General features: G+C 29.5%; 1 protein-coding gene across 1 annotated transcript; it reads right to left on the bottom strand.

Moving 5' to 3' along the window:
- Nucleotides 1-22,630: 22,630 nt before the first annotated feature.
- Nucleotides 22,631-97,872, bottom strand: LOC129981112 (uncharacterized). The gene is made up of 5 exons (XM_056091789.1): nt 97,428-97,872; nt 30,435-30,632; nt 28,336-28,718; nt 25,607-27,534; nt 22,631-24,637 (listed from the first exon to the last, which is right to left on the bottom strand). Exons 1-5 carry the CDS (start codon nt 97,474-97,476, stop codon nt 23,857-23,859), a joined length of 3,339 nt encoding a protein of 1,112 aa, XP_055947764.1. The 5' UTR covers nt 97,477-97,872; the 3' UTR covers nt 22,631-23,856.
- Nucleotides 97,873-144,179: the final 46,307 nt, after the last annotated feature.

The raw sequence follows: 144,179 nt of genomic DNA on the forward strand, positions 1-144,179 counted from the left end.
TCACGTCTGGGCATTTCAATATAATTTATGGATGATAATTTTACACAGCCGCATATAAATTACTAATTTCTTTTGCTACCAAAGAAGTTGAACATATTCACAAGCTTAATCAATCAATAAATATTGAAAGACATAGGTGATATAGTAGGAGTATATATTTGTCTGAAGACATATGGAATTCCACTAATATTTGGTGGGTGTCAATGTCTGATGATATGTCTTGGTATATGCAGATTGTTTGTTTTGAAAAACTAAATATCATAGTCTATGCAATAAAAATTTGTATAATGCAAGAATTTTTTCTTGAACGGTGCAACATTATATTGCTACTTTCTAGCATACTAGTAAGAGAAAGTATTGTAATTTTCAAAAAATTCGAACTTTAGATTTTGATGAATCTGTACGTTTTAGATTGAGTAAGAAAAGCACATTTTTGGAAAATGTCCGTCTGTCTGTCTGGTATAATCGTTATACCAAATCTGTAAATTTCTATCGAATTTTGAGTGAAAAATTTCGGAGGAAGTCTGTCCGTCCTGTTATTCGAATATAAGTGAACGTGAAAATCACAAAATGATGAGAGCTAGATAGATGAAATTCGATATACATAATTAGCATCTATAGCCCAGACACTTTCGAATTTTGAGTCAAATCAAACAAGGAATTGACTGTCCGTTGGTCTGTAATTTCAGAAACATATAAACGTGATCACTTAAAAACGCAATGACTTATATCGTATGGAATTCTATGACTACAAGCCTAGTTTTGTGTTTAATTTTTATTTCAATCGATTGGGGAAAAAGGCATCTTTTTTGGATGCTATTCAACGCATGTCAAGGATTAATCGCCAAATACTCGCCAAGGATAACATATTAATTTCAGTAAAATTCGTAAATTAACGCCAAAAATTAATATTCAGTAACTATTGTTCCCCAATGGCATGGAAGGCGTTATATAAGATAACATATTTATTGGATAGTAGGTGAGAAAGTTTTGTGGAGACTACTCAGCTGGTTTCTTTTCTATAATATTTTCAAAAACCATCACATCCCAAAATATGCGTTTCGTCCTCTATTGCATAATTTCATTCCTTTTGAGATGTATATAGGTATAGAAGTTCACAAAATAATTTCTATATTGCACCGTTTCGGCAACAATTGCATTACAAATAATTAGCTGCGCAAGAACGTTTGGTTTAACATCGAAATCTATGTATCTTAAAGTTTGCTACAATTAAGTCATAAACCTTAAAATGATAATTGATTCTTGATTACATAATCGCATTTAAGTGTTTATCATTAATTTTTTCTTTTCTTTAACTCCATTAAACTAAACAACGTAAATAATTAAATACTTTTCTTTTATTATAACATATAATTGCACTATTTATTATTAACATATAACATTGCATAATATGTTAACTAATTATTAACATATTATGCACTATTTATGAATTGAATTTGATACTTTCGCCTAATACAAGAAAACCTAAGAGATCTGTGTAATTATATGCGTTTCTTGGAATTTTTTTTTTAAAGAAAGATAAATCCTAAAGGATAATTATAGCTTAAATTTCCTTATTTACTCATTTGGCATTAAATTTTTTAAAAAAATATTGATCTAAATAGAAAATTTAAAAAGAGATTAACTTTGGTACCCCATTTTACGCTATTTCAAAATCTGTAATTGCTCATTTTTGTTTGAAATATTTGAAGATTATGTTTTTTTTTGTAGCAAAATAATTGTGTTTATTTGTGCATGACATAAATAAAAATAAACTTGTGGTCAAGAGCTTCAACTCACACATTGCATCATTGAAATAATATTATAATTACTTTTAGTTAATAATTAAAATTTAATAGAATTTTGGAAAAAAAATGGTACCTCCCGGCTTTAATGGCGACCAAGAAGCGACAAGAAAAAATTTCGCCAATTTGGCGATTTAATTTCAATATATTATATATACTTATGCACTTGAGTATACTTTTATAATTTGGCGAAATTTTTTCTTGGCGCTTTTTGGTAGACGTTAAAATCAAATTATACAAAAAAAAGCTTCATATTTGTATAGAACAAATTACATTTCACGCTAAATTCCAAAGACTAGTAATCATTCGAATGACTTAAAAAATGCAGCGATTTATTTTAATTAATTCTTGAAAAGTTTAAAATAAAAAGTTATACCAACTCTTTTAAATAATAGCTATCGCGTGAAGTTGAAACAGTATTTAATTTATCTTTTGTTCAAAATTTTATAGTTTGAAATTGTAATGTCAATCTCAAGGATAATTTTAATGACAGGTTAAATAATCTCACTAAATTTAAATTCATTTCTTGGATATTTTATTATGCTCATCTGAAAGAAATGTTGTTTCTTTTGCTCATCGATGACAACACATTAATTTTACAAATAAAATTCTAACACAATTATATTGAAGAAGGATATTATGTATATCTCACTAAATTTAAATGATGCATTAATTTCGTGGAGATTTTATTATATTCATTAGAAAGAAATATTGTTTCCATTGCTCATCGACGACAAAGCATTAATTTTACAAATACAAAATTTAAACACTATTATATTGAAGAAGGACATTATCAGAATTTGTATTTACTTTAATTTCATCAAGATTTCCTAGAAAAAAACGATTATCAACTAAATGTTTAAAACCATAATGTTCTTCTCTCCACTTTATTTTGTTTAATAGTTATTTATCTAAATGGGTCAAAGTCACAGTGGTGTAAATGATTACTAGAATGAGTACGTAGATACCATTTCTAAAAGGAAGTCTATCATTACAAGAACATCAAGGAAAGTTTGACTTTGCTTTTGAGTCAGTATAATGATGGAATATCTATTTGGTGAAGCATTCATTTTATTTTATTCTTTAAATAAAGTAAAGATGATTCAAATACCGCGGGTATGATTCAATCTAGCAAATGAAGTTAAAGTATAGATGGAATATTTTGTATTTGAATGTACAATCAGATTAAATGCATATTGATCTTCAGATTTAAAAAAAAGTTTATATTACTACTGTTTATCTCGAATGAAGCATTCAGAAAATGTGGAAAACCTTCAAAATTTGTTTTTAAGGTTCACTTTCAAACTTTGGTCGATTATTATATTCGGTAGGATATTTTATCTGGATTTTATTGCTAGAAAAAAAATGCCTTTCAAAATTGCGTCTTGAGTTTGATTCAAATAAATTATATTCCTGATGGCATCTGAAAATTAACAATTAAATATTCCTCCAAAATTTACTTTTATTTAAAATGAAAGTTTTAAAAAAAGTCTGAGGAGTCAAGAGACCGTGAACTCATTGTAATGCAATTTAAAATGCATCGTTTGCCACCGGATTCTATAACCCTCCGCGTTGTTGAGCATGCGTTAGGATGAGTTTAATTCGACAAAATAGAGGTGAAAAGAAAGATGAAAAGTCTTAAGATACTGAAACGAACAGTATTTTATTTTCTCATGTGTTTTTTGAAAATACTTCTCATACATTAAATTAATGTTTAGAAACAAAGTATTTTAATTAAATACTTTTTAAGAATGTTTCAATGATTTAAAAGAATTAATTAAAATATCTTGGACATGATTTTGTCTATATTTCAATATATGAGTCAGAGGAAAAATTTCTATATAATAATGTAATTAATATTATTGAAGGACCGTAAAATATCTCTCAATAGTCTTTAGTGGGATAAACATAAGAAAAAAGTAGGGCTTCAATAAAACTTCAGAATTTAAATTTTATACAAAAAATTAAATCAGATTAAACCATAACGGGTGTCGATAAGATAAGATGAAGAACCTTTTTATGAAATATTCTTTTTTCAAGTAGAAAAAAAATTAATAAAGATATTTGACTGTCTAGTCCACAACATTGTAAAATAATAATGTTTTAACATCGATTCGCCTATTTTTATATTATTAGTTAAAAATTTAGAGCTTATTCATATCAACGATAATATATATGCACATACAAAATTCGTATTTAATATTGTTGCACAAAATTTGTTGATATATATTTGAAAGATAATTGTTTCAAATATATTATTTTTAAATTCATTTTTTTTTATCTTGAAATATATTTGGAAAATAATTGTTTCAAACATAATTGTTTCAAATATATTATTTTTAAATTCATTTTTTATCTTGAAACATATATTTGAAACATAATTGTTTCAAATATATTATTTTTAAATTCATTTTTTTTTATCTTGAAACATATATTTGAAACATAATTGTTTCAAATATAAATTTTTTAAATTCACTTTTTTATCTTGAAACATATATTTGAAACATAATTGTTTCAAATATATTATTTTTAAACTCATTTTTTTATTTTAAAACATATATTTTAAACAAAATTGTTTCAAATATATTATATTTAAATTCATTTTTTTTATCTTGAAACATAATTGTTTCAAATATGTTTAAAAACAATTATTTCTAAATATTTTTGAAAAAATATATGTTTTAAAATATATTAAAAAAATATATTTTAAAAATAAAAGAGAAAGAAAAAAGGAGAGAAAAAAATATCGGAAATAAACTGATACATCACCAAGCGTCTAATGTATTGCATTTATAGGTGGTGTAACAATGGATTATATGCTCCGAATAATTGGAGAAAAACGTTAAAATTTCGATTCAAGTTTTACTAAAAATCTTATCAATATTTTCAAAAACGCTTAGTCATGTTCACCTACTATCGAACAACTTACCAAATTTGGTCGCTTTAAGTCCAACGATCGGGTTTGCACGCGTTTTAATCATGCATGACACATATCACAATTTACAGATAGCATGCCAGTCTGTATAAACATTATCCTATTAAAACAAAATTCTTAGACAAGATAAAATCAAGTACTTTGTTAAAATATTGAACAGAAATAACGAATTTCTTGGGTAAATCCCTGAATTCTTGTTGAATCATTCTTCCCACTCGGACAGTTCTTGTGGGTGGGACAATTTAACCTGTCTTATTGAACATATGCTAGGTTCAATGCTTCAGCTCAAAAAATGGTTTAAAACATAAAGTGTTATCATAACTTATACGATAGGCTCAAGTAAATCTTCATAAATAATTCATATAAAGCATAGCGATACACCAAGAATCGAGTAATCATATGAACACGTAGTTCTAAAAATATCTTATATTAATTTTTCACTGATACAGTCATAGACAATGATGAACGTTTGAGATCAAGTAGAAAGAATTCTTATCAAGGATCGAAAGAATTATTTACCTCCCACAACTGGTCTCTAAAATATTTGAACGCCTACTACACGAGATTTACTTTGTGATCTGTCTTACATTTGTTTTCTTGAACGAGATTTTATTGCTCTTCACGTGATACCCATGCTAAAGAATATTAATTTTTTTTTAACGCATAACATTCGGTGTTGTTTTAAATCACTGGTTGGAATTGGATCATAAATTCTGTAACTAAATTTAAGGATTTTACATCAAAGAAATTTATTCTTCAACTAAACGTTTGCAGTATATTTTAAATCAAAACTTTTTTTAACTACATCTCAGGACATCTTAAAGACGAAGATTCAAGAACAGATGGCCATAGTTGGAGAGATTTTCTTTTTAAACGTATGGTTTTGCAAAACTTTTTTGCCTTACAAATCGGGCCATTGCTAAATATAGATTTATCAAATTTCAAATTTTCTGGTTGAATAGAATAAATAGAATATAATTTATATTCAATAGAATAGAAATTCTATTGAATAGATTAAATAGAAAATATAAATCAATTGAAAAAATAAAGAGACGCAGAAAATGAGAATAATATTCTATATGACATACATTTTAATAAAATTGATTTTTCAAAAAAAAAAAAAAAAAAACCCACGATTTTTTAAAAATGTTTTGTATTACAAGTCAAAATGTATCGTACATTTCTTTAAACATCACACTAAATGCTACACATCTATTTATTCTAATTCAAAATTTTTTTAGCTCCATAACAATAATAAGCTTATGAAAATAAATCCACAAAAAGTGAAAATATTTTTCTATAGTAATAAGTTATAGTAAGAAATGGGTTTTTAAAACAAATGACTTTTCAAAAATGTTTTGTATTAGTAGACGAAATATATAGCAAATAATTTTAAAAGCAACCGTTAAAGATCAATTCATCTTAATTCAATAATTTTGCAGACACACTCAGCTTGGAACTTATGAAAAAAACCCATCAAGAAATGAAAACAATATGTTGTAATAAGAAAATAATTTTTTAAGCTACGGACTTTTATAGATAGAAAGCAATGCAATTGAAACAAGATACAGGATACCTTAACATAAGAAATAGTCTAAAAAATTGAATGACATCTATTTTTCATAAATGTTTTGCATTATTGGTTGAAATGCATTCTAAATTTCATAATCATTATAATGATTGCTAACCCACTGTTTACCTTAAATCAAAACTTTTGTAGTTAACAGCAGTGCCACGTTTAAAACTTGGTCGTAGATGTATTTGTTAATGAATAATAAATATCGATGTATGGTTTTCGTTTGTCTGATTTGCAGACGAATTAAAATTGTGTCCTTTTTCGGTTATTTACAAAAGGCTCATTTTTATTATTGATTGATATTATTGATTTGCCGTTTGTTATATGTAAAAAAATCTTATTAAATGGATTTAATCAGTTTATTTCTTTATCTGCAATTTTCGATTAATTAGCATATTTGATTTAGGATAAAATTCTGTCACAATAATGAACTCAAAAATTAAATAAGTGATTTTACTAATGACAGTAAAAGATTGTTACACTCTAACTGTACATTTTAAATGAAATAATGAATATATTAATATATTGAACTTTAAAAGAAATATTGAATATTCGTTTAGAATAAATGGCATCGCTCATTACAAAATATTCCAAAAAAATGATAATTAGTTCGTCTTTATTGTGTTTAGAATTACTCAAATGGAAGAATGTAAATAAGAAAAGAAAAATGTGCTTTTTTTCTAGATAAATCTATATAATTAGTTTCAACAATAAAATATATATTTGTAAAACTATATAATATTTTATGATTTTGAGTAACCAACTTCAGTTTTCCATTGTTTTGTCGTATTCTTGCCAAGCCATCTATTATTTTTTTATTGAATATAAAACGTGCCTATTCTGCATTTCATTGAAGTGACGTAACTTTTAAATGATGCTACTGATTTCTTACTTTTAATTATTGTTTGCCAACGGATTCAAAAACACTCTGTGCTTTTGCGCATGCGTTAGAATGGGTTTAATTCGGAAAAATAGGGGTGAATGGAAACAGGAAATGAGAAGATGTTACATTTAACAATAAAGTAAATTCCGGAAAGGGCGCACATCCTTCCGTGTCTGACTCTTTAGTGAGATAGAACTGCCGAAAAGTGGTCGTTTCCGAATACTGAAACGAGTGACGTGGAGTTAATCTCGCGCCAGTAGGAATAGCGAGAATGTCATTTGGTATTTTCGAACTTTTTATGTTTTAACTATCACATTTTTGTAATACGCAGCATATATGTATTCTACTTTAACGCCTTTTTATGTACTTTATAACCACACTCTTACAAATTGTGTTTTTCAAAGAATCTGTAAATATATTATAAATATTAGAATAGAATTTTAAATTCAAGCTGCCATATATTCATGGGATTTTACTACATATATAATAGCTTCCAGAATATTCCAAAAATAGCGAATTTATGATCGAATTACTTGATTACTTACAACGCCATATAATCGACTGCGCTAATTCTAATCTTGGCTTATTAGCTAATTTTGAAACAGATAGAGATAGGCATTTACTTCAGATTGGGAAATTTTTATGTGAATTAAATAAATATTTTTGGAGGGTTAATGTTGATTGCTTTTATAAATATATCGATGAAAGAGTTATGAAGTCTTAATCGTTATACAATACTCCTTCCTCCCATCAATTATTTTATTCTCTTTTGTTAATTATTCTTGCCAAATAACATTTTAAATAAAAAGGAAACAACTTCTGAGTCAGAAACTATGGTAATTATAAAGCTTTGCATTTTATTATTTTAGGCTAATTAACAACTGCCTCAAGTAAGTGCTGGCAGATGTTTCAAAGGTGGTTATTGAAATGGTTTAAAACTGTCTAAAAAAACAAATTCTCATAATTTGGTCAATTTGATCGCCGATGAGTACATTTTTTTTATTAAAAATGTTAGTGTACCAAAAATATTTTCCCTAATATGATATTAGAATCAAGTTCTCTTCCAGCTGGTATGGAAGTTAGGAGAGGGGTTGCCAGCGCAGGTGTTGTCCTCGTCATCTGATAGCGATTGAAAATTACGAGGTCCGTCCCAAAATAGCCCTAGTGTTGCTTTAAAATTGGACGTTAATTTAATGAAACAGGATTTAGAATCAAGGGATTGTATAAAGATATTGACTTCGTAATTTCTACAGCTGTATATTTGATGCCAGAAGGAATATAATATATAATTCTTCAAATAATTTAGAGCATTTTTCCAAGTCGAAGTATGTGCCCCATTCTAGCAATTAAAAATAAAATAACATACTACTATTAGAATCGATATATCTTCAACTATGAATTTAAATAATGAAAATACCGTAAATAGCATAAAATCTTGTTTTTGTTATATAATGCACGTGTGTATATATATAATGTGTGTGTGTGTATAATGATATCTCTTAATTTAAATTCTAATTAATTTCCTAATTTTTAATTCAATTTAGCCCGTATTAACTTCATTTTAAAATGTTCTCATATTTCCTGATCCAATTCCCACTTTTTTATTTAATTAATTCTAAACGCGCTTTTGAAAACTGATGATTTTCGTATTTTCCACAATCGGAATGAAGGGATAAAAATCCCCATTGCATACAACATTTTTTTAAAGGTACCCAAGATTCTCTTTCCTAAGTCTACACGTGTCAAAGAAATCCCTATTAAAATCTCATAATAAAATCACTGAAGGGAAAAAAGATCGGCCACGTATCTATAAAATTATGTTTTACATACATATTTAATGTAAAATAAAATAAAGTAATTTCTACAGTAAATCTTAAAATTCATAAATATAAATGATTCTGAGTTCATATCTCGATTGCTTTGTAGAGCAAGATATTTTTATTAAGACATCCATATCTTTTTGTCTTGAACGTTGGAAAAACAAAGAATTTTGAAAGTCGAAAGTGCCTGGATTAACACGTCAGTGTTAGGGGGAAAATGAAACTAGAGATCAGTCTCATCTTGTCTGAATTATGACACTTCTAGATCGTTTGACATCACCTTCACTCCCTCCAAAACCTTTGATTTGATGAATTGGGGTTAGGACGACACTTCCGTGTCAGGACGCCAAAAAATCTGGGTGACTGGCGGGGTTTTCCCAATCTCCCTTCCGAGGAGAGTGGGCCCGCCGCAACCCCATTGATCTCAATTTCAAGGTTTTAGAGTAATTTTTCTGCTGATTGGGGGGAGATAGCTGATTCAAGAAGATTCCCTGTCCTTGGGTGACAGAGATAAGTACATCACTTTCGTTTTTTGAAACCACAGGGTGGTTGCTTTTGAAATGGAAGGCGAGTTACAAAATAAGACCTCATACCAGTGCAAATGCCTGATGGTATCATACTATTTCTTTATCATGACAACAAGGTTAAATTCTGCTCCGATACGTCAGTCTTTTGAGATCGCTGATGAAACCACTGAAAATATTTTGAAATTTTTCGATTTCTTTTTGCTTTGAAGTGCGAGATAAAGCCAAGAATTTTTTTTAGTGATTCACTGCAAAGATAATTAAATTTGAAATGGAACAGAATAATTAATTTTTAAATTATGATATTTTTATTTTCATTCAAATTTCAGCTATATTTTACATTCAGTATTTCCTTTGTTTTATTATAATAACCATTTAACCCTTTAAAGGGCCATTTTTTTTCTAGTCATATTATGTTAAAATATTTTTAGGCTTGAAATTAGAATAAGAAAAGGGATTCAGTTAGCTTATTAGATAAACTTAATTTGATTAATTAATTAATTTGGTTAATTAATAATTAAGTAAGAAGTCAAGGCATATTATTTTGTGTGAGATAAAGAGCTAAAGCATCTAAGTTTCTGTTTTTCTAAAAACATTTATCAGAACTTATACCAACCTACATAATTTCATACAAAGATTGATAAATTTGGTGGGAAGCATACTTCCCACGGCCCTAGAAAGGGTTAAGCAACACGATGGTATTTGGGGCTAATGTAGTAATTTTTGAATCCTGGTCAGGACGACGTCCTTTATCAAAATTCTTTGTTACTCTATAGAAAGGATTTGGGAGCATTAACTCAGACGCATACGAATCCATAGGAATAGTTGATAATTTGTTGGTATCAATTTCCGCATTATACCATTTTGTTTGGAAGTAGAGATTTCAGTATCTCTGAATGTTATATGGAACAGAGATTTCGTATAAAATTTTAGAGGATTTTGTGTTTAGATTATCATATTTATAATCTATTATATGAAATTTAGATTTAAGAGAGGAAAGAATGATACCCATGAAATTTTATTGTACGGAATGTACTATAGAGTAATTAGGGCGATCTATTAGCGAAATCGTGTTTGGCATTGTCCGTTTTCGAAACTAAGACCTAATAACCAGACCTCTGCGATTCCTTATAATATTCAAAGTCATGTTTTCAATCTATTAAGTGGATATAAATTTTAGAATAAAATGAATGATATCCATTAAAAAATTTGTCATTCTTCGGGAGGAGCTACACAGTTTTTGAGTCAAGAGTTTGTGATATGTTACGAAACGGATGAAAATATCACAAAAAACATAACACAGGAATAAAAACAAATTAATTTTTTTTAAAGTTATGCCTGTTTATTATTACAAATAGCAATACAATAGCGTAACTTTTTCATTTTGAATATTTTTCACTGATAATATAATTTTTATTCTTCATATTAAATTTGGAAAAAGGAAATAAACTCATAAGATGCCACAGTATTGTTAAAAATCATACCATTTAACTCCAGACGTTGTACTGTGATGCTGTGCTATCAAGTTTTGATCTGTATTTCTGTGACGCATTGTAAATATGAGTTGTAAATGCTGCTCATTTGGCGATGTGCATTTCAAATATATTGATTGAATAAAAATGAGCTCCATTCCAAATAATTATAACTTCAGGAAGCCTCGAAAAGTTTGAACTCGATAACTCACCAGAGTCGAAATTAAGTTGCAATAGCTAAAGACGTTTCTCTGTAAATTAGTATATCCAGAAATATTTAAATATTTCTTAATTTAGTTTCATTAACAAAGTATTGGCTGAGTTCATTTCTGACTTTAATAACATAAACTATGAAAATTTTAATTTATCATAACTTAACAGCACAAATAACATAATAAAACATGTCCCTGCTTACGTGATGCACGTCAAATGACCTGCGAAAATTTAATTGTGATGGAATACTTTGAACATCTTGTATTTGCGCTTAAAGCATTATTTCAATGTTAAACACTAGCAATACTCTCGCAGATTTGCCCGTGTCATAACATCCAAGACGAAAAAATGAACTTTAAACTTAAGTCTAGCCTTCACCCGATATGACATGGGTATGCCATGCAATATAAAACAAACGTAAAAGTATATTTAGAGATCGTCAAAAATAACTGCAAAACAATTTTTTTAGTATACATTCAGAAATAATTAGACTGTTAAAAAGATAATATGATATATTCATAGACAGAACAATGTACTAAAAATATACAATAGAAAAGCTATTTTAAAATTTAAAAATATACAAATGAAGTCATTGTACCCACTGTTCCACACTTGTTTATCAACTCAGTATAATCTGATATGAAAATAAAATTCAGCTTGCTGCATAATATAAATAATTAAAATAATAATAATAATAATAATAAAAATTCTTTTTTATTTTGATATGACTTCAATATACTAAAACCGTCCCCAATAAATGCCCTACAAAATGGTACAAATATCTCCAATGTCAGTTAATTTTTTTGGGCATAATGAGTTTTGAATCGTTGTTTAAAATCAGACGTAAATAAAGAAATATATCGTATATGCATACTACAGCTCTTGCTATTTGCACATGCGCGGATAAGTGGAAAACACAGATACTGCTGTTTTACGCATGCGCGAATCGTAGCAGGAAAATAGTTAAAATCACAATTATAAAACTCATTTTTTTTTATTTTGATATGACTTCAATATACTAAAACCGTCCCCAATAAATGCCCTACAAAATGGTACAAATATCTCCAATGTCAGTTAATTTTTTTGGGCATAATGAGTTTTGAATCGTTGTTTAAAATCAGACGTAAATAAAGAAATATATCGTATATGCATACTACAGCTCTTGCTATTTGCACATGCGCGGATAAGTGGAAAACACAGATACTGCTGTTTTACGCATGCGCGAATCGTAGCAGGAAAATAGTTAAAATCACAATTATAAAACTCATTTTTTTTTATTTTGATATGACTTCAATATACTAAAACCGTCCCCAATAAATGCCCTACAAAATGGTACAAATATCTCCAATGTCAGTTAATTTTTTTGGGCATAATGAGTTTTGAATCGTTGTTTAAAATCAGACGTAAATAAAGAAATATATCGTATATGCATACTACAGCTCTTGCTATTTGCACATGCGCGGATAAGTGGAAAACACAGATACTGCTGTTTTACGCATGCGCGAATCGTAGCAGGAAAATAGTTAAAAATCGCAATTATAAAACTCTTTTTTTTATTTTGATATGATTTCAATAAACTAAAACCTTCCCCAATAAATGAACTACAAAAAGTACAAATATCTCCAATATCAGTTAAGTATTTCTCGAGTTTTTTTTCTTTCAAATATACAGACACTTTCAGGAGACTTCATTTTATACCATGTATAGATAAAACAAGATTCAAATGGATGATAGATGAGATAAGAGATGATTCCCATTGATGAAGAAGGTATATGAATTGTACAATTTATTAAAAAATATTTGTTATATTTTTTGCTTTTCGAGTATTAAGAAATGAACACGTGTTAAAAAACATTTAGTTGTTAGCATTAATAAATGCATTTTTGAAATATTTTGTGAATAGGAGTTGTTAAAAGTTGTACAAAAGAGCTATCGTCGCCTCCTTATACCGTATACAAAAGCAGCAAACTAAGCTGAATTAATTTGGAGATAATGTCTTATAGAATATTTCATCTAAAATAAATATTATCTTTTATTATTGACGAGCTTCAAGGTGGAATGGACCATTTTTGCTGTACCACATTTCATGTTCAATTATAGTTGAACCTATCGATCATCCAAGAATTTTAAAGAAGAGCCGTCAATCCAAGAATTTGGCTCAGATGTTCAGGCACCTATTTATTAATAATTTTCAATGTAGTCATCAAATATTTATTGTATGTAGCACCGCAGCCCTCCAATCCCATGCATGGCATGAAGATGAAAATCTCCGCATCGTTTCAGTTCTTTAGTTACTTTAACCTTGCCAGGTATTTGGACTAGTGACAGTGGAACATCCAAATTATATCGACACGGAGTTGACTCTGAACTTATGCCTCCTGTTTATCAGGATTTGATTAATAAACTAATCGACATTCTGATATCTCTTGATGTAGGTGCTTTCTATAAGTTACACAAAAATTATCAGGATCATAGTTGATATATGCTGTATTATATTTGCAAGTGCAAAGAGTTTGAAACTAAAAATATGCTTTGAGATTTCTCTGATGAAACTGATAAAAAAATGAATCGTCATTAGGAAATCACAGAAGAAAAAAATCTGCAGCAGCTCGATTGATATTAAATAACTTTATTCGTTTAATATTTATGAAATGATAGATATCAGATATATTAACGTAACTGCGTCAGAGCTAATTTTTAATGAACCAACAATAAAGTATGTAGATACATATCATATAAAGAAATAAATGATTTCATGTTTTTAAAATACCTGATTAAATGTAATTATTAATTAATTTGTCATAATAAAAGCATAATTAATTTGTGTTTGATTTATTAATTACAATGTCCTTGAATTGCATTATGTTGATAAGAATTATCTCTAATAAGTTATCAGGGATAAATAGGATTCCGCTGTTTTGTCGAATTAGAATACTAAATAATAGTAAATAAAATCACGAAGTCGCTTACTATCTCAAGTTTATTTATTATAATAATTAAGAAAGTATTCGTTAGACTCCTCTACAGAATATAAAACCAATAACAGAATTTTAAAGGTTATAGCGATATCCTTTTACTAATGTTACTTTACCTTGCATCTAAATGTTCTGTAATATTCTTTATTCACTTATTAATTAAAAAATTATTAGTCAAATAAGTGAATTTAATGATATACAAATTTATTTTAACCAAAATGTATTTAAAACACCTCATAATGAGGCAATTCGTTTATTTACAGAAGTTCTTTCTCAAGTACAGATTTCGCCATTTGATTAGAAGACAAAAGCGAAACAGTTTTGTTTATGAAATTACGTGCGAACTTTCATTTCAATTATAAGCGCATGAATTACTTATTAATATATTTTCTCTGAGTCATAAAGCATTGTATACAATTGCGCAACTTTATATTTAAATTCTCTGTTGGTGCATGATATTAGTATTCAAGCAGCAGAGTGTAGAGTAGATACTTCATTAAGGAGTGAAATTAGTAATCTAAGGTTACCATTGTTTAAAACATTTTTTCAATGTTTTATTATTTGTACTTTAAAAGCGCGTAAAAAAAACAAGAAAAAGAGTTTGAATGACAGTATTACCGGAATTTCGGTAATTATGATATTAGATGAAATTTAATCTCGAACTGATTTTATTGATAGCATTTATAAAATGCAATGAATTTGTGTTCACAAACTTTTTAGCGCACTGCATGCAATTCTAAAATGTCATGCATTTTTCTAAAACAAGCAATTTTGAGAAATAATTGTTTGCTTCATAAAAATATAATGACAGAAGTAGTTCAACGACTTCCGTCTTTTGATTATTACTATTCTTACTAACTATCAACAACATCAAAAGAAACAATTTCTTTTGTTTTATAAAAATCTTGAGTCTTATTATCTATGTTGAACACCAGTAGTATTTATATTTAGTTTAATTGCTTTAATAGATGATATAAACTTTATATCAATTTGAAAAATAATGCTTCGGTAATTTGTCTTTATTAAAGTAATGATTGCTGACTTTAATGCATTTACTTGCCGGCGTCCTGGCAAAAGGGTAGCGCGTCTTCCCCGTGATCTAGACGTCCCGGGTTCGAGTCCCGGTTTGGACATGGCTGTTCTTCCGTTGTTCTATCTGTGAGATATGTGAATGTGCCCTCCTGTAAAAAGGGGTTGTGCAAGCGAATGAGTGATGCGTGAGTAGCAAAGTCGTACTCTTGGCCCTAGTTGGCGCTACTATAAAAACAAGAGACGCTCCCCCTCCAGCTTAAATCGCTGTCTTTGTAACAGCGAGTTAGTCCGTGGCAAGTGCCATAAGAAACAACAAACAACATGCATTTATTTGCAAAATTTCTGTGTACAGAAATTAAATACTTTAATATAATATTTAGTTTGCATTAAAAAATTAATATTTTGGATTCGGAGTGATTTCAAGAGAAATCAGTTTGAAATGAGTGATACAACCTTGCCACTAATATATACTACTGGTACTACTTAATATGCACAAATAATACAAATATTTGATATCTGACATCTGTTTGTTTTCTCTTTTTATTGAAGTTTTTAAACATTTTATTTTTTTGTTTAACTAGTTGAATTAAATAAATGACTTCTTAGTTAACATAAATTATTTTTTTTCACTTCTTAGATATTTTGAATCTGTGAAGTCTATTATCTTCTAGTGCTATTTATCTGAATCAAAGTGTAGTTTTTAATAGATACAAAAAAATGCATATTTGATTTTCAAGTAATTGTGTATTTCTATGAAGTAGTATTTTTATAATAATTGGCATGGAATTCTGCTTAAAATTTCAGTTCCGATCGATAAGAAAAGAAGCCTTAAAAAAAACCCTTCGATTTTCTGCCACTTTTGTAGAATTCACCCTCTAGTGATTAATGGCGAAAAATTGTCAAAGTTTGTAAGCTAATCAACTCTTTAGAAATTATTGTTCTCCAATGGCATACAGTTACTATAATAACCTTACTTGTGTATTTATAAATATTCTGGTAAATTTATTATTTTTAGAATCATCAAGTCTTTAATTAAACATCTTTTCGAATTTCTACAGCATTTTCTTGTTTTCGAATTTTGTTTTGTTTCTGTTGCCTGGTACTTCTTTGACTAGTAGCAGATAACATTTTACAAATTATAGCTAAGTTTTCATTTATATATACCATTATTATCAGCATCTTTAATGAGGAATACGAAGAACATCAGAAATATTTCAAATCTTGGTGATACTGTCGACTTTGTTGCTCCCCAAACTCAAAATGTCTTTTGAAATTTACCAAAATAAAAATAAAATCGAATATTTAAGTGAGTACTAATTATTCATGATCAACTGTTCATATTTCAAATCGTAAATGTGTTTTTATGGAAGATTTCATATAAAAGGATTCCAAATTTTTTGTGAAAAGTTTTATAGGAAGTGTGTATTCAAAGAATACTTATTTTATTGAAAGATGTCACTGAGTTTTTTTGAAATATTTTTCGAACAAGAATTTTTGTGTGTTTTTAACAACTATTTTTCATTAAAAGGAGTCTGTGATGTTAGATGGAATATTTCATTAAAAAAATCTTCACTAAAAGGAATTTTTTTTCTCGCATGTTTCATCTAGAGGAGTCTATGATTATCTCATTCTAAAGAGTTTTCTTTCATCTAATACGGATTATTTTAATAAAATGAAACTTGTTTTGCTTCATTAAATATTTTCATATTGATAAAAGTTTATTTTGTCCTGTCAGATTCTTCAAAAATATTGTCACATAAATATACTTTATTAAAAGTTCTTGTAATTAAGTTGGTAAAATATCGAACTTACAATCTGTTTGTCTATGAATCAAATCCCGGCTACAATGAACTAATCTGTCATTCAAATAAAGATGTCATTTATTGCTGATTTACAATCCAAGCAATTCTAAAACTTTCTCTAAAGTTCTGAATAAATGTTTCAGACTATTCTTTAAATGTATAAATTCTGAATCCCACAAGTTGTAGGCAAGTATTTTGATTTTCCATGTTCTAAGTTGCTTGGAATTAATATATCTAATGATTTCTTGTTAAATTAGGTTTTATTACTCCTTCCAAAATATTTCAATGCAGGATTATTTACAGGAATCAGCACACGTTTCATTCGAAAGAATTTTCATTTTTGTCTTTGAGTATCGCATATAAAGGCAGCAACAGTTTTAAAATAGGCCTTTCTTAAGTCATTTGCTGCCATGAACACGCCTGTTACATTTGATATGATCCTTTTCTCTTAGAAATTCAGACACAATCATTGCTAAATGTATGTGACCTGAAAAATGGATCTCTTATTCCCAAAGAAAGCAGCATTTTTTTGTACTTCTTTTTCCCAACTTTTTTCATCATAAATTGAAGTATTTATCTTAGACAATTCTCACTGTCATTCAAAATCTGAGTACAAAGTTAAATAAAAGTTATTGCGAAAGTTAAAAGTGCAAAGATCTTTGCGGAGGTTTTTATAGTTGTTTTCCACACAAATACATTCTGTTTTTTTTCTGGAAAGGAATCAAAACGTCTGCTAAATTAATATTCCTGTTGAGAAGTGGATCTGCAAGATCATGTTCTTTTTGATTTGAAATAGTTGATAAAAACTCTTTTTCATATCAAGGTTAAATATCCATGAAGTGAGTTTACTTTTTTTTTTCTTTTTTTTATGTAAGAGGCTTATTTGCATTTGAGTAAATTAATTAAAGATTGCTTTTATAATTTGAAACATAAAGCTTCATTTATACGTTTTGAAAAGTTTAACGGTTCATAAAATCTATGCAACAAAAGTAATTTGAAATAGAGGATAGAAAAATTGTCTCAATAAAATCCTGGTGAATGGATGAAATGTTCAAGTTAAAGTGATTCCTCTTTTGATGTTGATATTCTTAGAAAATGGATCGTAAAATATACCAATAACCATGACAAAATGTGTCACGTTCTTTTACTTAGATTTTGAAGCAATTATAATAATTAATTACTTATAGAAGTTATCATTTTTTTAGAACTGAATTTATGAATCTTGGTATCAGGCTTACGAATCTTTGGTATCAGGCTACATATACTGATATCAAGATAATTTGAAGTATCTTGGGTAATGCTTCTGGGTAATGTTATCTTCTTCATTCTTTGAAAATTACTAGACTTCAAAATATATGTTAAAACTAAAAGTAATTTACTGTTTTTTTTCGTTAGGATAATTATCTTCGGTTACTAAATTACCGAAAGTCTCTCTCTCTGTGTGTGTGGAATAAAGTGACACACTCTGGTTCGGGATTGGATATTGGGGTTTCATGGCGCAGGAGTTATTTGGCGCCAATCTAGTTTGGGAGTCCAGGGCTTAAATAAAGATTTTTTTTTTACAAGAATCATCTGCTCGTCTTCTATACGGATCTGAGTACATTATATATGGTTAAGCTTGTGGTGTAGTGTTACTCTGAGTAGAAAGTTAAATAAAAGTTATTACGAGAGTTTCCATTTTTGTCTTTGAGTATCGCATATAAACCAGCAACATGTATAAGGTTAAGGTTATATATAAGGTTAAGCACAAAAACTTTCATGATGGTAAAATATGCAAACTTTATAATTGTAATTTCAGTTTTGGTACCATCATAGTAACTCAATAGCAAACTAAATGTTCGCTTCTAATGGTGTGATATGACTTTAGAACAAAATACTAATTTATTAAACTTTTGCCGGTTTCACCTAAACAGAAAAGAGCAAGGAATGTATAAGCAGCCGTGGATATTAATTTTGAATATTGATGAATTAGCGTCTTGTCTACTAAACTGGGATACATTAAATTTCTTAAAAATTCTTCGATACGGCTAGAAATTATAAATTTCTTACTATTTCCCTATTACTTCCCTGAAATAGCCTAATAGCTTAGGCTTATCTCTCAGGTAAACTCACTAACAGAAAAACTCGCATTTAACTGTTACCAAATATTACAATTCTTATGGAAATTTTCAAAATTCTTTAACACATAAATGCTTTTGAATGCAATATTTCCGAGAAACAATAAATATTATAGAAATTAATTCAAGAAAAACGTAAACACAATTAAAATGCCATACGAAAGTAAGAAATCGGTTGTAAACAATTCCTAGTACACTTCGAAGAAACTTCGCTTGCATACTTCTGTTCACTCATACATTTCATTGCTTGAATAATCTCAAGAACAAGTGGCCGTCCATCCGTGTCTAAGCTTACGACAAAGTTACATTTACAACCCGAACAAATAACCGCATTTTGAGAATGAATTTGGGTCATTGTGGGGCACTCTTTCACATGTCATAGAAGCAAATTTAAATTGAACAGGTTTGTTTTTTAACTGATATCCATAAAACTATCATTACTTTCCTCTTCTGTTACATCTGACAAATCAGTGAATAAAACATTTATTATCTCAAATAACTTGTTTCATTACAAGGTGTGAAAATATGGAAATTATACTTTATATTGATGATTATAAAAATAAATTACTTCATCTTTTTCCATTTGTAACTACCCACAACGTAAAGGCATATCATTTTGCACATAAACTGAATTCAGTTTTAGATGTATATATCTTAAACGTTTGCACTCGGATGTCTCCTCTCAGGTGCCATTCAAGACGGGATATCATTTTGACGTTTTAAAGTAAACGTAAAAATAAAGAACTACATCTTATTACGCTTGTAAATAAATTTTTCGGGAAAATTCAACTTAAAACAATTGTATATAGTTATTTTTCCAAGCAATAATTACATTCTTGTAATACATGAATGCATGCGTACAACGAGTTTCTTTTCCAAGCGCAAAGGATTAAGAAATTAAGCCTTTGAATGATTTTGATAAGCCATTTGTATTATCATATTATTTGATTTTATATGAATCATTTATGCGCTTTAGTTCTCTATATTCATTATTTGAATGTTGGGAAAAGTTTTCTGTACATTAAATTTCCATAACAAAGTATGCTTCAAAGCCAATTGTAATACAGATTTCGAAAATGCAGATTATTGCAATTTTAGAGTGGGTTCATTATTGGAAATCTATGCCCAGTTTAATTCGATTGGATTTTTTGTGTAGAAATTTTGAGTATTTAAACGTAATTTTTATTCTTGCTGCATTCAATAAAATTTGGAATTTTTGATATGTTAGAAGTAATGTAAAAAGCATTCCAAGTATTTTTTACGAATATATTTGTTGGAAATGATTTTTGAATCTACCTAATGCAATTTATTTTAGTTCCAATAATTAGTTTTTGTATTTAATTCTAGGTTTTTACATTTTCCGATTTATATTTCAGGTCCTTTCAAGAATCGCCGAGGTAGTGATTAGTAGATTAGAGCAATTTGAAAGAGCTGAAAATTGCAAAGGTGCGGCTGAAGGACAATGACGTAACATTGAACAATGACCCAATGATGAGTAAGACAACTGAATGATTTTCCTTCCATACATGAAACTAAGATCTAAGCATCAATTCATCATACCAAGAGTTCTTAAAGAAGTTTTAATTTGCGCCAGACGGCGGTATTTAATTTATAAATGCTGTATATCTGCAAAATTAAACGAAAATTAGAATCCTAATCAATGTATGCATTATGATTCTGGATGCCTTGTTCTATATTTTGAGATTTGCCATACAAGAATTGTTTCGCAACATATCTAGATTTAAATCAAAATAGTAAACTCTTAAAAGTAGTTATTTTTTTGAATATCAAGGAGTAGAAAATAAAAGATTAGTATTTTTTGCCGACTCAAATCTACGATATTAGTATACTTCCACTCCTTAAGAAAGATCAAATGTGTAGAAACAACGTAATCGAAGTACAGTAATGTCGATATATTTTTCAGATTTTTGTCATGTTGAAGTTATATATATTAGATTAATATTTTAGATTTATATATCTGTTCGATTATGCTTAAAATCTATGAAGGCTCAATTAAGATGTTCATCTTCAGTCATAGGTTTGCTGCATTAATCATTAAAGGGCAAAAAGTTTCAAGAAATATGGATTTGGATGCTCGCATCATTTTGTCATGGAGCATCTCAGAAGGCCAAGAATATGGCAAGAGCCTTTGTATGGATCACAGAGCTCTGGCAATTGTCATTATTTACCTCTCCTTTTGTTAATTATATTTACTAAGTTATTTTTGATATGACAAAGTTTTGAATAAAATTGCAGCTAACAGAAGTGAAGAGCCTCATTATTGAAAACTTTGCTCTTTGAATTCTCGACCTCTAAAAACAAATTTTGAAACTCGAAATATTTTTGATCCGAGCTTCCAAATACAACTGACATGTTGGAACAAAAAAGTGGTTACTATTTTGTAATTGCAAGTCTTCAATAAGGAGAAACGAATCACAGCTTTTTTTTAAATGAGAAAGACAGTACGACCAAATCTAATGTTATAGGTTTTTTTACATAATACAAGCTATGAAAACGTATGGTGTTGGAGGGGAAAAAAAATTCAAATATTACTATTAACGGAGGAGAAAATCTATTAACATCGTGCATATAAATCTCGGTTTAATCAAAAGTGGTTGTTAAAGTAAAAGAAAGAACCAGCGCTCATGTACTAAAAGAATGAAGTACATGAAAGTATAAAAATTCTCTCAGTTCACAGATCCACACATTCTTTAAGGGTATAAATTTTGAGAGCATGCTTTAACAAAAGAAGAAGGGATTTTGAAATATTTATAGCCATTTGTCAGTAAAATTTGCTGGGAAATGAGAAATTTAGAATGGATATGTTGTCTGTTTATAAAACAATATCTAAAAATGAATTTTCTGCATGCCTTTTGGGAACTGCGCCCAGATTAGCTACGATTACAATTAGCGTTGTCACTGGGAAAATTTGAAAACAAAATTAACTAGGATGATGCTGATTCACTAATGTACCAGCAATGCTGGTACATTAGGGAATTTTCAATGATCACGCCGGGAAGATACTTAAGCAACAATTTAAGCGACCCTGTAATAGAATAAATAGTTAAATGGCTTTGTTAGATTCATATTAAAAATAAGTAAATTTCTTGGGTATGGCTGACAGTTTCAAAATTCCATTGCAATATGCAATAACTCAAGATTAGTAATAATTGGTTAATTTAATATTGAAGAAATTTTATTAAAATTTACTGCTCTATGAAACCAGCAGAACTAATGATTGCACATCATATATCAACGTTTAGATTTTGAAAAACATGCATGTATTCCTTTCTTAATTTATAAATAAATTCTGCAATATATTTCTTTAAATTTTTCCACACAAAAGAATATTCAACCAACTATTAAAAATGAATTAAAAAGTATGAAGTTTAAAAAAAGGGGCAAATTATTAAAAAATATTCTGTTCATTGAGAATCTGAAAAATAATATTACATGAGAATGGACGAGAGACACAATAGAATTACACATTTTTATTCACATAAGTACAATCCAAAGTTCACAAGACAAATTACAATTATGAACATCAAAACAGTCCCGAATTCATAACCCCACCTATACCACGAGGACAGGAAAAACTGCACCAAAAAATGTTCTCAGAAGCTCATGTTAAAATGTTAAATTAAGAGACATGAAGTCTTAAATGTTACTTAAGTGCAATATGATAACGCTGGCTTCTGTTCAACATTAAGTGATGCAGTTCTTGCGTTAGATAAAAAGTAAAAAAATGCATCAAGTGAAAGCATTTAAAAATATTTACATGTTTTGTAATTTACAATTTATTCTTTAAGAATTTAAAAAATGCATAAAAATTTGTTTAATGCATAAAAGAAACTTAAGCGGTTTGCCTTTAACTTGAAAGGACGATTAGTTTGGCACATGCACGATCTGTAGCATTAAATGCAAATTTAAATAAAGCCAAATAAAATTAAAATAACCTATTTTAGATTTGATTCACTTTACTATACCTTTCAGTATTATAATAAAAATTTCATACTTTATATATAAAAAATGAAGCTTTCTTTAATACTTATGCAGAAAAAATAGTGCAATTCACTAAATTGCTTTGCTGGCTAATAGAAAAGAACAGCAAGAAATTTAAAATTAAGAATTAAAACCTTAAATCCCATAACCCATTTAAAAAGCAAATATTCCCTAGAGGGAAATACGCATTGGAGCATTTTGGCAACTCGTAATTGGCTTCAGAAAGACAAGGAATTGCATGTTGGGTATTTTTGAACATGTCCAATGTGTTTTTTCAAATTTTCTTATAGATGCTCTGTTGCATTAACATTTCTTTCCCAGGGTAGGGGAGAGAGACAGTATCACACATAAGTTGAAAAAGTACAAAGAAAATAGTTCGTTTTTTATCCCAGAAAATGCACAGCAGTTAAGCTTGAAAATAGTACCCGAGAGCTGAATGACAGGTTTGACACGCGTACCAAAATGTCAACATATTAAAATGATAGCAAGGCACACATTGGTTTATGGATAGTTATGGCAATAAAAGCTCACTTCCTGTGAGCGGAATGGAAGATTTTCCAAAGATTTGGAACTTATAGTCCAATAAAGTTCGAAGGAACAATACAAAGAGGGAATTAAATAACAGTTAAATCTCACATATTCAAGTTTTTTTGTAGTAAAAATCAATTAAATTAAAAACACTAGAGATCACATGGGTTCTTCATCCACGATTATTGCTGTCGTATCCCGTGCTTCCTACCCACGGATATTTGGCGGGACATGGTTGGCAAGTCTTCATGTACCTGACGCCACCTTGATACCACACATTGCACACGGTTGGCGACGGACAGGGTGGAGGCCTATCTCGCCGCCGACAACCAAATGGTTCAAAATTCTTCAGTTGGCTGTTAGGTTTAGGATCTCTCATCCATTGTATTAGTTGCCAATTGGTGACCAACCAGACGTCATCTTTCTTTAAAATTTCATCCAAAAATTTCATGAAACCACGCCTGTGATGCTGAGTATTGAACCAAGCAGAATGGTAGAAAAGACCAAATGGTGCCCTATTGGTTTTGTAATGACGATTGAAATTTTTCATAAGCATCTTGGTGACTGCTTCTTCATCTTGAGGATTGGAACAGGCATCACCCATGGAGCAGCGTCCTCCCCTAAGGTCCACCCACATTACCATGCCTACTTCCCACAGCCCAGGATAAGACTTAGTTGGGCAGGGGAATATCATACATTCATGACTCAAGGCATAATCCAGTGTGTAGGGCCAGAAGGGAGGGTTGTTCTCGTACACCGGCATGGAGGAATCGTAGGTGAAATTGGCGTCGTACAACATTTCGAACATTTTGTTACCGCCAATTTGAAGAAAAGGTGCTCGCATACCTCGGATGTCTTCCATTTTGACTCCTCCGTACAGGTGCAGAATCTCTCTCTGTCCGTGAATTTCACGCATCCACTGATTCTTGGAGAATTTTTCGCCGTAACTATGACTGCAAGAAAAAGAAAAGAAAATTTTTTAAAAATAGGCAAATATTTTTAAGAAAGTGAAACATCATACCTATACTAGTGTTTGTATAGGTATGATACAAACAATATATACTACTGACACTAGTATACCTCAGTATACTAGTGTTTAATTTTTTCCATATAAGCTACTTGTATTTTTTGCCGAAATACTTTCATGGAATTTAAAATAAAATACTTACATTTGATATTTATTAAAATAAATACTTAGCTTATTAGATATATAAATGAAAGACAAATGTAGTAGTTAAGTAGAGACAAAAATGTCAATATTAAAAAAAAATGCAATTTTCACTGATATTATAGGGAAGTAATACAGATGAAGTGAAGCTTATAAAATTTTAATTAATAATTTCCTTAGTGCCGTAAACGATTGCTTAATTATACTGAGTTACAAGATAAATAATGTCATTCAGAAATAGTCATGGAGCAAAAATAGCCTAGATTTTATTTCCTTAAAAGATGTAAAAAAGCGCTTTTTCCTTGAGATGCCCCTTTCACAATTTAAATTACAAGTAAGAGTCAATGAATTCTGGAATGACTGAAAATATTAAATGCTTTAGTTTAGTATGGAATCTAACAATTAGAAATTTTAGCATAGGTGTTAGATATGTATATCTGTATTTCAAAGAAGTCAATCATTCCATAAGTCATGAATAATTCCTTTTTCCTTAACTGTTAAGAAAGCGCATCCGATATCTAGTATAAAAGTATTTCAAAATTTCATTGCTTATTTATTACGAACTACATATTTAATTGCTTATTTACATTTCATTTTAACTATCGAATTAAATTTTACGAATGATTTCACAGTAATGTTTAATTGGACAATTCTGCTCGTGCGGTTTAGTTTGGTATTAAACAGCATTTTGTGAGAAATTTGTCCAGATACTTTGGGCAGTAATGCGTAACGAATAAATTCAAAACTGACTTACGTGATGGAATGTGAAGCTATTTCGTGACCCTGTGAATACAAGCTTTGCACTTGGCCATAATCAGTCCATTCATGTGAAACATAGAAAGTTCCTAAAATGGGACAGCCATTAGGATTTGCTCGACCAGTGTAAAATAGTTCATCGTAGAGGTCGTTATTGAGGTCGTTTACAGCATCATCAAATGTCAGAAGAACCAGCTGTGGAGTCTCGTTGATACCAAGTCCACCTGGTATGTCTGTACCTCCACAGCGACAATCTGGTAGCCGACACTTTCTAGGATCACACTTTTGGGCCTGAGTATATGGTTCAGGTGTTGGATATTGATTTGGGGGACGTGTTGGCGGACCTTCTAGAACTTTATTACTAGTAACAGCAGGTTTTGTTGGCTTTGGAACTTGTGATAAAGGAGTCCTGGTTCTTATTTTAATAGGAGCTGGTGTTGTAGTTGTCGTTGTTGTGGTAGTAGTTGTGGTAGACTTGCGTGGTCTGGTCGGCCGAGTTCGTATTACTGTAGTGGGTCTAGTTGTCACTTCTGGTTGTTCTTCTGTATAGTAATCTGTGTAATCGTGTTTTAATTTATGGAAATCATCATAAACAGAATCTATATCGTAACTTTCAGATAATGAATCTTCTTTTTTTGAAGCATCATCAATTTTCGGAGGCTGGCGATTAGGCAAATTTGGATGTCTTTGAGGAACAACACTTTCTTTCTGAATGTCTGTGATACTAGGTAATTCAATAACATCAGGAATTTTGTCAATCTTTTTGGGTTGCCGTTGAATATTAGGGTAAGTTTCAAAATCAATTGGCTGGCCAGGAAATGTCAATTGAGACCCTTCATTTCTGTTTGGTTCAGATGGGTTACTGATAGAATCTTTGGCACTAGGATGACCTGCAACACTTTGATCTTGTTTTCTAATATTATCAGTAGTTCGACTAGTTTGTTCAGATAATTTTGTGTTCTTAGGGGCATTATTTCTGCTAGGCTCATGAACTAATTTTGTATAATCGATATCAATATCCGCAACTTTTGGTCGAGGGGCGGGTTCACGAAGTGAAAACTCTACATCTGGATCTTTACTTTTACCGTTATTTGTTCCGGCAATACTAGAATCCAAGATATTTCTATTTTGAGAATCATCTCTAGTCGAGTCCGCAGCACCAGTTCCACGAGTTTCTATATTTGATTCATATCTTATATTTTGAGGTAGTCGTCCAATATTTGAAGGTTGATCATCAAACTGAATTTCAGGTACAGTAGCGTTTTGTCTGCGTAAATTTCTGTCACTTTCGAAGTGAAAGTTATCGACATTGGCTTTCAGAGACAATTCGGTATTTCTTTTCAAGTCCTCCAGATCTTTGTTCAATTTCTTTTCAAGCTCCGGTAAATTTCGAGCAGGCACCAGCAATGGATCGGAATTCTTCGAAATTTCTTGGCTGTTTCCAGAAGCGGAATTTGGATTTTGTATTTTACGAATAGGAGTGATGATGTCGAAATCCCCATAGTCTTTGTGATCAGCATTATCATCGAATATTATTGGAGGTATAGTACCAAGATTTTTTCTGCCGTCTTCAAAATCAAATTTTTGCTCCTTACCATTTCCATTGGAGAAATCTATTACCACGCCTAGATCTTTAGAATGATCATTGCTATTCGGATAAATTTCTAATTTTCTTGGCTTAGTTGAGTGGGATTGGTCTTGGCTTTGTTGTTTATAATCTTCGTCATGTTCTTGTCTCCCTGTATTGGCGTTATAGATCGGTTTATCTAGGACACTATAATCGCCAAGTCCTGGAAGATGGGCTGATCCTGCAAAAGCATCTAAACCATGACCACCATCTGCAATGTGAATTCCTCCTTCAGAGTCCACCAAGGGTGGAGCTGCTTCCTCAATAACCAATGTACGATCATATGAATTCTGTGGTATCTAAGGAAAAAAAAAAACACCGATTAGTAAGCATATAAATTAAAAGCCAATATTCTCACTAATTCAAGGCTAGGGCATCGTGTTAAGAATTTTATTTGTTGTCGGATATTTTCGTAATTAAAATGTAGACAAATATCGTATTACTGATAACTGAATTAGCGTGAATTCCATATTGAACATTTTTATGAATATCTGGTGTACAGCTGAAATATCTTTTAAATTTAAACTAATTTCAATAGCCAAATAATTCAATAAAATTGTTCTAAAAAGATTAAGATTATAGAAGATTCTTTTTATGTTAGTATTATTAATCGTATTAGCACAATATATTTTCCGACATATCCACGATGTTCAATATTCTGAATGCCGGACGATAATGTGAGGATATCGTTACAATGTTGTTTGGCATTTCATACTAATAGGGAAGGAATTAAATACGGTCAATAAGGGAAAAATGCATTCTGAAACTAAATCTTATTGCAATTGTGAAAAATTTTGTACATAAGATTAGAAACACCGAAACTAATGCAATAGATTATATAATAAAATATAATACCTTCAAGTACCTATAAAATATTCAAATATTTGTGACTTTAGAGTACTCATACTTTAGAAAAATTCGGTCACTATATTACAGAAAACGAAGATTTCCAAAGAGAAACGGCTGTTTTATGCTAGATTGTATGAATTATTGGATGCTTCTTCAGAAAATTTCATTTGTTGAAAATCGATTGTTTTTTTTTTTTAAAGCGTACAGAGGAAAATTCATCATTGTGATAGATGGCATTTAAAAAAACTTACCTTTGTATTTTGATCACTAGCATACAAAGGATCGTCTGAGGAATTTTCCAAACTGTCAGATTGATCAGCAAAAGTTGTTCGAGAGTTTTGTTGCTGACGGGGAGGTTCGGTTGTTGCAGGCTTCGCTTGACGCTGATCCTGTTCCGAAAACTGTGTTCTCGATTTCTGTTTGTCATTCAAAATGTCCACATTTCTTGTATTTTCTTTGGATTCTTCATTGCCATTACCAAAATGCTGAATATTAGAAACGGGCTCTTTGTCAAAGGTTTGAGATTTAGGTGGAGGCTGGGAATTGTCACTTGTGGCAGTAGCCGACGTCCTGCGACTGGAGCTGAATATTTCATCCTCGATTTCGATAACTTTTTCTTCTGGAGTATTTTCACCTAAAAATATGGAAGTTGCAATTATTTTCAGAGAAAATATTGAACTTCTCACGGGTCTGATACAACGTTGAATATTATATTGCTTAAACTGTTTATTATGGAAAAATTATTTTGAGTTAATGAGGAAAACTATCTAGAGTTTTCGACTGTACAGAACTGCACGACATTAAACTTGCTTAACGTCATGAAGTAAGTTTAATGCCATGTAATTTAGTTAATGTCATAATTTAACTGCATTAAATTAAACTTCTGTATCTAGTCAATCGGAAATATGCAACTATTCAAATAATATATGAATCAGCAGAATGATAAGAAAATTTTGAATAAACTGTAAATATGATGAGCTTTATTGCTCAAGAATTAGTAACTGTTTGAAGATAGTATGTGTTATTGCACTGACAGTAACCGTTTTATATAAAATCAGATTCTGGAAACAAAATAAGCATCAATACTTCAAATTTGAAAAAAGAATTGATTAAAATAATAATCGCTTAGTAATAATACGTGTAAGGCTAATGTAGAAAGCGGAATGAACTAGGAAATTTAGGACTAGGACAACTGTGGATAAAATTTGACGATTGTAATGTAGTCATGTACCTAAAAGATTTTGGCCCTTTAATCTATACATTTTATCCAGGAGATTGCAAAAGTGTTAATTAGTAAAATAACATAACATATTCCATACTTAAATAAATTTTCTTTGAAAAAAAAATTACTTTTCAGTGACGTTTAAAAGAATGAAAAGAAAGAAGTAATATATAATATACATAGAGGTTGAAACCATAATAATAAAGTGCAAATTCTTTAATTGATTTCAGAGTACCTAGTTGATAACTTCGATCTATGGCGTATAGTTTGCCTTGAAGATGGCATCCATCTTATTGGAATTGAGTGTGTTTTATTTGGATTTTAAGGAACTCAAAGGATATGTCCTTTCTCAACATATAAATGTAAAGTTATAGTAAGTACTGTTTCAATGAATCAATACATGGGATGCAAAAAGGATCAGGATTCTTTTTTTTTTTTAGGTCATCTAGTGATTTCTTTATATTTAGAGACAAAGGCTACAATATACTTATAGACAATGCTCATCTTTTACTTCAGTAACATTTATTAATTTAGTAGATTCTGAATCGTGTTAAGCTAGAAGATGAGTATGTTTATGGAATGATACTCAGTAAATTTGTGAAAATATACCTTAATGAAGAAACATTCTCAATATATCAGCAAAAATAATATCACAAATCGTACAGATTTGAAATAAGATCAAGAAATACTTGGGTATTTGCAATTATGGTTAAATTATAAATTTTTAAAAACATTTCTCGTAAATCGGTTAATCTAATCATGAAAACTAAGTACTTTTACAAAAAATATTGAATACTTAACTGAAAAAAACGCTTTCATGACTTTTCAATAAGAATGATATTTTATAATCAGACTATGCAATCGTATGCTAGAAATTCTTGTTTTAGAACATTAGAAATAATTTATATACTGTCGAAAGAGACTAAAAAAGCTAACACAACTTTAACTAACAAACATCTTTAACACATTTTAACAGCTGACTACTTAAACTAATACAGAAGAAAAAATATTTCAAATGAAAATCGATTGATAGCTATCGATGAAATTAGGCCAATAGTTTTGAAAGTTTTGACTTCTAATTATTAAGTTCGTTGACATAAGACATTATTTAACTTTACGCAAACGTACCTGGTTGACAATTGGCATTTCTTGGCCAATCACATGTTCCTAGTTCCAGACTAAAATGCAGACCGCCAGTACATTTTTCATGAAGAGCATCTCCGAAGACGCAAACGTAATATTTGGAGCAATCTTTGAAATCCCTGTAGTACCCAAATTGCTCGGGACATTTGAAATCTTCGGCCGAAGAGAAGCAAGTCAGAAGAGCTGGAACAGAAAAACAATAGATTTTTAAAAACATACATTTTTTAAATATATTCAAATTATTTAACCATTTAAATTAATTTTTTGTTTAATATTGTTTTTCAAAAATTCAATAATATATATTAATAGGGCGTAATTATTTCAAAACTTGAAGTCTTGAACCAAAAGAAAAAGAAGAGCAACTCCAAAATTAAATTAAATAACAGAAAATCTAATGACACACAAAATAATAACATTTTAAGGATTAAGGATTTCGTTGATATTTTGCTGCATAAAATCGAGAAGATTTCTTTAGTTAATTTACCTCAAGCTATGCGATTACAAATTAGCTTCTTACTGTTCATTGAGTTACAAACGGTTTAGTTTAGTTATATTAACGTTCCCTTTTAAAGCAACAATAGAGCTATTTTGGGACGGAAGCCATAATTTTGAACCAAGGTCAGATGACGAGAAGGACATCTGAGCTGGCACCCCCTCTCCACACCAATGGGAAGACGAGTTACAAATGGTACCATAAGATATTGCAAAAATATTTCATTCTACAATTTTTCCCGATTTTTCCAAATTACTCATTTTAATTTATAAATAACTGTGATACAAATTTGAATTAACTAAAATTTACATCCTAAATCGTCGAGTTAATTTTCAATACCAAAAACAACAAAATGATACTGGTAGCCATTTCTTGATCACAATATCGCATCGTAATGTCGAAGAATGCAAAAGAACGCATTTTGGATGTTTTAGCTCCTCCAATATTGTTCGATGCTACAGCTATTTAAACTATTTATGTACATATCTTTTACAAGTGGAAAAATATTTTACCAACTCATATTGGTAAAATGAGTAAAATGGTCAGGATCCCGCATTAAATGACAAATTAATGTATAATAAATGTGAAAAATTAAACATTTTAAATCGAATTTAACAACACGAAGAACAGCGTTCTAAATTAAAAATTGCAAATAATTTCACGACTTCATTTCCAACCATTCATGCTGTTATAGATTTAGAAACCAGTTCTGTTTGAAGTTATTAATGGTATAAATGCAATTTTTATTCAAAACTACATATATATACTAAAAAACTCCGTCTTTTTACAGCAATTTGAATGTATAAAAATTTACAAACAATCATTAAAGAGTTAAAAATTCTAAATGAAATTCTGAAGGAGAGTAATCCACAGCAAATTAGATATACCATTGAGATATCAGGTCTGAAATATATTTTAGGTTATTCTATTTCGGGACTCTTAATAAAAAATATTCAAGATACAAATAACAAAAATGAAATTTATATTTGATAATTTTATCCGAACTGAGATCATATTCTAAATATGAAGCCATTTTGCATACCGATTTCAGAAAACTTGGAAAAAAAATTAAGCTAACTGAAGAATTCTGAAATTTCAGAATTATTTAAATGTCGATTTAAATTTAAAATATTCTCTAATAAAAGTTAACTTGAACATCCATCTAGGGATTGCAAATTGGATTCTTAAATTCAAAATAAAGTTATTTTAGGCATGGAACTGATGAGCTAAGTTTTAATCAAATGCAAGATGCCAAAAGAAATTAACTTTTTGTTACTCTGCCAGGAAAAGAAATATTAACTGCCATTTTGTCTGCGAGACTGTCAGGTTACGATTTACAACATCATGTGGGATACATCGTCGCATTTTAATAAACTACTAGCTCGTAAGGTGAATCTTTGTTTTGACAATTGCTCACATTCAGGCCTGAGGCAGTTTGCCTAAAAGCAGAAAGAAAAACACAAATAGGCCAACTAAAAACGTTTCTACATTAACTACAAAATAAATTCTATGAATTATAAGATATTAAAGAAACGATGTGGATTTGCATTGAATTATTAAATATAATTATGCGATATATTGGAATATTATTAAGGTGTATGTACACACTTGAAACTTCGAAAATCGTTCAAAATATCGAATATTTTTTTATTGCTTAATAATGTTCTCTGATCCTTTAGCTTTCAAACGATACCAAGATGTTGTCAATATTCGAAATATTTCTCGAGTTATAATTATTTTTCTTGAGGTGCTTTCATTAAAAACCCTAGTTACGGTGTTATTAAAACTCATTTTATGAAGAATGCTATTTTTCCACTATGTTGCTTCATTCAAACAATCATAACTCAACAAGAAATTAACCAAATACAATTATTTATACATCAAACTAATCTGTATGAAATAGCGAATGTTTTGTACCTGAATTAAAGTTATATTTATAGAAACAAATTTTTAACAGCTGTTTAAAAGTTAAAATTACAGAACAAATCTCGCTTTTTCTGTTCATCGTTGAAGAAAAGATTGTTAAGAAAACACTATATATTTTTAAAACTTGATTGAAGCCGAAAACATGAATATTAATATTAGGCATTATTTCCAACTAGAATTGTGTGTCTGTACAAATTAGAATTTAAGATATCATGTTTCAAAAAATAGGCTAATTAGTTCATTAAATATTTAATTAATTAATAATTAGTGTAATATGGTTTTTCTTACTGAAATGAGTTTAAACATATATTAATAACCTATTGTGAAAAAACTGGATTTTTAAAGCTAAAATTTAAAAAAAATCTTCAAGTGAGTACGTACACCTTAATTTAATTAACTATATTCTGTTTGGTAGATCACATAAAATAACGTTAATGCAATTAGTTTATAAAATTCAATATTTTTTTTTGTAAATAAGAGGATTATTGACTAACAGTTATAGTTAATTAGTTGTGAATTTTATTACTTACTAGCCGCCTTTGGAGATCGATTGGTTCTCAAATAATTTATGTGAGCATTAATACTTAATTGAAAATTTTAGCAACTATGTCTTAACTTCCTCAAAATATTTTTTCAAATTTTTATAATTCTTACTATTATATTATAGAAGACGCAGTTCTGTTCATTGTGCTATGCATCTCTAATTTTCTATCAGCGCCCATAGAATTTGAACTTTAAATTGAAGCAGAAGTGATTAAAATTCAATTAATACAAAAGTTTTTATTGAAACAACTTTTTTAAATATGAGCAAAGAAAACCGAAATCTTTCTGTATTGAAGTCTTATATGCAATACAAAGTTTTTTTTTTTTAATAATGTGTACAATATCTAAAAGATTCAATAAAAATTCTGATTCATCATAAAATTCAGTTTTTAATTTTATTTTTAGAAGAATTTAGATGTAAATAATAATTTATTTTTTTCACATCAATAAATGTACTTCTGAAAAAAATATGAAGATTAAATTTTATACAATTCTTTGATCTTAAGGAATCATTCAGTAAAATATTTACACTTCAACTTTCAAGTAAAGAAAACATTTCTATCTTTTGCTAATTTTCCTCCTATAATTTGAATTTTACTAATAATTTATAATCTGAGTTCACGATATTCGCCCATTATGGGAATTGATTAAAAAAGAGGGGGGAAATGGAGATATAAAGCATATTCAAGACAATGTTTGAAATGACCTAATATACATGCAGTCTCCAGCAAACAGGTTTATTTCTGCATCCAAACATACAGATAATCTAACTTAGGAAAGAGACATTAGTTCCAGGAAATACATTTAGAAAGAAAGAAAAAAGCAGAGACAAAATCATCCATTTGTTTTTCCTTTCACTTCCTTTTCAAATTCAAAATAAATTCTACATACAAACTACTGATTCAATTAAATATTCATAGCAAATTACTAAAGCATTAAAATAACTTGGTTATAATCTTCAAACTTTAAAAGTTAAAAGCTAATTTAGTAATCAGCAAAGAAAAGTAATTTCACATCCAGAGCACTAAAGCTCATATCCCAATTTGGTCTTACAATGGCTGGTGATTTCAGGCCAATTGGCGATCATTTCTAAAGAGCTAAGTGTCGCTGTAAATTGTCTTTACATGTGAAAGACTTTGGCAGCTGTCATTCATTTGACATGTCTTTATTTGAAACCGTGCCTTAAAGAGACAGTTATAGCCGGAGATTTGCAATCATTTCCTGTTCCGGCGCCAAGAAACATATAGGTCAATTTAAATGGTTAAGTCTCCTAGATGACACAAGATGATAGCCTCGGGAAAACAACAATAATCTGTATCCGATTAGAAGTAGATCAGCTAGCATTAGAAAGAAACGCAAGTTTGTTTTTAAATGATAATTGAAAGCTATTTTAGAGTTCAATTCATTAGGATGAATCTATTTGAGATGAACAGCGAAAACATGATCAAAATAAGGCGAAAAAACATTTTTCACTTTTATGAATAATACGAAAGACTTCATTAAAAGAATAGTATCAAAGGCGTTACGTTATTTGCTTCGAATAATACTAAATATATGCCATACACAAAAATTTCAAGTTCAATCATTGTAACTAACTCTTTAAGGCTATTTAAAAATGACAAATTTGATTTACGAAATTTAATCGTATGATCTTTAATATTTAAAATTGTGTGCAATAAACATCAATAGTATTGATCTCTTGGTGGTTGCTGTTTATAATGCCAATTAAATTATCTTAATGAATAGATATTCTGGAAATATCGAAGTATTATTCAGATTGTACTACTATAAGTAATGCCTCAATGTTTACAAACTCATAAAATAAGTTAATGAAAGGCAATGACGGAAATTATTTGTATGGTGAAACGCTGCATATTACACACCTCGCGAAGCTATAACATTTTGTTGATGACACTAAACATTTATTGAAAATTATTCTTATTGCTTTAAATTATTTTTGTGCATAACAAATTCTGCAATTTAAATGTATTCAATGTATATTTTCAACAATAATTTGTATATATTTTACATTAATATTTTTCCCAAACGATATTAATATTTTCTCCAAATTCAAAACAGTTCACTAATTCTATAAAGAATATCCTGCTGGTCAGAAAAATTAAATCTTAAATCAATTTATTATATGTACATGCTCTAATTCCATTTTAAATTAAATAAATTTTAAATCTAGCAGAAAAATAATTGCTCAAAGTAAAAGAAATTTGCATTTAGATTTTCAATGAAATAAGACAACTTTGGCTGAACACCAAATAAAAGTAGTCAAATCAAACTCGGGATATTTAATCTGTTGAATGCGATACAAACAAAATACCATAACAATTGCCATTAGATTGACAAAAATTATAAAATTCTAATTAATTACTTGTTGACGATAGACTTTTTAATGCCTAAAAATCGAATGATGAAGAAATCTTAACAGCTTTTAATAAACTGCTTCGATTCTTCCAGGTCCACAATATCGTAATATGTAATCAATCTTCAGCGAAAAACAGAGCAATGATTCGATTGATACATTTTTGATTATTAAAAGGCGTTATGAAATTCTAATTAATTATTTGTTGATGATTGGTTTTTACCAGCTAAAAAATAAACGCCGAAGAAATATGTAACCAATTTAAAAAGAAAACTGTTTAATATTGTAATTAGAAAATCAGTCATCAGTGCAAAACAGGGCAATAATTTGACTGATACATTTTTCATTTGCATCTTCAGTATTCCAACTCGCTTATGAGAGAGCATAAAAGAAAGAGCCACTGAACTGAAAAATCATTTGCAAGCCATTTTCCTTTAAAAGAAAGAAAGATGCGGGTGGAAATGGGTCATTTAAAGAAGAATCGCTTTCTCTCATTTGACTTTCATCTATTCATCTTGAGAATTCCTCTCTTCCTTCCGTATGTTGAGAAAGTTCTTCAGTCACTTTCTGAAAAAGCCAAACAGCTCCAATGACCTCTGCCCTCTCGCAGAGTTTCTCCCAAGTAACGGAAGGTTAAAAAGAATATGACAAAAGATGGAAAGAGAATGTTTGACAATGCGAACGAAGTGTCGTGATAATGCCGGTCACGATTATCTTAAGGAGATAACATTGTCTTCCGATGGATTTATCCCAGGGGTGTAATTACTTTTTGCCTCTCTTCAGAATTCTTCGTAAAAAATGTGATGCAATTGAAACGATGAGGCCAAGAGAGAGAAGTGGTACCTGTGTTTAACTCATTGTTTCTGTGTTTCCCATTTCAATAAGATTTTTGGGAACTCATCTAATATTCTTGAGGATGTTGGTCAATGCTAGAAATGATAGTGGTAACAAATATGTGGGTTAAGATGTTAAAAAGAGATTCGCACTTTTGCTTGCCTTTTAAGGGTAGTTATTTACATTTTTCTTACAGTAATGTTAATTATATACCATTTAAAAGAGCTTCAAGAAGTGAAAAAAAAAAAAAAAAAAAAGATGCTCTTTGTGTGATTGGCCGAAAAAAATTCAACACGCTTTTCAGTATTTTGATAATTTTTGTAAATCGTTTCAAGAGTTAAAAAATTACATTCATTATAATTAAAATTTAGTATTTAAGATGCAGATTGTTTCCAATATCAATGCCAAAGAAAGTTCTAGAAATTACATACCATTTTAAAATTAATAAAAAGTTAAAATTATTTCAATGCAATGATAACTTGTACATTTCACTTTATAAATAGTTGTTTGAAAACATCTGTTTTTCAACCTCAATCTCTAGATTTCGGGACAAGGTGTTAGTTCATATTTATTAATACATGCGCGTGTTTTCAATGTCCCAAACCAATAGTAAAGGATTAACTGTTCTGCCTGTAAATTTAAACAAGGTATGCCAAAGAAATTGAATCAATTTGAGAAAGTATATAGAAATTTAAAATCAATATAAAGAAATAGAAAGTTATTAAATTTAGAAAGTGAATAGAAATTTACAATAAATGCACTCCCATAGGAGAGGGGCACTTCATGTTTCACGATGAGAAGCTTCCGTCATGGTGGTTAGTCAATTCTTGAAACCCGAGGGGGACAAATATAGTGGGGTTCGGATACCTTCTACTGATGACGGGACGTGCTTTCTACGGGAAGGGTTCTACAGTGGCCGGTGATGGCTCTTAAAACTAAACTGAATGTGGTAAAAACTAAACTGTTGTGGTAATCTGGTCATTACAATTTAATCCGAATATCTTTCATTAGGCGGAATGGAATAAAATTGTGTGGTTATAATAAATTCAATAGGATTTGTTCAATTAACTTCCTATTTCTAAGAATTTCAAATGAAAATGTTTGAGTCCCTCCACGAATTTCCATGCTAACATTCTTGGCATGGAAATTCGTGAATAATGTTCCAAAGTACAGCCATATAAGAGATTTCAAGGGGAAGCGAGTCTAGAACTTTCAATTATCTAACTGTTGCTCAATTCCATAACAAACTGAAATAATCAAACAGTTTTAACGAGAATAAAACACGAGACTAACAAAAAAATTTCCATCTGAAAGGAGGAGTCAGAGGATATCAACAAGAATCGACAATTAAAAAACTTCACTCGTTGGCTAGGAGTATCGTTGATTAGGATGTTACAGTTTTCAATATATCCTAGTTTCAAAATATCAATGGTTGAATAGCCTGCATGAAATAATCAAACAGTTAATGCATGTTAGTAATGCATTAACCTCGATTTTTAAATTCAAAAACATACCTTCATTCACAATGTTGATGGAAAAATGCAACCAACTGCCAGCAGGCAATGATTTTTTACAAATCGAAAACACGGGTAACAATTCCTTCATTACAAGAAACTGCTTGAGCAGAATAACATTCACGGCAGACAATTGGTAATTTAGTAAAGTTCGCGCTCAACGATGCTTCTCAAAAGATCTAATGCATAATGCATTAATGCTATATCTTTCACCATCATTGTGGGGTTTTTCTATTTGACACAGTTATTAGTTCCGAGATTGAAGATGTGTTGGATACTATCAGAACAAGAGATCCAACTGGTTGTACTTGAAATGCATTCTATTCGAATTGACGTAACATTACTGGTGTCTCTGCATCCGTGGGTGGTAGGTGTGAGTTGATGGATGCATTTGTTTTCCTCCAACTCGGGATGTATTCTTCTCCGAAACGTTTAAATGCAATAGTAATTTGTGTTTAAATCTTACATTTATTAAACCTGCATTTTCAAATTTAATTTAAATGATTTACGACCGTATACTCTTCAATTCACACGTAAAAATTGAAGTGAAATTCAGTTTATGTTTAAAATGACATTTTAAATATATTCCTTTGATTTAGGTCTTATTACATTAATGAAAGGTAGATTATGTTATGCTAATCTCAAGAAAAAAACCTCCATTCTTATATGAACGTATTAAATATAATAGATAAATGAAATTGCTACATTTAGGAAGAAAACGGCCATTTTCGTATAGGAAATATACAAAAAAGAAAATATTGTAATCTTTTTTTAAAAAAGCTCTAGATTTTGATGAATCTCTGCAATTCAGACTTCACTGAATATAAACAGAATAAGGAATTCTATAAACATGGTAATTCAAAATCAGTTGAACTAGATGGATAAAATCTAGTATAAAACTACTACAAATGCATTAATTTCTATCAAAATTTGTACGAAATCCATTTAGGGAAAATGTGTCTGACTCGCCGAATAAATTAACAAGATAACTATAAAACGAAGAGAGCTATGGATAAAATTTGGCACACATGTTTAACATATAAAGTGTAATATGTATTGTGTTTGGAACTCATTTTGTCACGAGATTGTTGATTGTTTTGAACTTTAACAAGTAAACACCATAATCTAAAAACTTGACTACATGAAATTCGGTATGTGATAGTGACTGAAATTAAAGTTCTGTGTCGAATTTGATTTTAAGTGATCCGAGAAATGTTATCCAAAATAAATACATATTCGGTTTTCTGATATATTTGTATTAACCGCATCACAACAATTCATCTCCAACAAAATCGTTAAAATTTGGGCACTAATAGACTCTCTCGTAACTTTAATTTGCCGACGATATAAGATTAATAATGCATAAGTAGATTTATTGTCTAAAGAGAGCAAAAGCATTGTTCATATTTACATATGGTAAATATGGAATTAATTATCGAAACGGATATTTTTCAAATGTTTTGCAGGTTCAAATGTAAATTCTGTCCATATGCTAGTCACTCATAGTACTCTCATGTCGAGTCTGACTCATCATTTTCACTTTCTTATTAAATAATGATAAAAATAGCATATTATCTAAAACTTATATTAATTTTGTAGGAATTATACCAAGCCGAAAACTATTTTTCTGCACCTAAGGAACTAAACAGGGATCTTCATAATTGCACATATATAATTGACATCTTATTACTTTTCGGAATGCAAAAGTTTCAAAGAATAAAAAAATAATTTAACCATAAAATTTTACTACACTTAAATTGGTCGAATAAGTTTCCACTGTTATTCATATTAAGCAGTAAGGAAACGATTGCCAGATATTCAATTAAAAAAACTAATTTCGTATAAAAAATAAAATTTAAATTCTTGAAACTGTATGACAATATATAAATACTTGATTAAAAATCTAAACTATTAGCCTTGGAACAATTACTTTTGAATAAAGTAAATCTTTATTAATAAAACAAAAAAAGCGAAATGAATAAAAAATTTAAATGGGATTTCCCATGAATTTTCATTAAGCTAGATAGGGTTCATAAATTCCATTTTATACCCTATAAAAATTTCATGCTTGAAAGAAAAAAAAAAAAAACGAACAATTTTTTGATTATTTCAAGTATGCATGTGTGAACTCGATAAAATTCGATATGCGAACGTATATAATTCGAGTAAAACGAGAAATAAGGAATCTGTCACTTTCGTTTGTCAAATGACTTCGATTTAATTTAAAAATAAAATTGCCTTGATTTTTAAGCGTTCTTTTTATAGAACCAATCTCAAATTGTTTATTAACTTAAAATCTAAAATGTAAACTCCTATGCATTGTTTTATAAAAAGAATATAAAGTAAATACTGAAATATTTATCGATTCGGAAGGCAAATTATAACAAATACTAATAAAACAAAATACACTTCGTATTCCGAGTTCCTTGAATTTTGGTCCCGAAGAATTTAATACTCATTTCACGTTTCTTACTAATCTCCCGAATCAAGCATGATCAACTTAAGAATTTAGGAACCAAGAAGTAATCTTGGCACATACTTACTATTCCAAGATTACTTCTTGAGAAAATTACGTAATGTAACTTAGAGATAATGAGGACTCAATGACTCGCTTGCAGTTACTCGTCACGCAGATGGAGTAGAAAGATCTTGTCAAATTTTCTTGGTCGATCTCATTTTATCCACGATGTTTCGTATTGCTCAACTAATGTCATGATCACGCGACATACTTAGATACACTTAATCCGTTATTTTTGGATCATTATTTTAATCAGTAGTATATTATAAATAATTTATCAAAATTTTCAGCCGATAGAAAAAATTTAAATATTCAGAAGTAAAAACACTCGACAAAATTTTTTTTTCCGAGTCTATTGTTGAAAATACTGTAGAATAATAATATTTTAGGCTTGATTGTACTAAATGTTGCATTCAGCGAATGACGATTTTTACATTATACATTTTTCAAAAAAAAAAAAAAAAATTACAGGCTAAAATTGCTTTAAATATATTTTATCTACTTGTTGACAATGTTTCGCCAATATTTCTAATTCCATCTTCAAAACGTAAAATTTTATCAAAATGCTGGTTGCTTCCCTTAGATTTGGAGCAAAAGTATGCTCTAGCTGATCTCTAAAATTAAATATTCTTAAAGTGTAAATTTGCTTATTTTCTTTTAATTAAAATATTATATTATGGAAGTTAATTCTTCAATTTAAAAGAAAGGAATACAAAAAATCTATTGCATCAGTTAAACATTTTGAAAAATTAAAATTTAAGAGAAAATTATCAGGAAATAAAACAAATTGATTTGTCTGAAAAGTTAAGTGAAGTAAAAATGTATAAAAATGATCTATGCATGATAATTCATGCCAAAATTATAGAAGAAAAGCGTTTAAACGATTGATTTTAAATCAATTATACTTTGAATACTCATTTCTTAGCGAATATCAATTATAGAAGAAATAACTATAATACCAAAATTTTATAGCACTAGGTTTTGTGATTATTCCTGTAGGGCATCTTGAATGAATTTTATAAAAAACAACGTAAAATTTATAGAAATTATAATAGCCTAAAAATATGTTTAAGATATTAGAATTACTCAATTTATTTTTTAAAGTATTGAAAAGCCAAATATAAAAAGTATTATATTATTCCACAAAGCTACATTGTATAAGTATATATTTTGTTTTAGCGCTGTTGCGAAGTATGTATATGCTTTACAGAAATTTCTAAAAATATACATTGTTCTATTTAAAAACATGGATTTAAATACATGATTATATAAAAAAAATCTTTATTTTTAATTATTGATAAAATAGACACCCAAAATTATTTTTATATCTAGCATTGTTGCAGAAGACAATATCCTTATTAGATAGAATTGTGCATAAGTATTAAACAAGATCGACTTTTTGTACAAAAATATACAAACTCATTTTACAACAGTTTGTCATATAATTTATGCAAGTTAAGAAATTTAACATTTTTAAAATGTTATTAAATTACGATAATGTGCACTCGTATCAGATATTCTAAATATAAACAATGAACTTTTGTACATTTACTAGACAAACATTCAGTTAAATTCAAGGATCAGAACCACAGTTATTTGTGTTTCCAATTATCTAGAACACTTTGTGAGGGGAAATGTCTCGAAACCGCGACCAAAATCTTTCCGAATGAAAACAAATCAAGCCAGAAAAATGATTGACTTTGACTGATATTGAAGGTATACAGCTATAAGTGACCAGTTAAAAATGAATTAATATATTCTTATTGATTTAAAATGTATGATTTTTTCCTGTTAGAGACGACATCAAAATATCATTAATATGCATTATACGCTGCTTATATATTGATATGCAAAATGTTTCCCGTTACATTTGCATTAAAAAGATTAAACACATTCTTTTGATTTAATTATTTGTTTACATCACACATTCTAGTAAGGTTTTTAATATTGAATGCAAGTGAATAGGATTGTTTTTGCAGTCTTAAAATCAATATGTTTAGAAAATTTTGATTTACGAGAAAAACCTATATTTTTTAAAAGATATATTTCCATTTTACCTAAATTGAAATATAACTTTATAAATTTTGCTATAAATAATCTGGATAATAAGAATATTCTTATAATAGAAAGGCTCTTTTCTCATCATTTTATTTGTTGCATTATCATTATAGCAAGAAGGCATATAGCATTATGATTAATATATAGCAAATCATCAGTAAAAAGTGTGTGGTGTTTTTAGTTTTATTAACTTATTTGCATCGTAAGTTTAAATATACTCGGAAATTTCCTGGTTATCAAAGCGTAGATGTGCAAAGGAATTTTTCAGGTTATTGTGCAGATATGTGCTTATTATGCTAAAATGCAGATATGTGCTTCATATTTTTTTTATTCTGCATAGGAACATATCACCTGCGGGTATAGACACAGCTTTTATGCATGCAGTTGGTGGAAAGTATTAATTGCAAAGCGAGATCAAATTGTGAGCAAATTTCATGAGATGCGATGATTTCAAAAGGTTTATAAAAATATTTTTGCATTGCCTTGACATTTTTTTGAACAGTTACATTATTTCTAAACTATTCATAGAATATTCCACGTCTTCAAATCACAAATTAGAAGAAATAATTGAACAAAATCCAAAAAATAAAAGTACCTATCGTTACCGTCAAGATTTATTGACCGACATTTGATATCTAATGTAACAACTTCATCACGAAAAACTTATGAAGTTTTGTTTATCTAAAAAAAGCATCCATTTTATCAGCGTGATAATTTCTGTGTAGTATGTATTCACATCTATTTCATAAAGTTTTAAAATTTTCTCAAATTGTTTTCAACGTACAATTTCATTGAGTTAAATAAAGCCATTTGTGAATGCCCATTGTCTATCATTTTGAAATATTCCTTTATACAATAAACAAAATTGACCAATTTCTTACTTTTTCGAATGATGAAAATGGGTAAATGTCCATTTTTGTACCAATGATTCTTGCAAATATGAATCGCCATTTTATAAGTAGGACGGCATTTTGGCAAGCATATACTTTCATGCTACAACTATTGAAGAAGTTTGGTACAGCAGACTTAATTGTGCCAGAAATATAAACACGGGGACGCTTCAGCAAAATGATATTCAAATTTGAGATCCAATGTCTTAAAGCGATATCTCATCATCAAATGAGAAGGAAATATCAAAGGCCATATACAATAAAAATCTATTAATAAACTACCAAGAACTGAAAGTACGAAGATAGAAATTATATTATTCTCAACAAATTTTCATTCTGGATGGCAGCGCAATCATCTGTCTTCATAAAACATTCAAATGTTTATTAAATATCCGCAGATAGATTTATTAAAATATTTAATTAAAGTATTGAGCTGAAAATACTTAAAAAGCACAGATTAGAAATTAAGTCAATTCTCTCTATAGCCTTGCATAATTCACATACAGTCAAAAGCATTCAAGGATAGTTAGAGACATAAACAGTCTCCATTAACGAGATACCAGTATCTGGTAATTGCGCATTATCCAGGGCGTTAGCAAAAATGTCTTCAAATGTTTTATCAAGGATAAAATTAGCATGAAAATGAACTCGCAGAGAATAGATTCAATTCATACAGAAGAGAGAAAGCGCACTTGAAATAGTAATAGAGTAACATCACCGCTTCTTTTGTTTTTGAAACGGAAAACGCAACACCGGTCAGAAAATCGAATTATAAAAACTGAGGGATATTTATGCAAGGTCAAGGAATATAAAAGGCGTTGAAGTCATGGAATTTTTTTTTTAATTATTCAAATCTTAGTGGTTCTGCCATTGCAGCGACGGAGTAGCAGAAGCTTATTTTATACTTTCACTAATTTTTTTCGAAATTTTATTAAAATTTTTTACTAAGCGATAAAGCAATGCGATATGCGATACCAGCAATTTTTTATTCATATATTGTAACTGCAGTTTGACAGAAAACTTACTATACTCTGCCATCTGGATCTGCGCAAAACAGGAAAAATATTAATGTAATTGCAATTTACGTTTTTCAAATGTTTCTATTCATTTGCTCTTAAAGTACTCTTTATGTTCAATTTTTAATCATTCCGTTCTTTGTTCCAATTAGCATATATTTGTTTATTTATATTAAAATGTTTGCAAAAATATTTACTTAAATGTTTACGTATTTATATTAAAAGATTTACAAAAAGATTTACGTAAAGGTATACGTATTTATATTAAAATGTTTGTAGAGAAAAGCATTTTTAAAATTTTTAGATAAACGCTTGATTTGTTTCTTTATTGTTAATGAAGCAATTCAGAACATAATCGCTTTTTAATTAAATGGTTTTTAAAATTTAAAAAAATGAGAATTTTTCTCCTAGAAACTTCCATTCACTATTGTCTGAGTATTTATTTATACCTATAGGGTTTATGTTCCATATGTTGGAAGACATGTGGAACACAAAAAAGTCTCTATAGAAGCTTAAAAATAAAAATGCCTTTTATAAACATTTCTTGCGCAATGCTATCATTTTTGAGTTGACGAACCACTTAAACAAAGCAAGATTATTGGAATTGTATTGAAGCAATTAGCTTTTCCTTGTAATCCTATCAATACCGGAATCTGTCAATGGTTGATTAACATTGCAGACAATTCTTTTATTTAAGATTAACGATATATTTTTAATGCTTCCAGTGGTCGACAAGCATATTCTTTGGAAAAACCGATTAAAATAATTAAAAAAAACTCGAGTTTTATACATAAAAAGTGTTTCTTTTGAACTGATTCACATGAGCAGGTTCAAATTCCTTCATTTCAAAAGTGGCGGCGCGCGGTACACTAAATTCCCATTACTTCTCTTTCTCTCATAAAGAAGTTAATGTCCTTGGATTGGAATCTCAAGGTTGCATTTACGGAAGTCCGTTATTTCACCTTGGGCAATTTTAAATAAAAAATTGGCAAACTGATATCCATTAAAGTACCTTCATACATCTTGTTTTGCTACGCTTTCTCGCTTTATTGTAGCTTTACAGACAATTGTGGCTTTTTTAGAGGGAGGGTTGTGTGAGGCGTTGTGCAATACGCATTTGTCTTTGTTTGTCATCTTGTTTTTGAATGGTTGAAGGATATCGACAGCTGCTTTGTTTCGATTGAGCCATAATGTTTTGCTGAGTTCGTGTTAATTTGAAGCAGCTAAAGCTGTTGAACAGGTGTTTAGCCAACAAGAAATCATTTATCATATTAAAGCAAACAGTCGTACTCAATTTCCTTCTTTTGTTATATTTATAATTCTAAAGAAAACACAAAAAGTTAAATTATAATATTTCACAAATGATTAAATTTGCAGCACTTTGCTCTTGAAAGCGAGTATTCCAAGAATAAACTAATTCCAAGAAGAGATTCTCACGACTACATGTTTCTTAACAAGATTCTTATTTAATGAAATAATAATTCTTATTTAATGAAATAATGAATAATTGAATGAAATAAAATTAATCTTAACTATACAATACACCGTGTGGCAATTTGGCTTCACGTTTTTATTTTTAAGATTCATATGATTGTTTCAAAGGGCAACAGTAAATGTTTGGAAATCTTTTTTTTAAATACTTTTAAATAAACATTAGTAGAAAAGACCGGTATACGGCAATACCGGTAATAGAATAAGATTTAAACAGAAAGCTAGGAAAAATACCAAGATGGCTGGTATATGAATAGTTCTATCATTCAAAATGCTATCAAAATCTTTTTTTACATTGCAAAAAATATATTGATAAAAAGGAACTTTTATTTTTATTGCAAAATTGTTATAATGTAATTTGTGTCAACGAGGTAATGTTTGATTCATAATATAACCATTTGGCAGATTTAAATTTTTAAACTAAGATTTTAATTAATTTAAATAAATTCCTTTTATATATATATCTTACTTTCCTTTATATTGGATATATAAACTATATCCAACTATTGAAAATATTTTTAAAAAAAGGTCATCCGTTTTAGGGTTAGGCAAACAAAGCAAACAACCTAAACAAGTGCATAAAATTTTGCATAATTTAATTTTCTTTTTACAATTCGAAGTTGCTGTAATGTTAGTGATTTTACAAATAAAATACCGACATATTAAGTAAATCTAGTTTCAAGATAGAAGCCTAAGATTTCACTGAAAAACTTAAGGCGAATAACTTTCTCATCGAATAATGGATGAAAGGAATTAAAAACAGCAATGGAAAATATCTTAAAGTCGCTCCTGTTATGATATGACGCAATTTAGTTCGTTATTTATTATTAGAAGATTTGCCTACCTAATCGGGCAGATCTTATGAAGAAACCATCTATAATGTTCACGAACTTTCAACTGAAACAAATAGCGATCCAATAACAAAAAATGCATTGCAAGATATGAAATAAGAAATATTGATCGAAATTATCAGTAATAATTTAAATGGCCTTGAAGTAAAAATATAGCATGAAACTGCAAACCTCAGCCTCATTGATCTTTTCTCAAATCTAGCTTAAAAATATAAATTGAATGGGAAGTTCATTCCTAGTCTTATTCTCACATAGATAAGACAGTTAATTTATCCATTTAAAACCTGATGGGGTCTTTTGACACCAAAACAGAAGTTGAGATTTGCACTTTCGATAATGAGGTATATGAAATGAATGGAGATCTTTTCCGCCCAGAGTTACAGACGGCAGTAGACAATTATATATATTGATTGTATTAATTCTAGTGTAACGAAACATTGTATATAAATGGGATGAAAGCTTATTAGAAATTTGGCCGCATATAAAGTTTTGAAAAGATACCTCTTTCGTCTGAACGAATGGAATTTGCATATTTAAAACAGATCTACAATTTAAATTTGAAACCTACAAGCCAAATTTCATTCGCCCTTTTCGAGTTACGATGAGCGTACATATACATGGATAAAGGAACTATTTCGAAAGTGCGCACATTGGACGCACAAAACATGAATGCGTCAACATCGAGGTCTCTCCGTTCCCTTTTGATGATTGAATGCAATTTCTAAGCAAATTTTACATATGAAATGGTAAAATAAAATTACGCTTGTGAATATTGTTGAATTTCATCCTCAATCTAAAATTTGTGAGAGAAGACAAAGTACTAAAAGTAGGCTGCATAGAACTTTGAGGACTGCAGGCAAGTTTCGAATATCATTAAAATAATCGAATTTCATCTGATGGATTGAATTGATAATTGGATCTGACAAAGAATTCTTATCCCCATTTCCGTAATCACAAATGCTAATACCAAAAATATTTTTTCCAGTTTCGCGATCAAAACTCATTTCCACGGGGTTGGGCTAGTTTTTGAAAATGGGGGGGGGGGATTCTTGTTTACAGCTGAGCAATGAAGCATTTTACATCAATGTGTCGCCTAAATGTAGCAAATTTGACAGATCCTGTATTTGTTTAATGTTATAAAAATCAGTTCTTTTAATTATGTTTAATAGACTTTCATTTTATCAGCAATTTGCTTCATGCGTAACATGAAATAATTTAAAACTTTCCAGGATTCTATTGATCTTGAAATAACCAAATCTGGAACGTAATTATTTTAGTAGATGTGGCCCAAGAAAAATATAAAATTTTTAAACAAAAAGGTCATCAAAATATAGTGTTTTCCCAAAATAACTTCCTTGCATATTATTAAATAAAAATCTTTTTATGACATAAAATTTAAAAAAAGCTTTTGATTGGTACTAATTTTATATCGGTGCTATATTTTTCTGATGTTAATATGTTTTAAAATATAATAAATATATTTTACATCAATATTCTTCAGTGTTTTAGTTTTTGAAGTTATATTCAGCTGCGATGCAACAGGGTTGAAATCATTCTCAGGGTGCCTCTTTATCGTTACTTTTTTTTTATTAAAAGATTTTTAAAAATAAAGAAATGAATAAAACATAATATAAGTGTGCTACTATATTTCGGACTAGTGTATCGAACCTATATTATATTATGGCATCATATACAAACGCTTTTTTACCTAATGATTATTAAATATTAATTTGATTGAAACAATTTTCTACCGATTGATTACGCGTTGAATCAATCTTATAAAATTATTTCAATAAATAAAATTAATAGGCTATTATTAAATACTGACCACGGGTATAATTTAAAAAATGAGTTAAATGTTTGATTACGATTAATAATTCATTGCATTTACCAAAACAATAACATATCTGACTCGTGCATAAAACTACGAAATGTTTGGAGCTTAAATTTTCAAATCGAATTAAAAGGACAAATCTCTTGAATACGTTTAAACATTGCAGGTATATAGTTCACTTTTCCTATCTGAATCAAGCGTCACAAATCAGATAAAAAAATTATAGAACAATAAGTCAAAATCAGTGATTAAAGGCGTTAATAAAATAAATTGTTTAATTTCAAGTTTTTAATCCTCGCTTAAATATTCCAAGAGGAAGTGGAATGTATTTTTTAGAAACATCTGTTCAAACAAACAAGGGCAGATGCATTTAAAAATTCAGTTTATTGCTTATGATAATAAATCTACATTCCATTATCTGAATTTCAATTTTTTCATGTTCAATATGTTAAACGATAAATTGCCATAATTAATGCCATAATTATTGAAAAATAAATACTATTCTAAACTTCAGACAAACTTGAAAGTAATGATTTCAACAAAATCGACACTTGGTTTTAAAATTGAACGAGCTCTTTCCCCATCTGTCATTCAAGTGGTTTTACAAACTGAAATGGAAAAAGAAAATGTCAAGGTCCCGTGTTGTATGCTCAACGGCTGATCGGCAAGAAAACGTGTTGGAAACGAGGCTACCAAATGTGGAACACCGGTCTTTCCTGCTAGGTGAGAACAGCATTAAGAGTAACAACACACAACCGACATTCAATTCGGTCTTTTGTTTAGAAAAATGAACCTGGCCATAATTAAAATCTTTTTGAATCTTTAGTATGCGAAATATTTGGTCGAATTTGCATGAAAATTTGATTTGAAATTTCGTTGTAATAAACTAAAAAAATAATTTGTCGAATGGCTTATAAAGCTAATAATGAATAAAATAAAAATGTTGAAATGTTTGCAGTTCAAGGATTAAATTGTCGAATTTTATTTATTCAAATTAACAACAACAACAACAAAAAAATTTAAGAAGGAATTGAGCTTTGTAGGAGCACATCTCAAAAATAATTTCTAAGACAGAAAAGAAAACTTAAATTAATTGTGTTAGTTGATTACTAATTTTAATTTACTATATTAAATTCATCTCTTTATTAAAACTCATGATTTTAGGAAAGAGTTAATCAAAACACAAGCTTAATTACTAACACATTCAGATAGCAACACGCTTCAGTAATTGATATTTTTATCAAATAAACCAAGTTTCGGTATTTCAGTTTAATTGTAAAGAAATATTTTGTGGAAAACGCATTATTATTGTAAGCAATCTAAAATAGATTTAGAGTTGGACTCATGCCAGAAATGTAAGTTTTGTAAAAATTAAGAAAGAATAGAATTTTGAATATCTCAATTTTTTTTTGCCTTGAATAATTTGAATAAAATACCAAATGAAAATATTTCCGGCAAGGTCACGCTTTTATGTCTGTTTATAAGTAAATTTCAAGCTTTCAATTTGGATGAAGACCGACTTCATTTAATTTAGAAAGTCAGAATGAAAATCTTGCTATTTGCCAGATGAAAAATGCCGGTTTGAATTGCGTAATTTCAGAAATAGAAAGCACTAGAAACACTAAAGAAATAGAAGCACTAGAAGCGTGAATATAGAGTTAATAACACATTAAAAAACTCTACGGTTGCATCTGAAATTCTGATGAATTCAAGGCCTTAGTTGCTGCCATACAAATGGGACTTTATTCAGAATGTCTTCTCATACATTGCAGAGCGTTTGACAGAAAATGCGTTTAGTTTGACGTTTCGGTGCTATTCCTTATTTCAGTGGAATTTCGAAAGTAAATGCTGTATGAAATTTTATGAATTATTGTAATTCTAAGCGATTAGGCAGTGCACTAAACGTTTTCTTATTCAATCTTTTCATTCAGGGGAGAGATTTGGAATCTTGAAATATCCATTTGAAACAACATAAAATATCTTGAAAAATTCTTAACTGCCATTTGTTTTTCACCACCATCCCAACACCACTAAGAATTTGAAAGCATGCGTTATTTTTCGCAAAGGCAGGGTTAAGTCATTACAGCCAGCGTTCCACGTGCCTATAATTTTGGATCAAATATGCCAAGGTGTAAATCATATCACTGACTCTCTGATTCGCCCGAAGGCACACGGATAAACAAACTGAATGGCCGGCCAGCCACAACAGGAACACTGACGGGAATTGTAGTTGAGTCCTAAGAGCCTCACCGAATACGGTACAACCCTTCCCTAAGGAAATACGTCCCGTAATCGATGGAAGGAACCAGACCCTCCCTTTTTCGTGTACCCAGCAGGGTGGCAAGATCCAATCACCATGCCGGAAGCATCTCATCCTCATTTCGAAGTGGCTACTCCCCCCGGGGGGGGACAAAAAAAAGGTATAAAATAATCCGGAAAAAAAAAACAATTTTGAAAAAAAAAACTTGTACATTTTGAAAAGTACCGTATATGTATCAAGTCTTACAAAATAAGATTTCTAAAGAGTAAGACACGCTTCAATGTCTCCAAGATTGTTTAGATTCTTTATGGTTAAGTCACTGTTTTGGAAGAATCTTTTTGAACCAAAGAATGTTCCTGTAAATTAGCCTTTATATTCTTGTGCAATAAACAAAAGGTATGAGTAACGAGAAATAAAACAAATGAACTCGTAAAAAATACACCAACATATTAGAAAATAAATGAGGTACGTCTTTCAAATGAAAATGAACTCGTGACAAATATTGTTTCCTCAGCATTCGTATAAAAAAGTTATGGTCTTGTTTGTAAATGGAGTTTGTATCTGTTGAATGAGCAGATGGAAACTTACTTCCTAATGAATTTATACCACTCAAGCATAATAAAGCGTAAGTATTTTGGAGACTTGATTTCGCCTGTCACCGTTAAAAATGCTGAAATAGTGACAAAGGAAAACATTTAGTTGATGCTCTTGGTTAATCAAGTGTGAAAGCCAAGTTTTCTACTGAACAATGTATACTAAAACCTTGACAAAAAGTATGAAGTAGTTGCTACAAGATTTCAGTAGAGAACGATTTAGGATATAATAGAAAAAAAAGACATTTTTCTCCTGGCAATTGAAGAAATAAAAGAAATTTGAATAAATAAAACTCAATTCGAACAAAATTAACTATAAATGTCTTATTCTAATTACAAAAAAAAGTATCCTTAGATGGAATATTTAAAAATACAAATATATCATAACCAAGCGAGTTTAACTCGATATAGATTATAAAACAGACTTTTATAGTGGCAACGATTTTGAAAGGGATGGCAGTAAGATATTTTAATGCACTATATTTTCACATTTTTGCACTGCAGATATTCAGATATACAGGGCGATTGTTTAGTTATATTAATGTCCCGTTTACAAGCAACACTAGCGTTATTTTAGGGCAGACCTCGTAATATTGAACAGTGGTCAGATCATCAGACGACGAGGACGAGAAGTGAGCTGGCAGCCCCTCTCCAAACTTTCGCACCCTACCAGTGGGAGGACGTTTGGTCCCGACGGAATTAACGTGCACCAAACTCGCTTACAAGGCGATTCTTCGGTAGAATCGGATCTCGAACCTGAAACTCAGGTTCCAAAGCCGAGACCTTGCCACCAGGCCACCGCGGTTCATATATAGAGCGATAAAGCACTGGGGTGGGTGAAATACATATACAAAGATTTTATGATACTAAGAAACAATTTTGAGATTTGCTTTGAACTGCATTTAGATTCTTTGAAACCAAAAATTTATCAAATGTTGACATTCACTTAAGATTAAAGAAAAAAAAAAAGATTTAAAAAATTATCGAAGTTTTAATTTTAAGCAAACAAAAAAATACCATTGTCTTATTTACAAGAATTTATTTTAAAAAGGAAAAACTGCATTGTAAATTCACACACACACACACACAAAAAAAAAAATGTAGAAGTTCCGAATTTTATGTTTATAAAAATACAAAATTTGGAATAAAAAAAAAAATCCTTTAGAATTTTTTTTTAAAATAGAGGAAGATGCTTACAATTAAAATTGTTTTTACTCATTTTTACCTCAGAGAATAAAATTTGTTTTATGAGGTTAGAATGACAAAGTCATCTTAAACAGGTAACGAATCAAAATGGACAAAAGATCCTTTTCTCTGTACGCGATTTCTTCATTTACAAAAGGAAAATAGATAATTGTTTATTTGTACGAAGCTGAAATATATTTGCTACACAATTAGAAAAGAAAAACAGATCTTTCGACTGAAACAGCGAATTGAATATTTAACTTAATATGGTCAAAACATTTAAATTCTCTAAAATACAGTACACAAATTAATATTGTAAAAGTTTACTTATAATTAAAACCTTAAGATTTCATATAGGAAGTTTTTCAATGGGGGAAAAGGCCCTGAAATAATATGAATAAACACAATTTCAGTATTATAATGACCCTATCATTGTAATGCATAGAATTCAAATGAAAATATTGAAATCGAGAAATTATGGAGTTGAAGATATTTTATAAATGCATTTATATTTGTATTTTTACCCTTTAGAGATTTGCTTTTCAAAAACTAATTAGATGCTTATAGTGCTTTATTAGTCATATTATCCTGTTAAATTAATTAAAAGACTGCACAACAACTTTGATCAGCCATCAAAATCAGTAGCTGTCTATATTACAACTGAGCAACCGATTCCATTATATGTGTTTTAAGCTAAAGTATGAATGTAACACAGTGTTTCCTTAGCATTTAAAACTAATTATCTGGATAAAGCTAAGAATCCAGATAATTTGGGATAAAATATGGGTAGGAATAAAGCAAATATGAATTTTTAAAAATAATCGATTCCCAGTATTAAAGTCTCATAGCTAAAACAGCGGATACACAAAGTGAAATTAAATAGAAAAGCAAAAAAGATTATCTAAAATTTTATGCAGCCACTAAGTGAATTTTTACACTCTTGGACAATGATTATACTAGAGAAAGTTTTAGAAGATATGAAGGTTAAGCATCTAATTAAATTTTAAAATTCAATTCGAAATATTTTTTCCAAGTTTTTGCTTCTGTATTAGTAACGGTTTACTAGTGTGTTAAGATTAACATGGATCGCATTTAGATGATTTAAAATAGAAGTATAGAACTTTTAAATAATTTTCATTTTCATATAAAAATTTCAAAATGATGAATCCTACTCGTTAATTCATTACTGAAATTCTATTTTTAATCATAAAACAATATTCGAAATAAAAAAAAAATGAAAATTATATTGCGTTCGCATTTTAAAATCTAAAAACCAATACTCTGTTGAATACGACGAATGTAAAAATAACTTTTAAATAGATTTCAGATTTGTTTGAATTCACAAATATTTTGATTCAACCTCCATTAACTGAGATACTTAGTAATCAAAATATTCAATAAAAGTCGACCATTTAATTACAGTTCTTGAATTCATCCATTAAACTGGAAACGCCATTCTGTTAAAGGAAACAATAATTTGTAATTAAATTCTTGATGACAAAATGTTAAATGAGGGATATTGAGCAATTGCTACTAAAGTTGAATGGTATTCCATACGCCTCGTTAATCTTCAAACTGGATGCCATGAAGTTCAACTTCTGCTTGAAAGAGTAAATTCAAATTTAGACTGAATCAGCAATTAGAATTAAACTCGTCTGAAAAAAAGTTATGCCATGGAGTTAAATGCTTATGATTTGTTTAATGAATAGTTAATAATTTTCCGAATATAATTGTATTTTGTGTACCACTATTGCTACATTTGATCAATATATGTACAGGTTAGGTTAAATTTCCCTCATTTTGGAGGCATTAGTTAAAATTAAAGAACGTAAATTTCATACTTATGCTATGGAAAGTACGGGAATGTGAATTATGTGAAAAAATATAACTTAAGATAGTGATAAGTTTGGCGATTTTGGACCGAAAACGGACCAACTAAAAAAAAAAAAAATGCATGAAATAAATTTTGTAAAAGTTCACTGATATTCGAGTGATAAAAAATTGGCATGCAGAAAATATATAATGTAAAAGTGGAACAAAATAATTTTATTTATATTAGGATTCCGAACATGCAAATTTTGAGTGTTATTCCCTTTTCTATGTCCAATATAGTGCAACAACCACTTGCGGGACTTATTAAATTTTATTATTTTTGTAGAATTAATCATCTTATGCCTTTCACGGTTACCACACGAGATTCGATTTGATTCCATTCTTTAGCTTAACTGTAGATACCTACAAACAGGGAAAAATTTATTGTTGCTTTGTACTTTACGCAACCAATCCAATGCCGAACGGAATGAACAATATTATCCTATGTCTCTTAACTAAAATACTCTACTTGAAAAAATGACATTTTTTTCAAGTCATGAACATGAGAAATTTTAATAAAGATGTGCGTGTATGTGTTTGCCTCTACAGGCTAAACCGATTGCTCTGCAGCTACAAAATTTGGTATATATAATTTGGAGGGTGTAAATGTGCACCTAATTAAAAATTAAAAAACGTTTCGAAAACTTAAAAAAGTTAGCCGCCTTTTGGTGTTTTCCACAGATAACTCCCGAAAAGGAAACAAAAATTAAATTCTACATTGTTTTAAAATTAAAAAAAAATTTGTTTGATGAAAATAATTTAATAGTTTTGTAAATTTTTAATGCATTTTTGCAATTAAAAATATTATTGAAAATTAGGAATAAAAAATTACATTGCTGGCCTAAATTGTAGTCTTTATTTTTCATGAAATATTTAATCACTTGAGTTTCTTCTTTTTCTGAAAGCTATAAAAGAATGATTCTGTTTAAATCTATGTAGTTTATAAGACAAAAAAAAGTGAAGTTAGATTACTTCAAACTATAAAAGATGGATGAATATCACATTTGCGTTTTTAGTAGTGCTGTGATGTCATGGAACTGGTATACAGTGGAAAAGGTTATGGGCATGAAATTATATCTAAACGATTTAAATGAAATTAAATATAACCAATATCTTCGGCGAACCAGTTAGTCATCAAAAGCGAATGTATAATATAAGTATTGCAAGAGAATAAAAATTTTCAAATTGACAAACATAATAATTTATCTTGAAATACTGCTAAAATGATAGAAAAAGTAAGCCATAAAATGGCTGAGCTAAGGATGAAGGAGTGAATCATTGTGATGATTTCTGAGGTTTTGAATAACGCGCAAAGGAAAACTGAAAATGTGCATAAGATATTTTATATATTTTTTTCCGTCTCTTACAGGATTAGTATACATCTCATCTAACACAGTTTGTTTTTGAAAAATATTCTGCTATAAACAGTGTTACAGGTTTAATAAAAGGCAATCGACTATAGCAAAAGAATTCGTTTAAGTTTGGTTTAGTTATACTTCCCGTATACGTTAGTATTACGTCCAGTTACTTCGATTAGTGGCATGAAAGTTATTTTTAAGATCTTCCTTGTTATTTTTAACTGGTCAAATGAAAATTGCATATTTGTATAAAGAATGTATTCAGATTGAATATTTGATCCAAATAAGCTCAAATGTTGAAACTGCTACACCAGAAGAAGTCAGAAAAGAATTTTATGCTACATATTTTAATGCAGGAAAAAATTGTCCTAGTTAAATTTTTAACACGCATTACGTTTTCCAATATTTTAAAAAAAATTTCATGAATCCACGATTACAGTTTTTGGCATTCTTGTCAATTTTTTGACACTGAATTCCTTTAGATAATTCAATTCATTAGAATTAATGAATAAAATTTGCGAAATCGATCCTGTTGGTGAGACTGGAAACTGTGACAGATTTATAATCTCTCTCGACAATAGATATTGATGGGATATAAGCAATCATTGATGACATATCTGGAGGTCATGAGCATTCAAATGAAAGAAAAACTGGAGAAATTACACTAGTGATTTGAACTGACATTAAAATTTGAAAAACCAAATAAATAAATAGAATAAAGAAAAGCCTCCAACATTTTAAGACCATTGGCTATAAAGAATATTCCTACGTTCATTTGATGTATCAAATCCCCTTCATTTTAGTCAACAATATAGCTTTCTATTCAGAATTTTCGAAATGAACATTTATTGGTGGGTTTAAGGATTAAGGAAAATAGGATTAAGTTTTCTTTCTCTTTGTCTGTTTGAACATAACTCAAAAATATTATGAACTAGATTGAAGAGAAATTTGATATGTGATCTTTATATCAAATTTTTAGATTTCTGTAAGGTTTTGAACGAAATCCATTAGAAGAAGTATATCTGACTGGCTAGCAAATCAAAGCAAGTTAACAGGTTAGTTGTAAAATTGAGAGCTGGGTAGATAAAATTTAGTAAACGGATTTAGCATCAAAAGTGTGGAAAGTATCGCATTTAGAACCAAATCCTTCAAGAGATTATTTGTTGTTCTTTACATTTACTAGTACTGGAATGTGATAATTCAAAACATAAGTGTATAAATATATGAAATTTGGCATATTGTCTTTTGACTGCAATTGCAGTTGCATTTTCTCCAACCGATTGCAAACATGATTCACCAAAAAGTCCAAAATACATATTCGAATTTTCTAGTATATGTATTAATCTAATTCCAGTGATTTTTCGCCAAAGAATGTTTGCTAATAGGCTCTTACGTGACTATTGCTCCTTAATGCCATACGGTTAATAATACCCAAATATATTTATTAAAAAATTATGAGGAAAAGTTTCGGAGATATAAGGGTGGTGACACTCCTTCACTTATTGAATTTATTTCAAGCCCCATTTTAATAGTTCCTGATGAAATGGAACGCATTGATGATGTGTCCGCGTTACCACGGAAAGGGGGTGCGGTAGCTTCTGAGGGTTTTGTAATATTTGTAATAATATTGTAATATTTGTAAATTTCAAGATGTTTAAAATTATTTTAAGGCCAAGTCGAAATGAAAGGAACAAATAAAATATTATAAAAACCCCGTATATAATATGAATTGTTTTTCTTAAATGCATTGCTGTGTTGAATTAGTTATACCAGAAGCAATTAGGCAGCCATAAATTATTTTACACTATTCAATAAGTATTTTCTTGTTGTTGTGTGACTATTTATGCCAAATATTGCGCAGTAGCTTCTGAAGGTAAAGACCCCCGAGGACCCGAGGGTAGAAATCTAACTTCTAGCTCATATGAAGATGAAATTCACACATTCGCTTGCACAAACCCCTTTTTACAAGGGGGGAACATTCACACACCTCACAAATAGAACACAGATGAAAAACAACCATGCCCGAACCGGAATTCGAACCTGGGATGCCCAGATCACGGGAAAGATGAGCTACCCCTATGCAAGACGCCGGCAATGGAACGCATTCTTGAGATCAGAAGCACTTTCAGAATTCTTATTTTTGTATATAGCTTAACTTTTAGACAGATTCGAACTTTATCCAAAACGCATTTTATTTTTCACAAAAATTACTTTAAATTTTTGTTGACATTTTTGATTATTCCGGTGAATACCGGCAAAAAGCAAAATAATCAATACAAGGTATATAATAAAAAGACATGCTACATAAAATTACGGATATTTCAGATGAATGAACAGCAATTGAGAAGCAATGAAAATAGAGATTAATTAGATTTCCAAGCAATTACTTTTTTTTATATCCTATAAGTAATTGAGAAATACAGAAATCTTAAATCAACGTGTCCAAGGACATTAAAGTTAAAATAAATTACAATGAAAAATTAAGATAAAATATTCGATTCGTCCTAGGAAGGACGATACAGGCCTCAGTCGTGGCAATTAACATTTTTTTGTAGGAAGTGTTAATGAAAACTAAAAAGTCAGACTTAAATGCTTCATCACGAAATTTGATTTTATATTGATCGAATGGGGATATTACGTCAATATAAATTATTCGTTCAAATCACGAGTGTTAAAATCATGAGAATAAGGTACATTGCCGAAAGCTTCTTTTATAGGTATGGCTGCACAGAAGCGTCACGGAATCGTGATTGAATTAGGCATAGTCTCATTATCGCCTTCAACGTTAAGTAAACAATGAATAGTCTATGATGAGGTCAGGAGCTCACTTAAGAAATTGACTACTCAAGCTTATTTCACGAATAATAATCAAACATTCATTATAGATTATAGTGTTTATAATTTTCTAATTTAAATATCGCTTGATTTGGTAATTAATGTGGCTGAACTAATGTTTAAGATTTTTGTAAGAAGCATAAAAGAAGCATCAAGAATTGCACCAATCAATTTCTACCAAAACGCCCAATATATTTTGAAGACCAGTTCTCTAAATTATCAAGAATAAGAATGCTAAATGTATTATTACATTGTAGTAAAATACATAGCCATCGTAAATGAAAAATCTGAGATAAAATTATTTCTCTTTACATTTTCTGTGCCGGTGTTAAGAACTGGAATAAAATGGGCATTCTAGCAGATGAATAAATTATGAGCATGGATCATCTGGAGATGATCAAAGTCCAGTAAGGAATTGATTACATTCATCTTTCTCTTTAGTCTTAAAAAAATTTTGAGCACTTAAATATTTGTTTCATCTTTATTGTTTGGTTTGGTGGTATTTATTGGCGCAGCAGCCATATATGGCCATACTGCGTCATAGATATGGTTAAAATAGAGAATATGTATGAAGTCTGAAACCACTACTCTTAGGGAAAATAAAGAAATAGAACAAACTAGAAAATGCTAGTAATACGTTAAACTAAATGGGAAAAAAATCAGTAGCTTTTAAAAATCTAAAAAGATTTGGATGGGGTCCCCCCCCCACCACACACAAGGTCCTGCCTATTTAAAATTGAGGAATTAAAGAAATGTATGCAATGGTAATTGAAAACTTAACATTCAATTAAAATATGTGAAACACATGAATTAACATGGCATGTTGAACAACTAAGACAATGTTCACCCAATAGGTGTTTATGTCTGAAAAATGCATGGTCAATGCTTCATTTTTATGTAACCAAACAAAAAGAAATTTTAATTCCTTAGAAGTAGTTGAGAAGGGGACAGCGGGCGTATACGATAGGGGTGGGGCTTTATTCCTGCAGGCCCATACATAGTGCTGGAATACCCAGTTTATCCCTGCTATTAAATTTAATAGAACTGATTTGCACATTTCATACGTCGTGAACTTTTAACATATCAGCTTCCATACGTACGTACTTTGGAAATTTAGAGGCTAAAATATTTTGGAGATTTATAAGTGGTTACATAATATTTAATTTGAAAAGGCTACATAACGACCGCAAATCAACATATATTGCATTCACTTAGAAAAACGCATGTTGACCGACTTGTTGTATGATAGTTAATATATTTAACAAAACTGGCACAACAAAATTCATCTTCGAAATTAGAAGGTATATCTTTGTAATTTTATTATAAAAGGTACGTGGACATATATTGGGATTCATAATAGCTAAAATTATCTTGCACTTTAATGATATCGGAATAACAATTATAAGAAATTGTATACTTTAATACACAAATATCAATTTAAAATTAAAATATTTATATTATTCCAAGGAAAAAAGTAATGTTTTGTGTATTACTAGAAAAAGAAAAAGATCGAAAATAATTTATTTACAGTTCAATCTAAAATTATTGGGTGATAAGATTTTTATATTAAGACAGACATTAATTCTCCATCGTCGTTCATCGATTTTTAACGAGAGAGTCACTAAAGCAATTCTTATAATTCGGCAGTTTTATTATTATATTATATGACATGCGCAATTCCCACGGCTTATTAAGTAAAAAAAAAATATTAAATTAAAGAAAACCCAGGGACTGGTGATGTTTTGTAAGAGTGATTAATGTCACAGACATTAAGTCATACAGAAGTTATAAAACCAAAATACGTTGTCCCTTTATCAGCGAATTTTCAAAAAGACTTATTTGGGGAAATTATTAGTATACACTTAACTATGAGAAATTAAAATAAGCCTTAAAATAATCCGATTTTAAATTAATTTATCTCGAGACTTGAAAAAACAAATGTTTATCAGATCACCATTTGCATTTATCAAAAATCTTTAACAATACTTTCCTGTTCCCCATTCTTTTAGTATTCTTCATAGTAAAATTTTTCCCCTTTACTTCAAGATGTTATGAAGTGATATAATTCATGTTTTTTTCGTATACCAAGAATTGAGCATATTTTATTCTGCTGATATGAAATTAGATAAGCAAAAAGATAAACTTACAGAATTTATAAACAGGAAAATGCATATGAAAAATATCTATGCAATTCAGAAAAATGAATGGTGAATTTTCTTAAGATACAATTATATAATTTTACATTATTTCTGATATTTCTAATTATCTATTTGATTAAATAGTATTACTCATTTCATTCACCTTCCTTCTCACAATTTTTTTTTAAATATTAAAATATTGGAGTTATTTTAAAGACAGCTGCCTTAATGATTCATTCGCATAAGATTTTAATATTATGAATTATGCACTAGTTCTTTAGATTTTACTATCCTTAAAGTATCTGTGACAAGTCCTTTATGCCTTACAATCCTTAAAATACCGATGACAGAAATTAAATTTGTATTTACCATTGAAAAATAATTTTATTTGTCTTTAATTGTTTTCATTATTTTTTTCTGAGAAAGTTGTGGAAATCATACGTTTCGACAAATTCATTTTACACCCAGGTAACGAATTTCAAAAACTAATTTCATTTAACGAATTTCGTTAATATTTAAAGTAAATTGAGAATACATAAGGTTTCTGGTTTAGTGGTCATAACATTCAAAACTCGAACTCAAAGCGGAATGTCGATTACTTCTATGGTTAGTTAGAATTAATATGCATCAACTTAATTTATGTTTATATCTCTACAAATACAGAATTTGAAGTCACTATCGTTTTATTTAGTATAACTATATTCATGTCATTCATATTTCGGAGTAAAATGAAGGTCAAGTATCGAATGTCGTAATTTTGAACTGTGGTCAAATAACATTCGAATCGTCAAACTTCTGCGTCATATAAGTGGATGAACGTTTTGCCCTCGACTTCAGATCCATTTGTTCCAAACTACCATTTGCCTTTTGGTGGAATCGGGTGCTGAAACGGAATTCAACTGAAGCCGATAACCTACCATCAAATAATTTGTGAGACAATGGTAGTTATTACCTTCCTTTTCTGCATGCTATATATTAAAGTTCCCTTAAGTTGACAAATTTCAAACAATGCGATTACGCAGAATCTATTTTGCCTCCTTTTTATAGGTCTCTCGCTTTCAAATAATGAATATAATTCGTCAGAACTTGCTGACAATTTTTAACCATCCGTTAGTTGCAATCTTTAGTTCTCAATGGCACGACTCTATTCGAAAGCTCGCAAAATGTTTGTTAATCATTAAAATAATCTCTAAATGGAAGCCATTTTGGCCAGTTGCAAATATTGAAATTTCGTTTGGGAAACTAGAATTTTGGGAAACTAGGGAATTTTGCAGATTAGTACTTAGCGAGTTGCCGATTGAAAATAAATAAATAAAGTTTGGCTACCTTACTGAAATGCCTATCTATTGGATATAGTGACCAGCAGAAGAGTTAAATTGGCTATTTTCAACTCCTTGTTTACAAGAATATTAGTTTTAAACAACTCTCGTTTATTGCCAATTTTAACTTGCAATATGTTTTTATTTAGCTCTTCAATTTATTGACCAATTTTTGGATTATACTAAATAAAAACCGCAAATAAAAAAACCCTATATTTACAGATCCTCTTGAAAGAAATCAATGACCTTCAGACACACTCATTCATTATTTGCTTTATGCATTAAAATAACAATACGACTAAAGAGCCATTTTAAATTTGTATTGTCGCGAAAAGGTAAGCCGATACGCATGAAACAAGGATAAAAGTGATGCTAAAAAGGCATCTAAGTGAAAAGGAAATCATATCTTCATTCAAAAAGTAGACTTTTTTTTTATCATTAGGTCGAAGTACTCAACATGACAAGAGATCTGACCTTTATTGCCATTTTCTTATCGAGTTGTATGTAGCTGCATTTGATTAACGATTTCATAAGTTTCAGTTATGAAATTGCTGGTTTCTAAACTAGATTGTTTAAGGCGGTCTTTGAAATGACCTGTGGTTAATCGATTACCATTGAATAGTTACGATAGTTTTTTTTTTTAAAAATAAGGAGTAATTAGAATGTAACTAGGTGAAATTCAACTGCTTTCATTTCGAAATGATGAAAGAAATTAAATATTAAATTTCAGGAATTGCAAAATCAAAAATAGAAGAACAATCTACTGTAATGGGAAACATTCTAATTGAATTTCTAAGATTGAAATACAGTTATACGAAAAGCAAAATGATTCATTTTTACTTGAAAATATAAAGCAACTTAATTGTTTTATTATTATATTTTAACAAAACAGTTTCAGTTTGATCATCATGTCAGCTATGAATTAAATACTTACGAGAAATAATTGAGAAATTTTATTTCATTAACATATTTCAGTACAGTAAAGTATAAAATGTAAGTATTCTGGGTAAGAGAAAAATGGCAAATTCCAAATTACTTCATAAAGGAAATGTACTTGTTAAAACTGAATGTGGCGAATCAAGTCCAATTCAATGATATATTTGTAATTCTTGATTAAAGAATTTTTGAAGATAACTTGTTCTACAGCATATAAGCTGAACGAACATAAAAATGTAAAAAGAAATAATTGAAAATCTTAATTTCTTTTATCCTAATGAAATTTTTCCCACATGAAGTTGTGTCAATGCTACTAATATGTTTCAATACGCATTGAATTTATTGATATACAAATACTACTGCGTATTATACTGAGTATATAAAAACCATTTTTAGTCTATTATCAGTGGAAAAAATGGAATCAAATTGACAAATCAATTATCTGGCGAGTGGAAAAGTTATGAATTATCTATACTTTGTTCTTTGGTGTCTAATAGATTAAAATTCATTCTTACTTATAAAACCAGGTTGGGAGATACACTATTAAATTAAAAAAATGAAAAGTTCTTAGTTTATTTTAAAAAATAACCATCATAATGTTTCTAATTTTAAAAGTTAAAATGTATACTAACTAATCATTGAGTTTTGAAGTGATAATTTAAAATTCCAGTAATTTTATGCAGTCGCAATGTGAGAAGGGAAGAGTAGTAGATAGATTTTTTTTAATTACCCACTTTCAGCTTTCCACTATAAACTAAGATGCTGCACATTCCCATTTTAAACTGCAAAATAAAGTTTATACTGTTCGATGCAATTCTAAATCTTGTTTTTCGGTGGCCCTGAAAGTTTCCAGATCTTACGATTTCCGATTTTTTTTCTTTGGGATAACATTAGAATATTGAGCATGTGCCACTGTTGCCAATAACATGAAATGAGTTCAGTACAGTGTTACTTTTTAACGAATACGCACAAAAACAGCAAACTAACTTTCTGGGGAAAATTGAATAGCCGTATTTTTAATAGTACATAATATTGAATAATATTATGCAATATTAAACAATATTCGAAATATTTAATTCTTTACACTCGGAAAAGTAATCTGAAGCAGAATTATTCACCTAATACAAAGGCTTGCTTAATGCTCCGAAAAGTATAGAACTACTTTAAGCTTGAATTTCCTTGAAAAATTAATCTACATCTTAGCATTCAGTCCCTAGTAAAAAAATACCGTACAGTATTGTATGATATTGATCAATATTTACAATATCGTATAATATTGTGAAATATTGATTAATATCATATCACAATATTTTGAAATATTGATTAATATCATATCACAATATTGTGAAATATTGATTAATATCATATCACAATATTGTGAAACATTGATTAATATCATATCACAATATTGTGAAACATTGATTAATATCATATCACAATATTGTGAAACATTGATTAATATCATATCACAATATTGTGAAACATTGATTAATAAACATAATGTCACACAATATTGTGTATCAGACTGTGCTACCTGGATTACATATTTTTAAAATCAAAATTAATAAAGTGAATAAATAAAACTTCAAAATGATGCACCACCTTGAATGGTGCTCAAGATGAGACATTCGAGTCAAAGGGTTAATATTATTGATATAATTATATAATATTTCACAATATTGTACAACAGGCTGTGCTATCTGGGTTAGACAAGAGTCGCATGACGAAAGAAAAGGAATGCAATATAACTTTTGTAATTATTCGAAAAATTAAAATGTTATTTTTATACAATTTTCAAATGAAAATGACTACGACCGTTTTAATTGTTTAATTTTATAAAATAGTGTATCAAAATTACTGATTAATTATTCTGTAATCCCCTTTACTTATCAAATATCGAGACATTTTTCTTGTTCTAGTCCACCTATCTATCAGCTTTATTTATAATACTATTTCTTTAATAAAGTAAATTATCGTCAGTATACGAGATTTTGTACATAAGAATCCCAGCATAAAATTCTTTCACTTATTTTCAACATGAAATGTATTCAGTGCATTAGTATGCAAGAAATATTCTCTTTGACAAATGATGCAAAGAAGGCCGTTTTTCATAGCAACCACGATGGTGGATTGTTGTGTGTGAAAGTGAAAAAAAATGTTTAACCTAGGAAATAGACTGGAAAATGAACTTTAATTTGCACGCTTTTTTGTATGTTATTTCAAAAACGCGAGGTTGTCTCAATGAAAATGAAGACAATGTTATTCAAAAGAATACAAGCATTTCAGAGAATAAAAATACAAAGAATTATTCAAAATCGTTTGGGATTAAAAAAATTCATAATTCATATTTGCCGTCATTTTGATAACGAAACTGATTTCAAAAATACACAAGAATAAAGATTTACAATTGGATATAGAAATTAAAATTTAGAAAAATAAACTTGAACAGTTGTATTACGATACATCGAACTTTATAATTTTAAGTTAAATGGGTAATATTTTTAATGATTATAAAAAGCGTAGTTGATAAAGTGATGAATACATTCAAGCTATTAATGGATAATTTCAATGTGTTAAAAGCCATAGGCAAGATTTTACATCTTCTCAGTTCTGCAAGGTTCCGATCAGTCAATATAAATAGCAATAAAAAAATAACTGATTTTTTTTATTAATGTGTACAAAAAAAAAATGAATATATAATCAAGTTAAAAAAAGATGAGATGCTTATGTACGACGCAAGCTGGAATTTTAATGTTGCTTTTAATTTAATTTTTTAAATGGTTCTTTTCCTATATTAATTTCAGCCTAGCAACCTCACGGCTGGACTAGAAATGGAATTTGCTTGACAGAGTTTTGATAAATTTTTCAACTTTTTAGCGTGTTTTGAAAAATTAGTTCTGCCTTTTACCTTTCAATATATTTCATAATGCAGTATTATAACTAAGAATCTTATACCCAGCCTTCCACAAATCCACTAAAAGAGGGCTCCTCTCATAGAATCAAATTTATTCATGAGTTAGTTTAAGTTTTGAAAATATAAATTTTGCATTTTTAGCCGGTACCTAAGTTGAATGTAAACAAATATCCATTACAAATTTTATCCTAAAATATGTTGAAGTAAAATTAAACAAAAATGTACGGTAGAAATGCGTTTCAAGAACTGTAACCTGAATTTCAACAATATATCGAAATAAATTGGTGTATAAATAATTTGCTGTATAGAAATAAGTTGCTATTTCAGAAATATAAAACTGAAAGAACACATGATATAATTCTATTCATTGCATGAAAGTTTATATAATTAACCTTGAAATAAATGTTTTGCAAAAAAGTATTCTGCTAATGAAGGATATTTTAGAAAAATGAGATTTTTCCAATGATTTTTTTTTATTTTTTTTTATTTTTCGAAATTTTAAAATGACCAACGAACGTTTAGGTCTCGGAAGAAATTATAATTCTTAAAGATTGTAATGTCTTTTACATTATTTTAAAAACGGCGCTTTAATGTATAAAAATACAAAGCAAAATATAAATATTGTAAATAATTTATCAAGTGTAAAAGTACTTATACTCTTCGAAAAAAAATGTTCCTTTTTACGAGTCGATTGTCAACCAAGAGATAATTTGCTTTTTTAGAGTTTAAAATACCTTAGCAATAGACGTTTTATGAAAATTTTGTTTAATGAAAAGTACCAGTAAAAACGGGTAGATATTATTTTAATGCTTCCTTAAAACTATCCGAATTTCAGCAATTCTAGGCAATAAAGGATTGTATACATGATAAACAGTTTATTATATAATGCAAAATATAAATTTCCCTTTTTTTCAGTTTGCATATAATTTCTCCTTTATTAACAAATTATAAGAATAGCAAATCAAAATATATTATAGCTTTTAATATATGAACATCTTTCTGAATTATCTTGTGATAAATTCTTCAAATAAAATCCAAATTTTAAATATTTAGCAAATAAGAATCCCTTGTTCATATGGTTTGAAACTGCAAAGTAGTAGAATGATTTCAGAAATATTGTAATGACATACAAATACAATGCCATTACAAAATTTCTGAATAATTTTTGCGCACCCGCTTTTCACCCTAAAATCGGTTTTTTTTATTAGACTGTAGTGAAAAAGTAGATAACATTGGTAAAATGAAAGAATTTTCGTGTGTTGACATTAAAATTGCTATCAAACAACTTTTTAAAATGATATATATTTATCAAAAGGGACTTAAAACAATATCCAAGGTAGACCCGACCAATCCAAAGAGGAAATGTAAAGACTTAAAACAATATGCCGTCTGAATAGATAATTTATTCAAATAGAATGATTATGACAGGCATTTCTCTCAAATTTATCAAGATCGAAAAAAAAAAAATACTAGGCAACTGTGGCTTAAGTAAAAATTCAACAGTTACATTATTACTGTTAGCACATTTTGCATTGCATAACACTTATCTCGACTTTACTTTTTCATCCACTTTATCTCTGGATAATTTAGATTGTCCCAAAAATTAGGAATCTTCTGTTAAATAAATTTGCTCCTGCAGCAGTTTTATAAATGGTGAGTGACGGCAAAGATTAGATAACATTACCGGCCGAATATGATATTACTCGGAAAAGTAATAATTAAATCCAGAAATGCTACTGTGTTTCAACTAAAGTAGTGCAACAATAAAAGTTTAATTTGGAGGTTTTCCCATGCAGTATTTTTATCAAATTTAAATCTAAAAAAGGGTTTTTGAAGTTAAAAGACCTAGTGACAGCTCGTTGATGAAGAATCGAAGGGTGTCGCAAAAAATCAGTGCCTTGCAAAACATTAAAACAAAATTCTTGCATAGATTATCGAATATTAAATCTTCCTCGCGCAAGAATGTTAATTTAGACATCAATTCTTGTTCGTTTAACAGAAATAAATTTCTTACATAGATGAAATTTTTTTCGCGCTAATATCAAATTAAAATGATTTAAAAATAGCTTAGGAAAGAAGGAAAAATAAATGATTTAACGAGCGTTAACTTCTGGTTTTTCCTATAATCAACATGTTAAGCAAAAATTTTATACCGCTAATACTGCCTACCCTATAATTCCAATTTCTTTGTTACCTTAACAACCAAACATATATGTAGTGATAAAACTGCATGCATTTAGATGCAATTTTGTGATCTACAGATCGAAATTTATCAAGATAATATGCAATTTTTACTGTATATCATCAACCAACAATGAATAACACTGGGTGGATGAAAAATGAGTCATTCACCGGTGACAAATATTGAAAGTTCATTGTCTATTATTGGTGACTAAAAGGTGCTTAACTTGCACGTGGGATAGAATACGACGTCTGCAACCCAGCCAGGAGCATGAAAACGCCTTTCTCTAAAATTATACATTTTGCAGTGATCAGTAACCTTTAAATTCACATTCAAAATGTCAAACTTGCATCAAAAAGCAGCTCTAAATATTCTTTCGACTTTCTTGACGCAATAGTAACAGATGTCAATTGAAGGAATAGAAAGACTAAAAATATTCCACAATGAAAGATTTATTAAAATTCTACAGTTAAAAAGTTCGATTGTATTCAGTAAAGAAAAGTACTTAGTCCTTTACAGTGCTTACAAATCCAAATCTTGTTCAATACAAGTAAAAATTGTGCTTTAATATATCAAAAAAAATCAATTAATGAGATTGCATAGCTAATGTTATTATTTCAAATTACGAAACAAGTTTTAAGGATTAATCTTGGTTAATGGAAGGAATAAAAATTTTAGGTTGCGCTTTATTCATTAATAAAGTGTACCAGAAGTATCGCTTACAGCTGCATTATTGCCTATCTATCCAAAGAACTAAATAAATTTAAATGTATTTGAGATATATCTAGAATTCGTAAACGAAATCATTGTTTTGTCATTCAGGGGAAACTATCGTTTATTTCTTTTTTACTGCATAGTATCCGAAATATTGTAGATACACAAAAAAGTATGAATTATTATAATTGTCACAATTATTATCGCTATTAATGCAGGTAATTTGATAATTACTATCGAACTAATTGTACATTCTTCATTTTACAAAAAAAAATTATTAAACCAGAGCAATATTTTGGTATAGATTTTAATGTGGGAAAAATAGAACTTCTGTTAAAGCACTCATATGAAAAAAAAATCTCGCTTCATTGCGTAACATAAAGGGACAGGTTAAGTAAATTACAACCCCCACTCCCTCCTTCCTATTTTTTCCGTTTTTTTTAGGAATTCCAAACGAATCTGTAACCTTCATTTTACAATTTGTGTGAACCACTAACATTGCACATAGCTAATTAAAAACGAAGTATACGACTTTCTCAAGAACAAAGCATTGTAAGCTTCCACATAAAACTAGTGTATTTTGCTTTGGCAAATCTGTTTTCTATCATTTAAAATTTATTCAGTCTAAGTTGAATACATCGTTATATTTTATATTAATCATTTGCTCATAAATTTTTCTAAGCCAGAAAAAATTCTTGCCTTCATTAACTTCATTATTCCAAAGTAGTGTCTGCCAAAACGATTAAACAATCAAAAATTTATAGAGCAAATTTATTACACGATAAATTAATTTTGATAAAGACTGTTGGAGATGTTTTTCTGAAATCTATGGCCCTTGAAAGCCATGGATTTCGGGAAGTCGGCAAATTCGTATATGCAATATAGGTAGTTTCACCCATATAGAGTTTTATTGCACATTTAATGTTCTGTTGTCATAGATACTCTTGCCTATATCAGAATTTAAAAAAATCTTGTTCCACACCTCAACTGTCTAGCAACAAATAGCAAGAAAATCAAAAACAGTTTCAATTCCGAACATTCCAGGAGGTGAAGTGTTTTTCCTCCACTTAACCCAAGACCCATAACTGTTTCCGCTAAGCCCATCTTTCCATTGTTCGCTACACTTGCATGCACGTAACTCTCACCGATTGAGGAGCTTCTTCACTTTCTTTGTGAGCAGACAGTGCGTGACAGATTCATGTCCGATGCAAAATGGCGGACACGCACGAACCTGCTCGGAGAGGATCCGAACCTTGTCCCCCTGACCTAGAAAACAACCCTCTCGCTCTCTGGCCAGAACGGTATGGTTAGTGAAGGGTTGAAAGATTTTTCGAATCCTTTCGCCACAATTTTCAGAGTGAATCATTTTTAACATTTACTCAATCTAATCCGATTGTCTTACTATTTCGGGATAAATGCTATTGAGTAAAATGATTTCCGTTATATATGTTGACATACTAAATGGTTCAAACACAAGTTGTTGCCATCTTTATCTTCAAAAAAGATTATATAATAAATAAAAGACAACTAACTATGCCACACACGCAATACATTGCATTGCCCAAATCCATTACCGGAAATCAAACTACAGGGGAGTAATTTTTTTTCACTGCGATTCAGCAACTGCAATAATCAGATTTATGATATCTATGAATACCCATGTTAATATTAACTTAAAAAAAACAGAAGTTTATATTAAAACTTGCAATTTAAGCGATTTTTGCACTCATAGATATGAATCAGAAATTGCAGCTAGTTTTTAGAATCGGCATTAATTATTCACAATCGCAAAATGTTTGAAATTATAAAATTAAAAATATTGAAATACGTACAATTTGAAGTTAAATGTTTAATCCTTTTACAAAATTCATCGATGTCAAACGTGGACATAAAATTTACATTAGCCGTTTTTGATGATCAGAATTTGCCCATTATATTAACACATTGACTCTCGCACTGAATTTCTTATAATGGGATTTATATGGGCCCACTGGTCACCGGTGACATCCACGGCAGTCGAGGTGTTAATAGCAATAATTTAGTATTGCCAAAAAAACTTTGATGAACTACAAATCACAATAGGTGAAAGTTCTAGATTATACTTGAATGAGCATGTAGCTTTCTAACCAATTGGCTACGCATGTAAATTGTTGAAGTTAATGAACAAAATTTGCGAAATTGATCCAATTGGCGAGACTGGGAACTGTGTCCAGTTTCAAAAGCAGATATTGGCGGGTATAAGCAACCATTGATGACATATCTAAGTCATAATTTCAAACGAAACAAAAATTGTAGAAATTAAACTAGGGATTTGGACTGAGATTGGATCTTCGATTTGGACAATTATTTTAAATAAACAGAATAAAGAGAAATCTCTAACATTTTAGACCATATGATAAAGAAAATTCTTATGTATATACAAGAAAGTCAATAGCAGAGTGTTCTCGATTTATTTTGCATTCATATCAACAAAGATCATTAAGCAGAAAGCCATTCACAATAAACTTTATTATGTAAGAATATAAATCGACATTAACCTACATATCTAGCAAAATTTGTGTTAATTTCATCAAGTTCATTGCCAAGGAAAGCCTCTGAGCACAAGTATAAATATAGACTCGTTGGATTTGAATAAAGTATTTGTCTGATGATGGCTTAACCAAAATTACCGATGGCTTCAGAGGTAATGCTTAGAAACTCTTTACAACTCAGCCAATTGAACTGAAAGGATTGTTCAGAGCCAAGGATATTAAAATCTTTTCTTCTGGTCACTAAATGAGAGCACGCGATCAGATCGTGCTGCCAGGAGCCGCTTCACTGCTTCTAAAGTCTTTGAACGAATTATAGTATCCGTAATTAGTGCATACGCAAGTTCAAGGACTTGCCAACTTTCTCAAATAAAGCCACCCTGTAGATACAACCCAAGAGGTAGAGTACCCATGCGAAACAATTTTATCTTCTACATTTAGTACTCTAAAGTTGTATTGTTCGTAAGTGGAACTCGATACTTAAAATTTTTTATCTTATACCATTCATTAATAACATACAAGGAACTATGCTTTTTTTTTGTCGAGTTTGAAAGTGTAGGAGTCTGGAAAAAAATCGTCTGTGCTTTGGTTAATGATATACATGCAATAAATTCAATTTATCCGCATTCTTGAAATTTTCTAATTATATAAATTCAAACCGAAATAACGTTTGAGTTGCTATGGTTTCCCAAGTTCCTCAGGATCTAATTCTGTAACATTGACAATCTTATATTACGCTACAATAAAACTATGCTAAGCTATATTAAGATACTAGAAAAAACCATGTTTTAAATAAAAGCTTGTTGGATTTCGGTAAAATCCACCTATCAAAAGGTATACAAGCTTTGAATGCTTCCATATATTCTTTCTCTAACTTGTTATAGTGAGTGCGCCGTTCTAGTATATGACGGCCGCGATTTCATAGAAGTATTTAAAATTGAACATTATGCCTAATCCTGACTATGATTTAATTCATTACTGACATTTACTGAAGTTACATCACATTGTACATTAAGTATATTTAACGAGTAATAATTTGTACTGCTAATGTAGTTCACCTCTTGGTTCTGAATATTAGCAATTACATCACTATAAATTTTTCTTTCTCAACTACCATTATAGGTTAAGGTTCTTGCACAAAATCATCAAAAGATTTTACTTATATTATTTGTAGATAATTTTTTAACTTGGCATCAATTTCCGAAATAGAAATTTAATTTATATTTCTATTCAGTCGATATTTTAATATGATATTTGAACGGTGTTTTTTTTTAAAAAAATCTATTTTCGCGTTCTTTTTAATATGTACATTCATACTGACTGAAAGTCAAGTTAGACTGATGAAAACCTTTCCTAGTTCCTAACAAAGTTTTTTTAAAAATTTAAATCGCGTTCATAATGTTCAATTTTAAATGGTTATACTAAAATAATACAAAATTGTCATAAAATACTTTCGCATATACAAGATGTAAAAAAAAAAAAAAAAAAAAGCAATTACATTTATCAAAATAAAAGCTCCCAATATACGTTTTCAGAAGAAATATCGAAATTTGGGTTTTTTTCAGTAAGAAGATTGGAAACTGTTCAATAGTGTTATAGTATATTTAAGTATTTCTAAAAAGGATTGGAAAGTTTATTTTTTAAACATATCGTGTTTATTTAATAGTTAATGTATTCATCTTCTTGTTCTATAAGGAGAATATTCCAGAAGCAGATAAGTTTATCAAGTCAAAGGTAAGTAATGTTTAATACTTTAAAACACAAAGGAATCAGTCTGTCGTTTAGATACAACGAAAATACTAACTTTTACTTGTGATTTGAAACTAGAATTTTCTATCATTTCTAATGATCGATCAGTCTGCACACCACACCCAACGGAAACTAATTACTTCGAACTTGGATATGTTGCGACGCATATAAAATTGCTGCTATTTTATCTGTTCCAAATAAAATATTTTCTTATATAAATGCAATTTCTATTATTATTTAATAATTACTTTTGTTGCCAAACGACTCTTGTTTTCCTAAAATAGCTTTATGCATATTGCTCAATGTTGGTAAAAATTTCCTTATTTGTATTATATGCAACATTTTACCGAATGATGAACAAAAAATCTTTTTTGAAATATACAAACATTGTAAGATTTCTTTAAATCATTTTCCTTAAAAAAATATTCTGAAGTTAAATTTTTTCTAACCAAAAATTTGGAGGATGATATATTTCTATTTTAAATAATAAGTAGTCATGTTTAACAAAGAACGATATTTTAAAAGTAAAAATAGCTACTATTCTGTTTTTTAGAATTGTTAGTATAATTTATATATTTTCTGTTCAAATTTTATTGATGTACTGGTAAATATTTGATTATTAAGAACACATAGGAACCAGCTAGTAAAAGTGTAATTAAACCATTAGTGAAAACAAAGCAAATCTAAGTAACATTGAAAACTTTGGAAGCAATCACATTTTATCATGCTAATTTTGTGTTTTCAATATTTCAGTAGCTGGAATCCTCTTCCCGCTTTGTGCATCTGTTCTGAATGAATTTTTTAAATTTTAAAATGATAAAAAGTTAAATTCAAATAAGTAATTTATATTTGGATATTAAGTTCTTTTGGAATTGATATTTCTGTCAATAGGACAAATAATTAAATTTTAGGAACTACTATTTTCAAATATCGTTTCCTTCTCCCTCAAATCTTGTTTATTTCATGGGCAGTACCTAAACGGTTAAAAATAATTATTTCAAACTGCTGCTTGAAAGTTACAATTAAAACAGCAAACTGAAGGAAAAAAACCCCATAAATGTAAGCGGTACATGAATGAAATAGTCTGGAAACCAAAATAAGACATTAGTATTCTGCATAAAATTGCCATAAGGCACGTCAAGCACAATTAGAGATGACTTCTTTAGAATAGTTTAAGAATTTATCAATAAGCATTCACATAATGATAAATAAAAGACCAATTGATTTAAAGGCCCATAAAAACTATTCACTCTTTAGAATGACAACTGCGCAGAGGGCAGGAGGTCTTTGGTTTTTCCCAGTTCCGAACTGGTTCAAAATAAATTTCTCTTATTGTCGATTTTGTGCAAGTTTCCAGCAGAAGGTCACGGAAATGAAGCCGGTTTTCCAGCACAGGACTGGCACGCCATATGCACATTTGACCTTAAAGAAGATATTTGATTATCTAGTTTTACTACCTTTTCGATTTCCTCACTTTCTATCTCATAATGCTAACCTAGAGTGTTAACCTTACAAAAAAAATAAATTTTTTTTGAGCAACAGTGATTACTTCTGGTTGTAAAACTTTTACTGCCAACATTTTTATTTTGTTGAAAAGGGATGCAATTAATGGGTTTATGAAATTGCCAGGCCAATATGGGTGAAGGGCTGCAGATCTACAACTCTATTCAACTCAAAGTTTCGCATTTCTGCTTTATTTGACATCAACCCTTTCTTCTCTTCAAAGCTATAATGACAATAAAAATTTACCGATAAAATTGGTCATTAGTCTGAAAAGGTTTTTTATAAGTGGAGATCAAAGAGTATTGCTAGAGTAAAATGCCGATGCCCAGATGAGATGTCCATGTCAACGATTCCCAAACTTCAACCATTTCCTTTATCGTTCGGATATCAGCAGTGGTGGAAAGGTCCCAAAATATTAATGCATTTACGCCAATTTTTTAAAGCTAAATATAATGAGAAGTGACACACAAATAGTGTTTACAATAGTTAAACTGATGACAAAGGTTGCGAACAAAATTATTTTATGACCCAATCTCTAAGTATCCTTACTCAAATGCTGGTTGAGTACTTTGAGGTTCTTAGAAGCAGACATTAAGATGACCTTTTATAAAAAGATAGTCAATTTTAACTTTAGATTTCATTACACTTTTGATTTAAATCATTAACAAATAGATAAGAATTTATTATAAAAAGTTATTTTTAAGAATGTAGGTTCAAATTCATTTTTTATCTGGAATTCGTGACTGCGTCGCATACAAGTTTGTACACAATTATATTTAAACATATGCTTATTATTTATGATACTATAATAACTGAGTAATCAAAAAAATCGATTTTTTTTGGTTACTGAGCTAACATTTTTTAACTGGCCTGCTTGCAGCCTACTCTCAATTCAGCGGCACCAGACAGCTGTCTAGTCTAAAATCCAAGGGCCCTTGTGACAAGACACGATGGACATAAGACTCAATAGACTTAGATCATAGATCCCAGAGCGCCGTTCGAATTCATAACTAAAAGAGCCCATCCGGAAAATTGGTAAATCAACAATTCAAAGTAACTTCATTGGTGGACTGGTAAGTTGTTTGAATAGTATTTTTAAAAAGTTAAAATTCATTGGGGTTTAAGGATTATTAAGCGTTCCCTTAAGGGCACAAAAGAATTTGTCACCCTAACAAATAACTACAGGTTGTCACATTGATAGATTGTGATAAATTTAACCAAATTATATGCCATTTTATTACTTCACGGTATTTCCAGTGTGTGTTTTATGTAGCTTGATTAAATGAATCAGTTTTTGTTTGAATAAATGCGTATTTACCAAGCAAAACTGCATTATTGAAATAGAGGATATTATTTAAAAAACATTCCATGAAGAGCACTTCAGTCCGTTTGGGCAAATAGAAAATTTCATACATAAAATCAAAGATCCATTGTTTAGAAGAAAACAAACAAGATAGCGGCGCAGGGGGGAATCACGAGTTTTCGATAGCAGCTGCCAATATATCAGATGAAACAGATAAACCCCTTTCTTTACTTTACACCAATCAAACTCGCGCTGAAAGCTTCTGACACAAATTGGCAACCCGCACCACTGGTGGCCAGAGTAATTGCAGGATCTCATCGTAAAACAAGCTCCTTTTTCAACTTGGAACCCTCTTCCCCAACAGCTGGCCTTGCTGAACCCTTCATGTACTTTCCGTTGCGTACAAGAGAAATAACCTGTGAACATCAAGTTTCGAAAGGTTGATTAGTTGAGGCAGATGATGCAAGTCTTTATGTAGTTCAAAGGTAAAAATCAAGAGGAAAAAAAAAAGATTTAGTAGTTTCTTTATACATCTGATTATTTGGCAAGATTACAACAGACCGAAATTTTGCTGCACAGCTAAAGTTCACGGTTTCTAATAAGTCAATGGTCATCTTATATAATGTAGAAGTGAAAGAACGAAAGAATTCAGAGATGAATAAAATGAATAATATGTACTGAAATTTCACCAGATTTGTATCAGTCGTCTGAATCTAATAATATAGCTTGAATTGAATCTTTCAAAGACATATACTATGTAAAATCTTCCAGTTTAATATAAAATCGAGAAAAGGTAGGAAGATATTCTTAACACTTAGTTATGACAGATACAATACTTCTTATCGATATTCCGTTCAGAGGGTTAATGCAAAAATTTCTAATCTTAAATTTGATGATTCTTGCTTCTATAAACATATTTGGGAACTCAAAAGCGAGACAAGTGAATGATTTAAAATTTTAAATATTACACAATGCTATGAGAGGAACAGAATATAAAATCTCAATACGAATGTTTTAAATCTGCATACTGGATTCTTTTACAGTAAAAATGTTTTGTTATTCAATAGAAAGAAAAAATGAAATATGATCCAGTATAATTTGCCTATTTATACAATTATATTTTACTGAAGATATTTGTAAAAATGGCAGTTTATAATGAACATAGTTAATTAAATTTTAATATTAAAATGGTATATTCAATAAAGTACATGTTTTTCATTTGGGCCCTATTTTTACTTAACTTTGTCATTTTGAATTAAATTGAATTTATTAACATCCCGAATTGAAGTCGCATAATGAGTCGCCCTTCTCCAAATTTCTGTACTACATTTAGGAGGAATATGAATATATATGGAGAAAGGCGAGATTTATTTATGACAAATTCAACGGGAAGCATGAAGTTAAGATATACGGAACATAATTGGTGCTGGAATCGAGTGTTAGTGATCTGAGACTCGGATCTAAAGCTGATAGTCATACTAGACTATCTTGGATTTGATTTACCAACTGCAAACAATGACAGCAAAAAGTTAGTTTAGCAATAGAATACCTATTAAGGAATTTAGTTTCACAAAATAGATTGGGAATCTAAATGATTATTTTCTTTAGAAAATCAAAAACAATCCAATTATTCAGATAAAAACAGATCAGTCACACAAATACTAATTGTCGCGGCATTTTCGCCATTTCGTTAATTAGAATACGATTGCATGACGAAATTTAAATTTAATATACCTGACAACAGAAAATTCTCTTAATTAAGCAACACGCTTTATTTTTGGAGTGCATTATTGTCTGGATTCAAATAAAGACTCGCAGCACCCAAGGAAAATTTGAATGATCCAGATTCGTTAATTACTTCAATTGACTTAGTTTTCGCTGAAAATAATTCGAAGTAAATACAATGTCTAGATTTTCATTCTACCATAGTTGGGTTTTGCATTCATGATGATTGCTCCGTGCGCAGAATCTAAGAATTTTCAGAGCTATATTTTGGTGGATTGGAAGAAATCAAAAGATTGTTTAATTGGGGAAGCAGAGGTAAAAATGTGCACGTTTCTTATAAAGATGAAAATATTTATGTCTTTCAACAATGGTTTCCAATGTAACCGATGTTTCATTTCATAATTTGCTACTTAAAATATTAAGAAGTTTCCAATTGTTTATTGAATATCTTCTAATATCCATAATTATTCAATAAGAATGTTCCCATACCCTATCTAAAACTAATTGTAAATTGAAGCGAATTATTGCGCATTGTTCGCAATAATGCCACATATTCCACCACAGAGCACATCTTTAACTGATTTAAATTATACGCGACTACAGAATATTTGATTTGGTTCTGTGATGCGTTATGTTGTGGTAAAATGGAAGTGAAAATAAATCTTGAAATTCAAATATTCATATTTTAATGCATTTCTTTAGAAACTGAATTACTCAAAGGTTTACTTTAGTGATAACACGTTGAAGTTACTTTACGTCAGTTTAAGACGGTCTTAAACTGTGGTATAAAACTTGGAAAAAGATGATATTCGATTGTTTATTCCAGAGGTAACAAGGAGAAATAAAACCACTATTCTGTCTTAATCTGCGCCTTTCAGTATTAATTAACCGATGCTTTTAAAGGTGCATGAAGCAAAAACAAAATTCAATAACATTTTCTGGTATTAAAAATTAATATGCATATTACTATAACGCTAACAATTTCCTGATAAAATATATTTTTCACTATCATCATCATTTAAGCAGTTTCGGATTATGAAAATAAAGATTAAAATTGACAGAATCTGCTGATGCCCCACTTTTGAATCACGTAAAAAAAAAAATTAAGAATTCATTTTCAAGCAAAATTATATTAATGGTAATTTTATCCTGAAATAAAATTTAATTTACAATCATCTAGTTAAGCGTTAAACAGTTCAAAACTACCAAAAAAAAGTTAGAAAGCGTAAATGCATCATCTTGTCATCCATTATCTTCCGGATATTTCGTATCCGAGCGTAATAAATTCTGAAAACAAAAAGAATATTTTATTCACCTGAGCAATTCTTTCGCATCAACCCGCTTTCCATGATATAAAAGTTCATTTTCACATCATGTACTTATGAAATCGGCGATCCGTTCTCGTCCAGTGCTTGTATGACATTTCAATGAAAGATCAGAATATTTTCAAGCCAGTGCGAATTCAGAATTTGTTTTGCTTTGACGGATACATCATTCCATTCTGTCAAAACAATTATTCATGGAGAAAGTGAAGCATTTTTTAGAAGTCTGTCAGGTGTTTAGTTAATGCATAGTTAAGCATTTCTTCGCACGATTAACTACAACATTAAGCAGAAAAAACAAGAGCAGATAAAATATTCTTCAGAATTTCAATTTGTGACATATACACGATATACAACAAATATGTACAAAAATATTTAATAGAATTTTTATGCACAAAATTGCAAATATCTGAGCATGTGATAAGAGTTCTCTTGTGTGAACGTGATTTCAAAAATGTTCATTAAATTATTAGATGCAAATAAAATATTTTTAATCTTAACCGATGATAGGATAAAATTACGCTTTATTCAAATTTAAAGACTGATAGTATCTTAATAGTTAAGTTCTTTGTTAATTTACTATTACTATTCCATCAATAATGTATTATTCATTCTCTCAATATACTTTATATTTGTGAACAATTTCAACAGCGAACTTTTTAAAACTTTTTATTTGAAACAAGCTGATTTTTCCAGTTACATACATTAATTTTAATTCCAAATACACTATCTACCCCATGTATAAAAAATTCAATCAAAAATATCAATTGCTAAGTCAAATTTTAAGTAAATTGTTTATTGTGCATCATAAAAAGTGCATTTTTGTAATATTCTAACTTATTTAAAAATAAACTGATCAAGGAAATATTGATGCTAATATTGAAAGATTTGTCTTTAATATTTACAATACAACAGCATTTGAAAAGAATTTAAAAATAAATCTTGTAGATGATAGATATATTTCACATTTATTTCTATGTTTTTAATTTTATGACATTTATAGTAAGAATCCTTAATTATCAAATTTTAATTGTTAACAATATTCGTAATGTTACACTTGTATTTTTATACTTTACTACATAAATTTCAGTTGATTAAAGTATTAAAAACTGAAGTTAAAGAAAAATTTAAGAATTAAAAATACAGGAAATTAATTAAAATACGAAAATGAAAGGAATGAAACATTTATGCAAATTAGAGAACTTTCAACCCACTTTGTTATAATTAAAAATTTAGAAAGATGAAGAGTTAGATGCTCAGTCCAGTGCCCCAATTTTTATTATTTAAATAGTTGCGATAGAAAGTATTAAGAGAACATTTTTCTTGATTGAAGTACAATGAAACTGAGTTTTGAAATGGATGAAAATTGTACAATGAGCTTTGTTTATCATATTTGCCTATTTTAAACCGAAATTCAGTAAACACAGAAAATGCAAAAATTCACATAAACAATGAATATCTTGTTTCAGAGAAGTATGGATAGATTTGTACAAACTAGTACAAAAATTCTGATTAAACATTAAATAATTCAGTAATAAACAACGGAGAGGTTCTGCCATCTATTATTTCGCATAGTTAGACAATATAGAGAATTATTTCGATCATCCTTATAAAAGCCTGCTTTCTTTGAAATTACAGTATAAAGGATCGGAAATGATGATAGGAAGGTGGCAAACCCTCGAAGCCCACTGCAAAGTTCGCAGGCGCATGTCCTTCCCAACTGTAGTTTTGATATCAAGTACACTGTGTTTCGGTTGGTAGCACAATGGCGAAAATATTTCATTTACTTCAATTAATTAGGTTCACATTCTAAATGAAAATACATCTTGAATTGATTTATTTAAACGTTTACGCTACCAAGTTATTGCGTTTTAATACACGCGAAGTATAGACTGAACAGATAGTTATTCTGCCCGTTGTAGGAGTTTGTGCAATTTTTAATATACATCCACATTTCTGATGACAAAATTATGTATCAATTTCCGGTCTTTATATTCGATCAAAATCCATCTCTTGCTCTTTGTGTTTGAGACATGGCATTCCCGCAAACCGGATAGACACTTCTCTTTATTTTATTTCTCCAAAATCTGATAGAAATATACAAATTTGTGTTAGGGTAACATTAATTTTATTCACTCTACCTGATAATGTTTTGGAAGTACAGTGCTCACAGTCACAGTTCCAAAAATGCTTATGGATACACTTTTAAAATCCAATATACATGAGCTACTAATTCTACATTTACGTGCACGCCTTACAGCAGAGATCTTTATGTTGTGAGAGTTCAGCATCCAGTTTTGAGGCTACATGAACGATTCTTATAATTTTAACCGATGGCAGATGACGAGGACAGCAGATGAGATGGCACCTTCTCTTTAAATTTACTTGCTCCACAGAAGGGAAGCTGTAGCTTCAACGCACTGTCTTACGAATTCAAATGTAGATTTAACGCTCACAAGATCCACATGTTAGCCTGGTTTTCAGTGGAATCCGATTTCGAATCCGCGAACATCTCAATCCGAAATTAACGCATTATTCAGCCACCACGACTTCAAGAACATCATCACAGAACAATGCATACAATTCATCAGTACACTTAAAAATTCATTATTTGATCAAATTGACTTTAAGACGCTTACTTTCGATAAAGCGTTAGATTATTTGATCATATAGACTTTTCTCCATGTAATTCTTAAGCTTAAGGTTGAAAGATATTCAAGATTCGGTTCCTGGTGCTTCATGTTATGGGGGCAATTCCTGTAGAAAACTTGTCATATTAAGAATAGATAGCCTTTTTAAGCTACATGATCAACATGATGAGCCCATATTTTATTATTAACTAGCCGCCTTTCTTCTTAACCGCCGCTAGTTGGGGCAACGCTGCACAGATTAGAAATTTTTAATTTCCTTTATTCTGTTTTATTTTAATTCAAAAGTGCCTCAGAATAAATCTGAAAGATCGATTAATTAACAATGTATAATTTTAAAAGCATCAACTAAGAAAATAAACAAAATCGCTTGAAATAATCGGCCGAAAATATGTTATACCTGTCCTCGTTAGAGTGAGAAAAAACTGAAGCCTTACTCATTTGGCGGTGGGGAAATGAAAAGATTCTTTGGTGGGAAGTTAGAATTTTCATTATTAATGAAAAACTAATTAAAAAAATCAAAAAGGGACCCCAGGTGCACATTCTCGACCTCCCAGTTATGCATGTGCCAAATTTGGTCGAACGATCTGGCTTGTAGAGCGCCAACACACACACACACACACACACACACACACACACACACACACACACACACACACACACACACACACACACACACACACACACACACACACACACACACACACACACACACACACACACACACACACACACACACACACACACACACACACACACACACACACACACACACACACACACACACACACACACACACACACACACACACACACACACACACACACACACACACACACACACACACACACACACACACACACACACACACACACACACACACACACACACACACACACACACACACACACACACACACACACACACACACACACACACACACACACACACACACACACACACACACACACACACACACACACACACACACACACACACACACACACACACACACACACACACACACACACACACACACACACACACACACACACACACACACACACACACACACACACACACACACACACACACACACACACACACACACACACACACACACACACACACACACACACACACACACACACACACACACACACACACACACACACACACACACACACACACACACACACACACACACACACACACACACACACACACACACACACACACACACACACACACACACACACACACACACACACACACACACACACACACACACACACACACACACACACACACACACACACACACACACACACACACACACACACACACACACACACACACACACACACACACACACACACACACACACACACACACACACACACACACACACACACACACACACACACACACACACACACACACACACACACACACACACACACACACACACACACACACACACACACACACACACACACACACACACACACACACACACACACACACACACACACACACACACACACACACACACACACACACACACACACACACACACACACACACACACACACACACACACACACACACACACACACACACACACACACACACACACACACACACACACACACACACACACACACACACACACACACACACACACACACACACACACACACACACACACACACACACACACACACACACACACACACACACACACACACACACACACACACACACACACACACACACACACACACACACACACACACACACACACACACACACACACACACACACACACACACACACACACACACACACACACACACACACACACACACACACACACACACACACACACACACACACACACACACACACACACACACACACACACACACACACACACACACACACACACACACACACACACACACACACACACACACACACACACACACACACACACACCTGTGTATGTCTCGGCATATAAGACACTTATGTGGGGTATTTGATCAAAACATTGGCTTCTTTATGCTAATGAATATTTTTAACAGCAAATAAAAACAAAATTCTACACGTCTTCAAAACTTTTCCGTTAATAAAAAAATGAGACAAATATTGAATTAAAAATGTTTAATTTATATTTGTCAACGTATTTTTCTTAATACTAGGACATTCTATAAAATATATATTAGGTAATAAAATCCTTAATTTCAGATATCTAATAAAAATATTCTAATTAAAATATTGCCATTCATAGTTCAGCAACACCTTCTGGACTATAATTTCAACAAAAGAACCACGCAATAGAACAATTACAGTTTAAATTTATTTGGAATTTGACATTTATGTTTAGAATTTACTAATTAAGAATCATTAATATGAGTATACGAAAAGAATTCGTGGACAATAGCAAATTAACAAATCATATTTCATTCTGCACATTTATCTTTCCAAAAGCTTATCTATTTGGGACATTGAATTTGTCCAGCAATTAAGAGCAATGCGTTTTAATAAGTACAACATCTGCAACGAAACCTGCAAAGCGGTTGCTCTAAATAACGGCCCAAAGCGATGCAATGAATTTTCAAAGTCAGTCACAGCAACAGAGGCCACGCCCAACTCGCTGTAGAAACCCACATTTCCTTCTTTTTTGATGCCAGTTTATCCAAGGCGGGGCTGGGTGGCAATTAGTCAAGAGTGTTCCTCTTGTAACAGCTGAGTACGTAGTTGGAACGAAAAAGAATAATCAAGGAAGGGTGTTAAGGTTCTCCGGAAGGAACTGAACTATTAAATGCGAGCAAAATCGAAAACAATGCTTGAAAGTAATGTCTTCCTGATGCCATTAGTTCCCTTAATGGAATCATTAATTTGTATTGGACTAAAGGGTACAATTTAATCTTTTGTTTAATTGGTGTCGCAAAGTTGCTTCTGGTTGATTACAGCTGATACGGCTTTCTTTTTGAGAAAGATTTTATTATGAGCTTCATAACATTATAAAATGACATTCTTAAAGAATTAATTTTGTTTCGAGTATGTACAAAAGAATTTAATTTTGAGTATGTACAAAAGAATTTAATTTTGAGTATGTACAAAAGAATTTAATTTTGAGTATGTACAAAAGAATTTAATTTTGAGTATGTACAAAAGAATTTAATTTTGAGTATGTACAAAAGAATTTAATTTTGAGTATGTACAAAAGAATTTAATTTTGAGTATGTACAAAAGAATTTAATTTTGAGTATGTACAAAAGAATTTAATTTTGAGTATGTACAAAAGAATTTAATTTTGAGTATGTACAAAAGAATTTAATTTTGAGTATGTACAAAAGAATTTAATTTTGAGTATGTACAAAAGAATTTAATTTTGAGTATGTACAAGAGAATTTAATTTTGAGTATGTACAAGAGAATTTAATTTTGAGTATGTACAAAAGAATTTAATTTTGAGTATGTACAAAAGAATTTAATTTTGAGTATGTACAAAAGAATTTAATTTTGAGTATGTACAAAAGAATTTAATTTTGAGTATGTACAAAAGAATTTAATTTTGAGTATGTACAAAAGAATTTAATTTTGAGTATGTACAAAAGAATTTAATTTTGAGTATGTACAAAAGAATTTAATTTTGAGTATGTACAAAAGAATTTAATTTTGAGTATGTACAAAAGAATTTAATTTTGAGTATGTACAAAAGAATTTAATTTTGAGTATGTACAAAAGAATTTAATTTTGAGTATGTACAAAAGAATTTAATTTTGAGTATGTACAAGAGAATTTAATTTTGAGTATGTACAAGAGAATTTAATTTTGAGTATGTACAAAAGAATTTAATTTTGAGTATGTACAAAAGAATTTAATTTTGAGTATGTACAAAAGAATTTAATTTTGAGTATGTACAAAAGAATTTAATTTTGAGTATGTACAAAAGAATTTAATTTTGAGTATGTGCAAAAGAATTTAATTTTGAGTATGTGCAAAAGAATGTCAATTTTTTTTGCTCAATTCCAAGTGTGATAGAATTCAAATTTTGCGAATGTTTGTAATACAAAAAAAAAATGCACTCTTTAAATATAAAATCATTTAATCTATTAGTTTAATCAATGAAATCAGAATACAAGAAAAATTGATATCGCAGATCCGCACTATCTGGCAATGATTAAAAAAATGAATTCGAGAATAAGTAGTATTTATTATAACTCATAAATTTAAGAAAAGTAGAAAATAAATATTTACACTTTAATACATTAATAGCGTTTTTCGTTAGTGAAAGAATAGTTACATTTTGTAATGAGCCAACTTATAAACACAATATACATGTAAAACTAATTGAAATTGATCGAAATTGAAATTAGATCGATCGACTTCCAAATTGAAATTAGATCGAAAAAATGATTAACACTAATCCAGACTAAATAATTTTAGTTGCAAGTATTAAAAAGTAATAAATATTTTTAATAAGTTGAAACATATGTGAATTTGATGCGAGCAAGATTGTCAGGAAACGAGTGCAGTTTTGAAATAATTCATTTTTGGAAACAAATTAATGGCCTACATTTCAAATTAATATTAATTTTAAAATATTAAAATGGCATACTAAACTGTAAATTAGTTTTGTAATATTCCATTTAAGCTTAAATCTTCATTTTCAATAAGCACCTGGACACGCCTCTCACAATTTCGGCGGAAAATATGAGCACTCGTGGCGATCCTGTAAAAGTTCTCACACACCGTATATTAAATGTGTTATCCCTTTCTCCACATAAAAGTGAGAACCTTCAACAGGATTATGAACGTCCCGAGTGCTTAGATTCTTATTTTCAGAGTCCTGCTCTTGAGCGTTTTGTGCTTCATATTTAGTAAAGGAAACCGAGTATGCATTTTGATCCACTTTTTCCAGACCGACTGAAAGCAAAATTTGACACAGAATTGCAAATTTAGAAGATCTAAAATTAAGATTAATCAGAAACTCTAGTTTCTTTGACGATTCCAGAATATTTTGACGATTGCAATATTTCCCTTTGTACACTTTGTATTCCAGAAAATAAAAATTAAATTCTAGTAAAAACATTAAAATTATTCAAACAAGTTTTACTTGGTGAGCGCGTTTTTCGCTTGGTGGTTTCTGCAAGGATAGAAAAATATATCAAACGTTGAAAGAAAGTCCTCTACCCGATTTACAAGATTTCTCGAGCATGGTTTAATAAGACTGGCGACTTTTTCTTCATTATGTAACGAATACATACACCAGATATTCTTATTCTCATAAGGCTTTTAAATTCTTTCATCTTCCACCAAAACGAATCAGAACCTCCCCTTCCTCCTCTCCCCCATTATACATTCGACTATCTTCAGAAACGAATACCGTCAAGATCTTTAGAAATACCTTCCTCGGAATGTGTATAACTTGTCTGTAGAATTAATTTCAAAAACCCATTCTAACAAATACTTTATTCTTCAAGTATTCAGTAGCCTTCAGTTCCATGAAGAGAACTGGAAGATAACAAATAAGAAGAGATGCTTGCATTATGCATAAAGGAGGCCAAGAAGCGAATTTAAAAAGAAGGCAGTCTTTCCGGAGCACGAATTGTTTCCTTTTTGCTTATTTTGAGGTGTTCCAAAATGGCCGAGGGCGTTTTCATGTGTCGTCTGCCTACGAATGACCTCATGGTAGACTGCCGAAGATCATCGTAGCATTTCGACACCGTTCTTTGGGCACACATCAACGTGGAATATTAACCAAACAGTTGGTTGCACCCGTCACAGCCAAAAGCGCATTATGTGTCACGTTATTCTGCCAGCATATGTGATGTCAAGCGCCGTTACTAGTTAATGATTCGCTTTTAATGAAATTCAAAAAACCTGTTTTATGGAGCTTTCCGTATTCGGCTGCTACAGAAGCGGTACTTTATGAAGCATTGACCGCAGCTATTTTGGATCATTGTTACAAAACAAACAACTTGAAGTGTAGCTCTTAAGAATTCGTAGAATAGTAAACACAAAGGGAAAGTTCGATTTTTTGTTATTTAAATGCATCATTTGTCAACTTAAAATGCAATTCCCTACTTAAAAGTTCAAGAAAAAATGCCATTGCCATAAAATAGACATTTGAATAGTGTTACTGATGTCTAAAGGCATTTACTACCCGTCTTATCTTCATTTTCCCAAATAGCACAGATTTTGGACAAACGAAACAATATCGTACAGCAACTTCTGTTGCTTGCGATATGAAATAATTTGTAGTTTCAATTTTTTTGAATAAAAAGTGGGAATCAGATTTTGATCTAGCTGTTTTCCTTAGTTTGCTTATTTTTATATTCCACATAGCACAATATTAAATGGATATCGAATGTTATTGTACAATATCATATGAAAACTTTATTACCCGAAATAGGAAAGAAATGTAAGCTTTATTTTTAATAAACATTTAAATCTATTTAACGGATCTGGTTATTTTGCTTCATTAGAATAAAACCTAAGAATAATCATACTTGGACAGAGCAGTGAATTTAATCGATAAAATTAAAGTATAATAATCTTAATTGTTGTATACATTTCTCGGTTGAATTTCATCTTTAATATTTACAAAGTGAAAATAAGTTTTGATTGTTAAATTCATTGTAAACCAAAATATTGCAACATTATAATTTGATTGATACAAAAATAAAACTAATGTTAACAATCAAATATATTTCTGATTGCTATAAAGAAATAATCATAAATCTAGCTGATCCTGAAAAATATGACAATCTAACAGATTTGACAACAATTTTATAATAGATGCCCCTTGGAAATTTACAACAATTTAATAATAGATGCCCCTTGGAAATGAAAATAAGATGCCAGACCCTAAATTGGTATAATTGCAAATTTGTAATATTTCTTGAATGACTGTAGGGAACGAAATAAAACTAATTCATTGTTTCAAGAAATGCAAGCGTAGCTGCAAAATTTAAGAGAGATGAGTAAATTTTATTTTTAAACTACCCAAGGTGGACAATATTTCTAGTTTAAAAATATTTAATATTTGAAAAGATTGGATTACTTAGAAATTCTTCAAGGCATTGAAATCGTTAATATTATTCAAATTTTTAAATGCAAAGAAATAGGGTAGGAGAAAAATAAAAAGTTCAAGAAGACCTTGATTTCAAGACATGGCCATACTATAACATTCGATAGGATTTTAAATTAGGTTACGAATTACGAAAGTCAAGATTTCTCCAGCTATATCACCTTTTAAAAATATTTAAATTTATTGATCTATTGCATTTTTGGCCTCTAAAGAGATAATAAATTCGTAATTTTGCGGAAATGGAAATATGCATAAAATCTTTAAATACGCAGACTTAAAATTTCGAATACATAAATAATATTTGAATTTTGAAACTGCGATTTCTTAAAATTATAGTTTATCAATTTCATAAAATTAGAAAGCAGTAATACTAATACACAATATTTATTATAAATTCACATTTAATGTTTTCAAATGTTTTATTAAAAAGTATTTCAATTTGCATAAAATTTGACTTGCATAGATTTTGCAGATGAAATGAGTGATTAAATGCCACTTTCTCTCACATTTCTTACTTTAAACACCGAATTAAATGACATTTATTATTTTAAAGGTATATAAATATTTAAAAAAACGAAATAGAAAGTGCATCTACGTTTCGTATGGCATTTGCAAAAATTGAGCATTAGCTATTTCATAGAATATGGAGATCGATGCAATCACACTGTTGAATATAAACAATTCGCTACATTTCTAAGGAATTTGAACTTATTTCAAAAATTTAATGACGATTTATCGATGAAATGATTGACAATTAAAATTTGCCCATGTTTTCAAACAAAAAAAAAATGCGTAAAAATTATCCAAGACTGCATGGTACACAATTATGCAAATCATTTTAAAATTTGGTACATATATTCAAATGAAAAACAATCACTTTATGGATCTTAGGTCCACATTGTAACCTATACTTATGCCCTGAGCCGGGTTATTAAACAGACAACGTAGGTAATTGCTGCAACTTTAGGAGGCCTCGATTCTTTGCGATTTTTGAAGTATTTGTTTTAGAATTTATTCAAACTATAAGCAAAATTGTTAATATTAATTATGCAGTATTATTCTGGTAACATTCCTTAGTATCATTTGTTATTTTATAATTTTAAAAATATGTGATGATTTATTATTTAAGAAATATTCAATCCCATTATTAAATATTTCGATTAAGCTAGGAAAAGTTTCGTCACCATTATCAATTTTTTTTTCTATTTTGTTTAAGTTTTTCTTTTAAATTTCAGAAGTGCATTTTTTTAAATAAGATATGCTGAAATCAACTTTTTAGAAAGTGATATTTAGTAAAGCGTTTTGCTATTTCAATGTGCCAAAATTTGTCACTTAAAACTTACATAAAGATTAAACTGAAAATGATGAAAAAATTGATTGCAAGTTTAAAGGGGGGGGGAGGAGATAAAGGGCCTCGAGATTTGCATTACGTAATCCCTATAAGACTTAATCAGGCACTGCATATATTAGTGTAGTTTGGGAAGTAAATTGAGTAAACAACAATCCCGTTACCCAGACTAATTTTCAGGAATATTTTCAATACAACACAGCAAAAATTTAATTAGAATGAAGCATGTTTGTATGATAACGTTTTTGATTTCATTTGTCTTTCATCGCTTAAGGCAACCGACTACGTTCGAAGCAATATTTTTGAAAAAATGGATTTTTTAAAAACTATTTATGGTTTTTAGATGTATTGTCAATTATAAACACTATATATACAAAAAATTATTTAGAAATATAATATATTTTGAGAAATAGGAACATTTGTAGTAAATTTTAATGAAATTTAACCTAAACGGTTAACACTTATACAAAATTGTAATGCAGCAATCCTATTTTTCTTTGTACACAAGTTATAGAATATAATGATGAATGAAATTAACCAAAATCTAAGAAACATTTTGAGATGCAAAGAAATTATGGGTAAAAATATACGTACATATGCATTTTTTCCATAAATTTATAACTTAATTTTTCTAAAAACACCTATAAATGAAAAAGTATTTCACCAACAATAAAACTTTTGGTTCATTTCATTGCCCACAGTATTTAAATTGAAATTTTTATGTAAATGCCTCTATTACTGTTTGAGATATCATGTTAACGGTGGATAATTTTTATAAAAATTAAAGTTTGAGAAAATTGAAGTTAAAGAAAAATTTTAACTAAAAAATTGTTTAAAATTATCCTGGATGATAGATCAGACCTTCCTTTTCCTAGAAAATACTATTTTGGTAAGAGGAAAGCCTGAACTACAAGAAATAATAATAAAAGAAGAATTCGCCAATGTGGTCGATAACCAGTGTTTTTAAGGTAGTCGGATTGACGTTGCATTATGCAGTAGTGACCATGTACACACAAAATTTTTTATTTAATATTATTGCAAAATTAGTCAATTGGAACTCAGTAATTAAAACAATAAAGAGTATTATTATTAAATATGATTAAAATATTTTTAAAAATTTGTTTAAAGTTACTGAAATAAAATTGGAGTAATTAAACAAGCTATTTCTTGAATTTTAAATTGATGCAGAAATGGTTTTCGTTCAGTAGTATACCCTGAAATAACTGTAGAAAAAAAACTTAGAAACAGAATAATTTTTAATAAAAATCTAATGAAAATTTTGTAAAATTCTTTCTTGTTGAGCACTTATACCTCAAGAATAAACTACTTGCCAGTTTTCGTAGATCGTGGGTCTAATGGCCAACCCAGTAGAGCTTACAATAATTTTTTTCATCCCGCATTTAATTACATTAAATACATCTGCAATTTAATACGACTAAACAAATCACGAAGGAATTGAATTCATTTACAGAAGAAAATATCTAAAAATACTTTAATTCTTTTTCCTTAAAAGAACGAATTCCTTTCAGCTGTGGTCAGTAAACATCTATTGCCTTTCCTCAACCATCTTCCCGTAAACACAAGCATACTGGGACATTTCGTGTCGTTCTAAGGATCCCACATTGTATTATGTGACCAGAATACATAAATCAAATCAATTGTTTCAAAAGGTTCATGTATGAATTATGCAACTCTAATGAAAATTGCCGATAAAAATCAGACATTTTATTAACGTGATTGATTGAATCTATAAAATGAAAGTGCTTTTTCATGCAACATTTACTTTCATATGCATATTTATAAATTCCTAATTGTATGCAGGAAGTTTTGGAAAAAGAATTGGATTTGTTAGACCATTTAAAGGAAATAGTTCAAATGCGAAATTGATCACTTATTTACTTTTTTTTTAACCTTCAGCAAAGTAAGTGCTACTACTATCCCCGATGAAGATATCACTAGTTGGTAGCTTGGTTTATGCCTTGAAGGCAAGGAAAAAACGCATGGTTTCAGGTACTCCTTTGCATTGTTTTTAATATCGATAAGTCAATGTTTCGGAAACAAGATATCTGAATTTTGGGTACATCTAAAAGAAGCACAATTAAAGGATTTTAAAATGTCAGAAATAATAACGATTCATTTCTTTGGCAAATTTTGTTGATACATTCGATACGGTTGGATGGTGTCCTCGAATATATTTCTAAGAAAAGTTTGCTTTCAGTCTGTTAGTCTTGTATCATGGCCATTTAAAAAAATAATTTTTTAAAAAAAAATCTTTATTTTATTATTTTGATTCAGTCATATTAAAAAGGAATGCTTTAACGATATTTTGAGAAGGTTGTTAACCAGAATAAAAATCATATGGAATCAAATGACTAATGGAACCATGGTCAAAATTTTAAATCTTTCAAAAAAAAGGGGAGACCTTCAGTATTATATAAAGAAAGCAGCTGCATTTTCAGTAACTTTCATGGTGAAATTAACTTTCAGGCACAAGACTAGGTTACAGTTTCGTTTTGAAGACATTTTGCTTTATCTATGTAGGAAAACGTTGACATGGCCTGCAATTTTACGATTCCATGTTCATTATGGAGTAAGAACTTACAGTTAGATAATGAGCAAATATATATTTCAAGAAAATTCATATGATATACAACATCTAATACGAATCAGATATAAAGCTAGGTCTTTAAGTGCAAATAAAGACTTGAAGCACACAGACTTCAAATAACTATTAAATTATTTCAATGAGAAAAAGGAATAAAGAAAACTTTCCTTCCAAATAAAAAACGGCAATAAGTTTTATTCACGAATCAAGGACAAACAATTTTGAGCAGAAATAAATTTCCATATTGCACGAATTCAACAAGTATCATTTTCTGATAGTCGATCTATTTACATCGAACAGAATTATGATCTTGATTGTAAAGTAGGTTTTGGTAATCAAATTTTATTTAAGATCGCATGTAACTTCAGAACAAGCGATTGTGACCGATTCTCTACAGTTCGGAACGTATGTTTTTAAGATAAGCGAGAGATATTGGCAGTATATTTCGTTCATTGTCCGAGTTACATGCATCATTGTTAGATATTTAAATGGCAATGAAACATAACACTTACATTTTAGATCCATTATCGGGCAATTATATATAATTAATGAAAATGATAGAATAGAGTAATTGACATTTCAGAAATGCAAAATTCAATTGTTTAAGAAATTATGATTTTATGAACTGGTGCAGAAACATAGAAAACTTATTTGATTCGAAATTAAATTTTATTTATGGAATGAAGGAATTACATTAACTAGAATTTCGCTGAAATCTGTACTGATCTCACGAGAGAATCATTTTGACGTTGATAATGATGCTAACTGTTTGAAACTCCAAGTTTATTGCAAAATTGTACTTTTCAAGTGTGAAACTTAATGAAGACATACAATGTTCAATTTTTTACATGAATAACAACTCAATCGGGAAGTCAATCATCCCAATTAACCAAATATTTTGTCAGAAAGTTAAGAATTCCTTATTATTTGTATCGCAGAATTTCAAACATTTCTGTTGTATTAAATTTGCTTTAAAATGAATGAATTTGATAATTTCTATTTATACCACAAATTCTGTTAGTTTTTAAATAAGAAATTGCTCTTAAATTCAAAATGCAGATTTCAAATCATGTTAGATCAGATAATATAATAAAATCTGTTTAGTTGCATTTGATCAAATAATATAGGAACCATTTCGAAATTTCACAACCTAAGAGTTTTATTTGAAAATAATAAGTGAATATTCCACATTGGCAAAAAAAAAAAAAAAATACCAAATTGAAATATTTTGACAATTTTTTTGAATTTTTTTTTTGCAAATTTAAAACTCAAGGTTTTTGTTTTTTTTATCAAACGAAATTTATTTTACTTTCTCTACTGCTAACTCTAAAATAATTAAAGTTCGTATTTGAAGGAAATCATTTGATATGTAATCTAGGATGTTGTAAAGGCAATGTAATTTGGAGCATTTGATCAATCACCATAATAAATCAATCCAGACTGAAAAGTTTTTGAATTGTGGGTGTTAACTTCAGTATTCTTCACAAAACGGCATGATGCAAGGTTAAACAAGTTCACGATTTAGGTTACTCAGTTATGTAAAGGTCCAACCCATATGCAACTAATGCGCTTTATTTTCTTCATAATTCTTTATAGTATGTCGAAATTGATAGGAGAGAGCAAGTTTAAAACGATGAAAGAATTTCAGATTTTTGAAAATGTATTGAACCATGAATTAATTCCACTGAAGATTTTAACCGGTACTCGATACTTATTTTTAAACATTAAATTGTATTTGCACCATCGACGATTACATACCTTTGGAATTGCTATTAAGTAAATGGATAAATTTCGAAATAAGATAATAGACTGCATAATAAAATGGTAATCTGATAAATTTTAAAAGATTTTACAAGAATCTAGAAACACAAAGATAGCTTTCATATTTGATAAATCCGCGAATTTTATATTAGAGATAATATCTTATGTTGAAATTAATAAAAAAAGAATTAAAAAAATTCTTAAACACATTACTGCAACAGTTTTGTATTAAAGACAAACAGTAAATTAAATTTAATTTGTGTATTATGGTACAAAAGTCATCATTGGCCAAGTTGCTCCACGCTTTTGAAATTAAAATTTTTGCATCAATTAATAATAAAATCGAAACATGGAATTTCAACGAAATCCAAGTGTCTAAAAGTATAAAATAAAAAGGTACAACAATGATGAAGGTATGGTACAGTAATGAAAAGTGCGGCTAGTAAATTTAGTGAATGGGAAGCATTAAGTAATATAGATATAATCATGGAGCAAATTTAATAATAATTAATTATTAAATTAATTTAAATAATTTAGTAATATTAAAGTAAATAAATTTAGTCATGCTAAAAAAATTAGCTAAACATTTTTATACAAACACCTTTATTTTGGAATTGTTCCTAAATTTGAATCGTGATCAGATGTTGAGGACGGTACCCAAGCCAATACTTTCTCTGAACTTCCACTAAAGTTTTGAACCTTAAGATAAGATTTAAAGTAACGAGGAAAATTTTTTACCCTAATTGGGTTTCAAACCTTGATCTCTGAATCTCGGACCAAAGACTAACTATTTCACTGTTACTACAGATGAAAGGGAAGAATTAATTACAGATCTGGCACTATTTACTTCATAAGGCAATCCAAAATTGCGATTTAAATTTTTTCATTCAGTAGATTAAGGCTTGAAAGTTAAACCAAATAAATTCTCTTACTTTAAACCCAAAAAATCCTATAAAAAGGATTGATATATAAGTTGAATTAGCCTTAGATGAATTTTAACACTTGTTTAAATAAACAAGAAAAATTACAATTTTAAAGAAATCACCAACATGTAAAATAAGCAAACTCATTTAAATGTCTATTAAGCTGTTACTTAAACCCTAATTGATATAACAACCACACGAATTAAAATATATCGACATATATTTAAACCTGCACTCGACCATCTTTCAACAAGGCATTTTGACAATGTCGGCATAGTTCCGATAATATACAGAACAAGAACAATTGCTTTTCTGTAGTAGGAAGATTTTATATAGAATTGTTTAATAATTTAGAAGTTTTAAATACTATGCTTTTTTTTCACTGTTCCGATTGCACATAAAATTTGTTTAGGATAGTTTTTGATAAATCACGGACGAAGTCAAACTTTAATAGATCTGAAAAGGTAGAATTTATATATTTAACTTCATAAAATAAGAAATATAAACTTTTAATACTTTAGTGGAAGAAAGTGCCATTTTTATGTATAAGAAACAAAATAAAATAGAAAAAAAATCGCAAATTTGCGGAATCTAAACATTAACAGATTTGAAAAGCGCGTATTACAGGATTGTACCATTTAATAAGCTAATAACAATGTATTTTGTATTAATTGAATAATATTTTTTCTAGAAATTCATTTTTAAAATCTAATTTTGTTTAAATTCGTATATTTTTCTCAGAAACTTTAAGACCGTCAAATTTACAGAAAATTATGAAGGACATTGCGAGAATGCCCGGGCTTCTTCCTCAAGGTCGGTCGGTGGGAAGCGCGAAATTCAAACATCAAATGAATAATTATATATTTGGTATTACTTTATAGATACTTTTCGAATCATTAAAATAACTGTCAAATAGAACAAAGTATTAGAGAATATTATTCTTTATCTTTTAAGAATGGTTGTGTTTAATTCCCCTTTATATAAAATAACTAAGCACATTTTATAAATCAAATTAAATTCAAATGCATTCTCAAACTCTAGATTTGATTAGATCATTCAGATAATTTCTTCAGGTTATTTATCTTTTCTTAATAAGTAAATTGGGTTTTAGATTTTAATCAAGCAAATATTATCTTTTATTTAATAAAAGAGCAATTGTAATTGTAAATATTTGAATTCGAAAATTTTATTTAAAATTTTTTTCTAGAAGTTTTAATAAATATAAGCAGAAATATGTTTTTACTGCTTGACAATTTGTTACATTTTAACATATAATTTAATTCATATAAATTAATTCATTACTAATTTAATACATATAACAAATTAATTCAGTATCATTTAAAAGTGATTTAATTATTTTCGAATCAAAATGTTTAGTACCAATATGAAGGATTGTAGGTATTTGAGCTATGCTATAAGTAAAGCATTCAGCTATCATTTTTTCGCAAAATAAAAATTTTTTTTAATAATTTAAAAATAAATATTCTTAGAATTAGATAAATTTTATATATATTTATTATAAAAAAAATTAAGACAAATTTGAGCTGGTTTAAATTGCCCTATTTCCTTAATCTTTTGCAATTGGTATTGTCATTTAAGAAGCATTAAAAAATTCTCAGTCTGCCGACAGTCCAGACAGCAACGAATGCGTTATTTTCTGTTTTATTGAAATCGAAAGTAGGTCGATTAAATTCAGAAGAATTCCCGATTCTTCTCACGTAGTAACAACTTTGTAATAATTAACACTGCTGAGCGATAAATGCATCTATGTGGTTCAGTAAAAAGTAATAAAGTTTTAATAAACTACTCACCAGTAGCTAGTAAGAAGCACCGTAAAATCTTGAATTGGAAGAATTTCATGATGACACCGTTGATGAAATGGAGACTATTGTTACCGACAATATACAAAATATTAAAATAAATTTTATCTATATGCAAAGAAGCGGCAAAAGCAGGTAAACAATGCAGACTTAACTTCACATGTCCCGTGTCTTTACACACAACTCATATCAACACTGACACATTTAAAATCAATCACTGTTGCATCTTTACAAAGTGGACTTGTATGTCCACACAACCGTGGAATAATCCTTGCCCATGTTGAAGAAGAAATTACTTCGGACGACATTTATAAGCTCATCAGAAATTCAACTGCCTCCAAAGTCGGAAAAGTAAATTTTGAAACATCTGCGTGTATGCGTTTTCGAATTTGGTGCTCGAATTCGCAGCTGTGTGCCCGTTACCACCTCGTATCGACTCTGGTACCGAAAAGAACCGTTACTTGCAGTTTCAGTTCACTTAACGGGGCCATGAGTACGCCGTCTGCCGGTAGGCGGCGCTGTTTGATAAGGTTGAAACGAAACGAAATCGAATGATGAGATGCGCTTATCTTGTTTTCGGTTTTCTGAATTAATTGAATCGTCTTTTGGAAACAAGTTGGACGAGTAAAGGAAGCGGAGAAAATGATGGAACGTCAATTAAGGTGAAGGGGGAATCATTAAAACATTGTTATCACGGACGATACAGTTTAGAAAAAACAACAAAAAAAGGCCATCGATTTTTTTTTTTAAATTTGTCCTTAATTTGTGATGTATATATATTTTTTTCTTCGGTTTCGTTTATGTTAAAAACTCTGGAACAAAAGGATTATTATTTTTTTCCTTGAAACTTTCTTTTCATGAGCTATACAATTAAAAAAAAAAAAGACGACAGCGAAAGTTTTTCATTTTGAATTTTGGTTATTTTCTAATTTGTTTTTTATCTTCTATGCATTCTTATTTATGTCTTTACTCTCCGAAGATAACGAATGTTATCCGAAGATAACAAATGTTTTTCTTTAAAGTATTATTAAACCGACATAATTTTGTAAAAACATTTATGGAAGGGTAGTGATTCAATCTTCTGTTTTAAGAATTTGTGAATGCAAGTTCTTTTTTTCAAATGATTATTAAAGAATTCTTTATGCAATATCTTTCTTCAATATAAAGCTCATAAAAAATTTTATTAAAAAAAATTGTAATCAAGTACAATTCTGTTTCAGAAAAAAAAAGATGCAAGAAATTTTTCATGTGATTGGATTTTTGATTTAAATGCTATGTTTGTTTTGCTAACATGCCCATGCCATCATAAACATATTTATCTTTCGTATTCAGAAATCAGTGCAATCTGCTTAAAAAATAGAATTATATTATGCGTTTTTTAATTACGGGAAGAATATTTGAACCGATTTTGGAATTTAAAAAAATTGCTTTCTGTAAATTACCTGATTAAAATGCATTAAAGTTTTTAAAGAGATAAATAACAGTGCTGCAATTTTAGATGAATATTTATTCAAAGAATATAATAAATTAAAAGTACATTAATTTTAAAACATTTGTATAATTTATTACTATTCAATAAGTTTCTCTTGCATGCCTAATTTATGCTAATAAAAATAATGATAAGTTTAAAGCATAAAATGATGTGTAAAGCAAATTTAATAAAGAAAAGTATTTGAAATTCACAATTTACTTATTTAAATGCCGATATTTATATATTTTTTGCGATTTATAAAATCCATTTGATTTCATTATATTAAGTATATTCAGATGCGTGAAATGTTCGTAAAGAATACAAAAACAATTTCCGAAAAAAAAAAACATGCCTTCACAAAATCAATAAGTAAATAAATAAAAATAAATAACTGAATAAATAAATAAAATAAATACTAAATGTTCCCAAGATTAAATTTTTTTGAAGTACAATACAATATGTAGCATAAGGTAAAAACAAATCTTGAAAATAATTCTCTTAATTCTTGCATCTTAGTGCAATTTTATATCAAAATTTTAAATGTATCAAATAAATGAATTAATATTCTTTTTTTCTTATAAATGAAAAGAGATCGATTTGGCTTCTCTACAAAAGTTATATAAACTTAAAAAAAGAACACTTTTTAGTCCTATATTGACAAGATTTCCAACAATTCTAAAGACATTTTTATTTGAGAGATGTAATCGAGATTTTATTGAAGTGCATCTTTTTGCATGGTTTTGCATTACTTAACCGTGCGAAATCTTCTTGATATTTCAACGCACAAATTTTTGAAATTTCTAGCTTCGGAAAAATCTCAAATACAAAAAACTTCTATTTTTGTATCATTTATTATTATTCTTTTCTACTTTATATATTTTCTTTTATTTCTTTTTCTACATAATGGGATTTCTATCTATTCTCGAAAAGATTGCATTTGCTTATAAATAACAGTATTTAGGCAACAAATAAGCTGATTGGGAATCCTCAAAATTACTTACTTATGAGTTTATTTTTAGTTTAGTTTAGTTATATTAATGTCCCATTTAAAGCAACACTAGGAATATTTTGGGACGGACCTCGTCATTTTGAACCGCGATCAGATGACGAGGACGACACCTAAGCTGGCACCCCCTTCTCCACACCGCGCCACATCAACGGGAAGACGTTTGGACCTGACGGATTTATCGTGCAGCAGACCCCCTTACATGGCGGTTTTTCGGTGGAATAGGGTCTCGAACCTGAAACCCTACGGTTCACAAGCCGAGACCTTTCAACCAAGCCACCACGGCCCTGACTTACTTTTGAAATATACCTAAGGTAGTTCTTCGATATTTCGTGCGTATATCGTAGATTACTTTTAAGGGATACTTATCAACAAAAAATAATATTTTGTGAAACTCTGGGAAAAATTTCAATACTATGTTTTTAAAAATTAAAATTTCTAATTGGCTTCACTGATAGTTATATATTTTTTGAAAATAATTTTTTATTTCATTTTCCAGCAACACGATTAATAGAAAATTAATCTAATGTAGGTTATTAGAGACAAATTTGTTTACGTATGATTAGTTATTTTTATGCAATTTAACGGAGTCTAAAATTAAATTTCCACCATTCTTGCAGTAATGTGTTGGCAACCCTATTAAAAAAACCAATTGACAGCTAATAGTTCAAGGTTAGTAAAAATAGTGCGTTAAACGACAGAACAACATGTTTTTATGCCGGCATCCTGGCATAGAAGTAGCGTGTCCTCCCCGTGATCGGGGTGGTTCGGGCATGGTAGTTCTTCATCTGTTCTATCTGTGAAATGTGTGAATGTGCCCTCCTATAAAAAGAAGTAGTGCAAGCGAATGTGATGTGTGAGTAGCTAAGACGTACTGTTGACCCTAGTTGGCGTTACTAAAACAAGAGACGCACCCTTGGCTTAAAATCACTGACCTAGTCAGCGAGCTTGTCCATAGCAAGTGCCATTATAAACAACAACGTGTTTTTATTGTTGAACAGTATTTCAAAAATAATCAAAATCTAACTGCCACTATTCAAAAATGTGAGAATTGGCCCCCCAGATAGTGCGACTTGACACCATTGGAATTCTTTTTATTGTGTTATTTGAAGTCAACATGACCACAAGTACGAGTGCATTGAAATGCACTCGTTGAGGAAATTCAACACTACATCAACGAAATTCTGCCACATTTATGCAAAATGATCAGAAAGATTTCGAGAAAAGAGTGCGTTTGTGCCAGCAAAGCCGTGGAGGTAATTTGTCTTATGTGCTATACTATACATAACCCAATCATGTGTACTTTGCGATTCAATAAAAATATAACAATTTTTAGGAAAAAAAAAAGCTGTTTTTTATTTTTTTTATTTGATTGAAATCTTCCATGAACACATTGTTCTATCGTGTAAAGCTCCATTTTTACTAACCCTAAACTATTAGCTGTCAAATGATTTTTTAATAGGGTTTCTAACACTTTATTGTAAAAATGGTGGCAAATTCAAATCTTGAAATAATTTTGGGACTCTCATTATAAGAATATTCTCTTACTTCCGTTTTTCAAATTTTAATATTTGCAGAATGGTAACACGAAGCTTGTGAGATTGCTCAGTAAATCATTACTCTCCCTTCAAATCAGAAAACCAAAAACCTGAACTAAAACAACGTAAAAGTATTTTTTGCATAACAAAATATTTCTTTTATCAAACTCAATTAACCATCCACACGTATAAGTAAGCATTTTTAAATCAAACCTTTATATTAACAAATTCTTTTACTATACCGCCCCCTAACGGGACTTTCATAAATGTGACGTCACTTCATTTCAAGCCGCAGAAATACATAACGAGTTTTGCGTTTTAAAAGGCAGTTTTGCTAGTCAGGTAAGGTCCTTTTTTTTCCATTCATATTCAAAAGAAAGGTAACGCAATGAATAAAAGCGGAGTTATTCTGACATTGAATTAAATTAAACTAGTGCTGTCACAATTCTTCCTTTTCCTGTAATGGTGATTTTGCAATATTTGCATAAAAACAAAAAATAAGGATAACTAGATCAACAGTGAAGTCACATATTCTTGTGTGATAATGAAATTTGTTGGTAAATTAACATTCCTAAATTTTGCAATTCGTCATAAATTTGAAGAACTTGCCTCTATTTTTATAATTAATTTGTTCCAGACGATTTTCAAGTATACACAATAATAATAATTATTTTTCCTAGACACAGAAATATGCGGAAGTCATATGTATTTATTACATTCTTGTGACTTAACCCCAGCATTGGTTTTATTTATTTCACCAATTTTCGAAATCGAGTAAGTATTTTAAACGAATAGAGATGCGTTTTGATCTTGGATTTTCCCAGATCTGAAGTTTCAAAAGAAAGGAATGCTTCCCTTGGAGAACAATGAAGGTGTTGGATAGTTGATGGAAATAGGAACGTGGGAGATTTACCATATTAGGAAAAACCAAAAGACATAATGTTTTAAGTTTGTGAAACAGATTTGATGAAATAAGAAACTTGAATGTAACTAAGAAAGAAATAAAGAATATGAACCATTCGGACATTCCTCTAACGAATATTTTTGCACTTTTCAAAAGTATTCCCATTGCATTTAAATTAATTATCTAATGACTCATTTGGGAAATGACTGATTCGCCGAGCACAATTCTTTTTTTGATTTTCTGTGTAAAATTTTGCACCACATTTTTGCTTTGCAAATTTTATGATTCCATTAGACCCATGACTTGAATTTACATCTCAAATACATTAAAGCTGAGTTTATTTACAAAAGATCTCCAACAAAAATTTGTTCAAATAGTTTTTAAATTTCGATACAAATAAGATGATTCCTCAACTAATCCAAAAAGAATTTTAATACGGGCACAGATGATATTGAACAGCTTTAAATAAAGTACTATTCCATTTTTTTAAATCCATCTGATAATCTTTTATCTTACATGAAACACCTTAAGGTTTCACGATTCCCATCTTAAATGCTTTTTGGGCATGGATCTAATAAAGATGACAATGATAAAAATGTTTGTTTTACGCAGTACCATTTAAGAAATATATACCTGCATCTTCATATCTGAAGTTAGATTGTTTGATATCTAAGTTCGCTCTTTATCAAAAAGAGAAAAATATTTTTGGTAATTTTATAACAACAAACTACAATTTTAATTCAATTTAAATTAATATATATATGAAAAGATTTTTTTGGAATTATTAAGAATTTAGTGAAGTTACAGTGGTTCGATTCCTTTCTTAACCCTTTTTAGGGCCATGGGAAGTATGCTTCCCATCAAATTCATCAATCTTTGTATGGAATTATGTAGTTTTGCTTAAGTTCTAACAAATTTTTCAATCAGACAGAAACTGAGATGCTTCAATTCCTTATCTCAAACAACGTGACGTGTCTTGATTTGTTACTTAATTATTAATTAACCAAATTAATTAATTAATCTAAAAACAATTATCTAATAAGGTAAATGAGTCACTTTTCTTCAGCCAATCACAATCCTAAAAATATTTTAATATACTATGACTAGAAAAAAATAGCCTTTTAAAGGGTTAATACTTGTTGGTTTGTTTTATTCGTTGTTGAATGTTGTCCATTCATGATGATATTAACAAAGTTTTGAAGATGGATATGCTCAATATATATATATATATATATATATATATATATATATATATATATATATATATATATATATATATATATTGGATGCGATATGCTCAAGTATTTAATTCCGAAATACTTGGTGTCTTTTCCTCAAATTTCATGCTGCAAGATTACAAGCTGGTCATTAAAATATTTCATTCCAAACTTTAATAATATTTTTAACTTAGTCTGGCATGTAATAAGAAAATGCTTACTTTTGGGGTCATTATGTAGCGCTTTCCGTCTTAAATATGAAGGTGTATCTACAATTTTCATTAGCTATTTATTTTGGAAAAATGGAATTCCTTAAAGTTACTGATTATTGTTGCTGCTCAAATGGATGAACTCTAGATCATGCTTATCCTATAGAACAGAATCTTATGTGTATGACATGTATCTTACTTCTGAGGGAAATTCAAAATTAATGCTCGTACTTCAGAATTTTCGAAGAGGTCTTTTTTTTTCAATTTATTTACTGTAGAGAAATTCTGAGTATGAGGAAAAATCCTAAGTATTTTTTTAATCGTAGAAGTAATAGAAATGGAAATAAAATAAATATAAAATTCTGGCTTCCATTTTAATACAAATATGTGTCATATAGAAAATAATAAAATATTATTTTGATTTTAAAATGTATATACATACATATATTTATAATCTACAAAATGGCAAGTCAGTTTAATTTAGTCACGTTTAGAAACTATAAGAAATTTTTTGATTATATAGCTTTAAAAGGCACCAGAATTACGTTCACAACAAATTCGAGTGAAAATATTTCTTTTCTATGCGCTGGGCAGATATATTTGTAATATATATTCTATATGTCTTTATAAAAAATTTAGTATTTAGTTTTGAATGCGGTGAAAGTTTATCCTATTTGTTGTTCTGATGATGCCGTAAAAAATTTGATTTCCCATACATTTTTTTTTTCATTTGTGGCTAGATAAATTCTTATATTTGTGAAATGTAACTGCATTAGAACAATTGATCTGATTCAAATTTCATTTACAATTGCGTAGCTGATCTTCCAGTCTTTGTATATACATTTTAATGTGCTTTAATATTCAACTGTTATTTAATTTTATTTTATGAAGCTGGACCGACCATAATTACATAGTACGATGGCTGGAGCATTTATTTGATTCTTATTAAATATTTATATGCTGATCTCATCTATTAATAGACATGTTAAGATGAATTAGAAAATGTCGCAGTCTTTTTGTTCATATAATTCTATTATACTTTTTTTAATCAAATCTTATTAATATTCGATAATAATAGATAATTTCTGACAAGACTGACATCATTGGCGTATTTGTGGCTTTGTTCCAATTTTTTATTGTAAAATTAAGTCTATTCCATCCGTGGAGAATAAATGCTAGAAAAAGTAGACTATTTGACATTTTTTTCCAGGTAATTTGAAGTGAACTGGATATGAAGTAATTAATTTGCTTCATTCATGGCTTGGATTTCTTGCGCATGGTATCATGGTAGGTATTTCCTACAGGAAATTTGCATTAATCAACCGTTAAAAAATACCAAGGATAACGCCTTCGCATTTGAAAAATACGCCTACAGAAATGATCCGCTTTTTAATGCAATAATTGCCGTGTTTTGATATTTTACATCCGACTTCACAATCTGCGATAAAAATATAGAGCTGCTAATTTTGAGAAAAACAACTGTTCGTGAAGATCTTATCATCGTTTCTATTCACTTGTCATTGCAATATATATTCAGTTGACATTAAAATTGAACAATGTTATAATGAGGACGCTTTTTTTTTTGGATTATAGATCAGTGTTAAGTAGCACCAGAAATATTTTGCAGTGTAAAAAATTGTATCATAATGAATATTTGCATATAATTCATTTTCTACCATGCTTCAGTGGGTGGGGTCGAATCAACAATATTACTTATTAACACTTCGCTATTATGATCCATGGCTGTGATTCCAACCACTATGTAATAAGATAGCTTCTTGGCTATTTCTTAACACTCTGATGGCCTGGTGGTAAGGTCTCGGCTGGTAAGCCATAGGGTTTCGGATTCGAGACCCGATTCCACAGAAGAACCGTCGTGTAAGGGGGTCTGTTGCACGTTAAATCTGTCAAGGTCAAAGGTCCTCGTCATCTGACGAAGTGCTGGTGTGGTGTGGTGAGGGGGGTGCCATCTCAGGTGTCGTCCTCGTCATCTGACCGCGGTTCAAAATTACGAGGTCCGTCCCAAAATAGTCCTAGTGTTGCTTTACAACGAGACGTTAATATAACTAAACAAACAAACCCTTTGAGTGCCGCTTAGTTTAAAATCATTATTTAGATGCAATGTTTACTGACAAATTTAGTTGCTTCTATGATGTTTTTCTAAACTACTGAACATCATTGAATTATAACTTCAGATGATGTTCGCTGTTATGATTCAAACTACTATCTAATAAAATAGCTTCTTAGCTATCTTTTAACCCTCTAACTGCAGGTTAATTTAAAATTATTATTTAGATGCAACGTTTGCTACCAAATTCAGATGCTTCTAAAATGTAGAGAACTGTTATATGTTATTTGTTATCAGCATTTTATAATTCAAATCTCTGATAGTAAAAGATAAATGCATTAGTCCACGAAAATAGCTGGATGTAGAGAAAAATATGCTGACATCCAACTCGTGGAAAGCACTTTGTGAGATAAGTAGTCGGATGATTAATTGTAGTAAAGAAGACAATAACTAAGTAGATAGTAGGAATGAATCAAAGGCGATTTACACAGTGTGCAATGTATTAGCATAAGAAGATATAAACTAAGAATAAGTGAAATTAAACATCTACTAGCATTAAATTCTACACTGAACGAACTTGCTGTTACTTAAATACACGTCAGTCAACATGTTAAAATAGAAAGCAGTATAATATTATATCCGTCATTGACAAATGCAACATTTTGCGTTATGACGAGTTAATTCGTCAGGAGTAATAAGTAGTGACAATTTGCAGTTTGAATAACAGTTTTAATAAAAACTCAAGCATATTTGTAAATTTTAGGATGTTTAAAATATTTTGAGGCCTAGTCGAAATGAAAGGAACAAATAAAATATTATGAATAATTATTATAACCCCCCCCGCATATAATATGAATTGATTTTCTTAAATGTATTGCTGTGTTGAATTAATCATACCAGAAGCAATTAGACAACCATAAATTATTTTAGACTATTCAATACGTATTTTTTTTGTTGTGTGACTATTTAAGCCAAATATTGCGCAGTAGCATCTGAAGGTAAAGACCTCTGAGCACCCGAGGGCAGAAGTCTGACTTTTAGCTCAAATGAAGATAGCACACACACACTCGCTTGCACAACCCCTTTTCACAAGAGGGCTCATTCACGCACCTCACAGCAAGAACACAAGAAAGAGAACAATCTTGTCCGAACCAGGACTCGAACCCGGGACGCCTAGATTACGGGGATGACGCGCTACCCCTAGGCCAGGGCATCGGCTCAATAAGTGGTGTGCCTGGTAATAAAAACCGGGATGAGGATCCTTTTGTATCATGCTTAGCTCAATACCCTTCTCTAACAGAAAATTAAAATAATAAATTAATTTTTTAATGTTCATTTTCCTTCATATGCAAAAAAGGCATCTCAGTTTAAGTAAATAAATAAATGTGATTATTGAAATGAAAAAAATAAGTCATTTCATTACAACATATTTTCATATTACACATACTCTGTGTTTGATAAGTATACTCGTCATCGCTAAATTTTTGCGAAACAGTTTAGATACGCATTTTCTGAAGAGGTCGAAACGATTAAAGGAAGAAATCAACAGAATAAAAGAAGAATCAACACAAAGATATAATTTGCACTTATATGAAATGGTTGAAACCGACCTTAGCCCATATAGTGCAGATGATATCAGATGAACACCACGTATCACTGGAGCGGTTAGTGACATCTTATAACAACTTAAAATAAAAATATACCAGTTTGCATAAAGAGCATCGCACTGCAGACCTTGTCTTCAGTACCAGTTTCTATCGTAGACAGTCAGTACCCATCCCAGCTTCATAATTCTATGGGAATTCCAGAAACCGCACAGTCTGGAATGAGTACACTTTCTTTTCATTCGGTTCATAAACCCGATGTGTTTCGTCATACTATAGATAGTCCAGTCGTGACTAACACCCTTCAGATAACTGATGGGAAGACTGTATGTAACCTTATTTTTATTTCACTAAAGCTACATTATTGTCTGCAATGTATATCTTCATATTTTAATAACCGAACATAATAAATGGAAGTTCGCGTCCGTAACAATCGCGCAGATGTGTATAATTTGCTGCTCAGAAATACGGTGAAAATAAAATTTGGGGGGGAGAGTAAACATCCTATTTGCGAAGATATCTTATTTTTTTACGTAAGTATCGGTTCCACCCTTTTATTATGATCGTAATTTGAATCCGATCTTCCCCAAAAGCGTCAAACAATATAATCAAACTACAATTGTTCTCAGGTGAAGGTTGAAGATTGAAAGTTAAGCGAAAAATGCGTTCAATTTGAAGGTATTTTTCTATTATTTCAGAGCAGCAAGGAAGGTTAGTCGATATTTGGTTACGTAGAAAAGCTTTTGTACATTGTTCATCGTGAGGCTATATATTAGTCTGGCGGTTTTACTTTACTATGCAAATATACTTCAACTTCACAAAGCTTTAAGATTTAAGAAGAATTTCTTGCACTTTCAGTACGCTTGACTACTTTCACTCTACAACCATTAATCAAGTTGACAGAAAAAAAAATTAGAGGAAAGCATCGATTTTTTTCCAAATATTTCCCGTATTTTTGTTTTATTTTGTGTTAAACTGTCCCTAAACTAACTATAATACAAATAACTATAATATAAAATATTTAGAAATAATATGGCGTGGTAATCATATAATTACAGACGAAACAACATTAATTAGTTGGAAACTTTTACAGTTTTTCTATGAAATCAGCAGCATTGGGAATAACTTATTTCCAGCGATTTCGAAGTCATAGACAGGCTTAAACAGTATCAGTTCTATAGATGGTTTGAGCGGTCTATTTTTGTAAGAATCTCTATAATTATTAAATAGCAATCCATGACATTTTATGTTCTCACATTAAAGTATTAAATGTGTAAAAAATTCGAAATCTAGATTTTGACGAATCTGTACGGTAAATTTGTATTTACCTATTTTGTGCAATTTTTTTAGAGAATCTATTAAATATAGCTTCAACGAATCTTGATATCTCTGTTCTTCTAACACTCCGGCAACTGCAATGGTTTTGAAATTATTTCTGGTCTAACTGGGTTGAAATGAATGCTGAATTATCGGGCAGATAGGTTTTAAAAAAATAAGCTCTTTACTGAGTATAAATTTATGCTATTGGATTTCCATGAAGAGCATTGAAATTATAAGCTAGAACAACTCTTTAAGAACCTATTTAAAAACGAAACTGCAAACCGCAAAGCTCTAAGCTCAAAATATAGCTTAAATATTTAAAATAGACTATAAGTGTTTACAATGTTTTGGCAAAAAGCAGATAAAAAGACAAAATACTGCTGTAATTAACAAATGAATATCTATTATGAAATACAAAACGCAATTATCAAATTATTATAAATAATTAAAGTAGCATTAAAAATTAATAAAAATTATACTATAAGATTTGTTTATATATTATAACTACATTCTTATCTGCTTCTCAAAAATATAACAATCCACGTACAAAATGACACTGGGACACAATTTAAAAAAAAATTCTTGAATTTTTTTATACGTCTGAGAATATTTGGCATCATTTGTTGCTAGAGTACAAAGCACATCTATCCTGTTTTGATGTAAAATAAAGTTGCGTGGTGTTTAATAATTCGGAAACATTATGAAAGAGAATTTTATAGAAAAATTTCTTGACAATAATTTTAGTACACATTTTTAAAAGAAAAAAAATATTTAAATAGAGGCAAATTGACCCTGCCTTAGTATTTTGAATGTTAATGTTTGGGACTTAATGTCTACTTCTGGCTATTATGCTATGAATTTTGGCCGTACGCTTTATTTAAGTTACTCTTTTCATCTTTATATGATTTCCTTCAATAAACGAATAATAAAATGAAACCATGTCCAAGTTATATGCATCAAATAATTAACTTTAGGTATGTCATCATAAATTGATAAAATTTCACAGCGCAGTGAAAGGTAGCCGGATTTCAGATGTTATGTTATCACATGACTGTGGTATAGTTTGAATTGTTTCTATTGCTATATGTACTTCAATTAGAAATAAAAAAATCTAGCTTTCGACATTACACATGCATAAGAGAATGAAACGTCTTTTGAAAGAAACTGGAGATAAAGAAATAGAAACCTGTTTTTTCTTAAGTGAATCAGGATCTGCAAAAAATTCAGGTTTCATCATATTCAAGTCTTCAAATTTAATTACATACCTAAGGACGGCTTATGAACTGAGAAAACCCTTTATTTTTTATGTATAATTTCTGTCCTAAAAGCCAAAGTATTGCTTATTTTATTTCACAGCAGGATGTAAAACAACGCATTTTTAAATTAATGAGTCAGTCTGTCAACTCGGAACGTCGCTTTCGTTTGAAGTGCATTGTGTTTTAGGGTCATTATAATGGAAGGTCAACTGATATCAAAGATGTGATGTATTAGGAGGCCATCGGTTGCGTGTGTGGTCTGAATTTTGTTTTAAGGCAAAAACGGATTGTTTCTCCACGAAAATTAAAAAATAAAAACCTTAAATTTCGAGTTTTTAACCTTTCTGTCGTTTTCGGACATCAGTTGGAATTTATTACGTAAAGAAAATTGATTGCATAAAGTTACTATCTGCGTAGCGAAGCTATTGCTACATAACCTTCAAATTTTTACATAAATTTAAAGCTGAGTTTGAAGGATTGTTTAACAATTGCATAAAATTGGTTGTCATACATTATACTTGATCAATGTCATAAAACAAAATTAGGGATTGCAATATCGGACCAAAATTTCAATACCGGTATTCGGTATTTTTTAGATCTTAATACCGGTATTAGAAATTTTAGAAAAAGAAAGAAAACACAGGTGTTTCTTTGTTTTATTTGCCAGTTTTATTAGAAAGTGTAAATGTCACAAAAAAATATTTGTAACTTATAAATTATAACAGTATATAAAGAATCACAAAAAAGTAAAGAAACATTTTATTTGTTTAAATCACAAAAAAAAGTGGAAATATCACTATACAATCTGTGGTATTATTACACATTTTTGAAATGTGATCTTAAAAAACATAATGCATCAATTGTACTATCATTAAGCCTGAAAAGTAATTTTGTGTAAAAATTTCCAGCTGTCGAAAACGCTTTTTCGGCATATATGCTAGTTGGTGGTACTGTTAGCAATGCGCGATATACTTTTACCAAGTATTTACCTCTAAATCCCTCATCTTCAAATAAATCGATTTCTCGTCGGATGGTTTTGGATATAGCTGATTTCTGTTTTGTATTTTGGTTCGTTGAATTTTTCTTATTTATAGCTAAATCTAATTTTTGTTTAAGAGACAATTCCTTTCCACTATCGACATTAGTGTCATCATAATCTTCGATAACTGAACCGAATTCTTCTGAATGTGAGTAGGTTTGTGGGTAAAAAAAAATTAAGAAAATTTACTATAAACTTAATCAGATTTGAATTGGTTATTTTCTTTTCTTTTTCATTTTCATTTTTAAAATCATTATAATTATGTGAATACTGTAAGACATTTTCTATTTCGGTATGCCTTTCTTCTGTGCGATTTTTCACTATAATATATAATTCTTCAGATAGTAGTGATGTGTGCTCTTCTTTCAGTGACTGCAAAATGAAATTTATTTTCCATTTTCCAAAATAAATAAATTTTATATAGCATTGCATACGAATTATTATATATTGTATTATATTAAGCATAAAGGCTGAGGAAATTTTTTTACATCTGATTCATCATTACAATAATAAATCAGACATAATGATTTGATGCATGCAAAGACGAGTAAATTCGTTTCTTTTCTTTTTTTATAGGTCTCACGAATATAGAACGAATTGATTGCGAAAAGTTTAAGTATCCCATCAATATAAATATAAAAATACCAAGAGAAAAAATCCTTTAATGTCGCATTGATGTATTTTTGAATTGAATGAAATGGAAAATGTACATTTCATGCTAGTTAAAAACTCAAGAACGAAGATGGAGAGACGGAAGTTACTACAGGACAAAAGGAAAGTGGATATGAAAGTGGAATTCCTTGGATTCCAATCATATGGAATCTCACTGAGACAAGCCGTCAATACATTTGTTACTATTTAAAATAAAATGTATTGAAGGATTGGAAAATATATATATATATATATATAGTACCATACATTGGGTGTTACTTGCTATTGATAAACTATTAATGACAATTGCAAACAGGAAAAACTATATTTTATCCAGAAGCCTCTTACCCTTGTTACAGCACTGAGAGATGCAAACATACTTGTGTAAAAATTGTATCCTAATGTACTGTGATTAATATAAATAAAATTAGCTTACTTCTAATAAAAATATTATTTGTTTCAAATTGTTAGCTGGTATCTACTGTTGTGTACTTGCATAACTATTCATTCCCAAATGCAAATCATTTTTTGAGTAAATTTATGTTTTTCATATTAAGCTATTTTAAGTTATTTATTACTAAGCTATTTTAAGATATTTTTCTTTAATCCTTTAACTATAGATTAAACTATATGTTTCTACAACATGTAAGAAACGTATAAAATGAAAATAATCCACCTTCATATGTAATTAGCTATAAATTAAGAAACATGAATCGTCTATCGATAATAGCCGGGATGCAAGGTAGACTTGTTAAATCTCTTACTAAAGACAGCCGGAATTAAAATTCAAGAAAGAAAAAAGAATTATTATAAACAAAGCAATTTTCAAAATAAAAAAATGTAATAAAACAAGTTATTTACCTTTTCAGATATTCTTAAAAATTTTAATAACATGCATCTTGTACATTTAGAGATTGCTGACGGAAAACCTGAATTGCTTTTTTAAAATTAAATAAAAATCATTTGAAAAATTTCCCAATTAATTTCAAATTACTTAATTAAAAAAAAAAAAAAACCAAACACTTATTGAAATATAATGCATTAGTGTAATTTTATGATATTTTTTGAGAAGCCCTTAGCTACGCTTTTGCTGAAAGATAGAATAAATAGGAAACTACTATAGATTAATTATTACATCGAAATGGCAATCATATGTATTGAAAGTTTTAATTGAAACATGACTTTATTACTAAGTTTTATTTAATTTCTTCTTCATCTACAGAACTTTGATTTATGATTTTGCAGGAAAAGAGGAGAAATTATTAAAAAATTAGTTCTAGATTTTACACTGGAAAAAAAGTATTAAAACTTTGTTAACCTATTTTTCCCTATCATGCACAGTGTAGTATCGTTATCATTATATATGAAGGCAGTTTTATAAACTAATTCAACTCTAACTGGCAACTTAATGTATAATACAGAATTTCCCATTTGCATGTCATTTCAATGTACTCAGTTCCACCTTATCCATGCGATTAACTTATTCCAGTATGTACACCATTAATGCACACAATGTATTCTAAATTCACCAGATGGAATAGGTAATTTAAACTAGAATTATCATATCACTCTACTTTCTTGTATGAAGCTGTTTACAAAATTCCATTTTCCACTCCTTCTACTAGAATTTGATAGAGAAATCGAGTAAGAATTTTTATTTCATACAGCGATAGGACAACTACAATTCAAGCATTTATTCATTTTTTTTTGTTTTGTTTCACATTTTCATAATCAGTTCACCAATCATCAAGACAGAATGACTTTACAGCTGTTCCACATCTTGTTACAAAGTACTATACCACACGCACATACAATCTGATTGTCCCGCTGCTCAATCATCAGGAACCGGGTCAATTAGCAGAAGATGTGAATTCATTGAGTTTTCACCCTGCAGGTATTTATTTTTTCACTCATTTCAAACACAAGCGAGTTCCACGGCAACTACTCATTGTGAGATCGATCTCTGCATCCTGTTGTTGACTTAGGGTTGGAAGCTTAGGGATTTCATGTTACTTAATGATGATTGAAGTTTCGTGAGACCGCTTATGCGTCCTCAGTGACTCGTAATGAAATCCTACACGCTACGCCGCGAAGCCATAAGCATAGCAGAACCTTTGTCCTTTGAAATGGCGGAAAAACTATATGCTTGAGGAATAAACTGGAGCGTAGAATAGCGGATTTGTGCTGGTGTTGCTTGCATTTGTATTAGGTAGATAGAATAATTTGTTTTATTTATTTCCGCTATTATATCAAGATTATAACACTTCCTTAAATAAATAAAGAACTTTAATTATCAAACCGCTGTTTGATGATAAAAACAGTTCAGTTAAATAAAATGGCTAGATGTCTCAGATTTCTCGAAAAAATTCAGTTCACAATTCCTAGTCTTGGATTTCTAAAGTTTCCATATTTGAAATAAACATTCCAGATAGTCACCTTTTGTATTTATTGATATAATGTTTAGTATAAAAATTTCTTGAAGAATAGACTAAAACGTAGAGCAGTATATTTGTGCTTTTGTCTGCTCCATTTGTGTAGGTAGTAAGAAACGTTTTCTTTGCTTCTGTTGTTATGGTAATGTTACAAATTATCCCAAAAATAAAGAAAATTTTAATAATTAGAGTATTGCTATTTAATAATAAAAATAAAATCTAAATATAGTATCTGTATTCAGTTGAATAACATGACTATACGTCTCGGATTTCTTTGAAAAATTCAATTTCCAATTCCTAAACTTGGATTTCTAAAGTTTTCTGTATTTGAATTAAACATTCTGGATAGTTACATTTTGTATTTATTGATATAATTCTTAATTAAAAAAAATATTTGAAGAATAGGCTGAAACGTAGACCAGTAGACTTGTACGGCTGCCTGCTGAATTTGTGTTAGGCAGAGAGAAAAATTTGTTTTCTTTACTTCTGTTATATTAACGTTATAATTTATTCCGAAAACAAAAAAATTTGAAATCATGTCTGTCCGCCTGTGAACAAAAATAACTCAATATCACTTTCAGTTAAAGAGTTGAAATTTAATAAATAATTTTTAATTTAGATGCTTAGATTTCTTTCAAATTTTGAACATAATCCATTCAGAGGAAGTCTGTCTGTCCTTATGTCCGACTATAAGTTAGAGTAATAACGATATAACAAAGAGAGTTAGATGAAAAAAAAAATGATGCACAAATTTAACATTTAAAATGTTGATGTGTTTCAAATTTGAAATAAAATCTCTTTAGTGATCGACCGTCTGTTGCCTGTACTTCCACAAGCGTATAAATGCTATAACTTAAAAATGCAACGATTAAAAGACATGGAATTCAACATGTGATTTTGTGACTACAAATGAAATTCTTTGTCGAATTTTGGCTTTAATAAGTGGGAGTATAGATAACCAAAATACAAATTCGATTTTTTTATGCTTATATTTTAATCGTATTCCAACGATTACCAATCTTTCATAACTATTGTTCGCCAGTGGAATAGGTTAATAATATACAATCCGAGAAAGTTTCCTAGAGACCTTTACCTCTAGGTTTAAAACAAAGAATAATTGTTAAATTTTTATCACGTAATTTTGTTTAAAAATAAATTATAATTAAAAAATTTTTTTCGGAAAAGCTATACGAAAGTACTCTTTAAAAATGCAAATAAAAGATGTAATAGCAGAAATCATAACGGTAAATAGAACCGGATATGAAAATAATAACTGATCATAAGTTTTCATCTATCAGAAATTAAAAAAATAAGTTTATCAATAAGGAAATGTGTATCGATCACGGAAACGGATTATATTCTTCGTTATTCTCAAACCATTATTAACAAACATATAATCAAACATCCGGCTAGATAATTAAAGCAAAATCTAGTTGTTGAAAACAAAGGGTCGAAAGTGAGAAGGAAAGTGAACAAAGGATACGCAAGCAAGCGAACATCATTGAAATGAAAACCAACAAACGTGTGCAGCAGAGTATCTTTCATACACATTCAGATCATCAGGCAGTTTATTCATCACAAGTGATGAAAAAACCGACAGGTGAAAAGCGTTCTGCGCTACTCAACACTGCGTGCAGAAATATAATGAACACTCATTTTAAAGAAAGGCAGAAACTGTTGAATCATTTTTATTAGATTTTATACTCTTTTTTTCGACGGATATTCTTACTCGATTTTTGTTTTACATTTGTAAAAATGAAATTTTTTGATAGATTTTCTCTCTTCTTTTTATATAGTGAATTCTAATTGTATTATTTATATTTATAAATAAGGTAGTATTTATATTATATGTATTTAAAAACATTAATATCGATTAATCAATTAGCTTTGATTGCATAAATGATGCGCCATCTGGTGATGAGTTTCAGAAAAATCTAACATAAGACTATATACATTTATAAACTATTCCATTATATTTATATTTATAAACTACGACATATTGTTAAGAAATTCAAAAAAACGTTTTTCTAGTTTGCTTTTAAAAAATTACTAAAAATGGAATTTTTTTAAAATCAAAAGTAGAGTTCAGAGTTCGAAGTTCTGTTAGAGAATTAAGATACAATAAATATCGTGAGAAATTCAAAATATTCTTCTAAAAATAAAAAAAAATAATTGGAAATAACTGCATAATATTGAATAAAATCTCAAATAATCTAACTATATAACCAAGTTTTTGAAGGAAAAAATATCTTCAATTTTCAATGCATTAATAAAGGCGCGCTAACATTTTATTAGTATTCTTTTATTATTTTCGTTTCAAAGTCAATTTGCAATTCATAGACTGCCTTATCTTTTCAAAATAGTATGCCAGTAGTATGTATTTTTAAGCAGTAGTATGCCCGAATAAAAGAAACTTCTTAAATTTTAAAATTTCGCTTTATTCCATCACATGAGCCCTAATTTGTGTACAAGAATAAGTGGTAAAAAAATACTTAAGTTTAAATTGCGGCATAAGAGCGAAAAGGGAAAGAGACCGAAAATTTCCCTTCGGTGGTTTTTACAATGAGATTTTGATAATGATTTCTTTGACTCGTATTGATTTAGAATATGGATATCTAGGTATCTTTAAAAGAATGTGGTAAACATTAAGCATTTTTATCCCTTCACTTGGAGTGTGAGAACCAGCTGATTACAACAGTTTTACTGAGGTCGTTAGGCTTTATCATAAAAAAAAAAAGAGGCTGAATTAGATCAAGAAATAAGAGACAATTTTAGAATAGAGTTATTATTAGGAAATTAACTAAGATTTAAATTGGATTAAGAGGTATCATTATACACACACGCACACACGCGCGCACACACACACGCACACACACACATACACACACACACACACACACACACTACACACACACACACACACACACACACACACACACACGCGCGCGCGCGCGCGCGCGAATATATATATTTGAATTTGCACATTTCGTCTTATACTAGATTTTATAGTATTTTTTCGAATATTTGAATATTTTTAATCATTATAACTACATTTTTACTCATGGTGTTACATTGCTTAATTTAGATAATAGTAATAAAACATTTATAGGATTAATAATAGAATGATTTAATAAGGAGCATAACATCTGAAATATTCTATATTTTGTGGAAAAATTACATTTTATTCTCTGATATACATTTGAAAGATTTTTTAAGGAATTTTATCGCACTGAAATTACCTAATCATTAAATAAGCCCTTTTTCCAAGCTTTCATTTTTATTCTTTCAGTCTTAAATAGAACTAGATTTCCTAACTTTCATCCTATCTCTATTAACATATTTTACAAAAAAAATATAACAAGCTTCCGATAAATTGCATACGGGCTGTTAGATATGCATATATTTTCAAAGCGGGCTAAATGGACAACTAAATTACTGTACCATGGTGGAATAACTTATTTTTGATAGCTATCGAACACATTAGCCTATTTAGTTGGCAATGGACTTACCCAATTTTACGACAATGTTATCGACTCGGTATCTGAAACACTTTTGTTCTGACATGATTTGCCCTTGTTAAATCGATAATCTTTTTGTTATGGATATAGATAGCTCACAAAGAACAGTGGTAATGAATTTGTAGTTCCGTTTTAAGTTAGTGTAAGAACATAAAAGCAATTCTATTCATATCCTTTTACGTTGAAGGAGATACCATCGGGATAACACTTATTTCAAGTTTCTTCCTTCACTGAAGTTTCGTTTAGTTAAAATCAATAAAGATAACGAGGTTTTATCAATAGGTAATTTAGATAAAATAACATTACGGTATTATTACTTTGCGGCGTATGACGTGTAAATTGTTGTAAAGATCGTAAAATTCGATCTGAAGATTTTATGGATAAGCAAACTTATAATTTCGAAGAAGCATCTAGGAATATGATGATTAAGAAATACAAGAGGTTAGACGAATGAAATTTGGTAGACAGTTTTTGCAACAAATTCGAAGACTTCTGTAAATTTTAAATGAATTCCGTTTCCTGCCAGAATATACATCTGTCTTTCAATGTACGCGCGGACATGTTAGTTCAAATGCAACGAGTTCGATGGATGCAATTTTGCATTGGGTTTTATCACTAAAAATATATATCTAAATTGAGTTATTAATCAGATTTATCGACCGGCAAATTGTTTCTCAATATATGTGCCTGCCAACTTGATAATGAAAAAGGGTAATTAGGTGAATGAATTAAATGGATGTGGTTTGTTTCAGTTCAGTTATATTAACATCTGTTTTCAAGCACAAACAAGGCTCTTTTGCTACGATCCTCGTAATTTTGAACCATTGTCAGACGACGAGGACGATATCTGAGCTGGTACCAACCTCTCCAAACTTTCTTACCACACTAGCAGAAAGGCGTTTCACACCGACGGATTAAACGTGCACTAGACTTGCTTACACGACGGTTCTTCGTTGGAATCGGGTCTTGAGCTGAAACTCTCGGGTTCCAAAGCTGAGACCTTACAACCAGGCTCTCATGGCCGCTTGTTTGGTTTGGAAACTGGTTTTCTAGCAAAATGTCGATCTTTATCATCGGGTTTATATGTCTGTTTAATTACCTGTCTCCTGCTATAACTGTAAAACTTATCGGATAAAATAAACCGTAATAATAAACATAAACCGTATTTTACATTTAGAACTGTTCTATAACTGTAAAATTTATTTATAAAATTATGTTCATTAATATAGTGGTTGTGTATTGAATTTCGCATCATGTTCATCAATTAATGGTTTGCTTGTGAGTCTATTGCTCATAAATATTTCAGAGAATGTCTTGGAAACATTCTAGCTATGTATGATCCAGTATTTATCTTGGAACATTACATGTAGCATTCTTATCTTCATTTTTAATGTTTCAATCTTACGAATTGATGTGGGAAGAGAAATATCGTTCTTGATGCATTAAGAGGAAATCTAGGGAAATAACATCAGAAGATAATGAAATCCACGAAATGATCTTTCACTTTTCATGCATCTGCTATGCACTTTTTCAACCTAAAAATTAAAAGCCACTAAGCTATATAGACGAGATTTCATAGTCTTGACATCTAGATAAAAGCATCCATAAAAACTTACTTTGCATTAAATTTCAATCAATTTGATTCCAATGAAACACAAAATTTATTTCAATTTTTTTCGTCAAAAATTTATGAATTTTTGTAATTACTTCGTTAATAATTAATTTTATTATTCTGCTTACGTTTGTAAATTAGTTTCGCCGTATATTCAGTGCTAAAAAAATATTTTTAAGAGTAAATGTCCGCAGTGATAAAAATTTTGTTTTTTTTAAATTTTAATTGTTTAATTGTTTTTTAAAAGTAGTATTTTGTAAACAAAGAAAGATTTTGTGTATTTTGTATACATAATTTTTATTCAGTAGATCCCTCTAAATATATTTCAGCTCATCGAAGGATATAAAGAAAGACAGATGGATTTTATTTTCATTTTTTAAAAATATTTCATTGTGCATCATAAAGAAATATGTATTAAGAACTCTGATGTATCTGAACTCTGAAACATTGATCTATCTACACATCACCCTGGTAAGCTTTAATTATAGTTCAAATTGAAACCACTGAAGTATTATTTAAGGTCGGACCTCGCAAGTCTGAATCATGGTCAGATGATGAGGACACATATCTGGGCTGACAACCCTCTCATCCTATTAAACATCTGTACACTTTATGTAATATTTTCTAGCGCGTTTAATTTTAGAGTCTGCTTCTTTAGCAATTAATAAAAAAATATTTTATCATTATAAATGATATTTGAAATCTTAATTAAGTATTGTCTCTTAAAAAATAAACTATATAAAATCTATAGCCAAGAAAGTCGATCCATGACTGGTTTTATTCAAAACTTGTTTAACTGTCATAACTTTCCTTCAACAACACAGCTATGTGCATTTATTTGAGATTTGAAATTCCTCCATATTAATGCAGACGCTGTCAATTTTTATAATGAGTGGATCATTAACTAAGAAAAATAATTGATTTCGAAGCAAAACTGATTAGTTTCGTAAAATACCACAAAAAAAATATGTTTAACTATTCAGAGAAGGCCTTGTAGATGAAAGAACTGGTTGAAGTTACTTTGGTTTCTCAAGGAAGAAAGACTTATTTGACGCTGTGAATAGCAAAAAATCAGTAAAAATATTTCGATTTCATATTTTTTCTTTAAAAGACTTTGTATATTAGTTTCCTTAATATGCAAGTCAAAATAGTTGCTTGACCTTGAATGAATTTCACTTTCATGTATATGTAGTAAGCACAGAGAAAGCACTGTAAGTGTCTAAAAATTTGATCGCTTTAAACCTCCCTCAAACAGGGAGAAAAATCACTACTGTGTTTGATGGTGTCTGTCTGTCTACCTGTGTATATGCGATCATGATAAAGCAAAAAAGTAGCAAGCAGCTAACTGGCAAAAATTTATTACACTGAACTGTAAATCTATTGGAATTTTGAATTTAAATTCATCACAGGAAATAATCTTTTTTCTTAAACATGTATTACTCTAGGGAATATTATGTTGTTGTTGTTGTTTATAATGGTACATGGACAAGCTCGCTGACGCTTAAGCCAACTGTGCGTCGCTTGTAGCGCCAACTAGGGCCAAGAATATGTCTTAGCTACTCACGCATCACATTCGCTTGCACAACCCCTTTTTACAGGGGGGGGGGAGTGTGGCACATTCACACATCTCACAGACAGAACAGATGAAGAACAATCATGCCCGATCAGGGACTCGGGGATGACGCGCTACCCCTAAACCAGGACGTCGTCGGAGTATTATGTAATACTCACTATTGATGGAGTATTGCATTATTAGCTTAAAGTACAAAAAAAAAAAAAACGGGGTGGGAAGACATTTTCACTCTGCTTTAAAATTCAAACATCTTTAGGAACATATCACCCTCGCTTCTTCTGGTTTGGAAAGGTAACGGTTTGATTATTTAAGAATACGTAAATTTTATTTAGTTAGATACGTTGTTTTCATTCCTTGCATGTAATCTTTTTATTGAATACCTGCTTGAAATATCATGTTCTTGTAATCATTTCCCAAGTATTACTTTTGGTTTCCTCTTTCTGTTTTGCTGCATTTACACATGATATAAGTTAGCATTTTGTATAATTATATATTGCTTTTTAAATTTCATTATTACATTTGCGCATTTTTAATTCTCATAGTTCAATTTAGAGCTCCAAAGCCAAAAGTATATTTTTTGGCATACAGTTCTAATAAAGCCAAGGCAATGAAATAATGCAAATTGTTAAACTGACATTGAAGGTTGTTTGCCAAATTCTAAATGGCTGATAATGCTGGTGCAGTACATTATACATAAACTAAAAGAGAAAAAAAAATCGCTTGAAGCATTTCCACTTTTGGTTCTCAAATTCTATTTGGCGCATTCTTACAAAGCCATTATATTTTTCACTCCCTACAAAATTATTTAAATTTTTTTTTCCTAAATACTCCGAAACCACTCGTATCAAACCAAAATCACTACCGCCCTTTAATGTAATAACACCCTTGCCAGGTAAGTGAATTACAACAATACTTACAAAATCAAACAAATCCTGCCTTACCAGCAAAGTTTTTGCGATCCAGAATCAGACAAATCGCACGCCTAACGCTCCAAATCCCAGCCCCATTATGTCAAGTATACAGAGAGTGAAAACACGCTGTACTTACTTTTTTTTTAATGTTATTTTCCTCTAAAGTTAAACATTTTTTTTTTTGTTGTTTCTTTTTTGGCAGGGCTCGGTCACACAGCGAGCTGTAAACAATGGCTCATGGTCGGTGGCTTGGGTAACCGGTCAGCAGGTGAGATTTTGATCTGCTGTTATCATTTGAATTTGTTTGACATTTACGAGAGCTTGTGAGAACCGTGGGATTAAAAATGAAAATTGCTCACGAATATAAATGATGTTCTCGGTTTATTTAGCGCTTTACTTCCGCAGCTTCAGTTCAGACAAATGAGTTATTTTAGTTGCGTTTAATATTTGAAATCAAATGTTTTATGGTTTTTCTTTGAAATTTGATAAATAATCTTCCGGTTAGAATATGCAGTGAGATATTAAGTAAAATCGTATAATTTTAAATAGATTTTGCATGTATTTATATTTGGCACGAAGGAAATGTTTCATAAGTAATTATTTTTCTCGTGATTTATTTATTTTACATTTGTTTTAATTTAGTTTGATTAAAATCGTGATTTTTAAAGTCCCAGAGGACTATTATAGGATAGAACGTTAACTTTTGAACAATAGAAGCAAAAACGATGAAACAAGTTTGAGCAGTGATAAGATGACAGAAGGACAGTGTGAAAAGCCATTTCTAAATTATTACACCAATTAAAAAATACATGTTTACAATGAATTAAAGTTCCCAAGGTCAGTTATCATTCATTTTATCACATGGCAGACATTTGATAAAATGGGATTTTAAACAAAAATTCACCAAAAAAATTAATAAATTTCACCAAGCCATCACGGTTCTTATTTAGTATAAGATAATAATTTAAATGCCCTTTCTATACTAAGAAGGTAAAACAAAAATGCAAGAAGAGTATTAAAATTTATATACTGATTCACATATTCTATGAAATCTTTTGTATACTCTATAAAATTGAATGAAATTTAAAACTCTATAATTGCACACGAATTAAAGAATTCACAAGAAAGGCTAGAAAAGTTAATAAATTCAATCTTTTTTTATCTTTAGAAATTTTATTTTGAGAATTATTGTTAATTAGTGGTTTCAATGGAAAAAAAATCTCAATCTCCTATCCGCTTTGATATGAGGCACGTGAGCTGTGCTTGATTCTTGCTCTAAATTTTCTGCAGCTGCTGACTTTATCTAAGCCAGTGGAAAATCCGAATTTTGTTTCTTTTTTAACAAAGCCAAAGGGCAGCAATAATTTAAAAACAATTTTGATTTTCAAGTATAACTTCAAAGAATAGATTAACTAAGGAGAAATGCGAATTAGATACCTCAATCTTTATAATTTTTTATATGAAATCATTTTATCAAACGGATATTTCGAATTATTTATTCAGTGGTTTTATTAAAACATTTTATAAGATTTACATTGGACCTTTTAGTTTTGAATATATTTTATAGATTGGACAATTGATTTTAAATTTCAAAATGGACAAAGCTTCAAGCAGATTTCATCCATATTTTCATATAAAGATTTATAATACTTTTATTCGCGAATAAAGTTAATGTTTCGTTCAGCTGAAACATGTCAACCGAAATAGAAGGGCGAGAAAATAGAAATAGAAAGGCGAGAAGAACTTCGAAATATATTCTTATCACATTGTTTGACGCAGATTATATCTTGGACCATTAGCTATTTTCGTGATTGAATAGGAAAATGAAATCTATGAAAACACGAATTAACTCATAAACAATCAACAATGCATTGACTAGCTATATTCATATACTCTTAACGTTTGCAAAGAATCACTTTATGCTTCTGGATTTCATGGTTCCCAGGCAAAACAAAATACAAATGTGGAACTCCAAGATTTTTTAACTATGAGTCCATGATTTATGAATTTTATCAACTATATCGAACCAAATGTGACTAATTAAATATAAAAACGTTTCAATGGAATTGGCATGATTAAATTTACGAATAACCAAAGATAATTACAATGTCAAAGACTATATAGTAATGTTAAAAAATTATTATTTATTATTTCGTTGAGCGAAGAAAGTACAAAAATTCTATAAGTTCATCCAATTTCATCTTATGTACGATGTACACAAAGGCAAAAATTTATATCGAAATTTTAAAGAATTTTATACATTTTAGATTTTTTTCAGACATGAACAAACCATATTTGAAATATTACTTTTGTCTCTAATTGCATATAATAATTGAAACAACTAACAGACTGTAAAATTTCCATGTGTGTGTTTCTTTATGTAAATTGTAAATTTCCATCCAATTTGGACGAAAGGAAAGTCTATCTGCCTGTCTATCAGTGCACTTGAGAGCGTGTTAGCTCAAAAAGACAAAAAAATTAGATAAATGAACTCCAAAATTATAAATCTGTACAAAGGTTTGGATTTATTGTTCAAAGTTCATATGTAAACTCGTTTATTAATATGATAATATTTGTAGACTGGTTTACAATTTGTATGTTGCAACGTGTGAATTCTATATATTTAAGATGAAGAAAATATTCTGCTAAATGGCCCTTTGTACCTAAAGCTACTATATTTGTCACGTAGTTATTTCATTCATAACAAATTCTCACTAAAAAAACAGCAGACTTTTTTTAAAGATTAATAAAATTTTATTGGTTTTCCTCAACAAGTTCAGGACATATTACTAGAGAAAACATTTTACTATTTTAAAGTAGAAAAGAAAAATTTCGATGATTAATATTTTATTTCTGTAAGCTATTTTCTAATTTAAACAATATTTTAAATATATTTTGCTATAATGCTTTTTCATTGTTTTAATAATTGCATTTATAAACACGGGAGTTGTAATGATATTAAATACATTTTCTGCATGTACATTATCTAAAATAATTATGAACAAATGCATTATAAATCAAATAAACATAAAACATTATCACTTTAGTGTTTCAAAATAGGATTCAAATTTTTCCTTCATTTTTTTTCTCACTACACGATGACATTTCAAAGATGGATACTGTAACATTCCCCGTTTCCCAGTACTGATAAGACATTTACAGCCAGCTGTGTCGTCGCTGTTACTTACTAAACTCCTCGAGATAGCCAGATGGTGGATCTTTTCACCTGGGTGGTCTCGCATCGGTTCATTAGCGACTACATTGAAAGACCACATGTGGAAATTCCTCGTCCAAGAGATATTGATAGTATTTTCAAAGTGAAAAGTGTGTCCAAACATCTGGATGCTAAATGTTTCTCATTGTGAAAGTGCTATGATAACTCCGTGTTCCAGAATAGTCAGTTATGAAAGGTGCTTCACTAAAAGGACCTTCCCACGACCTACCGGCGCCTCTGAGGGAGCATATTACTGAACCCCGATTGGCTGAAAGAGAGCTCAAATGACCAATGTAAATTAAGAGGCGGAGATTGTTGCCGAAATAAAGTGCGGAGATTTTTTTTAGGGGAGAGAAGAAACGAATTGCAGGCAGACTGTTGGGCTACGCCCACGAGTTCGGAGTCCGAGATCCAACTGAGTTTGAAGAAAGCCTTCGACTTCGTGTCGAAGGCTTTCGTACACAACAGTCGTACGAAAACAGTCGTACACAACAGTCGTCGTAATAGGAGACACAAAAGTCGTACTCGACTGTTGTGTCTCCTATTACAGGTGTAAATAACTATTTATTTAACCAAGATTAGAACAAGTTGTTCTTTTGTATATATAGGGCTGTAAAATAAAGAATTGTTTGGAAATTCTGCTTCGTTATTTGATCAGTCTAGATCAAGACATTACAATACTTAACGTGTTGCATTATGGGAGCAGTTGTGAAAGTTCTGAGAAGAGAGTAGATTTTGTTTAATAAACGGATTTAAAAATGTAAGTGGTTTGTTAGTCTTTAGAGCATAAATAAGAATCGGAGGAACCCCGGTCCCAATTGTATTGTAAAAACTTTTGAAATTTTCACGCATTTCTCCAACAAAAATATTTTCTTCACACGCTGAAAATTGTGGATCTTGGGTACACCCGCGAAATATTGGCATGACATTGGTCACGAAATATAGATTTCACAAAATATAGATTTTTGGAGGAAGTATAGAAATATTTATTGAATCTATAATGGGAATACGTATTTTGGACGCCTTTTTAACAATCTGATTCAAATCAAAATTTGATACCGAATTTCATTTAAGTCATTCTGTTTATGAGTTATTGCGTTATATGCATGAGAAAGTACAGGCCGCCAGATGATCAATCCTTTCACAGAGTTAGTTCAAAATTCAATTAGAATTTGCATTTTAGATGCTACACATGTGTGCCAAATTTTATTTTTCTAGTTATTTGCATTTTATTGAGTTCACCTGTACTCGAATAGCGTACAGGTGAACCATACAGACAGATTATGTTTGATTGGATTTCAGTCAACATTTGATAGGAATCAAGGACCATGTATCCAATTTCATTCCTTTAATTTGAAGAATATTTAAATTACTAGCCGCCTTTGGCGACCAGCCGGTTCGCCAATCTTAATGTTCGTTAAAATTTTAATAATTAAATATTTTATGCAATTTCTACTTTAATAGCTTCTTTATCAAAATATTTTAAAGCTTCAAATTTTGATTATCATATAATTCATTCATAATATTATAAAGGCCTTCAGTCATAACGTAATATGTATCTCTCTCATTTTCTGTTAGCACCCGTAGAATTTATGCTTTAAATTAAAGTGGAAAGAATTTATCTTCAATTAATATAATAATATTTTTTACTGAAACAAAGCATTTTTTTATAATCTGATTACTGAAAATAGAGTCACTCAGCGTTTAAACTTTATGGGCACTAAAGAATATCTTTTTAAATTTATGTAATATCTCAAGAGTTGGTCAACAAAATTTTCTTAGATTCATTATGAGCAGATCGATTAATTAACAATGTTTAAATTTAAATGCATCAAAAACTAAGAAAATAAAACGAATCGTTTAAAATAAACGGTTGAAAACGGTAGAATTTATGCTTTAAATTAAAGTGGAAAGAATTTATCTTCAATTAATATAATAATATTTTTTACTGAAACAAAACATTTTTTTATAATCTGATTAATGAAAATAGAGTCACTCAGCGTTTAAACTTTATGGGCACTAAAGAATATCTTTTTTAATTTATGTAATATCTCAAGAGTTGGTCAACAAAATTTTCTTAGATTCATTATGAGCAGATCGATTCATTAACAATGTTTAAATTTAAATGCATCAAAAACTAAGAAAATAAAACGAATCGTTTAAAATAAACGGTTAAAAAACGATGTACTTAAAACTATAAGCATATACAAAAAATATATAATTAACATAAATACAATTTACTTACAAAAGCATGCAACTAACCCAAAAATAATTTAAATCATCCATTGATAACGTTGTCATGGCAACAATCAGAACAGAATGCGCATGCGTGAATTTTCTTCGCCAGTTACGTAACGCAAATACGTGATTTTTTTTCTACGCCAGTTGGGGTAACGCTATGCGGATTAGAAATTTTTAATTTCCTTTATTCTGTTTTATTTTAATTCAAAAGTACTTCAGAATGAATCTGAAAGATTGATTCATTAACAATGTTTAATTTTAAATGCATCAAACATTAAGAAAATAAACAGAACCGATTGAAATAATCCGCCGAAAAATTTTAACCCTAGCCTCATTACTGTTGGGAGAAAAAAAAACTGAAGCCTTTCTCGTTTGGCGCTGGGGATAATGGAAGATTTTTTTGGCGGAAAAGTTGGCGGTGGGGAAAATGGAACATTTTTTTTGGCGGGAAAGTTAGTTTTTAATTAATAATTAAAATTCTAATTAAAAATTCGAAAAAAGAAACCCCATGTGCACATTCCCAACCTCCAAGGTATACATGTACCAAATTTGGTAGCTGTATGTCAAACGGTCTGGCCTGTAGAGCGCCAACAAACACACACACACACACATTGAGCTTTATTATAAGTACTAGCCGCCTTTGGCGACCAGCCGGTTCGCCAATCTTAATGTTCGTTAAAATTTTAATAATTAAATATTTTATGCAATTCCTACTTTAATAGCTTTTTCATCAAATTATTTTATAACTTCAAATTTTGATTGTCATATAATTCATTCATAATATTATAAAGGCCTTCAGTCATAACGTAATATGTATCTCTCTCATTTTCTGTTAGCACCCGTATAATTTATGCTTTAAATTAAAGTGGAAAGAATTTATCTTCAATTAATATAATAATATTTTTTACTGAAACAAAGCATTTTTTTATAATCTGATTAATGAAAATAAAGTCACTGAGCGTTTAAACTTTATGGGCACTAAAGAATATCTTTTTAAATTTATGGAATATCTCAAGAGTTGGTCAACAAAATTTTCTTAGATTCATTATGAGCAGATCGATTAATTAACAATGTTTAAATTTAAATGCATCAAACAATAAGAAAATAAAACGAATCGTTTAAAATAAACGGTTGAAGACGGTATAATTTATGCTTTAGATTAAAGTGGAAAGAATTTATCTTCAATTAATATAATAATATTTTTTACTGAAACAAAGCATTTTTTTATAATCTGATTACTGAAAATAGAGTCACTCAGCGTTTAAACTTTATGGGCACTAAAGAATATCTTTTTTAATTTATGTAATATCTCAAGAGTTGGTCAACAAAATTTTCTTAGATTCATTATGAGCAGATCGATTAATTAACAATGCTTAAATTTAAATGCATCAAACACTAAGAAAATAAAACGAATCGTTTAAAATAAACGGTTGAAACAGGTTTTAAAAAAACTACTTAAAAAACGATGTACTTAAAACTATAAGCATATACAAAAAATATAAAACTAACATAAATACAATTTACTTACAAAAGCATGCAACTAACCCAAAAATAATTTAAATCATCCAACGTTGTCATGGCAACAATCAGAACAGAATGCGCATGCGTGAATTTTCTTCGCCGGTTACGTAACGCAAATACGTGATTTTTTCTACGCCAGTAGGGGTAACGCTATGCGGATTAGAAATTTTTAATTTCCTTTATTCTGTTTTATTTTAATTCAAAAGTACTTCAGAATGAATCCGAAAGATTGATTCATTAACAATGTTTAATTTTAAATGCATCAAACATTAAGAAAATAAACAGAACCGATTGAAATAATCCGCCGAAAAATTTTAACCCTAGCCTCATTACTGTTGGGAGAAAAAAAAACTGAAGCCTTTCTCGTTTGGCGGTGTTTAAAATTTAAGATTTTTTTGGCGGAAAAGTTGGCGGTGGGGAAAATGGAAGATTTTTTTGGCGGGAAAGTTAGTTTTTAACTAATAATTAAAATTATAATTAAAATTTCAAAAAAAGGGACCCCAGGTGCACATTCCCGACCTCTAAGGTATACATGTACCAAATTTGATAGCTGTATGTCAAATGACCTGGCCTGTAGAGCGCCAACACACACACACACACACACACACACACACACACACACACACACACACACACACACACACATTGAGCTTTATATAGATATAGATATAGATTTGGTTCGCAAACAGACAGACATTAGTTCACTGCGTTTGCCGAATTCAGTGAGGTTAATATGTGGAGATTCTTCAAAATCTCGAGTTCGAATTTTTGACATTTACAATATTTTCTCTATTCTTCATATATGCGAATGTAAGAAATGAAAATCTTATTAAACACTGGAATTCCAATTCATTTTATTTTGAAAAATAACATAGCAAATCAAAGAAGTGAATACCATGCCATATTGAATCGAAGGCCACAAATGTTTACCCCATCATCCCATTATAAAAATATGAGAAAATTCTGAGGAAAGAATGTCTCTTTTTTTGTTAATTTTGTTGAATAAACAGCATACGCATTTAAGTAGCTTGTTTTTCATGTGTCCTTAATGTAGAAATATCCAATTATGGAGCCGCATTTTTAATGGTAGCATAAAAATAAATAAAAAATATTATGGTCATCTGGAATTCTAATTCAACATATTTCGAAGAATACCGCAAAAAAAGTAAAACTTATGAAAATGATTTCGAATAGCATCAATATGATAAAGTAGACTTTCCGCTCTCAGAACAAAGAAGTCTGCGCAATCGAAGGCCATGGATCCACAATCCCATCATTCTTCACTAAGGTGGAATAAATTAAATCTTGATTTATAAAGGACGTTACACAAAATTAAAGGACTATTTGTTTAGCTGTCAACATTATATTCGCAAATTACGTGATCGGAGTTCTATTCTTATATTGAAAAATCATTTTCAGTTGCGGCGGAAGCAGTTATTGCCTCTTTGAAACAAAGCATTTCTAAAGAACAATAGTTTTGGTTGACAAGCTAATGGCCATATGTGATGGGAAGGTGGGATAAGGAATTTAAATTATGCTGAGTCGTGTAATATTTAAATAATGTGGTCGTAGTTTTTCAAGGGTCAGTTTGATGTCTAGAGAAGAATTAAAAATAAGATTTCTCCCGATATTTGTGTTTTCGCTCTGAGAACAATGAGTTTCTCCCTATAGCTAGTGTGTTTTGTTTTAGTGTGCAATCAAATGAAAATACTGATTACTAAAACAATATCTACTGAATATTTATATATGGTATAATTTATGACAGTCATTCTGTTAACAAAATTCTATTTTGTTACTTTTTTTGATTGCTCACAAAAATTCATGGTTATAGATGTCTATGATTGAAAATTCTCAAATATCTGTTTACAAGAACAGGAAATGAAGCAGACAGAATTTCATCTAGTTTCTCTTATGGACATCTAGTTTCTCTTATCAACATTTAGTTTCTAATGAACATGTAGTTTTTCTTATGGACATCTAGTTTCTCTTATGAACATTTAGTTTCTTATGAACATGTAGTTTCTCTTATGGACATCTAGTTTCTCTTATGAACATTTAGTTTCTTATGAACATGTAGTTTCTCTTATGAACATTTAGTTTCTTATGAACATGTAGTTTCTCTTATGAACATTTAGTTTCTTATGAACATGTAGTTTCTCTTATGGGCATCTAGTTTCTCTTATGAACATTTAGTTTCTTATGAACATGTAGTTTCTCTTATGGACATCTAGTTTCTCTTATGAACATTTAGTTTCTTATGAATATGTAGTTTCTCTTATGGACATCTAGTTTCTCTTATGAACATTTAGTTTCTTATGAACATGTAGTTTCCCTTATGGACATCTAGTTTCTCATATGAACATTTAGTTTCTTATGAACATCTAGTTTTTCTTATGAATTCTATATTAATAGATGGTTTGGCAATGGTCAAAGCATCTGACTTCTTGGTATTGGTGAATAGATCTCCTTGTATAATTTTTGACTTTTGTTTGTCTATTTGTGAAAATAAAACGGCATGATACAAAGAACCAAAATGGTGAAACCTAGTATGATATTTTTAACTTCATCGCTATTGAAAGTCCCCAAACGCTATTTCAACAAATCTACGGCAAACACCAGGAAAATCTGGATATCTTATGTAAAATTCCCCTCTACCTTTTCCTTGTGATTAATTGAATACCCAAGGTGCATGCTTTGTTCATTAGAAACACTCGGCTAGATGGATTTAGGGAACAGAAGAGCTTTCTGAGTATTCACATAAGAAACTCAAGCGTTTATTTGCTTAAAAGCATGAATTAAACGAGATCTCTTTTGTATATTCATCCCTTACAGGGCTGACATTACAGTTTTTGAGGAATACTGGGACTTTTCTCATATTTAAATTTCTCATATTTCAATATTCTGGGGTACCTGCATTTGAATGATAGTAAGAATGAGAGGGTTAATTTAAAACTAAAGATTTCTATCAAGCTTTAGATGAGAACTGCTAAAAAGTTGTCTGTTTGTCCATCAGCGAGCATTTGAACATAACTATTACATGGACGAGTTACCTGGATGAAATTTAGCGCTATGTTTGCTTATCAGAAACATTATGTGTGTATGTTTCAAATATTGAACGAGAATCCGTCAATAGATTGAATGTTAATCAGCTTTTTTATTCGTAAATATATATACACAATAACACGAAAACGCAAAAAACTCGGTGAATAGAGATTTGAATGTTATCTTGACATCAAAATTGTAAAGATAATTTTACTTTATATAGAATATTGCCAATCTAATATACATTGATATTTTTTATTTTTAATTTCAATTAATAATATAGAAATTTCTTTTTGATTTTTGCATTAGAGATAAGAAAACGAATACTGAAAAGTAAAACCTACTTTCAGCTACATTTAAGGGGAAATTATATTCGGCTTGCATTAGTAATAATGAAATTTTTTTTATGAAAATTAATTTACAAATAATTTGTATTATTTTATAGTTGATTTATATTAAAAACTTCTTATATAGGGCTAATTAGCATCAATATTAAATGAATACTAATTATTCAAATTATTATCATTATCATTTTTGCATGTATTAATCAATGTTTTTATAAAATAATTCTTATATCTAAATTTATTTTTAAAAAATGTTTCTTAATGTCGAGTGCTAATTTAGATATTGGAGACAATTTTATAATTTCAAACAAAAAATCTTCCAACATAATTACATGTAAAGCTTTACAAATATTACAGCTTTACAGGGAATATTCCTAGATTTTTATTATCAATATACTTCTAGTTTCAATGGAGATATATCATTTTAGTTTTAAAGTTCTAGAAGCTACTGTGTTTTTTTAAAGAACATCAGAAGCTGGAAAGACGCATTGAAGAAAATTCCTTTTTCTGCAATTATTTGTTTTAAATTCACATTTGAATGAAATTTCAAGAACAATATATTCATTTCCAATTATATGCATCACCTTGTTTATCAAAAGGATAGAAATATACTATCCCATTAAAAAGGTGAAAATTTAAAAAAAAATCTCTTTGTAACAGCAGTTGCGATTTGTATGTAAATCAGAGATACGAGACAAAAGAGCATAATTTTTTTATTATTTTAAAACAATGGTCAAGACGTGGGTCTCTTGCGTCTTTCTTGAGTTAAAAGTAGAATCGCCTCTAGAAAAAAAGCCACTCCCAAAACAAATATTCGCGGAAATCTGTTCTTCCAAAGGAAGTGTCGAGGAAGTGTAATGTGAATTCTTGAACTGTTTGCAATTAGCTTTGAGTTATGTATGTGTGTTGGGTATCTCCACTATATTGTAGGAAGGATGTAATTATTCATTAACTTTATGTCAAATCAAATGTAAATAAATATTTAAAACGACATGTATTTAATAATTGTAATTAAATGACATTGTTTAAAATAATTTCGGCGCTGCACTCATGCATGAAATATTGGAAGTGGCTGAGTCTGAGCTTTCCAATAAATATGGTATCAGTTATGTTATCAAGAAATTCATAATGCATTTGTTTACTACATTCTAGCTAGATTCTAAAAAAAGATTTTTTCATATATTTCTACAATTAGATTACTTTTCTTTTTAAAGCACGATGTGTGCCTGGCCCCAGTTTGTTTTATATTGGACCTGACTGAATTTTTTATTCTGATGTACCCCCCTAGGAGAACCTTAAAAATGGGGACGAGAAAATTCCGTTATAGTGGTGGATTTTCTCTATACTGGTGGAAGTAGGAATGATGTGGGATCTAATCCCCTCCTCCAAATAACAGGGTATGCCTGCTATTCAATCATAGTTCCCGCAGCGTTTCGATTGCTCAATTTAACCGCATGGCTTAAGGTATGTTGGGGTGGCTGAAATATGATTCTCACTCTGATTTGGAACTTCTCAGATCTATGCCGTCTGACCCTTGCTCAAAAATCAAAAGATTGCATTGCACATAAATCATTGTGAAACTTCAAAATGGAAAATTATTCTAACTATAGTAGAAAAACTTTGTAATGATCCTGAATGTGAATAAACAAATTTATTTATCATAAAAGTCATTGATTTAACATGAATATTAAGGCTTTTTGATAGTATTTTAGGTATGATTTATTCTATGTGAAATTGATTACTTTATTTTCTAACCAAAATGGCTCGCTGATATTAAAATGTTTCAAAATAATATAGGCTTGTTTTGCATTAAAATTTAAAAAAAAATATTCTTTTCCACACGAGAACAAAACCATTTTGAGAGCTAACAAAATTATTCATTATAATTAATCTATGACTATAAACTCTTATTTTTGCGTTGATTATCATATTAAAGTTGATAATTTTGTTTTAAACTCAGCATTGTATAAAGAGATATACATCATTCATTCAACATGGAAACTAATCTAACTTTTATTGATCGTTTGCATTATGATACAGCTGCGTTATTTTTAAAATAATATTCATTGTTATTTTTTCGGCAGATGCTTGTTTCAAATTCATTTCAACGTTTAAGAGTTAAGTGTTAATTTCCATTATATTTGTTTTCATTTTTAATTCTAACATAGATTATTCTTTTGAATTTCAAACCTTTAGATTTATCTGGATTTGTGGCGGATGAATTGTATTTTAAGTATTGATAGAACTAAAAATAATGTTGGCTGTAGATTATTTGTAGAGAACCAAGGAAGGTCATGATTTGATCTTTTGTTGAAAAGCCATTTTATTGTCTTGCTTTGCTTTTGTTGTCATGATGAAAGATCACGCAATAACATTATGTCTTTGTGTTGTTTAGGATATCGGTTTTTGGTGCATGATTTATCACTCAGTTTGAGCCATACAGCATTAACGGATTGTTTAGGGAAAATGTATTGATCATACTTAGAATGATCGGTCGAATGTTATGTTTATTTTTTAATTGCATATTTTTTTCAGGACCTTGAGAATTCTTATAATGGTGTGTAGTTATCAAAGAAAAAAATTATCTGAAATGGAAAACCTTTTTTGCAATCAGTATTTTTTCCAAAAGGAAGGTGGAAGTAACAAAAAGGAGAGGGAGACGCTGTTTTGAAATCCTGTAGCCTTCATAGGGAGAAGATGGAATCAGTTGACATATCTAATCGAGGTCACTGTCAGCTTTGTGCTCGAAATAAAATATTACTTCGAAAATGTTTAAAATGCAGCGGAGAGCTTTTATGTGCTCCCATGGGGTTTGTTTTGAATACGGTCAAGACTTGCATTAAAAATGTTTTTACTTCCATAAATTATTTTCTTGGAAATTTTTGATTTAATAAATTGGGATGTTTTTAAAGAATTATATTAATAATAATTGTTATTTGTGCGATCGTTTGCGATAATTATATATAAATTTATCTTGAATTTACTAACATTAATTTTTTAATTAATTAACTCACGGAGATTTACTACCCAATATTGTTCGTTTCACTATCCTGCGACGAGCACTGTTAGACGATTCTATCTTAATATGGGGTGAGACACTGAAGGATGTGCTCATTTCCGGATTAACTTTATTACTAGATGTAAACGTCTTCTAATTTCATCTTTCCTGTCACCTCCATTTTGTCGAATTAAACCCATCCTGACGAATGCTCAAAAGCGCAAAGTGTTTTAGAATCCGTTGGCAAACAGTAATTCTAGCAAATTTTGAAGTAAAATATTAAGTTAATAACAGTGGAATAAGAATTTAATTTGTTGAATTTTTATTTATTTTCCTTGTTATTGGCTTCTCTTATTTTAAAATTTATTATCATAGTCATAATTTTGAATAAATTTATTTCAATTGCAGAATACTCATGTATGTAATAAATACTTTTAAATAAAATTTATTTAAATAAAAGTACTGAAAGTAGTTAGTCTATCTGCCGGTTGCAATGAATTTCACGAACCTTTTAAAAATGCTAAATTAACGATTTTTTCATGTATTTCATTTCAGATTGCAAAAGTAATTTATTCGCTTTCAAAACCATAAAATGTTCTATTATTATTTTGATCAATTTTTTTAAAAATATGACCTTTTACCTCTGATATTCGTAGTTAAGAACTCAACATATCAAAATGGTAATGGAATGGAATAATTAAAATCATAATTTAAAATATAATTACTATAATTTAAATGACTGTAATCTTACTATAATTCTAAATTACTATAAATTATAATTTTAAGTTACTATAATTTTAATTATAATTAAATTCATTATAATTAAATACCGTATAGAGATTATATATAAAAAAAGAATTTTTTTCGAATTATTGCAATTTGCTTCAACGATTTTTACATCAATAATTGCAAAAATTTGTTAAAATAATGATTACAGTTGATTTTATTCAATTAAATTTTGTTTTAAATAAAATAAATAGTAGAAGAAAAATGTTTATGCTTATAAAGAATATTAAGTAACAATAAAAGAGTAATTATTATCTTACCATTTAAATATACAATAATATAAACCAGCGTAAAAATGTTCGTTTATTTGTATAATAAAGTTTGACAATGCCAAAGTCCTTCTTTATTTCTAGTAGCAGTTATTAGCTTGGATGGAAATGTTTGTTCCGTGGGAAGAAGAAAATTTATTACTCATAAACTTTCTTTGGTGAAAGCATGGAATCTTATTTAATTTCCTTTCAAATTATTTGTCTTAGACAAGCAGACAGACAAGCGTAGGCGCTTCTTGTTTGCCGAGAGAATGTCGATGGCTACGCAAACAGATTTACCTTTCAGGAAGTGCAAGGAACTTATTTAGAATAATGGAGATGAAATAATTATTTTTAGAATTGTAATTAAAAAAATTTCAAACTGCATGGTTGTTAGATAATAAATCTCCAGATATAGAAATTAAAATCGCAGCAAAAGTGGAACAGGAATTTGATTTATAGCTTGTTTTTAAATATCAAATAACTAATTTATGCCAAGAAGTATATTTGGAAATTTGTTAAAATCAACATTTCTGAACTATTAGCTTATACTTAATTTAATTTAGTTAGATAAATGCTCCGTTTAGTATCTATAAGAAATTATTTTTCAATGTAATATTTTTAGAACGATCTCAAATTCTGATAATATTAGGTTACGAATATGGATTAAACGAGTTGAGAAATAAAGATCTTGATAGCAAGGTACGAAGCCAGGATTATAACGCAAACACTGTTGATGCTACAAGTACCGAAGGTTTACATATCGGCATATACAATTCGATCACGAGAAAAAGATACATATGTATAAATTACAGTAAATAGTTTAATTTCAATACAGTACACTCCCGATTATCCGCGGAATTGGGTGGCGCGGCCGCCGCGGATAACAAAAATCGCGGATAATCCGAAAAAAGCTAAAAACGGGTATAGCAAAAAAGAAAACAGTCATTCCAACTTTGAAAAATCGTTTTATGTACAATTAAACGTAAAATAAACAGCAGGAAATGTTTAACTAACGCTTAATATTTTAGTATATCACTCAAAACTAACCTAAAATGCATTTTGTTAATGAAAACAGAAAAGTGCTCTGTACTTACGAGAGGCGTCAAGGATACACAGAAAAATGAATACATATGTACTGTTTTAATACTGTAATGTATTATGTAATTACAAAAGCATAACTGTAAAACTGCACCTCTTTGAAAAAATCAGTCAAAAAAAAAACAAAACAAAAAAAACTTTGTGCGGCAGGCGCGGATAATCCGCACCGCGGATAATCGGGAGTCTACTGTAATTAAAAGAGAGCTAATCATTTATATCTAGAGAATTAAACGAAGAGGGAAAGGAATTATAGAATAAGAAAATTTGTACTTTATTTATAGGAAATTAATTATAATTTAAATTAGATTTTAAAATATCATAACACACACACATGCACGCACGCACGCACACACACACACACACACACACACACACACACACACACACACACACACACACACACACACACACACACACAGTGCATGATTTATCAATGAGTCAGATAACATTTTTTAGTTGTTTATAAGAAGTGTAATTATAATATTTAGAAGGTAGAATGATTGGTTCAATACTGCTTTGATTTTTTAATGACATATTCCTATAAAGTCTTGAGAATCCTTCCTATTATACTTCTGATACTCATCTATAAATCAAGAGTTGGCCGAACATAAGGCATTATTATTTAGGCCTAGAAGAATCGATGTATGAAGAAAAAGTTTACATTTTTGCAGGTACTACGTTTTATGTAAGTGATTGAGATACTTATATCAATATTACGACATGAATTTTGCTTCAATCATTTATTACCTTAACTGATGTCTACAGTTTAATTTGTTAGTGATTAAAAAAATTACATAGGTTTAAATTAAACAATTAATCTTCGCCTACAATCTGTCAATACTTCGTCAAAACTCTTATCATTTTAATTATACTTTTTTCATTAGATGACAAAAATTGAAAGGTAAAATTTAATTGAAGTAAGAAACTGAAATTTAAATATAAAAAGTTTCTTAAATTGGTTTGGCAGAAGAAGAGTTTAGATAAAAATTATTATTTTTATTAAAAATTTTATTTCAATTTTTGAAGCAATTAAATGGTTTTTATTCAATAAATGAAAAAAAATCATGAGGTGTCAGTAAAATATAACTCAATATAGATTTTCCAATCAACTATATTTTTTTATTAAAAACAATCTGGTTTTAATTTACAATTTGGTAACAACTTACTTCACACATGGAATTAAAGTTTATAATTTAAAGATTTTTACTTAGAATTCTTACTATACAAATGAAGAGCTCTTTTTGATAATAAGATTATCTAAGTTGTATAAGTGACTAAACCTATGAACAACCAATCGCTTTGAAAATATTATGCAAAAATGGGAATAAAACATAGCTTATGTTGATTAGTTATTAAATCGTTTTGATATAAATCCTGCAACACTTAAAAAATCAAAAACCTATAGTACTTCGATGAAACAATATTCTGAATGAATTTAATTTTGTAAATTCTTATCGTTTTTATGGTTTGATCAATTGGTAAATTTGCCTTGGCGAAATCTAGAAAATTTTTGAAATCAAAATTGCTAAAAGTTTTATTTTTTATTGATTTAGACGTCGGTCTATTTTATAAAATGCTGCATACTACTTTTTTTCCCTTCTTTGGATGAAAATTATATATTTTTAAAAGTATTAATGTTATCGAAATAATAACAAAAATGATTGTCTATAATAACTTTCATAATATGAGTTTTGTCATATCAATGAAAACATATTTATTGCATATGCCTAAGTTAAGATTAATCAGATTATAGATAGAAGAAAAAGCATTTTGTTGAAAATCATCATAATTTTATTGCTCTTTACCAATTTACTTTCTGATCATTATATCATTCATTTATTTTTTCTATAAAATAAAGCAATTCCATTCCGATTAGATATTCTGAACATAATAAACTTTATCTTCCGAGTCATGGAATCAAATCAGGAAAATTTCAGGACATAGACATTTCTTCCTAAACATTTGATTAAGCTGATAGAAGCCTCTCGTCAAGGTTAGTAAACAGGATCAATTTTATATGCATTTTCTTAATTTAATACTCCTGTCTAAGGAATGTGGGCGAACAGGACATTTTGAGGTAATATTCTCTGCTAGTTGATCGTGATTACGCGAGCCTAGAATTTCAAGTAGGTTCGGCTATGTTCGGTCCTACTGGACAAGGTGATATGTCATTGTCTCGGCAAAAGTCGTAAACAAAGTATTAATATAATAGAGTCTGTATCGCATTCCTTCACACGTCGATTTACGCGCAAAAAGGAATCACTTGTTGTTATTCATGGTAGATGAAAACTGTAGGTTTTACCTCAGGCTACGATATCTGGGCCATAAATCAAATGCCTTGATCCGTGGTAGAAATGGTTTGGAAGAGTTTACGAGCAATTTTACTACACATTTTTTTGAGAGTGGAGTGTTCTAAAATGGAGGAAAACATGCATAGCTTTTTTTTAATAACTTTCCACGTCATTTTAAGTCCAAAAATATATTTGGTTGAAATTGTGGGAGTGAGTCCATATTAACTAAAAAGATCACGGCAATCGAATAACTAAATATATCACGGTAATAACGTAAACAGATTGAAAAAAAGCATATAAAACAAATTTATGAAAAATAGTTATTATAAAAACATTTTTATTAGTGTGCTATAAAATAATTAAAAATTTTTAAAAATAATTTTCTATTTTTTGTTCATATATTTGTACAATTTGAATGACATTAATTATAATGAGATCTTAAATTAAGTTCAAAAGTCATTTCAGATAAGATGGCCATGAGTATGGATTAAAAATATAAATAAATTATTATTAAAAAACTGTTATTTAAGTTTTGAACATAGGACTATTATTTGTTTTCGTCAAAAATACATAAATTTGCAAAATTTCAAAACCCAAAGCAACAAGAAGTGAAAAAAATCGATCACAAAATTTCCTTTTTACGAGCATGTAGCAAGTCAAATAAAAAAAGAGTGTATAAAAAGTATAATGATTTTGACGTTTTTTAAATTAAAAAAAATATAATATAATGTCTCAGTCTAGATTGATTATTTCTCGGTTCTAAAACTGTAACTGAGTCCAACATTGGATTGATGGATTAAAGAAGGAGTGTTTGAATAGGAATAGGAAGAATCTTATTCTCCAAATATGATATTAAACAGAATTACTGAAAATCTGACTGATCAGTATACGTTGTTGCAATAAAATGTTCTCTACTGTTGGATAGGTAAGAGGCGATTTCCATGATTTTTTCCAAGAGAAATATGAAAGATATGCATGAAATTTCTTCAACTTATCCCTTCTTTGTATATACTGCAGTCAAACCAAGGATATTTAAAATGCGATAGTTTCAAAATAATCAATAACAATACGTTTTGCTTCATAATAATCAATCAAAATAGTAACAGAAAGAAAACATATTTATGTGTACAAAACTTTTCAAACTTTTAAATGAAATTTAATATAATAAGAAGGTTTTATTATGAGTAATAAATAATAACAATTCCTTTCCTTCTACTTAAATGATTTTTTTCTACATTAACAAAATGTGAAATATCTTTTTATTTTATCTGGTTCGTTTAAAAAAAGTTAATTAAGTTTTTTAGTTCATTTTACTTATTTAAAAAATATTTAATGATATATACTTTGTATTTTTATCTACTAACTGTTACAATTAAATGAAATGTATTTTTTATGTTAAATTTATTTCTATGTTTACAGTGATAGTACCTGCAATGTGAGAGAGTAGGAATGCCTTTTCTTGTGGTAATAATATATAGCCAATCATTTTTTAGTTCATTTACTTATTTAAAAATTATTTAATGATTTATACTTTGTATTTTTAATTATTAAGTTTCACTGTTTAATTAAACGCATTTTTTGCATGTTAAATTTATTCCTGTGTTGACAATGACAGTATCTGCAATGTGAGTGTATATGATTGTGTTTTCTTGTGGTAATAATATAAACCAACTATTTTTCGTTCTTTTTACTTATTTAAAAAATTAATGATCTATATTTTGTCTTTTTAATTATTAAGTGTCACAATTAAAAAATATTTTTTTTGTATGTTAAATTTATTTTTCTGTTTACAATGACGACACCTGCAATGTGACCGTGTAGGAAAGTTCTTTCTTGTGGTAATAATACTTGTATATAACCAACCATTTTTCGTTCTTTTTACTCATTTAAAAATATTTAATGATCTATACTTAGTATTTTTAACTATTAATTGTGGCAGTTAATTAAACTCATTTTATGTATGTTAAATTTATTCCTCTGTTGACAATAACAATATTTGCAATGCGAGCGTGTAGAAATGTCTTTTCTTGTGGTAATATACAACTAATTATCCACATTCTCTATATGCGAATGTGCTATCTTTTTGTTATATTTTGAATTTTCTTTACTAATGCTTATGATCTCATTAAGATTACATTTCTTCATATAATTAATAAATAACTTCCCCTAATTGATATAGATTAGGCAAGTACATATTAAAGTACACAAAAGAATACTAATTACTTCTGTTTGTTTAAATAATTCTGATCCGGATAAAATAAATCTGGCTGACCATTATTTCTTAATTCTCTATACTTATTTATTGAATGTATTCTTAAAGCCTAATCCGATTTCACATGATTGAATTCCATAGGCTTAAGTGAAGGAGAAAGAAATTGAAAATCCTCTTAATAATTCCTTAAGTAATGTGATAATTAATTTAATTAGGACCTTCAAGAAGCTAAGAAACAATTAGGTTTTATTTAAGTATTTTATAATGCTTTTGTTACAGAATTAATTTCTTTGGGATTTAAATGATTTGATGATATCTTATAAACAATAAACATTATGTTGTCTAAATACCTATTAATTTATTCATTTAGTTTCGGCGTCACTCTAGTTAGTCTTCAATTAGCTAAGAATGAATTAAGTTTTGCTTATAGTGTTTTGTAATGCTTTTTTAATAAAATTAAACTCCTTTAGTTTTAAATGATTGTAATGAAGGACAATGTAAATGACCTACTGTCTTCCCCTTAATTAAAAATTGATGCTAGAGAATTCAAAATTATTATAATTTTCTTTAACCGTAATTTTAAAAAATTGTCTTTATTTCTTATTGACTTTAATTCTTATTAGCATACTTCAGATGTTATAGACGGTGAGTCCAAAGGATAGATTATTTTTAAATTATATGCATTCTTTTCCCTCTAGAATAAACTCTTTATATTAAGCGTTTTTATAGCGCAGTAAGTGATAATATAGACTTGAAAATTGTTAATAATTTTCCATATATAACTGCAATTTTGTATGAATATTTATATGAGTATTTTATGAATATGTATATGAATATTTCAGGTATTATGATGAATATTATATATATATATATGGAAATTTATATAAATATTATGTGAATTTTATAGGTATGGAATTTGAATATTATAGATTTGGAAATTTAAGGAAATGCAAATCTTATTATTTCAACGCATAAATCTTTACATTTCAATAATGTTTTGATACAACAATTGATAGATTTGGAAGTTACAAATATTTTTTGATGATATTAACATTGTTTATATCACTATCTCTTAAAGACAATCATTCTATTATCCTTTTCATAAATTAATATAGATGTGAAAATTTAAAAGATTTATGTTCTCTGGTACTTAACATTTATACTAGCAGACAAACTCTTTAAATATTTCATTAATTTTGTTTTCTAAATCAAATATTTTATTAATAAAAAATATTCAATATGAAATAATGAATATTAATATTCCATAAAAACAAATACCCGACTTTATAGCCTTTCTATCCATAAATATGAACTATATTTCGAAAGATTTTTTGTCTGAGTTATTTATAAGGATTAGAAAAAAAACCAGCAAAGATTCAATATTCTTCCATTTTTAATGTCATTTCGATAAAGGCAATTCTAAAAATTAAGCGTAATTAAAAGCAATTACTCCAGCTTCCGTCTGATGGCTTCAAAAATGTTTTAAATTCTCATGTGAACAAAAACATAGTAGCAGTTCAAATTTAAAATGGTTGTTTTGAATTGATAATCTCTTTTGCTAACTGCTCTACTTCTTATCAACTCAATTTGAGTAATTATCTATAGTAGTTTACTGATATTGTGCAGAAATATGACTTAAAGAAATATGACTTGTGCAGAAATTTAAAGTAATTTCATTTGAAACCTGGTCTAAGATTAGAAAAGATGCTAAATTAATTGTAATTCTCACAACGAAATGTTGCCTTATTGATACTAGAAAATCTGTAGAAACTATAGTTAACTTCTACGTTATATTACATTTTTTTGCAAATAATGTTTCTTTTTTTTTAATCTCAACCATCCATTTAAGAAAAACAGCAAGTAACATTTTATACAAAATTGTTTTTTCTTGCACCAAATTCTAATCTTATCTAATTCAAATCTTTGTTTACTCCTGCATTTTTTTAATAACTGCCAGATGCAAACATAGTTACTAGATTATTGAATTATTTAATTTGGGAGTATGCCTTTAAAAGTTTTCAAAATATATACAATGTTTTCAAACAAAGGGATTAATAACTTTCATAATTTATTATAATAATTCACTAATATATTTCATTCAACAAATAATTTATTTTATACTCCAAAGATATTTATTACATTAATTAATACTTATTGACAGAAAGAAACATGATTCAAATAACATAAGATTTTATTCAGTGAAGAAAGAGGCTCCACAAAAACAGTCCGCCTGTGTAGAATATATTATAATTTTAATAAACATAAATAAAATAATATTATTTCAATAATTACTTAATTTCTTTGAAATGACTGTAAATACTTTTTCTGTTTCGTATGGTAATTTATTACATACCCTACAGACCTTGAAAAGTTCGGCAGAGAATATTTCAATAAAATCCTTGTTTCATTTTAATCA

Source organism: Argiope bruennichi, chromosome 8 (genome assembly GCF_947563725.1).
Source record: "Argiope bruennichi chromosome 8, qqArgBrue1.1, whole genome shotgun sequence".
NCBI classification, from domain to species: domain Eukaryota; kingdom Metazoa; phylum Arthropoda; class Arachnida; order Araneae; family Araneidae; genus Argiope; species Argiope bruennichi.

Excerpts from the sequence above, each read along its gene's own strand:
- LOC129981112 (XM_056091789.1), bottom strand. The coding sequence starts at position 97,476 with ATGAAATTCTTCCAATTCAAGATTTTACGGTGCTTCTTACTAGCTACT. Across the intron at positions 30,633-97,427 it reads GTGCTTCTTACTAGCTACTG|CTCTTCTGACTTGCTTCTCT; the intron begins GTGAGTAGTTTA and ends TTTCTGTTCCAG. Across the intron at positions 27,535-28,335 it reads CTAGTGATCAAAATACAAAG|ATACCACAGAATTCATATGA; the intron begins GTAAGTTTTTTT and ends TTTTTTCCTTAG.